The sequence below is a fragment of the Cnephaeus nilssonii genome (genome assembly GCF_951640355.1).
Source record: "Cnephaeus nilssonii genome assembly, chromosome: 14".
NCBI lineage: Eukaryota > Metazoa > Chordata > Mammalia > Chiroptera > Vespertilionidae > Cnephaeus > Cnephaeus nilssonii.
Genome location: NC_137085.1, coordinates 8,199,467 through 8,341,529, shown reverse-complemented (window position 1 = coordinate 8,341,529; position 142,063 = coordinate 8,199,467). Strand labels below are relative to the sequence as shown.

Below are 142,063 nucleotides of genomic sequence, written 5' to 3'. Positions count from 1 at the left end.
AGCTGGGTGGGAGATGCCCCCCTGAGGTGGACGGTCACTGCCCAGCAGGAGACCTCGGAGGTGGGCAGAGGAGACTTGGGCAGTGCATGAGCCGGCAGCTGTGCCAGGTAAGTGTTGCAGGTACAGACTCATGAATGAACATGAAGGTGGACAGCACGTGGAGGGACACGTGGAGGTCGGTGAACTTTGGCTGGCTGGGTGTGGGGACAGAAGCTGGTCAGTGGGGTGACTCTGAGACCCACATGTTCCCTGCAGGGCTCGTTGAAGCCACTGAGTTGTCAAAACTAGAAGGGCAGGAGGGGAGGTAGCAAAGGGCCATTCCAGGGCCTTGCTAAGGGCCCCTCAGCCCACGGACTGGTGTCAAAGGCCAGAGCTTCGGGCTGAGGCTCCTGGGTCCTGCCCCTCCCTCACAGACTCGTCTCTAGCGGATTGGAGTGGCCGCTGGGGGTTGAAACCCAAGAAGAAAAACAAAATCAAGGAGCCTCACCTGTACGACTTCCTCAGCCCCCTCTGTGCTACTCCCGGCCACACAGCCCAGATCCTCCAAGTCCTGCCCCTTCTCCCGCCCCACAAACCCGCTCCTTGACTTTGCCGTGCTGTTCCCTCTGCCTGAAATGCCCTTCCGCTGCCGTCAGCCTGGAGAACTCCTTTAGGACTCCACCAGGGCTCTGCCCGAGTGCCATCTCCTGCACCACGGCTTCGGGTCAGAAAGACTCCCTGCCTCCCTCTGCTCCCTAGGGACTTCCCTGGACCCCAGATATTACATTCCCCCAGCATCCATCAGGGCTTCTAATAATGCAGGTGCCGACACCTGTCCCCACCAGCGCTGGGCTCCGCAAGAACAAAGACCATGTCTGTGTCACAGCCGCATCGCTGGTCCCTGAGCCTGGCCTGGATTTGGGGCCTCAGTTTTCTCATCTGAGACATGGGGTGATGATAGCACCTACCTCACCACGTTGTTTGAGGTTGAGCTGATTTAATGTTCAAATTGCGGTACTTTGAACGGTGCCTGGCCTGAGGTACACACCAGGCGAGTGTTAGCCATTATTGTTACCAGTGTGGTTCAGAATGGACTTCCTGCCAGGTGCCAGCTGCTGCAGCGTGCCCACAGCTGCTCCGCGCCACCCCATCTTACAGAGGAGGGCACCCAGGTTCCGGCAGGGTCACGCAGCTAGAAAGGGGCAGAGCTGGGACTTGCACCTGAGGCCATTTGGCTGCAGCGCCTGTGTTCTCCCCGCACTGTGCCACCCCGCTCCCTGTCCATCAGCCTCTCAGTCCCTCTGCTCCTCTCTGCCTCTCTCTCCTCCTCCCCAGTGCACTCCCTGCCCCAGAGGGGCTAGGAGAGGCTGTGGAGAACAGTGGGTAAGTCAGAGGCATTGATCTTGACAAATCTGGGTCCAAATCCTAGCCTGCCACTCGCTGGCTGTGACTGTGCTGGGCCAGTGGCATCTGCTCCCTGAGCCTCAGTTTCCCCACGGTTTCCTGAGGACTTTGGGGACCGTCTCCAAAGGCAGGGTTGCCATGATGACGAAAAACCTTAAGCTTCAGGCTCCTCACTTGCACGGGCCCTTCCTCAATAAAGGTTCACTTTCTTAGGTAAATTTGTGATCCTGTTTTTTCTTAAAGATGAGTCTCCAAAGTATAAGTTTCTAGTCCCCCAAACCTGATCTGCCTGAGACACTCTCTCAGATCCTTCTGCCCACAGCACAGATGGGGACCCAGGGCTCGGGAGGTGGAGGGGCTCGGAGATCCACGCAGTCAGTCAGTGTCAGAGCTGGGCTGGAACCCACGTCTCCCAGCTCTGACACCGGCTCCGAGTTCGGTGGCTGGTCTTCACCCCGAGGGCTTTGGGCCGTGACTCAGACCATGACTTGGTGCCGCCGAAGAGGCCCAGGCCCAGGGGCAGCTGTGGGTGGGGTGTCCAGGGTTCGCTGCTAAAATAAGTAGCAGCTTCCTCTGAAATGCCTCTGCGGTCTGTGCCGAGGAAGGAAGTGGAGGCCCGGAAACGGGAGGGGGCAGAGGGTGAGAGTGCTGAAACTGCTGCCAGCATCTCAGAGACCACGCCGGGCAGCCCCCACCCACCCAGGCACGGCAGCCGGCCCCGGGCAGGGGCCTGGGCACCTCGGGCCCAGCTAGAGGACTCCTCTAGGCCGCTCTCAACCTGACTCCTTTGCCCTCCCCAAACACTGCCCACTCCACGACCAAATCTGGCCATTTCCCTTGGCCTGGAAGGTTCTTCCCCCACTTTTTCTCCTTTGAGATGCAACACCAATATCACCTCTTCTGGGAAAGTCTCCCCTGATCACCCCCCAGCCACACACACACACACACACACACACACACACACACAGGCACAGACCCTTATCATAAATGGTCTGTGCATGGTGACAGCTGGCACTCATCGAGCGCTTCGTGTTTACAGAGCGCCCGGGGCTCTGCATGGGTGATTTCATTGAATTCTTCTTACAAAAACATGATGTCGTGGTTCTGCCAGCGGCTGTACTTTACAGATGAGTAAGCCCCGTCAGAGAAGATAACCAACTTCCTCCAGGTCACACCAGCAGCAAATGGCTGGGCCGGGAGTGGCCCCCAGGTCTGACCGCACAGCTGGATCATTTAACCAGGTGCTGTCCTCGTAGAGGAGGGTGCGAGCGGTGTCCCTGGAGTGGTGCAACACCTAGGATGCCGCCCTGGGAGGCTAATCCAGCTTATAAACGTTCCGCTTTGCTCCTGCCTACACCCTGGAGTAGCTGGGAGCTGTCGCGTGCTCTAAGGGGAGAGGAAGCCAGGTTGTAAGGAGGAAGCATTTCTGTGTAAATATTTCTGATAAACTGTATGAAGAGCCCTCAGAAGAATCTCCAGGTCTTCCCTGCCGTGTTGGATATTCTTTTCTCCTACTTGGGCTTCCTGTTTATAAATCTGCCCCCGTAACCCAGCCATCCCTGTCAACTGTGAGATCCTCATGGGCCGAGAGCGAACTTTGGTTTCTTGTTACACTGGGAACTGCTGGGTACATAGGAGGCCAGGACAGATTTGTTGAATGAATGGATGAATGAATGGATGAATGAATGGATGAAGATGGGTCCCTCCAATGCCATCAGTAAGTGTAAGAAGCATGATGCCAGCCTGAAAAATTCTACGTCGGTCTCCCCGCATGCCAGCCTGTAGAGTTGCCGGGGGTGACTGACCACTTGGACAGGGTTTAGCTCAGGCCAGGGTCTGGCCAGGAGGCTCAGGGCCCTTCCTGCCACCCTGCTCTCCACAGAGGTAGTACTCCAGCCCCACAGGCCTGAGTCCTGAGCCCCAGTAGGGCCCACAGTCACCCTTCAAGGCCTTTCAAGCCCCCCAAGTAAGAGGCCTCTCTCTGTAGCTGCCTCAGGTCGGAGCCTTCTCAGCGAAGGAGGAAGTGAAAGTGCCTGTGGGTGAGTCATCAAGGGGCCTGGGAGGGGCCTGGTGCCAGGAGCAGCATGGGGGACGGGGCGGGGGGGGGGGGGGGGCGGGGAGATGCTGGAATGAGGAGCTTCCCAGAGGACACCTGGGAGGACACCTGGATGGGGAGGGCCTGAAGTCGCTGCCCGGCCCCTCCCCAGACACTGGGGTCTTTAGCTTGGAGAAGGGGAGGTGGAGGAGACACCAGGTAGAGACAGACAGGGACCTCATGCCCCCCAACCTGCTCAGCGCAGGGCTCTGATGCCATGGCGGCCAGCTGGCACTGAGGAGGGCTAACCCCAGGTGAGGCCGTTCGGTGCAGTGGTCAGAGGCCGGCTCTGGATTGGAACCCCCTGACTTGGAGCCTCCGCTGTGCGCCTCTCTAGCTGCATGGCTTCCCCTCCCCACACCCTGACTTGCTCTTCTGCAACGTGGGGTGAGGTGGCCTGGCCCGTCGGAGTCCTATGACCCAGTTAAATACACTCACATGTGGAAAATGCACAGAGAGGGCCTGGTCCACGGAAACCCCAGTAAATGGAGGCCAGGCACCAGGTGGCACCTTGAGACACTCTGGGTCTCGGACGCAGGGAAGCTAACGCAGGGCAGTCACTCAGGATAGAGGAGCTGAGAAACCAAATGGGGGGGGGGGTGCCATTACCCAGAGATCGGCCACAGCAGGAAGCTGGTGGCACCCCAGGCCTGAAGGCTACCAGGCGGAGGTGGCTGATCAGAGTGGCGCTCTCCAAGAGGAGAGAGAATCCATATGACAGTGGAGGTGGGTCATGTGGGACAAAGAGGGTGAGGAAGAGTCAGGGGGCAGGCAGAGAATGAAGGGGTGCAGACCGCAGTCATATGTACTTCCCAGGAGCCCATCTTCAGGGACTTGCCTCACCTCTCAGAGCCTCAGTCTCCTCGCTTGTCACCAGAAAGAAAACGAACACCAAACAGTAACAAACACGCGGCTTTTGGTGCTCACACCCGTCCTGTGGAGCAGGTGCTATCGCTGCTACATCCACTCTGCAGATGAGGAAACCGAGGCACAGAAAGGTCCAGTCGCACACCCGGTAAGGGGCAGGGCCGGTATGAGCCAGGCTCTGGGCTCTCAGTCCCGCTCTGAACCCTCACCCCAAGCCCCCCATGTTACCATCAACAGCTCTCTCCCTGCCAGCCTCCCCGGTGAACGCCTCTCTCCTCGGACCCTTACCCAGGGCCCAACTCTAGCCCCGACACCAGACTTAGCACCTTTCTCCCAGGCTCGGGCCCCGGAGTCACCCTGACGTGGGTGTGAGCCTGGCTCTCCATGTTCCAGCTGCGGGGCCTGGGAGAAGCCACTTCCCTTCGGAAAGCCTCGGTTTCCTGGACTCCGCACAGGAAGCGGGTTCCGATGGGGCCGGGCTGTGGCGGGGACATGAGCCTCACTCGGGGAGCAGTAGTATGGGAAGTGTGTGTGTGTGTGGGGGGCATCCATTCAACTCTTCTATCAGAAGTTACTCGTGTCCCTAGTGCTGGGAGGGGGGTGGGGGGGGTGCCAAGTGTTCCTTTGCTTTCCCGAGTTCTCAGCCCCCAGAGGGCATCGCGGGAGAGTGTGCTGGGCATTGCTCGGCCCCTTCCCTAGGCGCCTGCCCATCTGCTGCAAACTGCTTTCCCGGCTCCTCTGCCGGGCGGCCGGCTAGGTTGGGCCAACGGGAAACACTGGCGGGGAGATGAGCGGGCAGGAGGAGGGGCGCGGCCAGGGTCTTCCTCCCTCTGCTTAGTCGGGGGTGGGGGGGGGTCATTCCCCAGCACTGGCTGCTGTCCTTTGTGTCTTTGCACCCACACAGCCACCTATTCCCCTGTGATCCGACACCCCAGGCAGTAGCACCACCTCCTCCATTTGTCTCTCCAGCCCCGGAGTCCGGCAGCTCCTGCCAGCGCCCACACTGGAGCGCCTCCCCTTTGCTGTCTGTCATTTCAGCTCTTCTCGCTCCCATGGACCAATTCCCGGCATTAAGCGTCCTCCGTGTGAAGTCCCTAGCACGGCTCTCACTGCTCTCTCCAGCCCTGCCTGGGTGTGCTCCGTCCTGGGCCCTGGGGCCTGGCTTTGTCACTTTGAAGTCTCCTGCCCCCTCACCCAGGGACCAAGGTACATCCTAGGCGTTCCTGGCTCTCAGCTTCCCCATATCTGCATGTTTTGGGGCGTACTTACACAGGCCCCACAATGTAGGAGCAGCCAAGGACTCGCCCAGTCCAACGTCACAGGTTGGAAATTGGGTCCCAGAACAGACTTGTTGGAACCGGGCAGAATCATTGGCGGCTGGTGGATCCATAGGGGTGATGCATGTGACGAGCCAGCCCCAGGCCCCAGGGACACATGTCCCACACCAGCATGTATATGAATAATCATACTTTTACATACATTCACATGTATGTCACACATGTTTACACACCGTCATACCCCCACAGAGACCTACAGGCTCAGCAATGGGGGCTCACACAGGCACAAATACATGAACCCCTAATGGCAGACATGCCTACCCACCAATGCACACACACATACGTGGATTTACACTCACATGCACACTGATCAGTGCACACTCACAGTTACAGACCTACATGTGCCCCCGTGTGCACAATATCACATGTACTCGGTCTGCTTCATAGTCCATAACGAGCATGCATGCAAACAGCTAACAGGCACACACATCAGCTCGGCAAGGGTAGGCACAGGTCGCACCCTCAGCCTGGTGTGTTTACCCTCCCGCATCCACAAGGGGACAGAACAGCATCCAGACATCCCTCCAGCGTGGCTCCCATGCAGGTGACCCTGGGGATGACCACAGCCCGGGGCACAGCTTCCCACACAGCTCACACGTGCCGCTGCCCACGGGCACACACACCGTCACACGCAGAGCCTTCCCGTGGCTGTCCTCCTCCACCATCCCCACAGCAGCCATGTGCTCTGACCCGCTGCCCTTGGGACAAAGAAACTACCCTGCCCACCCCTCATGCCAACCCCTAAGCTGTGTGCCCCGGGTCCCAGGGGAGGGATGAGGGCTGCCCAGAGCTCAGAGTCCTGGGGCCAAAGTCTTGTTTGCAGGCACCGAGCGGAAGTTGCACAACCTGCCCTCGCCGGCCGGGGTGACTCGGCTTATTGTCTCCGCTTCCCCTTGGCTGCAGGCCCAGGCCCAGGCCTGGCCTCTCCGGGAGAAGGGAAGGCAGGCGTCTCCTCTCTTCCCTGCCCTGGCAGCTGATGGCCAAAGGGGACTCTATGGGTCCCCGGCGACGTGGGCCACATGCCTGAGGCAGAGGTGCACAGCGCTTAGCACCCACTTGTCCTCTCCCAGATGAGGCGGGGGGCCTGCCCAGGGTCACACGGCAAGCAGGAGGCGCAGGAGGGCTGCACCCGGCCTCCATCTTCTTTCCAAACCTTCGTCAAAAGAAAGATGGCGCAGGAGCCCAGTCATCCTAATGCAGATGAGCAGAGCTACTAGAAGGGGACCCAGCGTCTGTGGGTAGGGACCACCTTTCACCCTCCACGGCTGAGTTAGTTCAGCAAAGGGACAGTTTGCCAAATCACCAACCCATGAGCTTATAAAGTTTCTAACCGTGTGTACGAGATGAATCGGCAAGGCCTTCGAGGGTCGTGGGAAGGCAGGATCTGGGCCTGCAGACCCCTCTCCACCTCTGGACATGACCTCCGGGACATGTGGCTTAGCCTGGGGCACAGTCCACTCTCCCTCAGGGTCTTTATTCCAGTTCCTTCCCGAGGCAGCATCAGGAAGGTGGGATAGAGACGAAGTGAACAGGCTTGATCCGCAGCGGAGGGTGTGCGGGAGGCAGCCGATCAATGATTCTCTCTCATCATTGATGTTTCTATCTCTTCCTTCCTCTCTGAAATCGATTTAAAAATACATTTTAAAAAATAATTCTGGGGAAGACAGAAAGGCATCCAAGGAAATAAATGTCAACCCAGTACTCCACACGGCAGAGCCACCAACAATAGTTACATGGTCACAAAGCAAAACCTGAAGTACTCATCTACCACAAAGCGCAGAAGGAGAGCGGCGCCGGGAGAGGCAGGGAGGGAGCCTGCAGGGGAGGGACATGCTTATCCTCCAGACTGGGGAGAGAGTCGACCCCATCTCCGAGTGCGAATCAAGAGGCAGCAGGACGCGCACGCTGTTTCCCAGGGAAAGGAAGAAGGAACTGCCGGGTCTTGTTCAAGACAGTGGCCTCTGGTGCCTGGGAGTGGGGGCGACCGCAGCTTCGACGGAGACCGCCGTTGTGCGCGGGAAGGCGTGCAGAACGGAGTGCCCGTGTGACTCTAATCCGAGTTGAAATAAAAATAGAAAACTACAATGGGAAGAAAGACAGTTTGAACACACAGTCAATTTGGACAATTGGTGGAGTTGACAATTGAGCAACATCTGCAACAGTACCCCCCAAATGCTGAAATGCTGATAAAACAGAAAATGACGTTTTAAGGGATCTTTAAAAATAAATCAGTCTAAAACGAAATTTTCCCATGTGATACGATGAAGAAATATCCATAGGATTCTAACGAAGAAGAAGGAGAAGTGTGCTAGAAGAGTAAATGTCTCGTGACCCTTCGCTCTGGGCCAAATTGGATAGTCCTCGGAACGCTGGCAGGAAGGGGGTCTGCCCGTTAGAAAAACGCACACCCAACAGAGTCAGAAGGACTGGCTCTGAAGCGCGTGGCCTGTGGGGGGTTAGCGGTCTCCTTCGCACCCAAAGACCTCCCAGGAGGCAGAGCGTCTGCATCGGTCTGGGCCCCACCCCACCGGCTGCCTCCGGGGGAAGAGGCCTCCCCCTCCTCACAGCAGCCCCGTGTGGGTACATGCACAACCCACCTCGGAGAGGAGAAAAGGGACGCTTGGAGGAACGCACTGGCTTGCCCAAAGCCTCACGGTCCACAAGGAGCCGGACCGGACTTGGCTCACAGGTGGCTGAACTCCAAGGCCAGGGTCCTCTCCTCGCTCCCTCACCCTTGGCTTCCCCACCTGTCGGCGCCAGACCTAATGAGAGCCTCGCGGGCCCCTCAGGTGGGCAGGGAGGCGATGTGTCATTAGAGCACGAGCTGCTGGCAGCTCCCGCCACGTGTCATTATGTGTAATTACAGGCGTCCGGGCGGGCTGCTGCGTGGGCTGGTGGAGCCAGAGCGTCTGTGTTCACGTAATAAGCGGGTACCGAGCGGCTTCTGTGTGCCAGGCATTGTTCTAGGCACTCGGGTTATCAAATGAAGTCCCTGTTCTCAAGGAGTTTGCTTTCTAAGGGGTGAGGGACAATAAACATGCGAGTCTATACGGAAGGGGCCAGGTGGTGGCGGGAGGTGTGAAGAATCAGGGTGGTGTGAGGAGCTCCTGTCCGCAGGTGAGGATCCGGCTGGAGGAACAGTCAGGTCATTTCCCTGACTGGCCCCAACCCAGAGGATAGTCGGAAAAATAACTTGGGGGGGTAGAACCAAGGAGCCCCTCACCCAGTTGCCTCCTTCTCCTCTTCTCCTATCTCCTCTCCTCCTCTAATATTGCTTTTCTTAAAAAAAAATTAAATATTTGAAGCATACAGAAGTTATAGAAAATCATATCACAAACACTCATCTACCCACAACCCACGTTAAAAATCTAAAAAAGTAGATCTTTAGATTTGTGGAAAACAAAAACTAAAAATACAACCACAGCTCCCTGTATCGGTCAGGAAAGTCTAGGTTATGCAGTAGTAACAAGCAATCCCCAAATCTCAGTAGCTTTAAATAGCAAAGGTCTGTTTCTCTCTCACTCCCTGTGCCCAGTGAGGTTGACTGGAGAGAGTTGTGTTCATTGTAGTCGCTCAGGAACCCAGGCCGATGGATGCGCCATCATTTCGCAGTGCAGTGACCTCAGCAAGAGACTTCAGGGTTCGCCATGCAGGGAAGGAGGCACGCAGACGCCTCACACACTCACTCGTCGATGTTTCCACGAGGAAGGGGCTTATGTCACTTCTGCTCTTGCTTCATTGGCCAGCAAGTTCTGTGTCCATGTCCAGCTTCAACGGGGCAGTAGAGTGTAACCCTCTCCCAGGCTCAGAAGGAGAAGAGAACGGAAACGTTGGTGGGCATTGTTAATATCTGCCATTTCCCCATCCCATTTCCATCTATCCCACCCGCTCCCTGGAATTAGCCCCATCTGCAAGCTGTGTATCATTTTCATCTATGGATTTCGTTTCAACTTCTAATATACCTGTATACATCAGTAAATACGATGTGGGGGAAATCACAAAGAAAATTAGAAGGCATTTGAACTGAATGACAATGAAAATACAACACAATGATTTGATATGCGTATATATTAAGAATGATCACCACAATTAGGTTAGTTAACACATCCGTCTCCTCACACAGTTACCGTGTGTGTGTGTGTGTGTGTGTGTGTGTGTGTGTGTGGTGAAAACTGTTAAGATCCACTCTCTTAGCAACCTCAAGTGTGCAATACAGTATTGTTAACTCTAGTCCACGTGCGGTACTTTACATCCCGGAACTATTCATTGTATAACTGGAACTGTGTACACGTTGTATATACACTTGGAGTGGGTGAATTGTGTGGTATGTACATTTATTTCAATGGAACTGTTTTATAAAGTGAGCTTAGTGATTTTTTTCTTCCCTCTTCATTTCCTTTCTCTTTAGTTTTTCTTCTCTCCAATAAGAAATGGCTGTTCCCAAGCAATCCTAGTCCTAATTCCCTACCTCTGCCGCTTTTTTAGCAAATGTCCTAATTTCCATCAGTCCGTGGACTGAATTGCCAAAGAAGGGATTCTCCGGGGGAAGCTGTGGGCAGAGGAGAAGTTCCAGAGGAAATGGGATTCTCTTACCCATGGAGGCTCGGGACCAGGGGGAGGGGAGACGGTGAGCACCCAGGGTACAAAATGTGAGAAGGCACTCACCCTCCGCGTGTGCAAGTGCAGGCCGGCACCGAGAGGGGGTGCTTCCTTGCAGTGTGTGTGTGTGTGTGTGTGTGTGTGTGGTAACAGACACACAGCATAAATTTACCATTGAAACCCCTTTGAAGCCAACAATTCAGGGCTTTAGGGCATTCACAGTGTTATGCAGCCATCGCCACTATCTAGTTCCCAAACATTTTCGTCACTCCAAAAGGAAACCCTTACCCATTAGCATTCATTCCCCAACCCGCCCCCCCCCCCCCCCCCCCAGCCCCTGGCAACCACAACTGTGCTCCTTGTCTCTATAGATTGGCCAATTCTGGACATTTTACATAAATGAAATCATACAATATATGGCCATTGGTGACTGGCTTCTTTCACTTATGATGTATTTATTTATTTATTTATTTATTTTTAAAATATATTTTATTGATTTTTTACAGAGAGGAAGGGAGACAGATAGAGAATTAGAAGCATCGATGAGAGAGAAACATTGGTCAGCTGCCTCCTGCACACTCCCTACTGGGGATGTGCCCACATCCAAGGTACATGCCCTTGACCAGAATCGAACCTGGGACCCTTCAGTCCACAGGCCGAGGCTCTATCCACTGAGCCAAACCAGTTAGAGCTATGATGTTTTTAAGGTTCGACCATGTTCAGCATGAATCAATACTCCATTCTTTTTATGGCTATATAATATTCCATTGTGTGGATATACCACATTTTGCCTATCCACTCATCTGCTGATGGACATTTTAATTGTCTCCACCTTTTGGCTGTTGTAAATAGAGCCACTATGACCATTCGTGTACACGTATTTGCTTGAACTCCTGTTTCCAGTTCTTCTGGGGATACACCTCAGCGTGGGATTGCTGGGTCACATGCTAATTCCATGTTTAACTTATGAAGAACCATCTCCTTGCATTTTGCACCTTGGCCATCTAGCTTGCTTCACCCAGGTCCAGCCCTGATACACAGTCGCCCATTTATGACTTGACACCACCATCTCCATCCACCTTAGCAGCTTTGAGGCAAAGGGTTGACATGGGCGACAATTCGAAGTGACATCCGGGGCCAGGAGGGATGTCCTGTGGAGCTGGAACACACGGGGAAGGCCGGCGGAGGGGCTGGAGCCGTCGGAAGATGCCAGAACACCAGCTTGTCCTTCTCGGGGGTTGGGTCCTCCCACGGTCGGTTGCAGGGAGCCCAGAGAAGAGGGACTACCAAGGAACTCTTTCTGAGCTGGAGGAAAGATGACAAACTCTGCCTTAAGCTTGGGGCGGGCCCAAGGACTCCGGGGGAGGTCCCTCTAATCCCGCGGAGCCCTCACTCCTCGCGGGAGTTGCGTAGCCACTGCCACCTGAGGGCCTCAGGGTCTCTGATTGGAAAGTGGAGATCAGCTGCCCTGTGAGGGTCGGCGAGAGTCTGGCTGTGAGCTGGCTCTGTGACCTGTGAAGCTCAGGGGAGACGTTTCTGCTTGAAATGCCTGCTCGGGGAGCTCCCAGAACGTGGTGGGACTTCAGGTAGGCCCCACTTGATCTGGCTGTACGGAGGCATCGAAAAGTGGCGGGCAGTTTGAAATTCTATACAGGGAGACCCATTTAACACAGGGAAGCCGACTACTTAAATGCTTCACCCGGCAGTGAATCCTCAGGTGTGACGTTTGTGTTCAATCCATGGGAATTTTCACATATTGGCTTTGCAGCTCAGCCAGGTTCTGAAAAGCGAGTCCAAACCGCGTGGAGGAGGAGGTGGCAGGACTCGGATTTCCATGGTTTTCAGAGAACGGGGACTTTCTCCCGAGCCACGAGCTCATCGGGAAGCAGCCAGGGCCTCCCACGTGGGCTTGAAAGGAGAAGGCTCGGGACACAAGAGGAAGGCCGTGCTTTCCCCACCCACAGAGCCTGAAGGTCAGAGCAGATCACCTACGGCAGGGGGGTGTGGTGATTTTACCTGGGGAATTTGTAGATTACCCAGATTTGCAGGGACTGTCTCCAGAGGGACAGGGATATTTCAGACTCCGATTCCATCCCCATTTGTAGAGGGAACTTCGACCCCATGCCAGGCGCTTGGTGCTTGCCATTCCATTTCATTTCCCCAACCATCTCAATTTGCAAAGCCAGCAGGGGTCACAAGGGGAAAGTGTCCCAGGGCAAGTTAAACGCAGGGGTCAGAATCTGAACCCAGATCTCATGACTCGAGGCGTGGGGCCAGTTCCACCAAAGCCACCTTGAAGTCCCCTGGAGAGCAACAAGGAGTCAGACACGTGGGTAGCATCGGAGATAACGAGGACCCAAGCGGTCAGGGCTAACGTGACCCTGTGGGAAGGTCACTTGTGTCTTCACTTTTTGGTTTGTCCTGGAAAGTCCCGCATCTTTTGCAGAACTGCTTCCTGGTGTCCTTGTGTGGAATTTACGCCAAGGGCAGCCAAAGGCAAGGCCTGACTTGGAGGCCAGAGAAGGCGGCTCAGAGCAAAGAAAGGTTCAGTTCATCTTATGTGGCCCTCCTGGCCCGGGGCCCTGCAGGTGGGTGGAGTAGACCTGTTCATTGCCCTCCCCCACTGTCCTGAGCAGAGGTCTGGCAGGCCCGGGGAGAGTCCCTCAGGCTGATACTGCCCTCGCCCCAACAGGACTGTGTGGGATTCAGAGACGGCATGGGACACTTTAGGTTCAGACCTGGGTTCGCATCTCAGTCCCATCACTTACTTGGCTAAGTTTCCTTGCCTCTCTGTGCCTTGGTTTCTCCAGCTGTGAAATGGGACTGATACCCTTCAGATGGAAGGGGCGAGCTGGCATGAGCACATAATCAATGCGAGAGCCCATAGAAAGCGCCCCTGTGAGGGAACGGAGCTGTGTGAGGTTTCCTGGCGCTCCTCCGGCTCCCGGCAGTCCCTCCAAGGAGCAAAACCTGTGCCCAAAGTGCTGGCCCACCTGCTTGGGCAGATACCATGATGAACCAACCAACCAGCCCTGGGCCCTGCCCTCTGGGAGCTCTCCGTCCAGGAGGAGGCAGAACCAAGCCAGCCAGTGGGACCCCACTATACCCCGGCAGCAGAGGGACAGAAGGAGGACCCTGCCTAGGGTCAGGGAAGATTTCATGGGGGGAGTGACTGGGGGAGAATCTAAACATTTAACAAGCTGCTGGTCACAGCCACGGACCAATCAGAAAGGATACCAGCTGTAAACGCCGTAGGACCCATCAGGGTGATTATGAATGTCCTGGGAAGGGACGTTTGCTTTGGGGCCTGGCAGGTGAATATGAGTTCTTCAGACAGGTGGGGAGAAGTCAACAGCATGAGCTAAGGCCCGATCAGCAGAAAAGGCCGGTGTGCTTAGAGCAGCGTGGCTTGGAACAGTGTGGCCGGGGCACAGGATGCGTGTAGGGGACAAGGTGGAGAAGACCGGATCTTGATCACCAAACTAAGTTTTGGTGACACGGTTAGGGCGCTTCTGGTATGGCAGTGACTCTGGTGAACAGGCACTGCAGAGGGATAAGGGCTCCAGCGTCTGAACACTTCTCCCATCCCAGGCCCGCAGCATCTACGGCGGCAGGTGCTCGGGGTATGGGTCCAGGCTCCTCGCTCTTGGGAGAAGGTCTGGCAAGGATGGGCCAAGAGGAGAGCCTTGGTCAGGGGCTCTAGAGTCTGTTGGACAAGGAAACTGAGGCAGACAGTCATTGTATGGGTGGGACCAACAGAGAAGGAGCTGGAGACACTGGAGACCCAGGCTCCCTGGCTTTCACTCCAGCCCCCTGGGTGGCACCCAGGCTTCCTGTCTGCTCAGAAGCTTAGTTCTAGCACAGGCTTGGCCGCGTCTGTGCTGTGTGATCTTGAGTAAAGCACAAACCCCCTCTGGGCCTCAGGGTCTCCATAGACTGCACGAAGGAGCCTGTTGATTTCTCCCTTGCAAATTCAGGGTGTGCCACCCTGATTCTCTCCTGCCAGGCACCCTACTGGCCTCGTGGGAAACATGAGGGATGTGGACTCGGGCGGAGCTGAGTTTGAGTCTCCACCTTGGGATGTATGAGATGTCTGACGCTGAGCACTGGTTCCGTTCCGGCCTTCATTTCCTCATCCACCGATGGGCTAGGTCAGCGCTGTACGGAAAGAAGGCGAAAACCCCGGGTGCTGCAGACCAGACAATGGGAGGGGAGCAGTCCTGCTCCCTCCCTCGCCCTCCCAGGGTGTCTTTTCCTGGCATAGCCTCGCTGCCCCTGGAGCTCAGTGGAGAGCGGAGAGGGAGGCCATGGCATTCACTGTTCTCCCCAGACAGGTTTGAGCACGAATCGGGGCGTGATTAGTAATACACAGCCATAAGCCAGGGCCGTCCTGAGGAAAGCGGACTCTCTGACCCCCTGGTGATGACAGGAGATGCAGAAATCAGAGAGGGGCAGGCCAGGAAAGACCCGAGCAGGCCTCCGAGCGAGGGCAACGTCGCAGCGGGGCTGGCTTTAGGAGGTTTTCCGCAGGCCGCAGGCCGGCTGATCCGTCTCCCGCAGCCCAGAAGAACTGTCAAGAGCTACTTTGCTTTGCTGCAGTTTGGGGGCTGGATTTGGATTAGATCTTTTTCTTTTTTTCCCCCCAATCTCATGCTTCTGCTTGCTGGTGGGTGGCTTCGTTTCTTTCTTGGATGTGACTCCCTGCTGAGATGTGTCTTGGGTTGGGAGCAAGAAGGCCCAATTATAGCTGGGTTATGCAGGTAAGGAGGTCTCAAAAGCAGTAGTTACTCCGTAAATATCCGGCCCCTTCCATGGTCACCCACCAGTGCCCTCGCACGGACCCCGTCCACCGTCCACCGTGGTCCCAAGGCCCCAAACGAACCAATGCCTTCATCCTCTCCACGTGGTCTGAGCCCCCTGACTCCCCTCCCCACGCGAGAATCTGAACCTAGGGCTCAGGGGCTCCTCTGAGAGCAGCTGGATTAGTTTCCCTTCCGCTTCCTTTCTCTTCCTCTCCGTGGGGGCTGGGCTGGGACGCAGCTGGCGGGGTGGAGGGGGGCTCTCCCCCAGACAGCTTCTCTGCACAGCCCCCTCAAACCCTCACACCCGGGCCCGCATTCCTCCATCCTTAATGCCTCCTCTGGGAACACAGGCTTTCAGAAACCTGAGAAGACCAACCAGCCGGTGCAGGGCTGAGGGAGGTGGGCCCAGATGGGTGGGGGAACCGGGGCGGGGCTTGGCGTCTGCCTTGGATGAAAACAGAAACCTCAGGCCTTTCCCTCTTTCAGCTGCTCTGGAATCCCAGACCGGGGAGCATAGAGCACAGGCTTTTGCTAAATCCGCTTGGGGAGATGGGGGCTGGAGACGGAGAGGAGGCATGATACTTTGGGAGGGCAGAGGGACCTGTGCCGGGTCTACCTGGTGCAAAGGTTTCCACACTGGGGACCCTTCCCTGCCCACTTAGGCGTCCAGACAACCGGGCAGACTACTAGCAAGACCAAAACCACCAGAGAGGGGAAGCCACTAGCCCAGGGTCACACAGCCAGGAAGTGGAGGGCCTGGGGTTCAAACCCAGGTTGGTCCCAGCACTGCGTGGCCCCCAAGCACATGTGTCCCAGGTACAGCTGCGTGCCCGTCCTGCACACCTCTCCCTGGTAAACATGCGAAATTCTTCCCTTCGAGGATCCGTCTTAAAACTGTGACTCCCATCCCTTCACCTTACATCTGGGGAACGTGAGGCCCGAAAGGGGACGTGAATTGTGGGGTCAGACCCAGACCTCCTGAGACGCAGCCTCCTTCAGTGGCAAGGATCTAGTCAGGCGCGACTGGGTTTGAATCCTGACCCTGCTATTTACTTTCTGGGTGACCTTGGCCAGTGGTTGCTACTCTTTTGTGCCTCTGTTTTCTCACCTGTTACATGGGGATCATAATACCTTCACTGGTGGGTTGTTGTAAAGATTAAAGGAGGTCCTAGGTTTGGATGCAGTGGCATAGTTCCTGGCACACAGTAGGTACTCAGGACTGTCTTCCTTTTTCCCCAGCAAAGGAAAACGCAATCTTAAAGCGCTGAGATCAGGGCCTGGGGAGGGGAGAGGTGGGACTAGTGAGCTAGGCGCTAGAGCTGATTTGCACTGGCAGGCGAGAAGGCGACTGCTAAACAGAGCTGGTTGTTAAATATTTGGGAGTTTCAAGGTAGTGGTTGGTAGCTTTACATCAGCCATGGTGGGAGTACTTTACACCAGGGAAATTAGCAAACACTACAAGTCAGGGACCTTTTTTTTTTATAAAGGCCAATAATGTAGGATTTGCCAGAAATAGGAAGTGACTCATGGTATCATTATGCTTATTTCACAGATGAGGCTCTGGGGCTAGCTGTGTCAGCTAAATGTACCTGAAGATCTAGTACAACTTTCAGCTTCACTCTTTCCCAGCTGCGGGACCGAAGGCAGGTCCCTCTCCCTCTCTGAGCCTTCCTGTCATGCAGGGAAACTGAGGCAAATGCCCCGCTGCCTGGGTATCTGTAAAGGGAGCTAACGCTGGCACTCAGCACATAGGCTTGTTGGGATGGTGAATGAAATGACACATGCAACCCGTAAAGTGCTGGGTTCTGAGGCTGATAAACACTTGGTATTAATACTGTGTTCAGCCAGTGCTGGCTGGGTATCTTCTAACCATAACCTGGTGAGGAAGATGTTATCGCCTCCGATTGCCCAGTGAGAAAACTGGGGCTCTGGTTGGTGAGGGGACTTGTTCAAGGCTTTGAACCTTGTCTGATTGGCTCCAAGGCTGGGTTTCTGCCACGTCCTGGGCCAGAGCCCGTTCTGGGGTTGCTGACTGCAGAGCATGGGGTAGGGTATTGGGCAAATGGCTTTAGGTGGAATGTGTGGGGTCAGAATATCGCCAGGGGGCTACCTGAGCAACTCCGCTCAGAGCCCAACACCCGTGGTGTAGAATCAAGCAGCACCCCCACATGCCTCCTCCTTCAGGGGTTCTGGAGCCCCCCCACTCACTGCCTCTCCTCTGGTGAGCTCTTCTACCCCTATGTCCCCCAAAAGCAGGTCCCTCAGAATATCATTGAATAAGGGAAAATGGATTTTCTTTTGCATGATGGGTTAGCCCCTCATTGCCCCTCCTGGGGGCAGGGAGGGGCAGAGCCCAGACCCTGGCAAACCCCTTCTCTCTCTCTCTCTTTTTTTTTTTTAAACAATTTTTTCATTACAGTTAACATTCAATATTATATTAGTTCTGGCAAGCGCCTTCTCAAAGAAAACTCATCCAACTTTCTCTGATTCCCCGTTCTCCCTCTTCCTCTCCGCCCCGAGCCCTGTTTGCCAGTCTCCATCTGGTTCCTTCTCCCCTCACCCCCAAGATGAGCCTGGCATGTCCTGATGCCTGGAAAAGCCACCCCCATTCCCAGAAAACCAGGGGCAGGACTGGGGAACCCAGCAACCAAGGGCCTTCCTTCCCGTTTGGGATGTGGGGTTGATAGGTGGAGGCCGTCATCGGCCCTAAATCCAGGGGGCCCCTTGCCCCCACCTGCTGAGAGCAGCCAGCCCCACGGGCGCGCAGGCCTCAGGCCCAGAGGGGCCTCACCTTAGCCACATGCTCCAGGAGGCTCAGGAAGGCGCTTCGGGCCCCTCACTTGCCCCCCACCAAAGCCAAGGGGGACCCCTGGGGGAGAAATATGGTCAATGGGTTACACCTGCTGTCCCAGCATCATTGATAAGAGCGGCCCCTTTCACTCGCAGAAGTGTCTTGGGTTGGGCGATAGATTAAATGGCTACCTTGTTCTTCATGTCAAACGAAAGGATCGCTGACCAGGTGAATAAATAAATGAACAAACAGATGACCTCGGTCGGACAGGAAGCCAGGCACCAGCTCTGTGATGTGGGGATCGATGTCCCCAGTGGGAATGTTTACATGGAGAGGCTAACCAATTTGTCTACAACACGAGTTAAGGAGGCATCTGACGGGCCCAGAATTTGTGTTCCGAATTGCAAAAAAAAAAATAAGAAAAGAAACAATACACACATATACGTGCATAGACACACCCCCACACCCAACAGCGTCTGGGAAGGAGAGTGCTTATCGACACCGCTTCCCTCCAGGGGAAAGACGGAGGGAGCTGGGAGCCAGGGGTGGGGTGGAAACTTCTTACTATGAAAAAGTGAACCATCTGGTGGCATGGAGGGATTGAGGCTTCCTGCATCCCCTGCTTTTCCCAGAACACTCAGCTGGTTTCCCAGCATGCACTGGACAACGGGAAATCCTAGAAGGTCAAGGTCTACGGGACTTTTGGAGACCCACTCGCATTGGCCAGTGGGGAAACTGGCCCAGGGTCACCAGGAGCGAAGGGCAGCCTGGGGTGGAGGCAGTCCTTCCCGCCGCTGAGTTTGCTGCTCCCGAGGAGCCGTAACTCTTGCAGCGGGATGTGGAGAAGGCCCTGCAGAGAAGAGCCCCCCATTCTGTATTAGATGTAAAGGCCCCGCAGAGAAGAGCTCCCCATTCTGTATTAGATGTAAAGTAAAATCTAAGTCCCCCAATGCAATGACCTCTGTAAGCAGCCAGGGTGACCCTGAAGTTGATCATCGAATCAAGATGAGTTGGGAGTGAAAAGGGGTGCTCTTAATAACCAAGGGCCAGATGGCAAGGACCAAAAAGCTTCCTGGGCAAACCAAGTCTATCCCCCAAAAAGTCCCGCGACATCAGGAAGTTGGCAGCATGACATTTGGGACAGAGGACCTTTAAAGGAAGATGGTGGGATTCTAGTACTTCATGCTCCACTCCCTCCTCCCCCCAAAATACTGACAACAAATAGGCTTTGGGTGAACCCGGGTTCCAATCCTGGCTGTGTTCAAACCACTTTACTTCTCTGACTTCAGCTCCTTCATGTGTAAAACAGAAGGCATGACCCCTCTCGAGGGACAGGGACGCCGTGAGAATGAAATGTCTCACTGAGCCGGGCAGGGAGAAGGCGCCGGGCGAGAGTGGTTTCTCTTCCCCCGATGCAGAGAAATCATGAACCGATGCAGAGAAATCATGAACTGACACAGGCTTCATCCTGAAACTCTGGGGACGGACACACAGAGAGCCTTTCTCTCAGACCAGATTCACAAATGCCACCGTGGGAGGAAGAGTGTCAGGCGCCATGCACAGGGAGACGGCGATTCGAACTCTGGGAGTCATCTTGCAAAGCACCTCTTCATGGTGACTCATCTGGGGACTTGCTGAAAATTCCTTTGTGTTAAAAACAAAAGTCGAGTGAGGCTGGGGTTGCACAGAACCTTTTCCCTCCACCCCTGCCCTCGCCAGGGTAGCGGGGGCAGCGCAAGATTTGGAGAGTCTCTGGGCAGAATTGAGTCTGATTTCCCCCCAGCATGTCACCAGGAGCTGGGACTTGGCCAGAGGAAAGGAAATGGGGTGAAGAGGAAGAAGGCCAGGGAAATAGGGTGGCGATGACTTCTCCCCTCCTCCCCCACGTTCTAGCAGTCTCCAGCAAATGCCCCACCCACACCTGTTTCTGAATTATAGGCCAAAAGGAAGTGGGAGGGGGTGTGGACAGGAGTTCATTACTCCCCTAACACTCAGCAGCAGCCGTCAGCGGGCCTGCAGCTAGACCTCTCTCTGCTGATTACGGCTGCCTGTGTGACCTGGGGCATGTTGCTTGACCTCTCTGAGCCTCATTGGTGAGGCCTTCTCCCAGCACCTGCTAACCCCTCCCCGCTTTATTTTGTCCCCATATTTATTATTCTCAAATGCCAGATATTTTTCTTCCTCTAACCCCACCTCCAGATTGCAGCCCATCAAGAGGGTGTGCTATATTTTGTTCATGACACAGTGCCTAGAATAGTACCTGATTGGTAGAAGGCACTCATACATATGTGTCAAGTGAATGAATGAAGGAACTAACGTTTGTTTCACAAACATAGCCACTATCACTGACCGCGGGTAACCCTGCAACACACTTCTAGCTATTTTTGATACTGTTCGTTTTCTGTTATTTTTTGCAATATTTATCTTTTATATTTAACTTTTCACTCTATCTGATATTTGTTGTGAAGTGAGGTTGTAAACAGATCCCCAACTAAACGGCTAACCAATTTGCAGAATGATCCATTTTGATCCTGTTGGCTAGTGAAGGCCTGGGACTGGGCTGGCTCCGCTAGACCGGCTGCTGCCGGGTCTGCCCCTTCTCATACCAGCGGCCCAGAGCTCTGCTGTCCGTGACATGGGATTGTTGAAACTCTAGATTAGGCTCAGGCACTGGAATCAGACAGTCTGTGGTCCAGCTTCTAGCTCAACAACTGACCAGCTGGGTGGCTTTGAGCAAGAGAATTTGCTTTCTCAGTTTCAGTTCTAAGCCTCATTTAACCCATCTGTAAAATGGGCACAAACGTAACATAATACCTCCTTCATAGGATGGCTGTGGGACTGAACACCGCACGGCCGGCAGAGTCTGGCACACAGTGGGTGCTCAGCTTGTGGCATTACTGTTACAGATCATAGTCAGTTTGAGCTAGTTCATTCACTGGGCAAATGAGGCCCAGTGGGCATGCCCCTGTGCTCAAGCTGGGCAGCTGGCATCCTGGCTCCCACCCTGCTGGGGGACACAGCACAGCTTTGCCTGTGGAGAAGCAGCAAGTGTGGAAACAGGAACCGTCCAGCCAGGAGCTGCCCCTTGTGTGGGGGGAGGGGTCACCTGAGGAAGTGAAGCTGGGAACTGAGCTGTGGCTTTGGCCCCCACGGAGGCTCTTGTCTCCTTAGAGGGGGTGTTAAACATTGATTAGTGGAGTCTTACGTCCTCCAGAAACCTATGCACATGGACTCTTACTGGTCCTGGGGTCCACAGGAAGTGGGGAACTCCGGATGAGGAGATGCTGGTGGGCAGGGAGCAGAGCTCTCACCAAGTCGAGATACCCTTGGGGCCCCGCATTCAGCAGGCACAAAACAAACGCTTGTTGATCGGCCAATTTCCGTATTACCAGGCTGCAATGGGAGCACTGTTAGGTGAGGGGCCCCCAAGGATGCGAGGGAGGTGTCCACGGGCTGGCCCCTGCAGAGCCTAGCCCTCGGTGTCTAGAGCCCCCGAAGAAGGGGAGATGCTGGCGGGACTCGCTGTGTGCGTTTGGGCCTCAGTGACGCTGTCTTTGAAATGGGGAGGGGCGCCTGGGCTGAGCGAGTCCCCGGCCCTCCAAAGTTCTTGGGAGTGTGGAGGGATTCAGCGTGGGGAGGCGGCAGCCCCGGCGCCCCCCAAGCCTGCGTGGCGCGCGCGCACGAGCGCAGGGGGCGGCGCGGCCCCGCGGCGGGGAGGGGCGGGAGCGCGCGCGCGCGCGGCCCGCACAGGCGGCGGCGGAACAGCGAGCGGGCGAGCGTGTGGCCGCGGCGCCGCCAACTCCTGTCGGACCCACGACTCGGGCCTGCCGCTGGCGCCCTGCGCGCCGTCCTCCGCGCCGGTGAGTGGCCTGAGGCCGGGACCCAGCTGGATGGGCCCGCGGCCGGGGAAGGGGCGGGGGCCGGGCCGCGGGGCCGTCACCCGCACTGGGGCCGAGGGCGGTCCGCGTGCCCGCGCGGCGCGCGCCCCAGGCTCCGCAGGGGGAGAGCGGGCGGGTGTGCGCGTGTGAGGTCGGGGCACGTGTGAACGCGTGAGTCTGAGTGTAGCGTGTCCGCGGCCGGGCGCCCAAGCGTGCGTGTCCGTCTGCCCCCCCAGGCTGTGTTCGCAGGAGTGTGTGTTGGTGCCTCAGGCAGAGTTGGTGCGTGTGCACATCGGAGTGCCTGGCCTGTGTGGTTTGGAGTGAATGGGGGAGGGGGGGGGCGGGCATGGACATGGCTCCCATTGCTCCGATTACTGAGTGTTCGCTATGTGCCAAGGAGTGTGCCAAGCGCTTCAGCTAAGGTCTCATTTTTGTGACCGAGTATGTGTGGATTCAGGGAGTACACGTGTATGACCGTTCGCAAGTGATTTGTTCGGGTATTCATGAGCCTCTGAGAACAAAAGTGTTCATGTGTGGGTGTGAGTGTGTAATCAGTGTACAGGAGTGTGCAAATATGTTTGTTAGGAAGGCTGAGGGTCCCCGTTCGCGCCCACCAGGACTATGGTGTGATGTGCCCGCCTGGTCCCCAATGCCAGGGAGCCCCTGGAGAGAAGCAGGCCTGGTGTGGTCACCCAGTTGGTGCCAGGCCTTGCTTGGTGAATGAGGGGGCCAGAGGTCAGACCCACAGAGCCTGGCTGGGTCTGGCAGAGGGGTGGCCTCAGAGCCAAGCCTTGGCAGGGTCACTGGCCGGAGCCTCAGGGACTCCAGGAGGAACAGACTGGGCCGGGCTGTGGTGGGCCTGACCCTGGGGGACCTGTGTCCAGTTCTTCCTAGATAGCCTTCTGGCTCCCCTAGCTTTGTTCTTGCCCCTCTCTGGCCCTGGCAAATTTTAACTTTTCCCCTAGGCCTGGCGGGGGCTGGGAGGGGGGAGCAAGGCTGGCCCTGGGGAGACCAGGGGTCCCCAAACACTCGTCTTGAGTCTGGGCAGCTCTCTGCCTACCTTGCTAAATAGAAAGCTACTCCTCTGGTTTGTATCCAGCCCCGGCCTCCCAGAGCCCCCAAGACAGTAACAGATTGGTCACAGCCGGCTTGGGACACCCTTCCAAGGTCTGTCCTCACAGTTTTGACTGAATTCTTTTGTGCTTTATACGTGTGGAAAATCTCTCCCGTCGAAAGTCTTAATTGCTTTAAGGCAAACTTTAGAAACTCTGGAGCCCCCTAGTTTCTCTGAATTGTCAGAGTTCAGCCCGCCTTTCTGAGGGAAAATGTCGTCTGTGGAGCTCGCTGTACGTGCAGGGGAACCTCGAGGCGCGTTTGAAAACCATGGCGTTCATGGAAGAAGAATTTCATTGAAAGGGATGCGGAGCGGCTGGAAGTGCCTGCTCCCAGCTCAGCAGCTCACCGAGTGAACTTTGGACGTCTTCTTTCAGCAAACAAAACCTGGAAGGAAACAAAAAAGACCCACATTCTTTTTCTTTTTGTGTCTTAAAAAATGAAAAGAAAAAAAAAAAAAAACCCCACACACACCTCTGGGTTTGCTGGAAATGCTGCCTCCCCGCCCCCTATCACGGTTGGGCCCTCCCTCGATCCCCCACCCCCAAATAAAATATGCCTGTGGGAGCTGTGGATGAGTCACTCCCTGGCAGAGAGCCCCACGGGCAAACATTTGGGAAGGTTCTTGCCTAACTTCCCAGAAGAAAGGCCCAGGATTTAAAATGGTCCCTGTGGTTTGTCAGCCCTTGCCGTCCTGTCTGCTTCGAAAATGACTGCGAAGTGGTTTCTCTCTCCACAAACGAACGTCTCAGACGTGAGCCTGGCTTGGTCTGGGTTTCAGGGCTGTTCGGGTTTCACGAAAAGGTGCTCCTGGCTTTGCCAAGTGGCCCCTTTGGTGGCTCTGAGCAAGGAAGGAGCAGGGGCGGGGGGAGGGAAGTGACATTTATGGAGCACGCACTGTGTGCCCAGAACCCTCCCAGTAGTCATGCTGCAGATTTTTGGGTTTATCTGCACAAGGAAACTGAGGCTCAGAGAGGTCAAGCCGTGTCCTGGGACCACTAAGAGGAGGTAGAAACAGAATCCTGTCCCCTGTCTGACTTCCCCCGATCCTTTTTCCAGCATCAGGAGTGTGACATTTGCCTTCCAAAGGTGCACGGACTGGGTGCTGAGTGCTCTTACACACATCCACTCATTTAGTTTTCACCGTGAGCGAGGCGGTTATTATCTCCATTTTACAGATGAGAAAACCGAGGCGCAGAGAGATGAAATGTTGTACATAATATTATGAAACGAGCACTACAACTAATGGCCGCTGTTTGTTTATTGAGGGCATACCGGTTGCCAGCCAGGGTCCTTTCAGTACTTTATTTCACCCAATCTACTCACCATCACTGTGATATGGGAACTGTTAAGATGCCCATTCTGCAGATGAGGAGCCTGAGGCACACATAGGTTAAATGACATGCTGAAGATCATGTGCTAATATGCGGTTGGTTGTGACCCTGGATTTGAACCCATCTTGGCTGAGCAGAGCCCATAGTCTCCTTCCCGCGGAACCTGGAAAGTGACAGCCGCTGTGTCCAGTGTCTGGCCCAGGGCTAAGGTCCAGGATTGTTATCCTGATCGTAGAGGGGAAGATGAAGACACGGGAGGTGAGGTCACTTGGGCAGGGTCATAAACTGGCAAATGGCAAAGTCAGGATCCACGCCTCTGGTTCCAGAGTTGAAGTTCTTAACCTTCAACCAGGTCTGTGTGCCTTGGTCCTGCTTTTCTGCTGAAAAACAAAAACACGCAAAACAAAAACACAAGTGGATTAAGTCATGCTAGGTTCCTGCCCAGCTGTCCTCAGAGAGGTCTTCCCGAAGGCCACCCTCCGTCCTCGTCCCCTGTGGCCTCTCTGGGGGAGGTGACCGATGCCCAGGGCCAGCGCCGTCAGATAGAAAGGGCTACAGTTCATTCACATTTCTCTTTCCTCGCTAAGTGCCAAAGATTGCTTTCAGAAGGGAAGTGTCAAAACAATTGTCAGAAAGAAGAAGAATATTCCTTTCCTCTTTTCCGGTCAGACCAAGAAAAGGAGCTGCAGGGCGGAGAATGAGGACCCTGGTGAGTCATGCGAGATTAAATACAGGTTGGCACGTCCAGGCTCCTGTGGGAAAGAAGCAAGCTGGGACACTGCCCTCCATCCGGAAGAGCCCAGCCTTCCGACCCCTGATGGTGGAGCCTGACTCCCGGGGGCCTGACTCTCAGCTCTGAACGGCTCCCTTGTCACTGGCCATTTCAGCCCCGCGCCTGCCTCTTCTCCTGCTTCATTTCCATTTATATCTGGGTTTATACTACACGGTACTTGAAAGGAATGTGTTGCGTGAGGACCTGTGCGGTTTGGGGTGTGTGGTGCCCCTGTAAAGTGTCCTCCGGTGATGAAAGGAAAAGGTATTTCTCTCCCTTCCCAGTACTTTCTGCAGATTGATGAACATTTGCAAATTGCTTTGAGATGCGTTAATTTAAGGTGTGAAATAATAGATCTTGAGTGAAGGCTCAGCCACATTTCTGGCATTGATGGATTTCTCTCCCGTCTGGCCTGTGATTTGGAGAGGTAAAAATAGTCCTTGTTTCCACATTTTTATCTTCTTTTTTCCCTGACGTCATTCTAAGGAAGCGGCGTGCACATGCCACGGCCCTTCCCTGGCCATCACCCCGGATGGCACCAGGCTGCGGAGCTCAGGGGACCTGGAGGGCGCCCGGGGTGCAGCAGGCGTTGGGGGTGGTCTGGGCACCCCGCGAGTGTCCGTGAAATGGCGCCGGTATGAGCCGATAGCCAGGCTTGGCCAGGGGCCCTCGGTGGCTTTTTGGTATTTGGCCATCTTCTCATTTCTGACGCTTGGGTCGTGACAAGGTAGCTTTGGGGGAAAACGTTAGTTTGCAGAGAGAATGAGCAGGCCAGTGGCTTCGCTCGTTCCTCTTGGAGCTGGTGACACACACAGGGCCTTCCTTTGGCTGAAACTGAACCAGACTGACAGCCTTCTCAGGCCCGGCTCCCAGACAGGAGCTGACATTAGGGCCGGTCGGCTGGCTGGTGGTGTAATTTCCGGCGATGTTTCAGTTGGGAACCTGAGCGAGCATTTTGACATCTGTCCCTCTAACAGGACTTGCCTGTGTGGAGACAGACCCCCCCACACACAGCCTCCGCCGCCGTCTCCAATTCTGGATTTTTCCACAGACAACTTCTCGGGTGGTCTGGTGGCAAAGGACCAGTCTTAGAGCCAGGCTGCTTGGCATCCACTGGCAGGATCACCGCACCCCTCCAAACCCTCAGTGGGGCGGCGGGGGGCGGGGGAGGGGGGGCCTCGGTCTGGGGGGAGGGGGCGAGTGAGAGGCCCCCGGAACTGAAAGGTGGTGGCACAGCCAGATCTGAAATGCATTCACTTCCAACGGCCTTGATCCGCATGGAGCCATTCTTTCTTTCTCTTAGACATCTGCGTGATGGTGACCTCATAGAGAAGAAAAAGGGGCTTTATGTAGGGAATCCACAGCGTGTGAAGGAATTCGGGCCGGGGAAGGGGGAGGGAAGCCGCCATTCAGAGCCTGCATTTTCCCCGGAGTTGTTTAACCTTCACACTTCAAAACTGGGCCGGGGGAGGGGGCTGCATTTGACCCCAGTGCACGGAGGGCCGTTTACGGAGAACTTCCTGAGCCCAGGCTCCTGGGTTGAGGTCCCTCAGGCCCGTTCTCCCTGCAGAGTTGGGATTTGCCCCCGAAGCCCAGCTGGAATTACTGGACAAACGATCGGTTCGAGCTGCAGGTGAGGAATTCAGTTGGCTCACAACCCAGAGAAGAAAACGGGAAACTGGGGCCCGGCGAGGGGGAGGCCCTCGCCCACCATCACAGTTAAGCACTGAGCCTTGGCACCACTCCGGAGCCAGTCATTCGTCCCGGAGGGGGGCACCCTGTGAAGTGATGCATACACGATGCTCGGCGTGTGGGGAGCACCTGGCCCGTGCCTGCCGCTCGCTCCCCCAGTTTTTACGAAAGACGGCATAGAAAGTGTTTCCTTACCAAGGACCCGCCCGGGGCCGCACGGTCGTCTCTTTGTCCAGAGCATCTGCGTATTGAGGCCCTGAACGAGGCAGAAGGGGGTGTCATTGAAGTACCTTCCTATGATCAATGACCCTCAAAATCGATGGGGTGGAGACAGCAGCAGTTTGGAAAGAGGCAAGATCTAAATGTCAGGTGGCCCTGGGCGTCTCTGGAAAACGTTTAGAAATCAGTATTTCTCGTTCCTCTCCACCCACCCCCTGCCAGGCGACACAAGTGAGCCTGGCACGTGCTTTGGGTGCGACCTCTTGGGGTTGGAGGGTCTCGGGAGGCTCCCTGAGCCGCGCTGGCCACGGTGCGTTATTAAGCAAGGCAGCCCCACCGGAGGTCTGTGCTGACAGCGGCGGCTGTCATGGCCCCGAGGCGGGGCAGGCAGCCTTCGGTCAGAAGAGAGCTAGCAGCCCTCTCCCCGGCCGGAGGCCCGAGGGAGTCCATGCGGGTTTGGCACGGACTAAGCCATTCGGGATTCCCGCAGGCTGACGTTTTCTCCTGAGGGAGAGGCAGATCCTTGTCCCCAGGGAATGGCTGTCCCCCCCCCCCCACCCCCCCCCCGAGGCGGCTGCTGCGGGAATTTGCCCACGTGGTGTGTGTGGGGAGGGGGGAGCACCAGCCGGCTCGGGAGATCTTTCAGTCCGGCGCCTGCTGGTCACCCCCCTCCGGCACAGCCTCCACGTCCTCATCCGGAAAATGGGTCAGTAACATCAGGCTTGAGGCCCTTGGTTCTTGGACACTGTTTGGGGTGACGTGCCTTAGAACTCCAACTTTAGGGTTAGAATTCTGAAAGGAAAGGGCCTGGGATAATCTCCCCCTGAAAAGCCACTCTGAATGAGGGGCGTGCGTTCCAGGATGCAGGGCTGCGGGGACCCACACCTGCCTTCAGCCACAGCGCGCCTCCCACCACGTTTTACATGAGGAGGTTTTGCACCAGAGTCTTTTAAAGAAAAGGTTCTTATATGAAATATCCACAATCCATGCATTTAGAGACAGCAAATTGGTGGGTCTCGGGCTGGGGGAGTGGAGCAGCTGGCTGAATGGCGGACCCAGGGACGCCTTTCGGGGCGATGAAAAGTGTCAGAGCTAGGTAGAGCAGGCGGTTGCACAACGTTGTGAATGTGCTAAATGCCACGAATTGTTCACTTTAAAATGGTTAATTTCATGTTATTGGCGGGGGTTGGGGGGTGTAGTAGAATAAAAGGTTCTGGTGCTTAAAAATCAGAAGCATGAAAGCCTCTCACTTTACAGAGGGGGAGACTGAGGCCCCGAGAGACTGTCCCCAGCCTGAGGTCTCCGTGGCGTCTGTGGCTGCTCCGTGGCTTCAGCCAGACCACGCTGCAGCCTTCAGCCAAGGCCCTGGTGGCGGCGCCTGGGCCTGGGCCTGGGCTGTGGGTGAGAACTCGTTGCAGAAGCACAGACCGCTCAGTGCCGAGCCGGCTGAGTGGACTCTTTCTTTGTTCACAGACACACCCACGCTGGCTGGTATGTGGCTGTCGGTTCACTCACTCATTCAAGAAACACGTCCCAACATTCTGGGTCAGGCATGGTGCTGGGAGCTGGCTCAGAGACCCTCTGACAACCCCACCCCTGGGCCCGCCACCAGCTGGGGGGGACACGTGTGTCACGACTCCCTTGTAGGTAATTTGCAGTGAACATCTTTGGGGACTCACTCTCGGGGGAAGTGGGAGGACGTCCAGGAGGGAGGGGCAGCCGAGGCAGAGACCTGAGGCCCGGAGACCCGAGAGGGCAGGGGTGAAGGGCAGGAAGACCGCCGAGTGAGGCGGGGTGTGGGGCTGTGGAATGGGTGCTGGAGCAGGCCCGGGGCCCGGGCTGTGGGCAGACCCCGAACAGTGTGAAGCCAGGGACCTCCGGCCACTTCCTCAGCCTTTGAGCCCGTCAATGGGTCCTTTGTATGAGCACTTACCACGTGCTACATTCTACTCTAACCCCTCATGGACGCCTTCACCCTCCCAGCCAGTCTGTGACGTAAGCACCAGTATGCCCATTTTATGGACAAGGAAACAGAATCCAGGATACCTGGTGCTTCGATATCATTAGCATGAGTGCGGGAGGAACCCGCATGTGGGGGTTGGGTCTGACGAGTCCAGGGCAGAGGCTGCCATCTGATGTGCCTGTGACGTGGACTGTGAGTCGGGGGCCGGGCCCGGGGCCTGGAGAGGGCCCCCTGGGCAGCTGGAGGAGCAGCATGTGACAAGCTGCCATTCAGGGAGCGCAGAGCATTTGTCTTATGTCAGAGAAGGCGGGGGGGGGGGGGGGTCAGCCACAGAAAACAGAGGCATAGGTGGAAGAGAAGGCTGCTGAGGTGCGACCGGACCTGGGCGAGATTTGGTCTTTATTGCAAGAGCAGTGGGGTCCCTGCACCTTCTGTGGCTTTACTCCAGCCAGGGAGCCCCTCACTTTTCCTCACACGTGCAAGCACACTCTCCCTCAGGCCCTTTGCACTGCTCTCCCTCCTTCTGGAAATCCTTCCCCCAAGTTCCCATGACTTGCTCCTAGCCTTCATTCAGAACATGACAAAAGTCACTTCTCCAAAGAGACCCCACCAGACGTGCCCCCCACCCCCCACCCCGCCGCCATCAAAACAAGTCCCTCCTCCCTTCCCCCTCCATTCCCTGGCCTGGCTTTATTCTTCTCCAGGGCCCCTCCCCTTCCCGGGCATCCTATGTGTGTTCTCTGCCTCCCAGACTAGACCCTGAACTCCATGAGGGTAAGACTTGGTCTGTGAACCACAGCTGTGTCCTTGGTGCCCAGCACCGTGCCTGGCTCATGATGGGACGTGCTCAGTGGCCGGATGCTCGGAGAATGTTTATATGAAGTTACTGAATCTGTTCGCAAACTTTGCCCCCCCCCCCCCCCAGCGGGCAGTGAAGGGCTGAGGGGTGCCTGTCTGACTCTGTGCAGAGAAGGTTTCTAGAGGAAGGCTCCATCCTCCAGGTATTCCAAAGAGGAAGCGCGGAAGTCCGGAAGGGCTTGTACCTCCCAGGGTTACAGGTCTCCATCCTCCGCCCCTCCTCTTCCCCGGCTGCTCCTGAGGGTCTGTATGGGAGGGGCTTAGGGCTGGAACGGGCAAGTGCCTCGTCTTAAAGTTACATGTTCTATCAAGCACACGTCCTTTCCTAGAGGGCATCTCCTTTGGGGGTTGCGTAGGGAGGGGAAGGGGCCAAACCCTCCCACGGCTCCTCTCGGCACAGACATTGCTGTGTGGCAAATGAGCGGGACCCCGGATTCCGCCCAGCCCAGAGCACGGGGACTCCCGGGCTGAAAGGAAACGCTTCCCTAACTGGTGGGCCGCTGGGCACCACATGGCAGCCAGGGAGCCGGGGAGAGGGAGCCCACCCCGGGAGTTTGGCAGGTCCCGCCGAGTCCCAGCGGATGTAGTTACAGCCGGACCTCACGTGCAGACGTGGCGTACCTGCCTCGGTGGCGTGCCTTTCCTTTGTTCGTCTCCCGCAGGAATTTGAGTGGCCTTTGGTGTTTGTTTCGAACACCAACCTCCGTGGCTAACCCAGGAGGAAACGGGGCTGGATTTCGGTCTGTGTGGAGGCTGGGACCAGGGTGGGAGCTGTCTGCTCTTGAGGGTGACAGCATGATGTTTAGGAACCACGCAAAGAAGATACTTTTACTGCAAGCTAACACCTTTGGTTAGCGCCTCCTTCTGTGACATCCCAGCTCTTCAGACATCGATCATCTATAGGTTAGGCACACGAAGACCACAGTTTCCAAACTCTCAAAGGACAGTGGTCTGTAAACGCATTCTAGTGACATTTGGGGGCAGAAGAGGCAAGTTTGGAAGATGCTGTTTGGTCGCTGGTGTGTGAGAAGTTCCCGGATGCTCCAATGGGCGTAAAGGGTGGCATCCTTGAAATTGCACAGTGCGGAAAATCCGGGCATATGGTCACTGCGATGTGCTAATGTTAGCAGTTGAGATATTTAATTACCCAGAAAAACCCCCTTGCCTACCCACCACGGGTTACTGGAGAGCCTTTATTTCTCAGGAGGAGGGTCTTGTATGGTGTAATGGGACCAGTGAATCATTATCCTTCATGAATTTATTAGCTGATTAAGTGATTTATCTGGTCACACGTTTATTCCTACAATTGCTATTCATCCAGCAACATTCCCTGGATCCCTCTCCATGCCTGGCCTGGTCCTGGGCCCTGGGGAGAGAATAAAACAGGAGGACAAATATTACTAAATCCGTGTTGGGTGCCAGCCCCCGGGGGGGTGCTTTGGGCTACAGATGAGCTAATGCATTTCCCCATGGACATTCACTGAGCACCTACTGTGCGCAGACCCGTGGAGATAAAAAAAAAAAGGAAATGGTACAGCTCCTAGTGGTTTGAATTCCCACCCCATTCTGATGATGTCTTTTGTCTGTGTCCCTTCGCTTTCGGTAATAAACACAGCCAGCCACCGTGCACAGGCCACATGACGAGGTCCCGGGCATGAGCCTGAAACAATCCAGATGCCCAGGAACCGACGTGAGAACAAAGCATCCCCTTCACACGTTGCGTCTCAGTTCAGCGTCTTGCCACCACCCAGCATTCTGAGACAGAATGTGAGATCTCGTGGTTGGCTAAATACATAAATATTTTATGTCTCAATATTCTGAAAACGAAGCCCAAATGCGCAGAACTGCAGCACATCAGTGCTATAGATCATATGTTATAATAATCTGATGACATGTTGTTTAAATATTTATGGGCGGATGCGACATGACAATGGGGGAGCGAGCAGTCAGTCTTCAAGCCGAGTCCTGGCAGATGCCGGGAAGGAGGGAGCGGAATCGCGGGTCCCAGGAAGCGGCAGGCGATGCTCGGGTTTCTGAGTTGATGTGCTGGGGTTTCGTGACAATAGCAATGGCTGACATGTATTGAGCTCCTGCTGTATGCTGCACCCTTCACTGACACCATTTCATCTGTCACTCCAGCACACCTCTCGAGAATGGGACTCTTACTAACCCCAAGTTACGGAGGAGAAGCTGAGGCTCAGGGCAGGTCCGATGGGGCCCAGGCCCCACAGCTGGGGGCGGCCCAGGATCAAGCCCAGGGTGGCTCTGCTCTGCAGTCTGAGCTCCAGTCACTGGGTGATGAGTCAAATCAGAAAAGCCGCCGCCACCCCCTGTTGACCCCGTGCTTGGTCCTACCTGGACTTCCTAAGTCACAGAAAGGATGTCTGTGGAATGTCAGGTGGGAATAGAAACCACAGGGAACACATACCTAACAGCAGAGCCATCGTGGCCCCGAAGGGAGTTCGCTGCAGACTGTCCCCCAGTTAGTGTCTGTGCCCCAGCCTTTGCCTGGGCTGTGCCCTCCCCCTGCAGCGCCTGCCGGGCGGGGGACGCTCAGACACACAGCCCCTGCAGGCTCCGGCAGCCCACCTTACAGATGCGGGGCTCCTGCGTCTCCCGGAGCTGACCCCACGCCCCAGCCTTCCAGGGCAGCCCGAACGTGGCAGCCGGAGGAGCTGTGGCTTCCACGCCCTCCCTGATGCTCTGCGGGACGGGCTCCCTCCACCTGACCCTGCCATCATCAGTCCGCCCGGTTCATCGCCGCGCTGAGTCCTGGCCGATGGTCACATCTCCAACACCGGGAACCAGGCCTGGCCCGTGAGATAGAATAAGTGACCAGCCACAGGGGTTTGAAGAACAAGACCTGTTGGGTGGGGGCTGGGAGGGGGAGCGCTGAGTTCTGAGGAGCTTCTCAGGCGGTGACTGTTTCAGACCCGGTTGTGTCTAGTTCTGCAGAGGCCTGGGGGTGTCCCCGCGACCCTCCAGGCCAGGGGAGAGGGGTCAGGGTGCCATAGAAATGGAAGGCAGGGCCAGCTACATAATGTGTGGGTCCCAGTACAGAATGAAAATGCAGGTCCCCTTGTTTAAAGAAGTTTTTCCTTTCCTCCTCGGTCTCTCCTCCTGTCATGTTTTTTATAAGCTGTTTAACGCCACGCTCCCTTGGGCACGGGGACACTCCAGGGGCAAGTGCAGACCCTCGCAGGTACCGGGAGCCCCACCCTGTGGCTGGGTGTGTGAGCTCATCTGACCCCAAGGATGGAGGGCGGCAGAGATTGCTGGGCTGGGGAGGGGAGCGGGCGGCCGAGAACCTGCCTGGGGAAGGCTGGCCACAGGTGAGCTGAGGCTCCAAGCCCCAGCACATGCACCTTTGTCCCACGAGACTTCACTTAGAAGTTCAAGGACTTGCAAGACGTGAACACAGACCTTGAAACCCCAAGCACGGGCTCCCTTCTGAGGGCAGGCCCGATGCGCTGGTCACTTCCATGTGCACCGGCTCTGACAGGAGGGCTGTGGCCTCCTCCCAGCAGCACCCACATTTCACAGAGAGCATGGCCCCTGCACCTGGTCCCTCCCTGGGCTCGGAGCCAGATCTTATTTGAAGGAAACGTCCTTCCGCGAGGCACTGTCACGGGCCCAGGATGTGAGCGCTGTCAGCCGGTCTCCCTCCTCACCCAGGGCCTCCTCGGAAATGCCCTCCTGATCTAATCCCTCACGTTGTTGCTGGATGTTGTTACATTGACAAACCCGTCCCCTCCGACTTCCCGTCCTTGAGTGACAAGGGTCAGAAATCAAATGACAAGGTTGCTGACCCGCTCGCTCGGGAAGCACGCCAAGCAGATGGTGCCCTGGATATCAGAGAGGGCGGGGAGCTCGGATTCCACCAGCCACCCACGCTGTTCCCAGCCCTGAACTTGGGGGTCTGGCAGCCACAGGATGTGGGTGTCTGGCCACTCTCGAAACATGAACGAGGGAGGCTCGGGAGAGTTAGCTGTGCTTGTTGTTCGGTGCCTGCTGTGGGCCCGGGACCTGGCCAGGGGTTTTACCTGTGTTGCCATAGTTAATCCTCACAACTCTGGGGTGACCCCATTTTCCAGATGAGGATAACTGAGGTTCAGAGAATGAAGCCACCGGTCCAAAGCCATAAGCCACACAGTTTAAAAACAGTTGAGCCCAGGCCCAGCTGACCCCCAAAGCCAGTGTCCTTTGCATAGTCCCAGGCATGGCTGGATGGCTGGGGTCACTGCCTGGCCGAGCCTCTGCCCCCACCGTCTGCTGCATGCGCGTGGGGACGGGACAGGAGCCAGACCTCAGCCGCTGCCTCTGAGCAGTCACCCTTCTTGGCAGGGAGCGGGTCCCGAGACTCCAGGTCCAGCTTTATTCCTCCGAGATCCAGCCAGCCCCGTGGCCACACGTAGGCCCAGAGATGGAGGAGGCAGGCAGTGGGGTCTGGGCACATCTGGATACAAGTCACTTCTCCACCTTTTGCTCACCGGTCTCCTTGGCTTGTCACTTCCCCCGGGGCCCTCAGCTTTCTCACCTGCAAAGTGAGGGGTCATCTCAGCTGCTGCCTGTGGGGCCGTTTTCATGACCCAGTGAGAGAAGCTTGTGCACACAGGCACACAGCAATGGGCGGCACTTTTGTGTTGATAATAAATGACACTGGGGAGTGAGGCCTGCAGCTCGGTGCACCCATGACGCTCAGGAGCACCTTCCACACTGGGGCACATGGGAAACCACAGCCCCGAGCCGCCCTCCCCAAACAGGTCGCCCCCTCCTGCTTTGCTTGGTCATTCGTTCATCCAACAGAGCCGGGCACTGTTCTCAACGCATCATGAAGACACAGAATGGAGCTGGCGTGCTGGGTGGGGAGGGCAGTCATGAGCAGGAAGTGAATAAAGTGTGTTCAGTGTTACTGGTCCGAGTGTTGCAGACAGATGGACAGGGCTGTGGCCTGCGGGGGCGAAGGGGCGGGGGCTGGTGTCTCTGGGCTGCCTGGTGGACTGATGCACCCCCCAGTGTCTCTCTCCCCCCGCAAGGCGGTTGCTGGGGATGTAACATGTGCCTGTTGCTCAAGGTCCCAGCTCTCCCACGGGCCAGGATGGCTTCCTTTGCCTCAGGTGTCTGAGAAAGTGGCTTCCCCAGTGTGAATGGGGGAGTTTTTCTCAGGCTCTCCCAGGACTCCGCTGCTCTCTCAAGGCTGCTGGTCACCAGGGCCACCGGGCAGTCCCTGGCCATGTACTATCTATCGCTCGGACTCCTCTCAGTGACCCCGTGACCAGGTCTGTTGGTCCGAGACCAGGAAAGGGAAGCTGAGCGAGGCTGAGTCATTTGTTCAAGGACGCACAGTAGGTTTGTGGCCGAGCCAGGATTTGAGCCCAGGTCTCTCCGCTCTAGTGTGAACGGGTGTTTTTGTCTGAACAGCAAAGTCCACAGGTTCTGCTCACAGTAGCATATGCTCAACACGCACCTGCTGTGTGGTACCTACAGGGTGGTACTGGGTGTTGTGGCGGGGGGGCTGTGTGTGGCCGAGAAGCACAGAAAGGTCGTGGGTGCTCAGATTGGTGCACCATTTGCCATGTGAGCATTTGCCCTGTGAGCTGGGTTGCTCCAGAGCTGGGAGGTGGGTGGGCTTAGCCTTGCTTTGGGGAGAAGGAGGCTGCCAAGGTCACACAGCCCCAGGCAGCCTGACTCCACGCCCACTTGCTCTGCCCGTGGTCAACCACGGCTGCCTCTGGAGCAGGGTCGGCCTCCACCCTCATTTTGCATTTGGACAAGCTGCAGCCCGAAGAACCATTGGGCAGCTTGATCCCGAACCGGAGAGAAGGGTGATAAGCCCGTTTTATAATTGGAAACGGACGCCCGTTCTGCAGTGAAACGGCCTTCGATGGCTCTCCTGGCCGGAGAAGACCTGCGAGGTGACAGTGTGTGATGAGGGCCTGTGGGCGTGACGGGGAGGGGCTGTGTCCGGGCTCCCCCCGCCCACCCCCCCCCCCCCCGGGACTGACGGGAGGGCATAGGCATAGGGTTTTATGGCATCTGGGACAGACGAGCCTCTTAAAGGAAAACGTTCCCACAGCTCCCCCATCCCACCGTTGGCAAACAGTCCTTAAACGGCAAAGAAACCGCCACGTTCACAAAATGGTGAGCCGGCGTCCGGGCCCATTTATTTAAGCCCGGAGTCGGCGAGGCTAAAGACTCCAGCTCGCCACCCGCTGCAGCCGGGGAGCGCAGTCTTCGGGGCCTCCCTCCCATTACGGGTTTTGTTGTGTGTCTGTAAAACGAGGCTTCTGCTGGCAAAAGCAGGTTTTAGCGAGCGCAGCCGCTCTTTCAAGACCTAATAAGGCCCCAAAGGAGGGTGTGTTCCAGCCACACTTTCCTTCCCCCCGGGGCGGCCGCTTCCGCCGGCCTCCTGCGCACACTTTGGGCACGGTGTGCCATCCGTCTTGCTTCCCATTAACAGAATTACCGTCATCACTTCTGCAGGATGAGATGGGCCCTTTGGAACCGCCTTGGGGACAGAGGCAGGAGCCGCCGCCAAGCAGTTTTGCTTAGAGGAGAAAGAAAGGGAAAAAAAGGAGAGACAGAGAAATACCAAACCCTGACCGGTGGACGGTTCCCTGGGTCTGAAGAGCCTGGGCCGAGGAGGGAAGGGGCACGTGCGGGTCCGATCGTGTCCTGCTCACCTCCCTGAGAGCCACCCCGGGACGCCTCTTGGAGGGGAGTGGTCAGGGCACGTGATGGCCCCGGTTCCCGACCCACGTGAGGAGGGCTTGTCACCCGTGCAGCCTGGCCGAGCAGGGTGAGGCCCCTTGAGCTCAGAGGCAGGGAAGGCGGGGGGCCCAGCACGCATGGGGCACTCCCCTGTGCCTGGCACGGTGCCGGCCGCTTTGGGTTTGTCTTGGGGAGTGGGTATCATTGGCTCCGTTTTTCAGATAAAACAGCAGAAGCCCAGAGAGTCCCCAAATTTGCTTCCGATCACACAGCTCCTGAGTGGTCGCTGTGAGGTCTGTCCGTTTTGCTGGGCTGCCCGCTGAGAACAGAGCGAGGACTCCCAGCCCAGACGCCTGTCACCTCCAGCCTGCCCCTGCTTCACCCCCTTCGGTGGTCGGGAGGAGTTAGCCAGGTGTGGCGGGCATGCCAGGGGCAGCACCCAGCGTGTGCCGGGGACCAGAGGCGCAGGAAACTGAGAGGCCCGTGGAGCTGATGTGGGAAATGACAGGTGTCACCTGGGACGGGGGTCAGGCAGGTCAGGAGGCCTTGGCTGCTGAGCTCAGGAGGTGGACAAGGAGAGGGGGTGTGACAGGAGGTGTTTCAGGAAGACCATTCTGGTGGCGTGTGTGGAGATGGTTTGGTGAGGGTGGGGATGCCAGGAGACAGGCTGGCAAGGAGGCCCCGGTGTGGATGCCCCTGTGGCCTCTCCCGGAGCCTCTCGGCTGCCTGTGAGGCCACACTTCCACTCAAAAACAACCTTTGGCTGTCTCCCACCCCCACCCACCCAGCCCTTTCCCGCTGGGTGTCAGAGCTGGGGAGTGGGGGTGCGGGGGGGGGGGGGGCTCACCCTCACACCCTCAGCCTCTCTCACAGCTTTCCTGTGACAAACAAGGCCGACGCCCGCAACTCGCCGGGGACAATGTGAGAATAAATGATAAAATATGTAAAGCTCGCAGCTCTGCTTTGGGGAGGGAAAAGCAGTGCCATGGATGTGTTATTTTCCCTAAATCCGGATTTCTGCGTGTCATTTTTTTCTTCCCCGTCAGGGAAGCTGTTTTGACTCCCGGGGATGAGAGGAGCCTGAGTTAATGGGAGCGCATCCGCCGAGCCGCCGTGCCAGCGTCTGCGCGGAATACATTTCTCCCCACTTCCAGGCCGGCTCATTAATCTGCAGGAGCCCGGGTCTGACGCCTTTCCGGGGAGCGCATGGTGTCGTCGCTGTGATTGGATTCTGTTCTCCCTTGATTGATTGACTGACTGATTGGTCTGGAGAAGTCAGAGGAACGCTGTAAACACGAGCAGCCCTGAGTTTGCCCGTCTGTCTGGGGCGTGTTGTGTGTGTTGGGGGGTGGGCTGGGGTCACAGGTCCGCCTGGCCCACGGGAGTCAGCCTGTCTTGGGCTGCCGTGTGGCACACAGCAAGGGGGGGCTCCTGGCGTCAGGTTTGGTGTGCGGCAGGGGGGTGGGCAGGCAGCACCCCACGGATGAGCTGGCTGTTCCCAGGCTTCGTCCAGGCAGCGTTGTCCATGGAGGCCAGGTCCGCAGGAGGGTGAGCCCAGGCTAGCCCACAGCCCCCCGCCCATCTCCTCACAGAGCCGGGTAAGGCAGGATAGTTCTAGAGGAGTCGGGGTTCTGCCTGCCAGCGGGCTCAGCCACGCCCCTCCCACCCCGGCCCACCACGGGGCCTGCCGAGCACCCCTTTGGGTGAGGTCCAAATAGTTTTATGTTGAATGGGTGAATGGGGGGGAGGAGGCCAACGTGTCAGGTACTGGCTGGGTGACTTGATATACCGGGGTCTCATTTTATCATCACCAGAATCCATGTCTCAGCTGGAGGGACTGATTCAGGGAGGTGAGGATGGCGGACGAGACACCCAGCAAATACCAACCCGGCTGACTCCACTCCTCCTACGGGGCTGTTCCCTCCCCACGCCAGGCTCCCCGAGGGCTGCGCGTGGCCTGCCCAAGCCAGTGTCCACACTCCCCCTTCCCTCTCACTTCCTCCCGGTGAGGGTCGTCCCCTCCTCTGGAGCACCCCGCCCCCATCAGTGCTGGGCAGAGATGGGACGGGTGGGCCTCCTGTGTGCCCGGCGCACCCCGGGACCCTCGCCTCTGAGTCTCAGTGCACAGGTGAGCCTTTTCGGGAGATCTTCCATCTCCAGATCACAGAAGGGAGGCTCAGAGAGGAGATGAAACTCGGGCAAGATTTCCCAGCAAATAAGCGAAGGATCCCCGCTTTGAATCCAGGGAGGACAGCGCCTCCTGGCATAGTCCTGCTGGTGGGACTCAGTTCTGTGGGCTCACCTGGGGCGTGATGCCAGAGGTAGAACTTTCCCACCAGGAAAGAGCAGGAGTCTCCTAGGACCAGGCCAGATGGGGGGCACCCCCTTGGCTCCCTGGGAAACGTGGGGCCATCAGGGTCCCCAACCAGCCCAGCCAGTCCATACAACCCGCTCCTGCCCTTCTCTTTCCGGCTTCGGTTGCTCCTTCCCTGACCCCGGCCATGGGGGGCGGGGCGGCCCCTGCTTATCGGCGGCGGAGTGCTGATTGTGTGCTAAGCCGTTTGCTGCGCAGTCTGATGTAACTTTCCCAACCGCCCTGTGAAGCGGGTCCCCCCATTGCAGGATGGCCCACTCCCTGCCTGCACTTCCCTCCCAGGATGCTTTGCTGTCACAAGAACAGCCTTTTCTTTATCCACCTCTTGGGGGGCAGGTGTGCCTGAGACAGTGCTTGGCTCCGTGAGCCTCTCAGAAAATACTTGATGACAGAATGAATGGACCCCCGTTTCGTTTGGTTGTGTGTTGTTGTTTTTTTGTTGTTGTTTTTTTTTTTAAAGAAAACGGAGGCCCACGGAGCACAGACCCTGCCTGCTGGGGCCTCTCTCTCTGACCGCTTTGGGCCTGGAATTCCAGGTGCGCCTGTCTGTGTCCCCGAAGGTCCACGCTGCCCAGAGAAACTTCCAGTCCACACTTGTGGCTTTGGATCGGTGCAGAAAGAGCGTGTCCTGTGACTGCTCAAGGAATCTGGGCATTTAGCCCAGAAAAGAGTGTGTTTCCTGGCTTCCTAAGAACTGGGGCCCACCCTGCCCCGGGCCTGGGCGTGCAGAGCGGGAGGGAGGGAGCAATGGACTCGGGCCCGGAAGGCGACAGCGTCAGACCTTATCACCAGGGGTCTGCTGCCCTGCGCCTGAGACGGTCCGGCAGGATCGCCCCCGCACGGCCATTCGCCTGAGCTCGGGGCAGAAGGTCCACAGCCTCCGGGCACCTCTGACACGGGATCAGAGCTCTTGAGTTACTAGAACAGCATTCCTCGTGCTCAGACAAATCTCTGACACCTCACCGGTCACCACGAGGCAGATGTGGGTGCGACGTCCACGCGGCACAGGGTGACCCGCTTCTGGTGGGTTATCAGGCCGCCTGGGCCAGATGTTTCGAACGCCAGGCATCTGGCCGCTCCCTCGGAGGCTGGCGCGGGTTTACGAGGTGTCTGTGAAGGGAGCTGGAGTCGTCGCCGTGACGCCTGCCGTTGCGCAATTCCACGATTTGGTCTTCTTTTCAGGAGAAGGCTCAGCGCCTCTCTCTCCCTCTCCGCTGTTCATCTTCATTTCATTTTCCTCCTGCCCGCTCCCTCAGACTGGCCTGGCATGCCTCCTCCCTCGGGCTGGGAGATGCCCCAGTGCTCAGAGGGGATTGACCGGAATTCCCCACCAGGTAACTGGGATATGCTGGTTAAATTTTTAAGATGGAGAAACCCTCTCTTGTGGACTCACAGGAGGGAGGAGGAGGCCAGAAAATGACCGCCAAGAGGACACATGACTTGAGCCAGTTTGCCGGCTCCCAGGCCCGGCCCCCGCGTGCTGTGAGAGGGTCCCCGATCCGCGTGAGCAGAGACAACGTCAGGACAGGCGTGGCACTGGCTGCTTCTCTGACGTCCTTCCAGTGCAGGACAGTGATAACAGGTGGACATTTTATCCAGAGAAAGTTGGCGACTTTAGGTTCGGCTTTTGAGTGTGAGGGAAGCTTGTCGGGCCTGTGTGGTTTAACCTCCAGGCCGGGAGCCCCTGCTGCGTTCCCCTGGTGGCCCCAGAAGCAGGAGGCGAGCCGAGGGAGCCCTGGGCAAAGCGTGCAGGCTGGAGCGTGAGGCCAGCTGCAGCCGCACGTGCAGGCTGGCTGGGCTCCGGGCTGGGCCGGGAGACAACTCGGTTCCAAGGGCCAACCTAACAAAGTGCCACAAACTGCGTGGCTTAAGACAACAGAAACGCGCTCTCTCACAGGCCTGGAGGCCAGAAGTCCACACTCAGGGTGTCAGTAGGGTGGGTTCCCAGAGGCGCTGAGGGAGACTGTCCAGGCCTCTTTCCCGGTCTGCGGTGGCCACCAGCCACCCTTGGCGTCCTTGGCTTGGAGACACAGCACTCCGCTCTGTGCCTCTGTCATCACGTGGCCTTCGCCCCGTGTGTCTGTGTCCAATTCTTCTTCTAAAGACACCAGCCATTGGCCCTAGCTGGTTTGGCTCAGTGGATAGAGCCTGCATTCTGAAGGGTCCCGGGTTCGATTCCCGTCAAGGGCACATGCCCGGGTTGTGGGCTCGATCCCCAGTCGGGGGCGTGCAGGAGGCAGCCGATCAACGATTCTCTCTCATCATGGATGTTTCTATCGCTCTCTCCCTCTCCCTTCCTCTCTGAAATCAATAAAAATATATTTTTAAAAAGACACCAGCCATTGGATTAGGGCCTCGCAAATCCTATATGACCTCATCTTAACTTCATTACATCTGCAAAGACCTTATTTTCCAATATGGCCACATTCCCAGGTTTCCGGTAGATGTGAGTTTATAGGATCACTCTCCAACCCAGGACAGAGACACAGAGATAAGGAGGAAGGCCTGTCTGGATAGGGTGTTGCAAAGCGTGAGGATGTTGGAGTGTCTGTGGCCATTTAAGTTGGGTTAAAGCAGGGTTCCCAGGAGGGCCCCCCAGGCCACCTGTTCACCAGTGGATGAGGATGGCACGGAAGCAGCACAGTTGTGTCAGGCATGCTCCGTGCCAGGCACTGGGCTGGGGCTGAACAGGACAGACCAGCAGACCCAAAGGTGCTGGCTGACATTCCTGTGGAGGAGACAGACACACACAGGACTCAGGTCAGGGTTGCGAGCCGTCACCGCACAGGGCCAGGCCTGAATAGACTCAGACTCCGGGAGCTGACCTGGCCAGGGGTTCTCTGTGTCCCAGACTTGTTTACGTGCTCTAATGCAGGTGCCAGAGGCGAGCAGATCGGTCCACGTTCGCACGCTTTTCTTACACGCAAGCCGTCAGCATTTAGTCCTTCGGCAGCATCGGCCAGGACAGCTGAGGGCCCGGAACCCTCGCACTCGGCACAAGCCCCGCTCTGGCCATGCCCCTTTGGGCCGGGGCAGCAGCCCCTCCCGTGATGGCCAGGACCCGCCATTCCCCGTGGCGCCTGACCCTGCATCCTCCGCCTGCTTCGTGGATAAAGGCCAGGAAGGAGGGATCCCGGCTGTTTCCATCCCCCAGGGACCCTTATCTGTTTTGGCAAAGGCTCTGTGGTCAGACGTTTCCGGATTCGCGTCCCAGCCCCGACACCTCCTAGGCAGTGAGCTCGAGAAAGCAGGACCCAGGACCTCTCTGCTCACGTCTCCTCGCCTGTGAAGCAGGGGTCATGATGCCAGCCCTGCCCTTCCCAGAAGAACTAGGGGAGTGAGTTAGAGGTCGTAACCATGATGGAGGAATCCTTCCAGCGCCTAGCACAGAGCCTGACACACCGTGGGAGCTCGATAAAGGCTCCCCAAGTAAGAGAGTATCTTCCAGCATGGTCTGTGAGAGGGAGATTCTGTAGGCACCTCCTTCCTCCTGTCTGTGGCACACAGTTACCTGAGGTGACCGGGGCAGGGTGCCGAGGTCATGAGGAAAGATGCTGCCAAACTGCATCTGGGGCTTTGAATCGTCACATGGCCCATCGAGTAAAACCACACGTAGGCTGGGTGCAGGGGAAGCAGAGTGGTGCGCAGAGGAGCCCTGGACGGGGGTCTGGAGAGCTGAGTTCTGGGCCTGGCTTTGCTCCCGTACTAGCCGTGGGGCACATGCTCACGGCGCCCTGTCGGTCTGTCCTGCTGAGCACCCCTCCCCTCTGCAGACCCGAGGCCACTGCGGCCCCTGGGCCCCCGTCCCACAGCTAGTGCGGGCTGCCTAGTCTCCAGGCCTTTGCACATGCTGTGCCCTCTGCCTGGGGTGCCCTCCCCCCTCTCCACTGTCCTCTGAGGGAGCAGACAGTCGAATGTCCTCGGACACATCTCTCCTCTGCCCTGAGCCTCCAATGCAGGCTGTAGACTGGTGGATTCCTCGGGGAGACATGAGACCTCACAGGCATGAATGCAGGGTTTCTCCTGCTCCCAGGAACTGACGGAAGCGTGGCAGCGACCGCCGGCATGGTTAACGATCGTCCGCCACTGACACCACAATATGAATGACGTGTAGGGGTTTTTCCGGCATATTCCCAGTGAATGGATTCCAGTGTCTTTGAAAAGGCAGGACGGAGGCCGCCTCGTGAAGCCGTTCTGGCTGCCGTTGGGCCACCTCGTCCCCACCTGTCCCTCTGCCGGCATTCTCCCCGTGCCCGCGGAGGGCCGCCTGTGTGCATCCGGGGCCCGACACGAGATGTGCACCTGCCCACGCAACTCTGGGTGCTGCCCCATCTGCCCGGAGCGCCTCCCCGGGGTGCAGACAGCAGGTTCCGCTGGGGCTCACCCCCACTCTCTGCACTCCGGGCTGGCACCAGATTCCAAACCCCACCTCTGCCAGATGTGCCCCGCTGGGCCTCCGTTTCCTCGTCTGCAAAATGGAGGTAGTCACACCCGCCTCCAGGGAGCGGCAGGTGGACCCTGGGGCGGTGCGTGGCCTGGGGTGGGGGCACGTGCTGTGGGGCTGTCCTCAGCATGAGTGTTCCTCACTCGAGAGAGCGGAGCGAAGCAGACCGGCAGGCTGCGTGTTGAAGCCAAAAGTCTGCTGTCGGAAGAATTTTGCTTTGGAAGACAAGCCCAGGTTTGGGGTCAGAACAGTACTCCGTCAGGAATGTCACGGTCGAGCATCCAGGCGTATTTTCTCGGCCTGGTGAGCACCGACGCCTTTGAACCGTGCACGTGGGCCGTCCCAGGTCCGGCTTCTGGGGATCTCTCGCACAGCTGGGCTGCCTGTCGCGTTCTGGTAGCATCGTTTCCGCAGCGCAGCCTGCCTGGCTATGAATAGACGTTTCTTTCTCTCTTTCTTGGACGCCTGAATGGCCGTCTCCCTCCTGCAGTCCCAGAGGCGGGCCTGGGTTAAAGCTCCAAAAGGGGCCATCCATTTCTGCTCCCACCCGTGGCTCCCAGCAAGGCTCAAAGAGTGGGCCGATGGCTGCCGTGAGTGGGGTGTCTCCCGAGGGTCCCCTGGGCGGTGGTTCTAACGGCTGCTGAGCAAACCGAAGACATCAGTTCACGGAAAAGGCAGCAGCGTGGAGTAGCAGCCAGAGTTGAGGAGGGTGGTCTGTGTCTCGGCACCATGCCACAGAGGCCGAGCCCCCGAGACGGGAAGGCCTCCTGGGAGGAGGGACCAGCCTGCCGCAGGCTGGAGGGCCGCGTGGCCTGGCGTTAGGAGCGTGGGTCTGAACCTCACTACCTGGCTTCACATCCCAGTTCTTCCTCCTACACTGGACAGCGTGCCTGGCCTTTTTATGCCTCAGTTTTCCCCTTCTGTAAAATGGAGTTAATGTACTATTGGGGGCGGGGACGGTAGGTTAATAGCACTTAAGTGCATTAGAACAAGAATTGATGGGCAGTAAATAAAAAAGGATAAATTGAGGCCCGGAAAGGGCGAAGGACTGGTCCGTGGTCACCCAGAAAGTCACTGGGGGCAGCCAGGCTCACACTCATGACTTCCAGTCTCGTGGACATCTCCCCGCCCTCCCCCCCCCCCCCCCCCCCCGTCCCCCTCAGTCAGACGTTTTCAGCTCTGCCTTTTGCAAAGGAAATCTCGTGACCCTTCAGCCGGCAAGAATTCAGACTGCCCAGAATTTCGGAAACCTCTTTGGGCTGGCCAGGGGCCTTGTTGCAATTCTATTCAGCTGCTAGTTCTTTTTTTTTTTTCTTTCTTTCTCCCCTTTTTTTCTTCTTTTAAAGCTCTAGAGGGTCTCTCCTTTCCTTTCTCCCAAAATAGAAAAACCAGCCTTTGACCCACTGAGATCCTGCTGTGTGTGCCTGAGCCACCCTCCTCCCGTCTGGGCCTCGTGCTCCCCACCTGTGAAATGAGAGGGTGCCCCCTTGACAGACGGAGGGCCCCCACCTGCCAGCCTGTAACTGCATTGAGGACAAGCAGGCTGAGAGGTGCCACCCGGACGCGGGTGAGTGCTGACTCAACGAAAGCGGGTGACGCATCCTTCTAGGAAGTGAGGTGAAACCCACCAGAAATGCTGCCCGCTTCCGCCCGCCTCCCAGTTTCAAAGGTTATTTGAGTCATCAGAGTTGTCTACACTCTTCTCGCTCTCCTGTTTCAGCCGAATGCCCCTCCGCGCCTCTGTGCTGAGGCTAAGGGGCCAGGTGCGTCCCATCTGCAGGTCTCCTGGGCGTTGGAACTGGGGGGCTTGGTGGTTTCCTGCTCTCTGCTGGGCACCCAGCCACCAGCTCTGGAGCTGCCAGCCTCGTTAGGAATCCCGGCTCTCAGGCTGTTGATACCACCTCTCTGAGCTTCAGCCCCCTCGTCTGTGAAATGGGTGGATGAGTCCTGCCAGCTCAAAACAGGTGGGAAGGAGTCCTGGCTCGGCTCACTCCCCTCTTCCTGCCTGCCCAAGAGGCTGGGCCTGGGAATTCAGAGATGGATGCCGTGGTGGGCCTGCTACCCCCTTGCATGGGCCTAGGGCATGTCATACCCACCCTGAACCCCATTTCCTCGTCTCAACCATGGGCATATTCCCTGCTCTGCCCACCTCTCAAAATTGTCATGAGGCTTCATAAGATGATGTGGGTAAAAATCCCTCTGCAGGTGATCAAGATCTAAGACCTGTTCGGGTGTGAAGAATCTGATATTTGTCTTCCCCTGAGGCATCTCTGTATCCCTGTCACTCAGACAGGGTCTGGTACAGAGTAGGTGCTCAGTGAGTGTTGAATGAATGAATGAAAATAGTTATCATTTATTAAGCACCTGCTACAGACCAGGCATCACCCAGGGAACTTTCCATAAGATCCTATAATCTCACAACAACCCCAGCAGTTCAGGTATGTCCCCATTTTACAGATAAGAAAGCTGAGGGCCAAAAAGTGCAGTAACATCCCTGAAGCCACACAGCAAGGGGCTGAGGAGGTCAGGTTTCACCTCTTACTCTTTTTTTTTTTTTTTTTTTTATATATTTTTATTGATTTTTTACAGAGAGGAAGGGAGAGGGATAGAGAGTTAGAAACATCGATGAGAGAGAAACATCGATCAGCTGCCTCTTGCACACCCCCTACTGGGGATGTGCCCGCAACCAAGGTACATGCCCTTGACCGGAATCGAACCTGGGACCCTTGAGTCCGCAGGCCGACGCTCTATCCACTGAGCCAAACCGGTTTTGGCTCACCTCTTACTCTTAAGTCCATGTGTCCTTCCAGGTGCTCAGGTGGTCCTCTGGGTCACCTCTCCCCAGGGTATGCTGGGAAGTGGCTAACGAACATTTCCCGGGCAGAGGGGCAGGGTGGGGGAGATATTTGTACAAAGCTCTAATTTGTAGCATCTGCCAATTCCCATGGTGCAAATATTCCCACTGGGCCAGATTTCCGGCAACCAGCCCTCTCCCACCAGCGCTCCAGGCGCTCCCTGGGGTCTCAGTACCACACAAAGCCCTGGGAGGGAGGGATGGGACCCAAAGATGGATCTACAACCCCTCGGATGGAATATTAAGGTCTGCCGGCCCCGCTGTGTGCGATATTCCTGCCAGGCCCGGAGCAGAGCCCTGTAAACGCTGGGATATAATGGACAATAAAAGTCGCCGGAAAATAGTGGGTCTCCTAGGACCACTGTCATCCCTGCCACACGCTGCCTGCCGGAAACACGGGCCCCGTGATCATGAGGCACGATCGTCATGTAAATATATAGGGTCTCTCGCCAGCCGCGGGCCAAGATTTATTTTACTGAGACAGTGGGAGGAGGGGAAGACGGCTCAGGTTCATCGTCCTGGTAACTTTGTGAAATGCTCTGCCATCACTTCCCAGCCTCTGGGAGGACGCAGCGGGCGCCGGTGTGGCCTCTCCCAGCCTCCTCCTAAAGGGGGTTCCTCCGGGCGGACAGATACCGCCGGCCCCGTGCACAGACCCAAGGGCCTGGATGGCCACGTGACTGGGGTCCCCTAGAGAATGAGGACCAGACTTACTGTGACAGTTGATTTGCTGAGCAGGTTGTCAGCTATGTTTGGTGCAAGGATGTTGATGTTGAATGAGCACTGGTTTCTTATCATGATAACTAGAGGCCTGGTGCACGAATTCGTGCACGAGTGGGGTCCCTCGGGGTGGCCTGTGGGGATCGGGCCCCAGCTCGCGTCCCCAGCCTCACAGCCCTGCAGCCCCTCCTGGCACCCCCCTCTCAACTGCTCCACCATCCTGTCTGCGGGGCTATTGATTGGGGCTAGGGGCCCTCCCCACCCCCCACCTGGCTCCCTCAGTGCCTGGGAGCCTGGCGGGGGGGGGGGGAGCGGCCCCACCCCCCTCTGCTGCTGGTCGCTGTCTGTGGGGTGATCAGCAGGACAGTTGGGCCCCCGCTCGCACTCACCTTGGCCTGGCGCTGCCCGCTCACCTGCTCCACCATCCTGCAGAGGTCCCGCTCTCATCGGGGCCCATTGGGGCGGCAGCACCTCCACTGCCACCCACTGCCAGCGCCACATCACCGACACCCGCCATGTTCTGCGCCACCCCCTGGTGGTCCGCACACATCATAGCAAGCAGTTGAACTCCCGAGGGGACAATTTGCATATTAGACTTTTATTATATAGGACTAGAGGCCCGGTGCATGAAAATTCATGCACTGGAGGGGGGGTCCCTCAGCCCGGCCTGCCCCCTCTCACAGTCCGGGAGCCCTCAGGGGCGGGAGGCAACACGGCAATCAGGGGAAGGCGATGCCCTATCATACCTCTGCTGCTGCCACTGCTGGCAGTGCAAGCCTCAGCCGGCCCTGGTCACCTGAGCCCCGGGTGGCCCTGGGCGGCTGGGCAGCCACCATCCGAGGCTTGCCTACTCCTCAGGCTGGCCTGGGCGGTTGGGCAGTCACCATCTGAGGCTTGCCTGCACCTCGAGCCAGCCCTTGGCGGCTGGGGGGCTGAGGGGACTGGGGGACTCTGGAGGCAGGCGTGTGGAGCGGCCGGGCCCGCCTGCCGCCCAGGCGGAGCTGAGGGGACTTGGCGCCGACATCTTGTGTCTGTGGGTGCTGCCATCTTTGAGGGTGGGGCAGTCAATTAGCATATTCCCTCCTTATTGGCTGTGGACGCCACCATCTTTTGCGATGGCGTGAGGGTCAATTAGCATATTCCCTCTTTATTAGATAGGATAGAATAGTAATCATAATAGTAGCAGCAGCCATATTTATTGAGCTCTTGTGTATACCTAGGCCCTGATGGTCCTGGGCTGGCATTTTGTCTGCATGTTCTCAGTCCTCATAACAACCCCACGAGGCGGGTCCTTCATGCCCCCGTTTACAGAGCGGGAAACTGCAAAGAGGTGACCACGGGCCTGGCCGGAGCTCTCGTGGCTGGACAGAGGCAGCATAGGATTTGAACTTGGGGCTCTTAGAATCCAGAGCCTGTGCAGGGCTGCCTCTCTGTCTCCCCACTACCTGGCCCTCTGGTCCCAGATCAAATGCCACCACCTCCCTGCAGCCCCCCTTGATTGACCCAGGTTGGACTCAATGGCCCCTCCTTTGATTCTGCAACATCGTTCAGCACTGTGATCTGGTCCTCACCACGACCACCCATTTGGTTCCTTCCTGAGGGCGGGAGCCCATGTAGAGGGCTCCCAGGCGAGCCAGGACTCAGGCCTGCATTTCATCCAGGCTCTGCCTCTCTCCAGCTGTCACATGACCCCAGAGCCTCAGTTTCCAGATTTGTCAGGATGCCAGAGCCCAGTTTCACGGCCACCAGTGAGTTGCATGTCCTCCCATCAGCAGCACAAAAAACGTCAGCACCGGAAGGGCCCTTCTGCACCATGGAGCCTGGCCCACCCATGTTGTAGGTGGGGAAACGGAGGCCCAGGGGTAGCCCGTGCCTTTCCCAAGACCATGCAGCTCTGTGAGAGTTCCAGACCCCGTGAAGCCCCAGCCATCATGCCGCACGCACTGTGGCTTAGAGCAGAAATCACTAACTCCTCATGGGACGGCAGAACTGGACAGAGGGGACACTGTGCCCTCGACTGAGCCTCGCTCAGCCGCGTGGGGGTGGGGTGGAGGCTCACAGTGACTCTGGAGGCCCTGCGCGTCCGGCCTCCTATGGAGGGGACTGGGTGCCCTCTGTGCCCCTCGGCACAGCTCCGCCCTGTCTTCTGTGTCCCAGGTCAACAGGCAGGGAGTGACTGACATCACACATGTGTGCATGTGAGGGCACGGAGGCTGGCCAGAGCCAAGTCAGACTTCTGGAAGGTTCTGGCTGCGTCCAGCCCAGGAGGAAGAGGAAGGCTCACGGAGCTGGTTCACATGGTGTGAATCTGTACTTTCCCTGTGCTGGGCGCTGGGCCCTGTCCTGGGCCGAGCACAGGTGCCCCTCAGAGGCGCATCTCTGCCCTGGAGGCATTTCCTCTCTAGCAGACAGGAGGCTGGAAGCCAAAGAAAACAGTTCAGGCAGAAAGTGCCCATCTGGAGTCTCCTCTGGGAGTCGAGGCGGGTACTGCCCACGTAGCTGGGTCGTGGAGGACAGTCCCTGAGGACTGCCACCCTCACCAGGGCCTCGGGGAGGGGGGGGGGGAGGGTCCTGCAAGCCCCTGGATGGATGGCCTGGGCCCAGCCTGGGCCACCCAGGGGGCTGGCACCTGGCGTACCCCAACAGTTGGGCCCGGCTGGGGGGGAAGGTGCGCTGGCAGGTGGCCAAGCCCTGGTGCCAACTCTGTATGTCCTCCGGGGCCTCAGCCGCCATATGCCTGTGCCAGTCCAGCGGTTGAGCTCCAGAGGGGGTGGCTTGTGCAGGGTGTTGGTGGCTCCTGTTCGGGAGGAGGAGGTCGGGCTGGGCTGGCCTGGAGCTTGCCCGGACCTCCTCCCACATGCCTGCAGGTGCACCAGCCTCCACACCTCTGATCCCACCGTGTCCTCCGCCAGAATCCCCTCCCCTCTGGTGCGAATCCTGCCCATCCCTCTGAGCCATCTCAAACCCCACCTGTTGCGAGACGCAGTCCATGACCTTGCCTGGCCAGACCCGCGCGCCCCTCAGTCCTCTCCCTGGGGGCATTTCGTGCTCTGTTCTGGCTCGTGGATATCTGTCCCTGTGTGTGTCCCACGGTTCTCTCCAGCGGGGCCTGTGAGAGCAAGAGCTTCATCTGTGTCGCCTGGGAGTCAGCACAGGCCCTGCACCCGTTCACCGGGTGTCCATTGTGTGCCCGCCTGAGGCTAAGCTCTTTGGGTTCACGTACAGCCAGGAACCTTCCAGCAGCCGGGGGCAATGCAAGCTATTCTTGCCCCTGTTTTACCCTTGAGGACACGGGACACACACAGCTGGGACGTGGCAGATCCAGGACTTGAACCCAGGGCCGCTGCCTATCAAGGCGTCGGTCTCTCCGGCAATAAATGTTTTTGGCTCAGTTCACCAAAGAGATGAGGGTAAGCTTTTAAAGGGACAGCAAGGACATTCATGCTTCTTAGCATCTGCTGGGCCCCGGGGGGTGGGTGGGGGGTCCTTCCCAGGGACAAGAGAAGGACCCCTCGTTGCTCCCAGAGCCCGGGTTGGGTTAATCCTGGGGCTGCTGCCTCTGTTCCAGGTTGCGGTTGGGGGTAAAGGGTTGATAGAGCCTGGAGGGCTGAGCCCTTCACCACAGTGTGGGTGTGGCGTGGGTGGAGGGGGTTGGGTCCTGGCCAGGTGCTGCCACTGCTGAGCTTGTGGCCCTGGCAAGTCGCTTGCTCTCTGCCTCAGTTTCCCGGTGGGTAAAGTGGGGGAGTAGGACTGGCCGGTCCCAGGGTGGACTCTGGTTGCATTCCAAGCCCACTGGCTGAGGCACACGCGTGCACTCTCTCCAGACCGTCCGGTGTCTGCTGCCACAGACCAGCCCCTGGTGAGCATCGGACTCCCTGGCGACTAGGACAACTTGCATTCGCCACAGAGGTGGCCGCCGGAGCTATTTTGGGAACCGCGTGTGGTGGGGGTTTCCTCTCGGCAGTGGCTGGGCATGGAGTCTCAGGCAGGGGAAGCCCCAGACGGGCAGGGCCGGCCCCTCTTCCCTCACCCGCCCTGGCACGGAGAGGCCACCCTCACCCCGAGCCGAGCAGAGCTTCCCCGCGCCGCTCAGGAGCCACTTTGCAAGGTAACTGCCTTCGCCCTGCCTCCTGCGGGGGGGACCCCCTCACCCTTCCCTGCCACCTTGGGCTACTGGAGGGTGTGCCCAGCAAGTGACAGAGGGTCCGGCCCGGGGACCCCGGGAGCCTGTGCTGACAGAGCACTCGACCTTGGCTACCACTGGGCCAGTGCCATCAGCCGAACATGACCTTTGCCACCATGCGGCGGAGGGGGGCGTGTCGCACTGAGTGCCCCTCGGCTCTGGCAGAACTGAGGTTGCAGGGGAAGCAGAAAGAGCAGGCTGTCTCGGGGTGTGGGTGTTGGCTGCCGGGCCCCTTCCGGATGGCGGAGCGGTGAGCTCTCCTCAGAACCTTCTCCCTCCAGGCACAGCTGTTTCCTCCAACCTGAAAGCGGGGCAGGAGAGGAGATTAGGGGAGGCCAGGGGCTCAAGAACTTGTCCTGGGGAGAGGCTGCTGGGTGGGATGATGGGTGCTATCCTGGGGCCCAGGGCCAGCTCTTCACAAACACCGAGGCCCTCCAGCCTGGGGCTCCTCCCTGGCTTCTTCCTCCTGATTCTGGTGTTGCTGTACCTGGTCCTCACTCTGTCGCCTGCTGGGGCCATCGGGTGAGTGTTTTGGTCTCTGCACTCAAGGAGAACATGTAGCAGCCAGTGACAGCACAGGCACCAGGGAAGTAGAGCCAGGCGTAACTGGGGGAGTCCAGGAAGGCTGCCTGGAAGAAGTGCCCAGGTTGGGCTGTGAAGGAGGAGCCAGGTTTGCCTGGAGACAATTCATTTCAGACAGGGAGAAGCAGAGCCTGCCAAGGCCTTGAGGAAAGACCAAGTTCATTTCCCTGGAGGGCAGGGCTCCTTGGGATGGCGAGCCTGTCTGAGGGGTCCAGTGCTCCTAGCAGAGTGAGAGACCCCAGCTCCATGGTGGTCTGGAAGGATCGCCCCGCACAAATGAGATTGAAAGTCAGACTCTGTAAACGTCGGATCTGGGTGCAAATGGTATGCCTTTTACTAGCTGCACGTGTTTGGCAAGTCACCTGACTTCTCTGCACCTCAGTTTCCTCATGTGTGAAGTGGGGCATCGCAGACGTGGTGGCAGGAATGTGCTGAGGTGCTGCATGTAACTCCCTGGCACAGAGACAGGCTCAGCAGGTCTTCCTCCTCAAAGCGGGGGGGGGGGGGGGGGGGAGGGGGGGAGGGGAGCTGGGGGAAATGCGGGAAGGCAGCCCCCACCAGCTGGCAGAGCTTGCAATGCCTTCTCAGTCGTGTGGGACTCCCCTGGAAGGCTGGGGGTGGGGATCGGCTGGTTGGGATTTGTGTGCTGGAGGGGGGCCTTCCCATGGGGCCTGGAAGTAGTTGGGTCATGGGGCAGGAGGGAGCCGCTGAGAAGGGGCCAGGCCAGCACAGGGCAGGGGCTCTGGGTGAGTGCAGACTCATTTGGGGAAAGAATCGGCAGAACTGGATGAAGCCCAGCTGTGGACGGAGGGAGGGTAAGGTGTGGGGTGGGGTGAGTCTGGGTTCCTGCCAAATCCCTGGGCAGACAGGTGACCCGTTGCTAAGGTGGGGACTTGGGAAGGTCAGGCAAAAACTCCAGTTTGGGCCAGGTGAGTCTTTGGTGCCGGTGGCTTTTGGTGGTTGGGGTCTGGAGCTCTGGAGAGAGAAGGAGGGGGGTGGGTGATGGGCGAGGAGAGGCGAGCTGCTGGTGCTGGGGAGTGAGCTGAGCGGGAACCGCCCCTCAGCCGTGGCCTCCAGGCTCTGCAGGCCCAGGTGGGAGGCCCCTGCCCCAGGAGGGTTAGGACCTCTCTGCAGGGCTGCTTGTGGCCCCCTGTCTCAGAGAAGCCAGGCCCCTGCTGGTTACGGGGCCCAGGAATCTGAGCAGCAAGTGTGGCTTTGGGGGTGGGGCTGAGGGGACCACTCAGGAAACCAGACACCAGCTGTGGCTGCTCCCCGGCAGCTCCCAGGCCCCCACGACTCTGGTCTGAGAGCTGGCTGCTTCCTGTCAAGTGATGAATGGGTAACGGCTGCTTATCCCAAGACCAGAAGAGAAGGGAGGCCGGGGCGGGGCCAGGGCGGGGTGGGGGCGGGGGCGCAGCCAGAGCCACAACTCATCCCTTCATTCATGCTCTCTTCCAAGGCCGTGTGGACTGGGGGCATCAGACAGACTTGGTTTCAAGTGTTACTCCCCCCTATTGCCTGCTGTGTGGCCCCTCAGTTACCTGGCCTGAACTTTCCCTTCTGCCTCACATAATGTAGATCATAGCCACCTGGGACTCCTTGGAGCCTCAGTTTTCGCATCCGCAAAATGGGGGTGATGGCTTCTTAAAAGATATCAAGTCACTGAGCTCGGCGGGGGCGCTGGGGAGGGGGGTGCTTGGCAAGGATGTTGGCTGATGCTGAAGCTGGCCCGGCCTTGACACCACCAGTGGCCCAGCTGGGGCTGCCTGACCCCTTGCGGGGGGCGGGGGGGGGGGGGCGCGGCCGTAGATCGCTGCTGCGGAGGGCTGCGTTGGGCAGTGCGGGCCTGTGGCACTGCCCTCTCCCAGCCGGCGCCGGCCCCGGGCAGCGGGCATCCATCCTCGGCACTGGCCGCCGGGAGCCTGCTGGCCAAGTGGAAACAGCCGAGGGGCCTGCACTGGGGTTGGGTCCCTCGTTTGGGGGAAAGAAACTGTGTGTGTGTAGGGGAGGGTGTGAAGTGAGGAGGTGGTGTCCTGCTTTGGGAAATCAGCCCGTGATGCTGCTCGTGAGCCGGAGGACGGAGAAGGGGCCCCCCTCAGAAACCAGCGCGGGGTCCGGCGGGAGCGGAGGCAGAGCCTCCAAGGACGTCTGTGTGGTTCTCCCGAGGGCTTGGCAGAACCTGTCAGCCTTCGCCCCCTTCACCCCCAAACAAGGCAGTGGCGCCCCTGCCTCAGTGGATGCACTGAGCCCTGGATGGACTCAGCCCCGTGGTCCCCGATGAACCCCGACGGCCTGCACACACACGTGCGGGAAGGCAGGGACACGCTGTTTCCACTCTGGGCTTGGGAGCAAAGGGACAAACGCGCCCACAGGGTATAAGAATGCGCTTCTAGAAGCCCCACAACCCCCCCCCCCCCGCACGCACGTATCCCCCGCCCTGCCCCAAGCCCGGTCCTTGGCCTGAGCCCTCCTGGTGCCTTGGGTCATCTGGCCCTGGGAGGGTAAGGGCCCCAGGGAGCCGCCGGCCTCCGCGAGGTGTGGCATTTGGCGGGCACAGAGGAGGGACACGGCTTTCCCTAGCTGAAGTTTCCAGAAATTGGGAGGCAAAAGCCTGACAGCAGGCTTAGTCAGAAAGGCCACTTGGGTAACCTCAGAGTCCTGCCCGGCGGGAGCTGATCCCGTCCAGGAAGTGCCCGGATTAAACCCAAGTCCCCACGTCCCCCTGGGGTCACTCCCTGCAGTGGTAAGAGCCTGTCGAAGGCCAGGGCGGGCGGAGCCTGTCGGTGGGCTTGGCAAAGGTGGCCACAGTTCCCATCGGGGATGAAGCTGTTTGCTCCAGAGTCACCTCAGAGAGGCCACGCCGTGCAGGAGGGAGAGCACGACCTGGGGTCCAGCAGCCCTGCTCCGTCTCTCCCCGCTGCACTGTGTGGCCCTGGGCAAGACCATGCCCGTCTCTGAGCCCAGCTCCTGCCTGGCACGTGGAGGCGATCACTCCCCGCTGCCCCACGGTCAGCACTAACGACAGTGGCAGCAGCTAAAGCCTCAGGGCCGGTGCGTGTGCCAGGCTCTGTTCTACGGCGTTCATGTCTGTTAACAAGTTTAAGCCTCTCAGTTGCCCTCAGAGGTAGGTTTTACTATTGGCTCCATTTTCCAGATGAGGAAACTGAGTACTTAAATATCCCATCCCAAATAACCCCTGGGCTCCTCCTGATTTGGTCCCTGGGAGTCTGGTAGACATGGCGTGCGCGCATGCACACACACACACACACACACACACACACACACACACACACACAGGTCCGGATCCCAGGCCGGGAAGCCACACTGGACCCACAGCGCCTGGGAAATGCAGGACCCTCACTCCCTGCAGAGAAAGGCCCTCTTTGAGGTGGCACTCGGTGTGGCCTGCGGCTCTGGGTCTCACATTCCACGGATTTTTGGCCCCTGACTGGGGCTTGGCAGCCCGCTCCTCATTGTTCAGCGACTTGGCAGGAGCCCGGCCGAGGCAGCTCCCTGTGTTACCCGGCGGTGCCGGCATGTGCTGTGGTGCCTTGCCCTGCTCTCCACGTCCTCCCTCCAAGTCCCTTTGTCTCCATCTTTCTGCGTCTGAGCCCCCTAAGAAGCAGTTCCTGGCAGGAAATTTCTGGGATAAAAGGGTTCGGTTTCTGTTGAAGTACAGACAAAAAAGAACAAAAATTCTCTGAAATTTTCTGGAGACTCCGGGACCTAGGAGGGGCTTGGGAGTCCGTGAGGCCTGGGTTCACATCCCCCTCTGGAGCTCACTCGAGACACGACCTGGAGCCTCCCCTCTGAGCCTGATTCCTCGTGGTGAGGTGGGTCTACCAGCAGCCGCAGGACGGATGGGAGAGACCCGGCCCACTGGAAGCTCAGCGCCGTCAGCCTGGCCCCCCATCCCTGCCTCTGCCCCTTGGTGTGGCCCTCTCTGGCACTTGGGGGGCTGTGACTTGCGGGGGCCTCCTTGGCTGCTGCTTTTCTGGAACAAAGGCCCCTCCCCCTCACTGGGGAGCATGGTGCCGCACCTTCCATTAGGTTCTGGACACAAAGCCCAGGGGTCTGGCAGAAAGGGTGCGTGGACAGCAGTGCGGTAGCAGCTGGTGCCATCCCACAGGGCAAGGACCATGGGGCCCCAGTCGGGGGGAGTGTCCCCTCGTGGCCCACTCAGCACAGACCTCATTCTTGTTCAGTGGGGAGCCCCTAGACAGGAAGAGGATGCTGGGAAGGGCTGTGAGGAGCGCAACATGGAGGTTTGGGGCAAAGGTGCTTTTGTGGGTTTGAATCCTGGCTCCTCTGCCTGTGATCCGGGCACATCTCTTAGCCTCCTTGTGCTTCAGTTTCCTCATCTGTAAAATGGAACAATAAGAGGCCCCATTCTGTGGAATGGTCCAAATGAGATGGGCTGGCAGCTGAAGTGCAGGGAGCAGGGCCAGCATACGATGGTTGGCTTATCATGACTATTTCTGATGAGCCTGGGTGGGGGGCCCTCACGTTGCTCCTGTGTGAGGAGCCGGGGGACGCCTGAGACGCTCCTGAGGGCGTGCAGACCGCTGCCTCTGAGCTCAGCTGTGGGAGTGCCGTGCGGGGGGTGGGGGGGGGGGGGTGACCTTCGCAAATACCTCCTAGGTTTCTGACCCATGTGACTTGCCCAAGGTCCCAGCTGGGGAGTGACAGGGTCACGACCCAACCCAGCCTGGCCGGCCCCAGAGGTGTGTGAGGTGGGACGAGGGAAAGGGAAGCCAGGACTGGTGCCCGTGAGGTCTGTGAGCAGGTGGGCAGGTGCGCGATGCTCCGTGGGCCGTGCCAGTGCTTCTGCGATAAAGACAGAAGCTGCCTGCTGAAGACAGCTCTCCCACCTTTCCCAGAGGTCCCCCTAAGGGCAGAGGACGGTGAACATGTCACCCCGAGGGGTCTGGGGGTGCAGCCCCAAGCAGCTGCAGAGCCTGCAGGAGCCTCGGGTTTTATCTTAAAATTCATGCGCATTTTACATTCTGTTCCCTCTGTATCCGGTCTCTCCTCGCACACATTTCCCCCCAGAGTAACAGCGCTGCCTCGGGAAGCTGCTCGTGTTTATCTGTTTATCCTGGGGCCGTGCGTACTCAGGTTCTCGCTGTGTCACCTGGGGGAGCGCTCCAGCGTGGAGGCAGGCACAGATGGCGGGCAGATGCTGAGGGGACGGCGGTCCCATCTGCACTTCAGGAAGTGGCCTCCGTGGCCCAGGCAGAGGAGGAGGGCTGGGCGGGGAGGGCCCCAGGCCCCGGAGGCCCCGCCGATCGGCCGTGCAGGGGTGTGCGGGGACAGAGGCCTCAGAAGAGCAGGCGTCGCGTCACCGTGCCCTCGCCGTGACACTGATTTGAGATAAGAAAAGGGAGGCAGCAAGAGCTCTGCCTTTATCTGTGGGCATGAGGACGAACCACATAAAATGCCGTGTGTGGACGTCAAAACTGGCTGAGTTTGGGCAGCGTCACAGACAGGAGACCGCAGGGGCCGGGCCGGGCCGGGCCGTGCTGGGCAGGAGACCCCTCGAGGGGCGCCCTGCCGGCCTGAGTGGTGTGGGCCTGCAGCCCGTGCCACGCCGCCTGCTCCACGTGGCCTCGCTTTCCGCCATCTGCTGTGTGTGCTGGAGAACAGCGTTACCCGAAAACGCAGAGGAAAGGGGTGTGAGGGAGTCGTGGCCCTGGGCACGCAGGTCCTGCCGACACGCTCGTGGGTGAATGAGGGCCTGTCCTCCGAGGAGGCTGCTCCCCTGGCGTCCGGAGGGCCACGGGGCTGGGTGGTGTCCTCCTGCGGGCCCCACAGCTGCTTCTCTGCGCGTCTGAGCCTCCATCCCTGCCCCGGGTGCTTGTCTGCTGGGAGCCGGAGAGCCTGCCTGTGACACCGGGAGTGAGAGCGATACTGGGAGTGATGCTCAGAAGGCCTTCAGCTCAGGCCCGGGCTCATGGTGGCACTCAGGGACCGCTGCTGCGGTTACTATGGCAACTAGCGACTAGCAGCCGAGCTCTCTGGGAGCCTCTGATGTGACAAGCCCTGGAGGTTGAGAGGGTTGCTCCCTTGAGCGCAGAGGCTCGAGCAGGACTGTGAGAGGACCCATGGCCTTGGCCTTCCAGCGATTGCTGCCCCGGGCCCAGCAAGGAGGGGGACGCAGGGCCCTTCCTGCAGCTGCTGCTTGTGGTCTGGCTCAAGGTCTGCCTCTCCTGACCACCCGGGCTGCCAGCCTGGGGTTCTGTGGGACTGATGTTGGGGGACAAGGGTGTAGAATGACCCCCGAGAGGCTTGGAGAGGCTTTGGAGTCTGGCACAAGTGGGGTTGGATCTGGTGCCCCCTTGCTGGCCGGGGCCACCTTTAGACTTTTCCCTGCTGAGCCTCAGTTTCCCCTCCATCCATCAGGGACAGTCCTAGCCACCTAGTCAGGACAGCATAAGGGAGGGAAAGTGTGTCACCCAGGGTGTCGAGTCCTAGCCCTGCCACTTCTGAGCTGGGTGGCCACGGGCAAGGTGCTTACCTGCTGTGCGCCTCAACTCACACCCCTGTAAGATGGGGCCAGCGAAAGCCCTTCCCTCGCCCACGGGCTGTCGCGGGGAGAGAATGAACAGGCAAGAAACAAGAAAGCCCTCGTTTTCTTTTGCAGCCCGTGCCCTTGTGAGGCTGGCATGCAGGATGGCAGGACAGCCCAGCCACATGCCCCACGGAGGGAACCCCAACAGCCTGTGCCACACCCCGGGGCCCGCGCACCCTCCTGACCCACAGGTAAGCCCTCTTCCTCTCTCTGCAGGGCCTGGGAGTCTCCCAGGAACACAGACATCCCTGAGGCTGCTTTGTCCTGGCCACCGGCGGCAGCCCCGAGACAGAGCCTCCTCTTGCACGTTTCCAGGGACGGGAGCAGAGCTCACTGCCTGGCCTGGCCAGCCCTTCGTCTCACTCAGCGGCACTCGGAGAAGCCTCTCCGTGCTGGGCTCTGGCTGGGGTGCCTGGCGCTGGGCCTGCCCCTGGGGTTCCCCTGTGAATGGAACCGCTTTGTCTCAGAGGGTTCGGTGCTGCTGAGAAGGGTGGACGTAGAGGGAACTGTGGAAGCGCCGAGGAGAAAGGGGGGTGCGGGGAAATGGGCAGGGAGAACTTGGGGTCAGAATGAACTTCCTTACTCGGGGCTGAAGTCTGCCTCCCCACTGGCCGGTACTATGACCCTTTCCGCCGCTTTATCCAGAACCACAAAGCGAAGAATCACAGGCTTCCTTCCACCTGCCTCACCCTCGTGTGGACCTCGGAGAGCCAGGCAGACTTGCGCAGCTTTTCTGAAGACAGCTTTTGGGGTTCTGAGCTGCTCGCACACCCCAGGCTGTTCCCTGGGCCTGGGGTGCCCTCCCCAACTCCTCCTCCAAGCCTCAGAAACGCCACTGCTTCTAGGGAGCCTTCCTTCTCCACCCCACCCCCTCCTCCGTGCTGCTTCCACACCTGTGCCCAGGCACTGGGTCACGGCCATGAGCACATCCCACTGGGGGACTGGATCCCCGGTCTCCTTCCCTCCTTAGACAGAGTCCTCTGGAGCCCCTCATGCCTGCTGAGTTAATACACTGCACATACGTGGGATGCACACAGACCCACGTCTGTTCTAACCAAGCACGCAGTCTCACGGGAGGGTCAGACAGGAAAGAATGCAGAAGAAACTCGGAGCCAGTGAAGCTCCAACAAGGCACCTGACCCAAAGCCAGAGGGGCTTCCTGGAGGAAGTGGCCTGCACAGGCCTGGAGGGGACAGAGGGCTTGGGCAGAGCAGGTGGGCCAGATGCCGTGGTGCCCTGTGGGCAGCCTGGAATGATGAAAAGTAATTGTCCAGGGTGGCTTTTGTCCCAGGACTGTGAGATCCCAGTTAGGGGGAGACTCAGAGGCAGCCACCTTCCTCAGGAAGGATCGGCACAGCTTCTGACTGCGTAGTGCCTGTCGGAGGACTCCAGGTGGCCTGGGGGGTGGCCTGTGTGGGCAGAGTTGCCATGAACGGCTGCACAGGTTACACACTGCACAGAGGTGCCTGAATCCTTCCCTGGCCCCTACGCTCTCCTCAGGCCATGCTCCCAGGGAGGAGCGCCTCTATGACAGATTCACGCCGAGGTGAAATATGAACTAGGAGAGACTGCATGCATGTGTGTGCGTATGTGTGTGTGCGTGTGTGCGTGTGTGCGTGTGTGTGTGTGCGTGTGTGTGTGTGTGTGCGTGTGTGTGTGTGTGTGTGCGCGCGCGCGCGTGTGTGTGCACATACGCACAAGTGCACAGGGTCCGAGGGCCTCTGTACTCCCATTTCTGTCACTGGCTGAGGTGCCGGGCCCATTTCCTAGATGGAATGTGGGGAGGTGGATCCCAGAAATCTGGGCAGCCCGTGGACACTGCTGGTCCAGAGTCCACCAGGACATCTCGGCGATGGCTGGGGGCAGCGGGGCCTCCTCGGGTAATGTAGCAATTTGTCATGTTAAGTCATTCACTAACAATCGAGTCCCCCTTGATTAATCTCCCAGAATTAGCCAGTTGCATTTCAAGCAATTAGGGTTAATTATAGCCTCGTTTGGCAGAGGAGAGAGCCCCGTAATTATTTCACGAGCAAGGACGCGCTGGGCGGCGGCGGCGGCAACCGCCATGGCGTCTCGTCGCACATGTTGGCGCGGTAATGACATAGTTACGTGTAATTAGATCCGATGACTCGGCGTTGGCCAGCGCCTGTCGGGGAAGGTGCCCCAGTCCGGGTTTGCAGGACCAGGAAGAACAGAGGTGTGGACGCTGGGCCTGCGGCCGGTTGGGTTGGACAAAGGACAGTCAGGCACTTTCTGTCTCCTCGTCTGGTATGTGAATGCCGTCTGAGGAGATATCAGGGCCTGGACCTTGTCTGTTTCAGGACAGAAACACCTGAAGTGGATGGTGGGGGCGTTTTCCTTGATGGTAGGAGGCATTGCTCTTTCCCCGAAGTCATTCTTAGAGGAAGGAGCGAGGCTGGACCGCACTGGGCTCAGTCCCCAACTCCATCCCTCCCCAGTCAGGTGACATTGGTGAATGACCTCTTGGAGCCTCAGTCTCCTCATCCGTAAAATGGGGCCATGAAGACTAAGTGAGATGGTATACTTTAAACATCCAGCCTGGCACCCAACATCGTGGGTGTTACGGAAATGGGATGTCATTGATCTTATGGTGATATTCTAAAATTTAATTTCGTTTTCACAGCTCAAGAGCCCAGAGCTGGAAATACCCCCCAATGTAGAAAGAACAATTTAGCCCTCCGATTTTTAATAACCTTCTGTGCCCAAGACCCATGGTTCGTTCATTTCAGGAGCCTTCCAGTTCTGAGAGCTATCCGCATATGAAAATACGTTTGCTGAGCACGGCAGAATTATATGTGAAATTCATATATACCAGTAATTGGGAAAGCTAGTATATGCCGGCTTTTATTAAGGTCTTGAATGAATGAATGAATGAATGAATGAGTGAATGAATGAATGCAGTTGAGAAAAAGCATCTATGCTTTATGATTTTTGCCAAGTTGCTGCAGAGCATTTTCCTCAGGAATGAAAGGCAAGGCTCAGCTGACCCAGGAAGAACCACGTGAATTTCCACGCAGGAGGACGGCGTTCTGTCTGAGAAAGCCCTGGCTAATGTGTCTTCCATCTGGAAGTCTTTGCAGACCTGCCTGGGCTGTGCCAAGTTCCGCTGTGTTCGGCCCTCTGCCGAGAGAGGGAGAGGAGCGCGCCTGACTTTGCAGGCGATGAGGACAGCCCAGATCGTTAGGAAAATATTCCCAAGCCAACGATGGTCGTTAGAGAAGATTTAATGACCAAACGTTGATGGCCATTAGAGTTCAAGGAGTGTTTGCTTTGTTGTAAATTCAGCAAGTGCTTGTCTCATCTTTGCCTTAGGTCTGCATGTTCCAGGAAGAGGGAAGAGCCAGACCTGAAGGTGCAGGACCCGTCGGGTTAGATAAGGGTGTAAGTCCCGGTGCTTGGATAAGGTAGAACGACCAGTCGTTACGAAAGGCTTGGACTCTGCGCTGCGTCATTTGGAATGGACTCTGCAGCAGATGGGGGGCCCATTGTGGGTTCGAAGTTGACGGGGTTGAGGTTTTAGATCACGGGTAGCTGAGGCTCGAGGCCCAGGGAAGGTGGAAAAAGGAGGTGAGGAGGTGAGCTGATGCCTAAGCCTTAACCAGGCTGGACACAGGAGCGAAGAGTTCAGAGACGTCCAGGGGGAAACACCACCTGCTTTTGGTGACTGAAGGGAAGAGGGAGAGGGAAGTCCAGGATGTGTCCAGCCTTCTGGCTGGTGGCTGCTGCTCTGGGTGGCTTCACCCTTCAAGTCTTTGCTTGTCAGTCATTTGGAGCTGATTCCAGAGTCTCTCATCCGTATGTTTAATTAAGCTCAGCTCTCTCCGAGCTCCGAGCTCCGCTAATGAGGGTCGGCCCGGGAGCCACGACAATGGAGATGACTTTAGGTTTTGTTATCAGACGTCTCTCGTGCTCCGGGCATCTCGCTCGCTGTTCCCATGGCACTGCGTGTAGATGTCCGGGCTGAGAGAGTCTCGGTGGTGGCTGCACCCACCTCCTTCCATCCTCTCACCAGCTCAGAGCAGTGGGCCTTATTCGGGGCTCCCGTTCGCAGGGGTGGGGGCGACGCTGTGATAAATAACTTGCCCGTTGGCTTGGAAGGCGCAGAGGCGGGAGTCGCTCCCGTCGTGTGCACCTTCTTGAGTTTGAAATTAGCCGGATTGTGAAGAGCCGCGCGGGGTTGGCCTCCTAAAGAGCCTGACGCTATGGACTCTGTGAATCGTGCCCTTTCGCGCAGCGTGGATTTAAAACGTGCTGCCACATACACATGCCCCACGTTCCTTACGCACGGTGTCAGATGTCCTTAAAGGTGAACTTGGTTTACAGGAAATGTCATTCTGATGAAGTGTGCCTTCTAAAATCACAGAAACGGTCGCCTTAGAATTAATGATGCATTGCAAATATCGGGGAAAAAGACCCAGCCAGTGTAAAGATGATTAAAATTCAGGTCAGAAGTCTGACTTCGTCAGGCTAAATTTTTTAATGAGATTTCAGGAAATTAATTGGGCGAATGCATTTTTATACTTTTAACATGTAATTTTATGCTCCTGTTTGAAAAAAAGAAGAAAAAAAAAAAGAATTTGTCGATGGCCAAGGCTTATTGTGGTTCAAACATTTTTAACTCAAATTAGCACAGGGTGGCGGGCATGTATGGCCTAATTTGATCTGACTTGGAGAAGTAAGCTGGGTTTCTCCAAGCTCTCTGGGTGGGGGTGTCCAAGATACCCCCTTCCCTGTACATCCGTCTTTGGCCCGAGAAGCCTGGCAGCATTTCCTGGGAGGGTGGGCTGGGGACAGAGGTGACTCAGGGGCCTGGGCCATCTTCTTGGCTCCTTAGCCTGACCTCCAGCGTTGCCTCCAGAGGCCCCCTTCTCGCTGAGATGGTGTGGCCTCCTGGGCATCACAGGCCTCCTCCCTCGGGCCCAGCCCTCCACCGCATCTCCTCTACCTTTGGGGGAGAACTAAAGGGCTCCCCCCGGCAGGGAAAGAGGCTGAGGAGTCAGAAATGGCCTTTGGTGCCCGTGGCGAAGCGAGGCAAGGGGCGTGCAGTCCCTTGGCTAACAGTCTCAGATGTCACTGCTTTACCTCAGCCAGGGGACCTTGGGTAAATGACCTCTCCGAGCCTCAGTTTCCTCATCTGTGAAATGGGGCCATGAAGGCTACGTGAGATGGTAAACTTTAAACGTCCAGCATGACATCCCACATCGCAGAAATGATAGGCCATTGATCTTATTTTTATCATGTAAAACTCAGTTTTCACAGTGAAAGAGCCCAGAGCTGGGCATCCCCTCGGTGCAGACCCTCCGTGGGGAGGAGGACGGTGGTGGTGTTGATAACAACAGCGAGGACGCCCTGCACTGCGTCCTGGGCCAGGCGTTGCCAGGCCAGGTGCTGTGCACACCCTGCCTCCGTCCGCCCCCGCCCCCGCCCCCGGGGAAGTAGGTGCTGCTGTTCTGCAGACATCTGCGATGCCAACGCCAGTAACACACAGCCTTTCCCGTGTGCCACGTGCTTTCATTCATTAACCTGTTTAACCCCCTGGGGGTCACAGATTAGGAAACTGAGGCCCAGAAGGGCTCGCCTACGGTTCACAGCCAGGAAGTGGCAGAACTTGGACCTGAATCCAAGCTCTGGGGCCCAGTGTCCCTGCAGGTTGTTCATTCTCCCCAGGAGCCAGCCCGGGCCCAGACCTAACGGGCCGTCCGCAGCATCCGATGAGCAGTTCTCAGGAGGGCCGACAGGGTCTTGACTGTGAGCCACCCTGGTGTGAGCTGTCTGGGCCCAGCCCCGTGTTCGTGTTCGCCCGGCAGTTTAGAGCTCCAGGGACCCTTTCAATCCGGATCATCTCCCTGGACCCTCGTGGAACCCTGAGGCTGGTGTTACGCGGCCAGGCCGTGGACGACCTCACGGCTGCCGGGGCCAGAGCGGAGCTTGCCGAGGGCTGACCCAGGACAAGGAAGGCCTTGGGGGTGGCAGCGGAGAGCGGCCTGGCCTTCCGGGGCCAGAGCCCAGGTCACCTTTCCTTTCCACTCACAGCCCCGGAGTGAAATCAGGGTCAGGACTCTGCTGGCTCAGGCGGCTGCGCCCGGGAGCCCTGTGTCCCGCAGTGCCCCCCACCAGAGCAGAGGCCACCCCGGTGATGGGCTCCATCCAGCCCTGGGAGGCACCCTTGCCCAGTGCTGCTGCCCGAGTGACCTGCCCCACCACAGGAGCTCATTCCTCTAATTAGGTCGAATGGGTTGTGACAGGAAATGCAAATCTGGGTCATCGCATATGCAGATGTGCAGCTGGAGCGGCAGCCAGCCGGCTGGGGTTGTCACCCACGTCCTCTGGGAGCTTCCTGGAGGCTGTGGAGCCGGGCGGCTGGCTCTGGGGCCACCCCTGGGGTGGGTGCGGGGACCCAGCACGCATCCTGAAGAGAAGAGCTCAGGTTCCCAGAGCAAGGACCCTTGGAGATCACATCCTCCAAGCACTTCAAGCCCCAGGGGGGAAACTGAGGCCCAGAGAGGGAGAGCCCCCTGTCACCCAGCAGTGCAGCCGGCTCTAATCCCCGGGCACTCAAGTCCCAGCTCCCACTGCCTGGCTGGGGGACCGGGCCTCCCTGTCCTTATTTATAAAGTGGGATTGATAATTGACAAGGCTGTTCAAAGGTTTAAGCCATAAAATCTGTCTAAGCGGCCAGTACAGTAACTGGCACACAGTAGGTCCTAATACACGGCAGCGTGTCATTATCTCCCCGAGTGCGTGTGACTCCTCCAGGTGCTGGCGTTACCCTTTTCCGAGGGCGTGTGATTTCGGCTGCACTCAGACGTGACCGTGGACGGTCACCACGTCCCACTGAGCTCCGGTTTGAGCACATTCCATGTGTCATTCAACACACATGCCCGGCACTTGCCTTGGCTCAGGGGACAGGAGGGGACTGAGACAGGAGCCCACTTTTGGAGAGGCCCGCGGTGGGGGTGCGGGGGGGGCAGACAGAACGGAGCAGACAAGCCCGTGATGGGATCGTGAGGGGGCGTGAGAAGGGCCGTGGAGGAAGCCAGCAGCCTCGTTCCTCATCTGCAGAGCGGGGTCCTTGCGGGGAGCACCTGGGGTAGGTGTGGCGAGCACGGGGGTCGGGGCGATGAGGATGACAGTGGGGTGGCGATCGGAGCCCTCCTTCCCCTCCGAGGGGCGCTGGGGGCGGGCAGCGCTCCGCCTTGGCTGGCTGGACGCCGATGCCCTCTGTCTCCCCTCCAGAGGCACCCGAACGCCCTGTCTTTCCGCTGCTCGCTGGCAGACTTCCAGATCGAGAAGAAGATCGGCCGAGGGCAGTTCAGCGAGGTGTACAAGGCCACCTGCCTGCTGGACAGGAAGACGGTGGCTCTGAAGAAGGTGCAGGTGAGCCAGCGGCCCCGCGGGTCAGAGCTGCCCTGCAGGAGCCCACGTCTGGGTCTAAACGTGGTGGCCCGGGGCCATCTCCCTTTCTCCTCCCCCCCTTCCCTGCCTTTCCGCTGTAAAGAAGGGAAATTAGTACCCAGCTCACTGGGTATGGAGAGAACCAGGCAGACTCCTGAAAGTTCGGTCTGAGCCGTAAAGGAAAAACCTGAGCACCTACTGTGTGCACTGGGGCCTGCTGGGAGCTCACGGAGCCCTGACCACAGCCCTGGCCGGGGACTAGCATCCCACTGCTCAGAAGAGGAAACCGGTGCCGAGCCGGGAAGGACTCGCCAGGCCCTCAGGACTAAGGCCCACGACCCTGCTGCCTGCACTGGCGGGTCCGTCCGGGCTGGAGTCTCCTTCCCAACCCCGTGTCCCTCCCAAATGGCAGAGGGGGGTTGAGCAGACGGTTTTAAGCAGCAAACTCTGGCCAGGACGCATTTCAGTGAGAGCCGCGGGGCCCCTTGGACCGCTGCTTCGCGGCAGGAGATGCGGTTGCATCCTCCGCAGAGCTTCCCGAGCCGCTGTGCGAGATGGGCAGCCTGGGCAGAGGAGGCGACAGGCGCGGTCACAGGGTGGCAGCCGGGGGCGGCCGCCCGCCGGACGATCCGGCATCAGTCTTGGTGTTGATCCGGGACTCGCACGCGGCTTCAGGCCCTGGAGGAGAAATGGGAAATGGGCGACTCTGTGCAGAAAAGGACCGCGTTGAGGGGCTCGCCTGGGCGCCTTCGGTCTGGGTTTACCCGTGTCCTGACGGATTTGGTGACGAGGCTGCCGGCCTGCCCACCATCTCTTTGTTCCTGTCGGTCAGAAGGTGGAGGGAGGACCCACCCTGAGTGAGCAGCGGAGGGCGGGGGCAGGGGGGGTCGAGGTGCCAAGGGCTGTACTTCACCTTCTCACGCTGTCCAGCTCGGGCTGTGGGCCCCATTCACAGAAGTGAAGACTGAGGCTCCGGGTGTGTTTCCTGGCCTCAGCAAGTCACGGGGCTTCTCCGGGCCTCAGTCTCCTCCCCTGTGAGTCAGTGACAGCACCTCCTGCCTCGTGGGAGTCGCCCTGAGGATTCAGCCCAAAGCGGTCGGCATGGCGCCCGGCACATGGCGGGGGGCCCACTAGGCAGAACTGCTGTCCTCACGGGGTAGGGCCACTCCGCAAGGAGGTGGCTGAACCAGGACATGGGGCTGGGTTTTAACCGTCCTGTTTCTCTTCCTCCTCTTGCCCAAGATATTTGAGATGATGGACGCCAAGGCCAGGCAGGACTGCGTCAAGGAGATCGGCCTCCTGAAGGTGAGAGCCCCGAGCGGGATGGCCTCTGTGGACAGCCCTTCGCTGAGCTGGAACAGGACTGACTGGACCGGACGTGTAAAGGGCAGATGCCCCGGGGCCTGACCAGGGGGAGGTGTGCAGGGTGCAGGTGGTGGTGGCATCTGTGGTCGCTTTCCTCTTCCCACTGGCATCTGCATCGGCTTCCCTGGAGTCAGAGATTGTAGGACATGCTGCCTAGACCTGGCCCTGGTCCGGGCTGCTCTCTCTTGGGGATCCCTCCCTACCCCCCAGGTGTAGGATGCTGCTGAGATCTCGAAAGTGACGGAGAAGGAGGCGGGGAGGGGGAGGGGGAGGGGGAGGGGAAGGGGAGGTGGAGGAGGAGGAGGAGGAGGAGGAGGAGGAGGAGGAGGAGTCAGCAGGTGGTGTCCTGTTTTGGGAAAACAGCCCGTGATGCTGCTCATGAGCCGGAAGGAGGGAGAAGGGCGGGGTCCGGCGGCAGCTGAGGCCAAGCCCTGCCCTGGGCGCTCGGGCCTGGCCCTGTCCTTGGGGATCAAGGCAGGCCGCAGAGGGTGACCGTTCAGGGTACTGCCGGCCAGCTCGGGGCCATGGAGCCCAGGGGAAGCCCTCAGAGGCCGGGGCCCCGATCCAGAACCTGGAAGGCGGAGATGAGCCTGCTGCAGGACCCCCGACAGTGTGGATGGGGGCCAGGTGGTGATGTGGGGCCTCTTCCCGATGAGCCAGCCTGGGGGAATAGCTGTCCCAGCCACCCACCCCCTCTCTCCACCCTTGGCCAAGAACACACGTGTGCCATCCACATCGAGTAAGGAATTGCACACGCGTGTGGACGGAGCTGAGCCCGCCGGTCTCGGGTCCCTGGGTACGGAAACGTGTGAGCACAGCCCTTCGGTGGAGCAGGCCCGGCGTGGTGTGACCGGGGCCTGCGGGGCGGGGCTCTGGCCCTTCCCCGGGCGGTGCACTGAGTGCCGGTGACCGTGGGCTCCGGGGCGGGCACACCCCTGGCTCCCTCACGGTCTGGCGGCAGGCAAGCTGCTGACTGCTCGGGCCCTCAGTCTCCTCATCTGTACAAGGGGTGATGACAATGTGCCATAGTCGGGGTGTCGGGGAATTGGTGAGCAGGTCCTGGAGGCACTCAGGGTAGCCCTGGTGTGTGCCAGGTGCCCTGCCAGCGGCAGCCCTTGTGGTCGCGGGAGGGCAACGCCAGGACCTTCCCAGGACGCCGACCCGGCTCCCGCCTGCCCGCGGGAAGTCAACAGGACGTGCCAGGGCAGGAGGTGTTTCCTGCAAAACAAAGGGAAACGCCGTCCTCGGAGGGGCCACTGGGCGGCCTGTTCATATTGTTCCTGCCCGGACCCGAAACCCAAGGCCTCCCGGTGCAGGGGCCATGGGCGCGGGGCGGGGAGGCGGCCTGTTGGAACTCAGCACAGATTCACACTCATGGGCTCGGGACCGTGTGAGCACGGGATGCAGCCAGCGCGGAAGGCAGAGCCGAGGGGACCTTCTATTGATGGGCCCTTTGCTCCCAGCCCTGCCCTCTGTCCTTCCCTCTGGTCACCTTGTTGGACATTTCAAGGGTATTCATCTAATCTGCACAGCATTGTGCCCATTTTACAGATGAGGAAACTGAGAATGAGATGCAAAGTGTCACCCAGCTTTCCCAGCGTCACCCAGCTCTGCCAGACTCCCAAGCACAGGCCTGTTCCATGAGACACTCACCTCTCCCGCAAATGCCAGGGCCGCGTCAGTGGGCGCCCGTGGGGTGCCAGCCCGGGGCAGGCGCTGAGGCTGGACCATCTCTCACTGACTCTGCCTCTCTCTCTCCCCTTGGGCAGCAACTGAACCATCCGAACATCATCAAGTACTTGGACTCGTTTATTGAGGACAACGAGCTGAACATTGTGCTGGAGCTGGCCGACGCGGGCGACCTCTCGCAAATGATCAAGGTGAGGGTGCCGGGGGCAGGCAGGGGCTGGGAGCTGCCCAGGGTCAGGCCGCCCGTCCTCGGTCCTCTGGGACGCTCAGCCCCCCTTGCTGAGCCCACGGGCCGCAGGCCCCGTCCCCATGTGCTGTGAGAGGGCCGGTCGTGGACAGAAAGGATCCCTCTCCCCGAACCATGGTCCCAGCTGCCATGGCTCATCGGCCACTTCTGCCTCACAGAAGCAGGCACCGAACCCTGCATTAGGTCACACCCCGCCAGCTCACGGAATCTGGGAAAGTGTCCTGTGGGTCCAGTTGCCTCATTTTACAGACGGGAAAGCTGAGCCCAGAGAGGTTAGGAGACTTTCCTGAGGATACCCAGCAGTGTGGGGACAGAGCTGGATCTGTAGCCCAGGTCTCTGTTTCGAGGCCTGGGACCCTCGAGTAGATTTCATCCCCAAGTTGATTCCCCTCCAGTCCCTGAGGGGCATCTTCATCCCCACGAAGTGGCCAAGGCCGGGAGTCTCCCAGAGGCTGATGGACTTGCCAAGTTCCACAGGCGGGCTCAGGCCCAGGCCTGGCTCTTGCTGTGCACTCCACGCAGCCCTCCCGGCACGCCACCCCTCACCCCCCTCCGGGGGCCAGGACCAGGTCCACGTGAGTCTAGGATCAGGGATCCTGGCAGCCCCTGATGGAGCACCTACTGTGGCCACAAGGTGCTGACCACTAGCATCACTCACTGAGTCCACACCATTCTCAGCAAAGCTCAGAGAGGTTTAGTCACCTGCCTGTGGCAGCACAGCCTCTAAGTGGGACCGTCAGGCCCGAGCCCTTAGCCCTACTCCCTGTTTCTCTCTCAGGGCCTTCCCTGCTGGCTTGCCGTGAGTCTGCAGGCCACTATTGTGAGCGCCCACCGCCTCCCTCCCCCAGGCCCAGACTGTCTGCTCTTGAGCAAGCGTGGGCCGGCTCAAGCACTGCCCCCTCCCTACCCCACCCCCCCTCCAGCCCCCCCGGCCCCGCTCAGCTCCCAGCCACACTTTCGAATGGAACCAGACGTGGATTCTCCGTCATTCCCACCAGGCACTGGGGATTGAGCAATTGCTCGGCGCTTGCTCTTCTGAAATCTGGCTCCTAGGAATACGGCGTCTCTGGGAGGCAGCGTTACTTGGGCTGTTATCACCTGCTTTCATATTTTCGTTGACATATTAATGCATTTGCAGGGATGTTAATCTCCACACATCCCTGGTGGGAACAGATGTGCTATATCATGTCTTAGTTCTTCCTTCTCCCCCCACCAACACGGTTTGTCCTTCACATGTCATGCTCCCCCTGAACACGCATGCACCCTGCACCCACTGTGTGCCAGGCCTGTCCTGAGACCGAGGGGTGCTGCCCCACGGGTGCTGCCCTGGGGGAGACGGGGGATGGGCGCAGAGCAGAGCCGCGAACCATCGGTGTGAGCCAGCGAGAAGAAGCCCAGTCAGGCCTGCCAGCCAGGGCAGGCTTCCTGCCACGGGGACACCCGAGTCGACCTGAGGGGGGGCCCCAAGTTTGTGCAAGAGCCCAGAGGGATGGGAACTGAGGGTGCACCGAGCACTTTGGTCCAGGAGAGCAGTGTGGACGGGGAGGCTTCGGACCGCCCAGGCCTCGAGGTCCAGGCTCAGAACTTGGGATCTTGCCCTGAGGCATTGAGGAGCTTCCTGAGACTCAGGGGGAAGTAACATGGTCGGCTTTGTGTTCTGGAAGAAAGACTGGATGCCCAGCGGGGGCTGGGGGTGGGGGGCGGAGCAGAGATGACCGAGAAGAGACCCAGAATGTGGCCCCCAGGAGGCCCCAGACCACTTGCCACTCTCAGTCCACGGAGTCTGACAGTCAGGGGGCAGGGGTGACGGGGCAAATCAAATCTCTGCCTTCCCCGAACCTCGTTTCCACCCCCTCCCGAGAGACGCATGGGAACCAGGGCCTGCTGACCAGCAGACCCTGCGTCCCAAGGGCCCCCAAACTCAGGGGCCAGGCATCATGGCCACAGCCACGGCACCGGCATTATTTACAGCTGACGCGGACGCCGGGAACTGCCACCACCCCAAAGCCCACCGGAGACTCGGCGCCTTCCCGCGAAATGTCGCACGGCGCTTATTGGCGTGACATTTACAAAATCACCGCTGCAGCCTTGCGCATCCCACTTAACTGCTGTGATGAGGGTTAGCTAACGGCACGGCGTAAATCACACCCCAGCCCGGCCCCCACCTCGCACCTGGCGTGGCCCCTGGGGGCGTGGGGTCCCGTGCTGGAGGGTCTGTGCCAGGAGCCTGGGGTGGCTCACCCAGAGGCCCCTCCCCCAGAATGGGGCCTTGGGAAGGCCTGGAGTGGGGGGGGGGGGGGGGTTAGTGCCAGGTCGGGGTTCCGGCTGTGACCATCCCACAGTGGGAGGAGCCCAGGTCCAGTCCCAGCTCAGTCCCTCGTCAGGTGCTCGCCGGTGTTGTTGGAAGAGGGTTAGGGCTGGGCTTTCTAGCAGAGGCCCGGGCTCCGCTGTGACTGCCCCGTGCCAGCGGCGATGCAGCCCTCAGAGTCCTCGGCAGCAAGGTGGGCACAGTCCCCTGCCAGGGCCACCACGTGGCGGGGCTTCGCACATGCTCATCAGACGCCCCCCCCCCCCCCCCCCCCCCCGCCCGGTGGGCAGGACGTGCTCCCGGTCTGCCTGGCGCAGCCTGGGCGGGCGGGTGCTGCGTTCTGTTTTCTGGAGCATGAACTGTTTTTCCAGGCAGTGAAGCAGGTGAATGCTTGTCGAAACCGGGGATCCAGTTGGGAATTCCAGGCCCACTCCCCTGGGGTTCTGCCGTGTTGGTGAACGAGCACGTGGGCTGAGACGTGCCAGCTCTGAGGAGGGGCAGCTGTGGTTTAACCCGCAAGCCCGGCCTGGACGTCCCCGTGCTGGGCTGGGCTGCGCCTGGGGGCAGAGAGGGGCCACCCCGGTCCACTCTGCAAGGCGCTCCCTGTCGGGGGCAGGGGGGAGGGGGAGACGGACATGTGTCCAGGGGGTTCCAGAAAAAGTGTGACAGAGAGCAGCCTTCGGGGTGTGGCCCAGGCCTCCATTCAGCAATGCGGCAGGACACCCACCTGCAGGGAGCTCACCACTGGGGGGTGCACGGAGGACCACAGAGGGCAGTCAGGGCCGACGTACCGATGTGAACACGGGGACCGTGCACCCCGGGCCAGGCGCCCCCCGCCTGCCTCTCAGCCCCTCACCGGCCTGTCCCTCTGTCTGTCCCCCCCCCCCCCCCCCCCCCCGCAGTACTTCAAGAAGCAGAAGCGGCTCATCCCCGAGAGGACGGTGTGGAAGTACTTCGTGCAGCTGTGCAGCGCCGTGGAGCACATGCACTCCCGCCGCGTGATGCACCGAGGTGCGTGCGCGCCGCCCGCGTGGCGCCCGGGACACCCCGAGGGGCCTTGGCCACGTTGTGTCCCCAGACCAGTGGGTGTTGAGCACCTTGTCTGTCCTTGGCGAGGTCACCGAGTGGGCGTGTGAGGCCCGGGGCTCCACGGCACACACGTGCCTCAACCCCTGGGGGGTGCAAACGCCAGATGGTTACCTGGACCCCAGGAACAGGGGCCAGCACAGCGGAGGGTGCAGCGAGGATGGGGGAGGGGCTGGCCAGGGAGACAGGAAGCAACTCAGGAAAGGGAACTTGTGATACGGGCTTCGCAGTCGTGGGAGTCGGCTGGGCAAAGGAAATGAGGTCCCCACGAAGGAAAGTTCCCGAAAGTTGGCGTCATCCTGCACCGCGAGGGAGACGGTGCTGGCGCGTCACACAGGTTCCTTCCCTGATTCCTCCACTCACTCGTCCCACCTGTGTCCCCAGCGCCCGCGGGCGCCGCCCGGTCCCGGGAACGGCGCGGGTAGCCCCACTGAGCGCTTGCTCCGCTCGTGACGTACATTCTCCTACATGGCACCTGCTGTGTGCCCGCCACCTTGCTAGGCACAGGGGGAGCTTCAGAAAGGACGCAGCAGCACAAAGACCCGCCCCCCTGGCCTCCCAGCAGCCTCGAGCCCATAGTCAGGCCCACCCCCAGGTGAGGACAATGGGCTGCAGCTCAGGGCCCACAGCTGGGCAGAGCCGGGCTTGCTCGGAGGGAGCAGGACGGAGGGCTGGGCCCCGGCCACCTACAGACCCTGCCCCCCCCCCCCCCCGCCCCAGGCCTCCCGCTCTGTCCCCTGGCCCCACAGCAGCGCCCTCTCCTTCCCCTGCAGACATCAAGCCTGCCAACGTGTTCATCACGGCCACGGGCGTCGTGAAGCTCGGGGACCTCGGCCTGGGCCGCTTCTTCAGCTCCGAGACCACCGCGGCCCACTCCCTAGGTAAGGGGGCGTCCGCGCCCCGGCAGCCCCAGCCCCCGTGACTGTGACCGTGACCGTGACCGTGGGGGAGATGTGGACAATCTGTGGGGAGAGTTAGCGCGGAAAGTGCCTTACTGAACCCCAAACTTGACTCGCTCTTCAGAACGGTGACCCAGAGGGAGTAAACCGAGACTCGGGGTCCTGGTTGGGCCTCCCTGTGTCCAGGAAAGGATGACTGCGCCCGTGGGATTGGGGAGCTGTGGCTCTGCGGTGGCACAGGGTAGTCACCCCGTCTTTCTCGTTGCTCGTTGCCACGTAGTGTCCCACCTACGGGTGCGCCGCCCGCGGTCCGTTCCTCCTGCTGGGGGCATTCGAGCTGTGTCGCCTTTGTCTCTTGAACGGGCAGCTTTGGAGCCTGGGGGCTGAGTGCCCGGGGGGGGGGGGGGCCTGGGCTGGCCTCTGAGGATGAATAGGTGGGGCAGCAAGCGGGGAACTGGGGGAGCTGGGGAGCGGGGTCCCCAGGACCTCGGTGGCAAGGAAGGCAGTGGGGCCTTGGATGCCAAGCTCCGTGGGCACGCACCCTCCCAGGAGTGGGGAGTGCCCAGCCCCGGAGGGCCAGGGAGAGAGTCGGGTCGGGTGTGTGTTTCGGGTCAGGTGAGTCGTGTTGAGCTTCAGAGCCCGCATGCTGGCTGCGTAGCTGCGTGGGGAACCTGGAATGGCGGAGGGGGGTTTCACCTTTAACCAGAACAGAGGAGCCAGCAGAGCCCCCCAGGGGAACACGGACACGGGGGCCCCCATGTATTACAGCAAGGCGTGTCGGCGTTCACCCGGGCAGTGTGGGAGCGTTCGTCAGGCAGGGCGTCCCCCTTTCCCGAACCTTTGGGGTGGTTTGCGGAGGGGGGTCTCCCAGGCTCCCCTCTGTGTGCGTGGGCGCGCCCCCCCCCCCGAGAAAACCACTCTCCTCGGCTCCTCTCCGCAAACTGCACGGCCCAGCCCGTATCCACCGTCCTCCGACCTGGGGGCCTGCCGGGCCAGGCGTGCACGCAGCCTCCGGGGACGACGGCGGTGCTTCTGGAAGACACTCTGAGTGGAAACTCACTGTGCTACAGCCCGATGGCTTCGGGGCGCTCAGTACAGCGCGCCATCGGGAGAAATGTGCTCTGAGCTGCTTATAGGGGTGTGAGCGTGTGTGTGTGTGTGTGTGTGTGTGTGTGTGTGCATACCAGTGTGTGCATGCCAGCGCGTGTCTGTGCACATGTGAGTGTGTATGTGCATGTGTGTGTGGGGGGGTGAAACTCTGCTCCATCTGACCCTGGAGGATGCCCGGCACGTTATTGGTCTTCCGTTAGCTCAAAAAGGAAAGAACCCGCCATCCCCTGAGTCTGTGACACTTCTTCAGGCCTCAGATAGCCAGCGAGGAGTCTGAAATCCGGGAGCTCGAGTAACAGAGTCCCAGCCCAGCCCCGGATGCAGGCCTGGCCTGGCCCGGCCCATGCATCCTCCACCAGGGGCGGGGGGTCGGGGGTGACAATACTGGGGCTTCCCCAGAGCTCGGCCACCCACAGCTCCCGGGGACACCTTGTCTTTCCCGGGCCCCTCAGCCCCTCTGTGAAAATCAGTGTGTCTGTCAGTTTGGGACTGTGTACGTCTCTGGTTTTAGAGCTTCAAAAGGCCAGAAACCCAGGGGACACCGTCAGAGGGAAGAGTTAAAGCCACTGGCTCCCTTCCCCGTCAGTCAGGCCCAGCCCTGCTCCGTCCCGCTGGGGGAGGCTGAGGTGCTCGTCAGAGCCGGTTAAGATCACATCATTAGGATCGGGCAGGAACACGGACGGCTCAGCGACAGCGCGGGTTTATCGACTTGACTGCTGCGCTGATTATATTAATGAGAAGGAATTGGGACTTGGGAAAAGGCTGCCCCCGTCAGCCCAGCTCTTCCCGAGGCCTCCGAGCGGCTGCTGGGCGTGGTGGGTGGAAGCAGACCTCTCGGGGTCGTGGCCCCAGAACAGGGGGGGGCAGCGCAGAGCCAAAGGCCGGGACCTGAAGTCTCCAAGATGCAGGAGAAAGACCCCCTTCCCCAGCGAGATTCTGCAAGCCGCTGGCTAAGGCTTGCCCACCCGTTAGTCGGGAGAGGTTGAAGTCATTGCCATCGGCTCATGACTCAGGAAGGATGCAGGGGTTTGAATTATGCATCTGTGCACACCTACTACGTGGGGCTGCTGTGGTGGCAGCCACGTTGCCCTGGCAACCACCTCCTCTCCTGAGCTGCAGACCCATTGGCAGGGTTTATGCAAATCCCATTTCCCCTGCTGCCCCCTTCCCCAGCCCCCTCCTCGCCTCTGTATTTGCTAACACGAGGCTGGCATGAAAGGGCATTAGTCATGCCATGGCCGGGCTGACAGGTGCGGTACCCAGCGGTGGCAGAGCGGCTGCCTCGGTGTCAGGCATAGGAGCCGTAATTAGAGCGAGGAGCAGAATGAGCGTCAGACGAATTACCAGGCAGCAGATCATATTTGTCAGGAAGGATTGCATACATAAAAATTAAGTGACAGTACACGCTGGCGTAATGAAAGAAAAATGAAAGATTTGCCTATACACAGCTCACAAGCTACAAGCAAGTGTCTCGCTCCGAGCAACGGCAGCAGCTGCAAGACAAATTGTGGGGCTGGGAGAGCAGGCCCTGCTTCTCAGCAGCCGTGACAGGGCGGCCTGGGGCTGAGTCAGGGTGGGAGTGAGGCCGGCTCACACCCAGGGCCTGGCAGGACCTCACACCACCTCTCAGTCCAGTCAGGAGTGACCTACCCATCAGGTAGAGTGGTCAGGACCTGCTGGCTTTCCCAGGCCGCCAGCCCTGACCTGGCTGCAGGGCATACATTTCTTCCTTCTCCCTTCCCCGGACTGGGTAGAGACATGAGATTAAGCATCTTTCCCTGCTTCCAGGGGCCCCCAGACTGGTGAGGGACAGACACAGTCCCGGGATGACCCGGTATGGGGACAGGTGGAACCGTGTCCTGAAGGCCCACTGTGTGCAGGCACAGTGCTGAGCGCCCCGTGGAAACCAGGGGCATGGGGCTGCCCTTTAGTTCAGTTTTGTGTGGTCACTGAACTCACCGAAGAGGTGAGTCACAAAGAAAGGAAGGCTTACAAGCTGCTTGAAAAAGATGTGCTTTTCAAAAGTCATCCCACTGAGGCTTATTCTCTCCATTGGACAGATGAGGAAACCAAGGCTCAGAGAAGGGGATGGGGACTGGAGCCCTCAGGGTGCCTGCCGTTCCTCCCCAGGCACAAGCCCGGGTGCTGGGACGTGGGCTTGGGTCCGAGGAGCTCTGGGTGCAGGGACGCCCAGGGCACCGAGTGCCCAGCCACTCGGGGGAGAAGCCCATCCAACCTCACAGCTGGGCCGGCAGGACCTGGGCTGCCCTGGCCACAGGGAAGCGGGTGGCGCCTCCTTCCCTGTGGAGCGCCAGCACTCCCACGCGTGTGCCCTGCGGCGTCCGGTGGGCCCTGTGGAACCTTTGCCAAGTGCGTCGACGGTCCTCCCAGCCGGGCACCCCTAGGGATGTGTCAGTGTGCTTACAGAGCCCTGCGTAGCTGTGTCCCTGGGCCTCCTCCCACCCATCGCAGCAGCCCGGGACACCTGGGAACAGTTGGCCTAGAAAACCGGTTTCAGCAGGTAAATCCCAGTTCTGAGTGCTGACACCTGGGTAGAAGGTCGTGGGAGGTCACACCAATCTAGCCAGTGGTGCCTGCTTTGTCTGCTGTGTCCCTGGCGTTTTTAGGGACACAAACTGTTAGAGCAAGACAAACTGATGCCAGAGAGAGGGGGGGGGGGGGGGTATGTGTCTCAGGGGACTGCAAGTGCAGAATTGATCAGGCCTAGGATGCAAACTGCACTTGTCTGTCCACTCATTCACTCAAGAAGGATTTGTGCCAGGCCCTGCCCTCACGGGAAGGCCCATCATCTGGAACTTACAGGCCGGGATGGAAATGCATTTAGAGGCTTCACCAAGAACCAAGCATTGTTCTAGTCAGTACATCCCGGTCTGGCCTCACTGAGCACTCCAGGCACCTGGGGGTGGGAGTCACCACAGAGCAGGTGAGCAGATGGAGAAGCCCAGGTGCAATAAGGTGGGCGAGGGTGAGATGAGGTCATATCTCCGAGTCAGTGGGTGAGACCCCAATACCTAGGAACAGACTCTGCTGTATGGAGTCAAAGAATTGCACCCACAATTCCTTAGTGTAGGAACTAGAAATAGGCAGGTACTTGTACGAATGCAAACAATGTGAAATTAAGTCAATGCTGCTGAAAGTACAGTGATTTTCCAACGTCACCACCTCTCCTGAGAGCGATGTGCAGCTTGGCATGGGGTCAGCTAATTCATTGAAGGACGTGATAAGCGGTGACACAGATGAGCCTGGTGGAGGTGTGCCTGTGTGTGTGCGTGCATGCATGTGCATACACATGTGTTGCTGTGGAGAGTCTGGCCTTCCTCCTGTGGGGGATAAGGAGCCAGCTGGGCATGGGGGGCATGGCCCCTGCTTTGGTGGGTAGGGTGGGTGGGAATGGGCAGGACACGAGGGACGAAGCCAGTTAGTTGTCCAGGCGAATGCTGGCAGGGGACAGAGAGACAAGGGGGAGGGGACACCTCAGGATATGGGGCCTGGTGGGGTGCTGGGGGTGGAGCACAGAGAGCAGTGCAGCTCACTGCCCAATGCCAAGGACCTGCTCTTTGGGTTCCAGAAGCTCCTTGGTTCTTGCCCTGCTCTCGCCATCCTCTCCCTTCAACCTGCAGGAGGTTGCTCTATCCCACCTTCCACAGGGGAAACCAGGGCTCCAAAGGGTGGGGGAGGGACACCCAGGCTAGGAGCAGTTCCGCTCTCTGCTGGGGAGCGGCTGGAGTGAGTCAGGCCCGCAGGGTGCAGCTCCCAGTCCCCCCTCGCCCCAGCCGTGCTGTCCAGCCCAGGCGAGGCCCCGTCCCGCCTGGACGATGGACGCGGTGACACCACGTTCCTCCAGTCACTTCCACTCCGCCGTGTGGGGAGGCCATGTAGCCGCAGACCCCAGCCTTCCTCCAGTGGAATCTGCCTTTTTCATAGCTAATGAACGTTTCCAACACCGAGAGCATTTCAAACCGCGGCCAGGTTTGTTTTGACAGGTGCATCTCGGGGAAGCGGGGCCCCTTTAATCAGCCTCCGCTTTGAGGCCCCGGTTCTCCTCTGATACCTGGCCGGGTTTGAAATCTGGGCGTTCGAGGTACAGAGGCAGGAAGGTCAGGGTTTCTCAGGCGCCTCTTTCATATGCAGAGCCAGGGCCCCCCACCGTGAGGAGAGAGGGCGGCTCAGGCTGGCTGGTCTGAGGGGGGTGTTGCTGGAAGGGGATTCGAGATCTGCTGTTGGCTGAGCGTCTGAGCATCCCTGTCAGACTGGGCTGCTGCTCGGCCTGCCCGAGTGCCCGCAGAGGACGCCCTGGGCAGGACGAGGGCTGTCCACGTGGCCTTTGGGGTACCTCCTCTCGCCAGCTTCTCCCACTCTTCCCCAGTCACTGCTCCCCTGGGGTTTGGAGATACATTTTCCAGGGCCCGCTGCAAGTGCGAAGTGTCTTTGAAGTCTCTCATCTTTATCTTGAAAACTAATGCAAGTTTTGCATTATGCTTCAGAATGCGAGGTCTTGTCAGTATAAAAATCGGGTTTCACAGACTTATTCCCAGGGGACACTGGCAAAACAGGAGGGGCTTTCACCCCCCCAAACAAGTTGAGGATCCCTCTGATGAGGGAGAGCACTCCAGCCTTAAGACTCACAGACCAAAGCGGAGCATCTGGCCCAGCCCTCTCATTTGCAAGCGGAGGGGACAGGAGGAGGGAAAGGCACGGCCCAGGAGCCCAGGTCTCTCCCCAGCCCTGGCCCTCCCCTCCCTCCCCCATGCTCTGCACAGAGAATAAGCACCCGCCCCTTGCTGTGTTTCAGTGGGGACGCCATACTACATGTCACCGGAGAGGATCCATGAGAACGGATACAACTTCAAGTCTGACATCTGGTCCCTGGGCTGTCTGCTATACGAGGTGAGCTCAGCATTTGGTAGGGCATTCGTGGCAGGCATCCAGCTGGGGCAGGGTGTACCCCACCAGCTCGGTGGGAACCCAGGGATGGGTGGTAGCCGTCTGTGGCATCTGGGTCCATTCCCACATCTGGTGGCCGTCCTGGATGGAGGGCCAGGAGGTGCCATTTTGACTTAGTGTGTACGTGCGTGTGCAAGGTGTAACCTCATTTTATCCTGGGCAACTGGAGCGGGGGGGGGGGGGGGGGGGAGGGTGCAGGTTGCCCTGGGGCCATTGGGGGATTGATGAGAACTGAGCTTTGAACTCAGGTCCTCCTGGCCAAAGTCTGGGTCCGCACCAGGACCCTGCATCTCTCTCACCTCAGTCACCATGGCCCTCCTTTGAGGCGTGAGTGGCACAGGCTCGGAGGCGGCCCTGGGCACTGGCGGGCGGGCCTGCCCTGAGGCGGGGCCTGCGGTTGGCGGGCTGCCGCCGATCACGGTTCCCGTTTTGCTGTGGCCAGTGGAAGCCTACGTGCAGCTCAGCTTCTGTCCCCGGGGAGGACTCGGCTCTGTCCTCCCGCCCTCCTAGGCATGATCCCGGGTCCAGATGGTTGGGTCCCGATCTTCCATTCTGCATCTGGGATTCCCAGAAGCTGCCTTGCCTCTGTGAACTGTGAGGGTCCCCAAACACAAACCGACAGGCAGGCAGGCTGAGCAGGATGGGACGGGCGCCCATGGCCAGGGCCCCCTCCCACCAAGCCCCCCACTGGAGAGCAGCCGGCTCCCTGCCTGGGCCTTTTCTCGGCTCCCAGAGGCGGCTGCAGGGGAGCCCATCCAGTCTCCCCGGCCAGGCAGCCCTTCGAGTCCTTGTCCTGGGGCAGCTGAACACGTCCAACGAGGCAGTGGCGTGTTTGTGGTTCCCAGCACCGAGGCTCTGGTTCGCCGGGTTGATTTGTTGGCTGTGTGTGGGGCCACTCGACTTGTAGCCGGGGAGGGACACAGCAGCAGTGGGAAGTCGATGAAATCAATCAGGCAAGTCCTGGGGCACTGACGTATTCAGGGACAGCAGGACTGATCTCAGGCTAATGGCCCTGGGCCTCCCACAGAAGGGGACTTGCGTGGCTGACGTGGCCAGCCCTTCTGGGAGAGACAGTGGGCAAAGGGCACTGCCCTGGGCTGCCTCCCCACTCCCCCAGACCCACTCTCCGAAGCCGATGTTTTCCCAGCAGACAGGGAGGGAGACGCTCGGAGCCCGGGGCTTGGTAATTGGAAGGAAACATCCCGCTACCGCCTGGTGGGTTCCGGGGCGCCAGCCTGCAGAGCTGCACAGGCTCCCCCACCCACTCACCCACTCCCCCACGTCTGAGGATTCGGGGTGGCCCCTGTGGAGCACACCTGGGCACTGGGCCAGAGAAAAGCTGCCCCTCACAGGGACAGGCCTGCCCTTCCCGAGCCCGGTGAGGGCGGGGAGAACCAAAGCCCCTGGTGGGTTTCCGTGGCTTCCGAGACGGCTCACCAGCGTTGACGGCCTCGGGAATATAAAACCCCTGACCACTCTGGAGGGCGAAGTCCAAAGTCAGCTGCACTGGGCTAAAGGCAAGTGTCATCAGGCTGGTGCCTTCTGCCACCTCCATTCCTGGGCTCATGACCCCATCGCTCCCTCGACACACCTCCTCCTGCAGCCAAACCACCTTCCACCTCCCTCTCCTAAGGACACTTGTGGTTACAGTGAGGGCCCACCTGGATCACCTGGGATAAAATTCCACCCAGAGATTCTCAATCACACCCACCAAATCCCTTTTGCATACAAGGTAACATACTCACAGGCTCCAAGGATTGGGGTGAGGACCTCTTTCGGGGCCATCATTCAGCCCACCACACCCCACTTCCCCTGGGCAGCCAGTGTCCACTGAGGACCTCCTGGGGTCACCTGAGATGCTGATGGTGGCCATGTCTAGTGAGGAGCCACCACAAAGCACTACACCTGGCCCTCAGTGCAGGGTGCCAAGCGGGATCTGTGTGGAAGAGGTCAGCATGGGAGATGCCACAGCGCTGCCCTGGACACTGGAATGAATGGCAAGGATCGCACCAGCACGGTCCCAGCCTTGCTCTGAGGGAGGAAGCTGAGGCTCAGAGAGGTGGAGAGACTTCCTGGTGTCACACAGCAAGGAAGTGGCCAAGCAGGGCCCTGGTCCCCAGGCTGCCTGTTAAAGCCCACCCTCCTGTGGACCGGAGCTGGGCCTCTCCCTTCTCCCCAGCCCGCGGGTAGGCGTGGCCTCAGTGGAGAGAGATGCGGGGGAGGGGCGGGCGGGGCGGGGGGGGTCTCTGCCCAGAGCCCTGTGAGGGGGAAGCGGGTTGTGAGGAGCCAGAGCCGTCAGCAGTGGGGAGTTCGGCCCAGTTGGGAAGCCTGGTGCTTTATTTTGATTACCCAGCACGCCCCGGGAGGCGCCCAGCGGGCTGCCGTGCTCTGCAGAATGTATCTATCTACCTGGGAGCTGAAGAATTGGCTCCTTCAGTGCCGGCCCCAGGATCCTCAGCTGGGGGCCTCACAGCTGCCTCCAGGGGCCCGTGAGGTACCGAGAGCCAGCAAGAAAGCAGGCGGGGAAAAGACACGATCAGCCGCACCTTGTTGGGAATCCTGCTCTGGGATTCTGGCCTGAGCCAGAAAATGGTCTGGGTGCCCCTACCTCGTGGAGGGGCAGGGCTGCAGACTGCTTGGCCTCTGGGTTCAGACTCTGGGACGTGCTGGGGAGATGCTGGGTGACGAGAGGGGTGTCTGAGTCCCTGACAGGCTGGGAGTCTCAGGCACTGTCCTCAGCAGTCGGGTCCCGTTCTCCCCGACATCTCAGACCACACACACCAGTTCCTCGGAGCCCTCCCAGCGGGGCAAGTGCCCACACGCTCCCATTTCCCAGGCCAGTGGTCGGCAAACTGCGGCTCGCGAGCCACATGTGGCTCTTTGGCCCCTTGAGTGTGGCTCATCCACAAAATACCACGGCCTGGGCGAGTCTATTTTGAAGAAGTGGCATTAGAAGTTTAAGTTTAAAAAATTGGGCTCTCAAAAGAAATTTCAATCGCTGTACTGTTGATATTTGGCTCTGGTGACTAACGAGTTTGCCGACCACTGTCCCAGGCCATGTGTCACCCAATAACGCCAGACAGAAAAAGGTCTGCATTTGAGGAGCAGTGAGAGCCATTACTTTGGCAGTTCTAACGAGGCCGCCAGTATCCGCCCCAGAGCAGTTCCTCTTCTCTTCGACCAGTCAGAGGAGTGGCCACTGGTACAGGGAGATCTCGCCATCAGGGTAATCGGTCTAATCCCAGCGCCTCCAGCAGCCCCAAGGTTCCTGCACAGCCCGACGCCCTGATCCGGGTGGAAGGCCAGTGGCCGGCAGCTGTAGGGGGGGTGGGGGGGTGTTTGCTGGTTCCACTAGCCTCCTCTGGCATGGCCCACTGCTAACCCTGTTCAAGACACTTTTCCAAACAGTAAAGGGAAGGTGCCAGAAAGGAGGGAGAAATGATCTGAGGGGATGGTGGATATGGGGCTTGCCCCTCGCCAATTTCTGGGGCCCTTTTGGAATCGCAAACAGCAAGGTTTTTCCAAATCAGATCAGGCTGACTGGTTGAAAGCATCACCAAGTCCCTCCTCCCAGGTGGGACACCTGAAAAACCAGAGCCTGTGTTAATGGGACCAACACTTAAATGTCCTTTCTACTCTGAACAGAACCACTGCGGGAAAATCCATCCTAATCTCCCGCCACAACTCGGAGGGCACCAGGTCACCCGAGTGACCCCTAAGCCTCAGCTGCTCTCTGCTATGGCAACAGATGTCCTTTAGAAAGTGCCCAATTAACGCTTTGCACCCAAGGTCCTCATTTTAATTACTGGAAATGCACCCCCCACGCGATGCCATTTTGCACTTGCGGTAAAGCCAGCTCCCAGTCAGGCTGGCAGAGCCAGCAGGAGGCAGGGCCTCCGCACCCTCCGCCTTCCCTACCGAGGGCCAGGGCTGCTCGCTCTGCGTAGCCTTGTCTCAGTCCAGACGGGTTCCCAGCCCCTTAGAGGGGCCCAAGCCCCTGGTCCCAGGAGTAGAGGCGAGGCTGGCCCTGAACCCCACTGGAGCACTTGGCCGGCCAGGCCTCTGGGCCCACAGGTGCTGCCCAGACACACGCCTGGGCTGGGCCAGAGGAAGCCCCACACCTCCAGGCCGCACTGCCGCCTCCCCAGTGGCCATCTGTAAATCCAGGGGTGCTCTGGGCCCTCCTGGAGGCAGGCCCAGCTCTTGCAGTCAGTCACCAGACCTGTTCACAGGCGTGCACAGAGGACGGGGGAGATGGAAGCTGAAGCCAATGGGACCCACAGGCCCAGCTCCCTGCCCGGATAGGGCGCACTGGCCACCTCCAGGCCTGAGGCCAGTGAGGATTCCGCCCGTACCCCAATGCCCTGCCACAGCCGGAGCCCAGGAGCCCTCGCCTGATCTGTGAGCGTGGCCTTGGCAGCCTGGCTCCTCCAAGGGAACGAGGGCCAGACAGGCAGGCAGGCACGACACCCGACTGCACTTCGTTAGCAGGAGGCGCTGGGCTGCCTTTTGGCGGTAGGCAACAGTGAGCAGAGTGACAAGAAGCACTTGAATCCCATTACGGATTAATCGGCAGATGGGGCCGCAGGCACCGTGCTGGGCTGCCATGCTGCTGCCTCATGGAGCCTGCCCACGGCTCCCGTGTGCCCCCTCTGAAGACACCCCCAAAAGTGCTCTGGTGGGGTGGGGAGTCTGGGTGCCCTCCAGCAGGGTGAGGCCTGGGAGTTCCCTGACTGACCCGCTGGGGCCCACAGCCCTTTCGCTTCCCAGTGCCCCAGGTGCCTGCGTGCTGCCTGCAGGGTGGAGCTGATGCCCACAGAGATGAAGCTCAGCCTGTGGCGCCTCCTCCTGGGCCAGCCACGCCTCACCACAGCCCTGCAGGTGGAGCCTCTTCCCACTTTAGGGACAAGAAACCACAGGCCAGACACACAGCAAGCAGAGCAGGGAATCGGGCAAGCGGAGGCTGCCTGCAGAGCCTGGAGCCTCCGGGACAGTCCCAGGCCCCTGTCAGGGTGGCAGCCGGCCCGCCCGCCCGCCTGCCCTCCCTGGTGTCTGGGCATCCAGCTTCCAAGACAGAAGCAGCCAGGCCTTCAGACAGCAGCTCTGTCGTGGGCTGGAGAAAACCACCAGAATTAAAGCTAAAAATGAAATGCCTCATCACCCCCCTCAATGTTTGTCCTTAGGTAATTCCCTAACTTTGTTACTTAAATAGACATCCTCCCACGGGTGTTTTGGAATTGCTTCTTAGAAAAACATAGGCCGGTGTGCCGAGAGGACCTGCCAGGCCGACACCGATCCCAGAGAGCGGAGCCCACTCGCCACCTGCTGCGTGCAGACCACCATCGGTCAAGAGCCGAGGCGTGAGGCAGGGTGTGGCCTGCAGGCGGCTGGCCCCGTCTTTGGCTGATCGCCTTTAAAGTTTTGTCACCGAAACCTCTGTCCCATTTAATTTGCAGATGTAACAAGGATTGTGTTAAAAGGCCACTTCGGAGGAATCCCAGCTTCCTTGGGTTTTGGGGGACATCCTGCTGGACAGTCGCTATAATGGGGACTGGAAGGCCGCACCCCACTCTGGACCCCAAGGCTAAAAACTCCTCTCCCACCCCTTCCCCTGCAGATGGCGGCTCTCCAAAGCCCCTTCTATGGAGACAAGATGAACCTCTTCTCCCTCTGCCAGAAGATCGAGCAGTGTGACTACCCCCCCCTCCCCGGAGAACATTACTCCGAGAAGGTGAGTCTGCTGCCCCAGGGCCAGACCTAGCAGCCCGGGGGGAGGGGGGGGACAGGGAGGAGGAGGGAAGATTTCTGGGGAAGCGCCTCAGAGGGAGAAAATAGATGGTTGTCACTGAAGAGCTCTCAACGAGACCAGCGTGGGCCCGACAGCAGGTTGGTGGCCCACCCACTGGCACAGAAGCCAGGAGCCCCGAGGAGGAGTGGGCTCTGCCTGGTGTTAGACAACAGGAAGCGGTGGCAGGACCTTAGCTGCCCCGCTGCCCAAGACAGGAAACCCAGCAAACACACCGTCTCCTTGCTGTCACAGACCTAGTCACACCTGGGTTATTTTCAACATTTTCACCGGGGACACAGACTCTGACAGGTCTGCATCGGGCTGTCAGGTACCATGTGTGAGCATCATCTTCACCTGTTCCGGACCTCGAAAATAAGGCTAATATTTACCTTCGTGAATAAAATGCGAGGATGAAATGGCAGGTTTATAGCACAGCTTGGCTGAGGGTATAGGCAGACACATAGGTTTACATACTCCCTCTACTGTTCTTGGATGAGACACTACACTTTCCTGAGTCTCAGTTTTCTCATCTGTAAAATGGGGGTAATCCCAGAATCCACCTCACAGGGTCAGTGCACATAATGTGCTCCGTCTAGCAACAGGCTGACAATGACCCCATCATCATCAAAAGTAGCCTTTGGATGTAGCAAAGGGCCTATTCATAGTAAATGCTTAGTAAGCATCAACTATTGTCATTTCTGTTGAAGGTTAATACTAGTAGGTCCATTATTATTTCTGTCCAAGGTCAACACTAGTGGGTGAAGGGGAGTCTGCAGGACTACAGGCCATTCACTGCCTCAGGATAATGACATTTCACATTTATGATCTACTGTACTGGATCCTCCCCCCTCCTATTTTACCAGTAAGGAAACTGAGACACAGACAGGTTAAGTCACTTGCCCAAGGTCACGTAACTTGCAAGTGGTGGAGGCAGGATTTGAATGCAGCCTCTGAACTTGATGCCAGGCTCACTGGTTTCAGACTCCCCGGGGACAGGCCCCTGGACTGTCCAGTGCTCTCTGGTGGCTTTGGCTTCGGTGGCCTACCAAGTTCTCCGTGTACCCTTGGAGGAGGGCCTGTGCTCTGGAGTTGAAGCTGGCAAAAAAGGAAAACTAGTTCGATTCCTTTCCAGTTAACAGCTGTGTTTTTTTCTTTTAAATTGGGGATTCTATGCTAGAATTCCATCCAGAAGCCTGGAGCCACAGAACTCAGAGCAAATCATAACTTCTCTGTGCCTCAGTTTCCCACTTATAAATGGCAGCCATAATCGGCCTCCCGGATGTGAAGCTGAAATGCACGATCTGTATAAAGCCCTCAGCCCCCTTCTCCCGCCGTCACCTCCGTGAGCTCCTGCTCCGCGGCCCTGGCTCTCCCAGTTACGGGCACCTTCCTAGGCTGTGTGTCTGGGAGCGAGAGGTGCTGCTCGGCCCTGGAATCCCCCGCACACCTCACTTTTGAAGTTCTGTCACCTCTTAGAAATGGAAATACACTTAATTTTGTTTCTCCTGACTTCTAACGTTTTCAAACATGCACTTACTGCCAACTGCATGGTCTACTCACAAATGATGACCGGGGTCACATGTACTTCACCTTAATCCAGTTTTCTTGGGTACTTCACCTGTCAGAGTCCAACTTTCACCTGAATCCTGAAGGTCCGAAAAGTATCATCTCATCCTGGGCAACCTCGGTCTCCAGGAGTGTCCAGCAGCTGCAGGCTCAGCTGCCAGGGCCTTCCAGGGTTTATAAAGAGGTGGAATCCCAGAAAGGTGACATGCAGCTCAGAGGGCTGTTTAAAATGCCTGACCCAGAACACCTCAGGAGTGACATGGGTTGTACAGCAGCCCCGGGGCCTCCTCAGACACCCTGAGCATGGCCACAGAACCCACATGAGCCCTCTTCTTTAGGACCAGCTCTCCCACGCAGCCACCATGACCCCACAGGGCCGGCCAGCCCCTCCAGCAGCAAGTGTTTAAATTGGGGGGGGGGGGGGGGAGGGAGGGAGGGGGGGATGCAGTCAGCCCAGTGATGCAAGTTAAGATGTGGGCTTTCTAAGGTCATTATTTTAATTACCATTAAAATAATTGGCACTCTGGCTATCAGAAGGGAGGCGATCAGAGGCTCAAGGCGCCCCTCCCCCACCCCGAGGCGGGCGCAGCCTTCAGTGTCTGTGTAATTAAAAGCTCTGTCTTTCATGAGCACAATAGAGGCCAGGGGGTGGGCAGACTGCAGCCCTGCTGCATGTTAATGCATTTATTATGATCAATAAGCCCTCGCCTTCAGTTTTGTCCTCTGGCTCGGGCATCTGCGTGACTGACAGCAAACACACACAGATTTGCCTAACAGTATGCACAGTTGAAACTTCAAAAATTATTTGGGGCAACCACTCTCAGGGTATTAAAGCATGGCCTTCGAGGCCACACAGGCCTCGGATTGGTCCTGGCTCTGCGCAGTGGCTGTGACAGTGTGTCCATCACTTAGCCTCTTAGCATCACTGCTCACCCCTAGTTGCCTTGAGGGCTACATGATGCAGATGGTGCTGCCGGAGCCTCAGCGAGGCTGCTTTCTTAAGACTAACACAAGCCGTCCTCTCCCTTGCAGTTACGAGAGCTGGTCAGTATGTGCATCTACCCCGACCCCAACCAGAGACCGGACATTGGATATGTGCACCAGGTTGCCAAACAGATGCACGTGTGGACTTCAAGCACCTGAACATGGATGCGGCGTGCCTTATCAGAGCCAGCACCACTCTGCCTTACCTGGGCCTTCTCTCCAAAGCGGCCACCTGGTAGCCTAGATCCACTCAGTCGAGAGGCTTCCGCAGGTTCCCGAGGGGGCCAGCTTTTCAGCAGATGCTGAATGCAGAGCAGCTGGGGGGAGGGGGACTGGTCACATTACTGGTGGTCAAATTCAAAAGTCCTTTCTTTAAACTGTTGTGAGCAATCTCAGCTGGGTTGTTAACAGGGTGTGTGGTTCAGCAAGCCATGACACACCCCTGTAATGTGAATCTTTAAGGTAATTCCTTCAGTGACTTGGTCAAGGTTGATGCTAACAGAACTGCGGGACTGTATGATTTGTAGTGAGCCTTTGAAAATGGCTGTAGCAAGTTCCGTTTAGCTCTTAGAATCATTTCAGTCAAGCTGTGTGCTTAATTTACTCTGTTGTTAAGGGATAAAGTGGACATAATATTTTAAATAAGTAGAGTGAAGATTTTCCTAATATTTTTATCTACGTTTATAACTTGATGAATGAGGATGAGAACCTGGCACAGAGCTTCAGAAGACAAACAGCATTTGAAAGGCATTGTCTTCCCTGCAGTCCAGCCCAGCCATCCTCTCCTGACACTTGCTCTCTGCCAGGCACTTCATCACCTGCCGGAGTGCTGTCAGTTCATTTAATGATCAGTGTTAAGCATTTTCCGTGGGACGGAAGCATGGGATACAAAGCTATAAATATAAAACATGCCTTCAGGCTGTTCTCTGTACAAGTTCTGGTTCTGTAACTTCCTATCATGACCCTGGGCAAGTTTCTCAGCCTCTCTGAGCCTTAGTTTCCTCATCTGTAAAATGGGACTAATGATACCTACCTTCAGGGTGCTTAAAGAATCTGAAATAAAATATGCAAGTTGTCCAGTACATTGTAGATGATCCAAAAATGGCAGCCCTCACCCCTTCACAAAATTCAAGTCCATGGACCACATAACTCAAGAATTAATGTACAACTGTATTATGTCTAGGAAACTAGAGATGTGTTCCTTTATTTCTTGTTCCCAAATAGGATTAACTGTGAAGACTAATTTATAAATGTGAACTTACGGAAAACTCAAGCTCTGAAAGAAATAGATTGAATTTTGTCTTTATGCTCAAGTTAATCCTCAGATGGTCCAAGCTGCGTCACTGACTTGGTGACAGTTCCGCCCTCCAGACAGAGCGCACGCGCCCCTCCACATGCATCCTGGCCTGACTGAGCTCCCGATAAAGGACTGGGCTGGGCTGCTGCTGTTTCCATGTGTGAACTCTGTCCACTGTTAACACTGTCGGGTTTGAGATATTTTCTTCAGATACCACACCTTTGCCTTGTACGTGTCCTCTATGTTTGAAATAAAACTGGGGAAGGGGGTTACTTGTGTGAATGAGTATGATTCGGGGAGAGTTTTAAAACAGCTTTACACTGAAGCACAATTCCTCGAGGCACCTTTAAAACACAACTTCTCAGGACCCAGACCTCCTGAGTAATCCCAGCATTTTTTTAAGCTCCCAGATAATTCTGACAGTCATCAGCCAAGGTGCTGCCCTGAACTAATCCTACTGTTCTCCCTGCCCACTCCTGCAGTCTAACCTGGGAGGCTGGTTCACACAGCCACGCGCTCTCTCAGGAGGGTCAGGCCCTGTCTCCTCCCCAGCACTGACCACTGCAAGTTTTTCGGATCCCAGACAGGTGTTTTGCAAAGACTCTGCTTACAGTTCCGAGACCCTCCTGTGCCCCCCTCGGCAGAATCAGCATCAGACACAGAAGCTGCTTCTGTGTCAGGAGAGCCACTCTGCCTCTAGGACCCTGTGGAGGTGTACAATTCCAACCAGTCACCAGGCCTCAGTGTCTGTGCAATGAGCGTATCCTATTTATCACCAACTAATCCCGGAGCATTCCTCTGACTTCCGTGAAACTTGCCTCAGGGTTCGACCAGTTTCCCGCAGCTCTGGCCAAGCAGACCGTCCACCTACCTGCTCTGTCTTCCTACCTGGCTGCTGGGGGGAAGGCTGTGCTGCCCTCATCCTAAAAAAAAGAAAGAATTAAGAAGAGAGCACCAGGGACCACCCCACCCCGAGGGAAGGGAAGTTACTACAAGGAGTAAGTTAATAAAGGCTCACCTGAAGAATCAAAGTAACCTAATCTGACTTCTCCGACATGAACCTCGTCTGCTTTTAGGGATACGTTGCTCTCACACCCACCTGAACACAGACCCACTTGAGAAAGGATTAACGTCCTGAGGGGAGGCCAGGTTGATAGGCCTTAAGGGCTAAAAAAAACCACCACACAGCCCCTAGACCTCAGCCCCAATTTGGCTTCCATTTTTTATTGGGTCTCAATCAGCAAACTGAAATGAATGTCTTACAGGGGGGTCTCTGTTGCCCCCCATCTTCTAGAGCAGTAACCAGACATCCACTGACAGCGTTCAGGAAGTGTCCATCGTCTGGACTGTTTCTTCCAGCACCTCGATTTCCAGGGGAGTGACCCTCTCAGTGAGGACTGCAGTGGTCCCTTTCTCACAACTGTACCGTCCAAACCTAGTGAGAAACACAGACAGCCGAGAGTTAAGATCCCCTCGGGGGGCCCGGCTGAGGGCTGGAGAGAGGGGCGAGCACTCCGGCAGGCAGAGGCCAGGGCTGGGATCCTGATTTCCTGGGGGGACTCAACTGCTCACTTTCCGCAGCTCTCAAGAGCTACAGAACAGGAACACCTAGTAGATAGGATGCACTTGACTCAAAGATCAGACAGAGCACCAGGCACTTAGTGGGCACTCACATTTCCTCCCCCACCTCACCAGCCCCAGACAATGCTGGAGAGCATTTGGTCATTTGCCTTCCAGCTGCCACCACCCTTCTCCGGTGTGGCAACAAGGCTGACCTGTATCCTTAAACACTCAGAAATATTTGGAAGCATCAACAATATAAAAATGACCCACAGCCAGAGACTCTGGGCTTTCACTTTAGACCACACTCTCAAGACGCAAGAAAAAGTGAAGTGTCCCCTGCAGAGACACGGTGGGTCACCATGGGACACACCCAGCACTTTCTTGGAGTGAATCTGACAGGCTTCTTTGACACAAGGCAGTCTGTAAGACACGTATCTGAACTGCGGGTCCTCATGCTGGGGCCAGGAATTACACTACAGTCACACAGCAGCACAAATCCAACTGCTGCTCTGGTCTGCCCCGGCTGGGACATTATTTCTGTCAACCTGGCAGGAACTCCAGAACGCTGCTGGCTGTGCCATGACCACGTACTCCTCGAAAATCCATCCTCTCAAATGGACACTTGTGCTCACAAAGCAGGAAGCAAAAAAGAGGGCGATGTGACGGAGCTCTGTATAAATTCAAGAACTTGCACAGCGAAGAATGGCTGGCCTTTATTTCTGCTGCACCTCACCGGCCCTCCACGCTCCTTTGCGCCTGCACCTTTTAACACGCTCCCCACCCGCCCCTGTGGTGCGGAGAAGTGGCTCCTTCCCCCAGAATGGACCCTTGGCAGCTTGTCATCTGGAGTCAGAGCCCCACCCGGCTCCCGTGTACCCAACGCATCTGAGCTGCAGCGTATGGAGGCTTGGACACACAAGAGCCTCCTCACCATCCTGGGCTACGAGAAGCGCGCAGGGAGGGCTTCTACCATAAGCCACAGTGGACTGCAGAATGGGCTGCCCAGGGCTGAGAGCAGAGGAGCTGACGGGCATGTGCAGGGCCAGGCCCACAGGGACTGGGCACAGGATGCCTGCCCCGGCCTAAGGCTCTGCTCTGCCCTGGCTGTCCACTCTGGGAGAGGTTCCCTAAGCCAGGCAGTACCCCCATCACTCGGCCACTGGCAGAAAAGGTAACAGTAAGGTGCCACAGTAGGCACTGCTGCCACCTAGCACCTGCTGCAGTGCCTGGGCACCGAGGGGGGAGCAGTGCCACCCAGAGGCAGGTTTCTGACACCTGCCACCGCCCCTGTCACACCACTCACTGGATGTTCACAACTAGCCACGGGGCCCTTTTGTTTGTACTCGCGAGTTTACAGAACCCTTTATACGTGACCTGCGTCCCGAGAGTAAGATGTGCTGCTGCCGCACTTCCCTCTGGACAAGGACTCTTGCACTGAGCACAGGTTCCTGCCCGCCACAAGCACTACTTTTCAATGGCTCAAACGAGCCTTCCAGAATCCTCACCAGCACACTATTCAGTCTGGATGGATAACCATGGACTTGCTCAGGTCGTGCAGCAACTTGCAAACAGCAGGGAAGTGGGTCATGCAGGGGCACTTGCTCCCACTTCAGAGAGCTCAGCCAAGCCTGCTTCCAACACAGCTCAGGCCTGAAAGGTTGCTTCTCTTCCGCTCAAGTTCCCACGAACTGTGTGGGGTCAGGAGAGAGCACCTACACTAGCTCCATCACTCAGTCACCACGCCAGGTAATGGCATTTCCCCAACCCCTAACCACAGCTCTCTGCTGCTGAACCCCATCAAGAGCAAACTGAGTTTCTGCAAAGCTGAGCACACACTGCAGTGAGTGCCTGCTGGTTCTCAATGTCCTCTTCTTTCCTTGTGAATTAGCCCTGATCTGGGTTTTGAACGTATGTTGTCAAAGTTAAAGCAAGGGTTCCAGAAGGCGATGTGCTGGCTATCCTCAGAAGAATGCAGCTGGAAGCAGCGCTCAGGGAGCCACACACACCTTGAGTTGCTCAGGCTCCAAGAAGAGGTCAGGAGACACAGGATGGTCAAGCAGCTGGACAACAATGCGGGAGTGCAAATGAGTGGTTCCTCTGCACACCAGCCACCAGGGCTGGAAACGGTGCATTTCTGTTCAGCAAATCAGCTTGTCCCCGCTCTGAGCCTGGGCCGCACCAATGAGACCCAGTGCGGCTGAGCACAAGCCACAGGCTAACTGGCACAGCTCCCTCAAGGGTCGGAAACACCTGTTAGCTCCCAAGGCTGGGCTTCAGACTCTTAACCAGTGGTTATACCCTCGCAGGACGCGCACCACTCTGAGAAAAGCTATGGACCGGTTCCCCTGGAAAAATGCCTCTTCTCACAGAATTTCACACAGAAAGAACAGCAGGTAATTCAACGCTGTTCCCCTAACCCTCCACCCAGGACTCTGTTGTGGGTCTCACTCCACCTCTCCCATCAACATTTTACAAATTAAATCACTTTTCTATGCCTGACAGCAGCCCAGAATCATAAATCAAATGACTCAAAGGTCTGTTGTGTGAGGCTGGTTTGGGGACACTGGATTTACTTAACGTGGGTAAGAAGCAAGAAAGCTCTGTACCCGGCCGGCGTTGCTCAATGGTTGAGCGTCAACCTATGAACCAGGAGGTCCTGGTTCAATTGCCAGTCAGGGCACATGCCCAGGTTGCGGGCTCGATCCCCAGTGAGGGCTCTGCAGGAGGCAGCCAACTGATGTTTCTCTCATTACTGATGTTTCTATCTCTCCCTCTCCCTTCCTCTCTAAAAATATTAAAAGAAGGCTCTGTCCAGATGCCACGGAGAGGCCAAGGGTGGCACGGAAGCCATGGGACACGGGAAGAACTGCCCTTCCTTCACTCACCTGGTCCCCTTCTTGTTGGGTACTGAGTACGGGCGGAGAAAGTCCAGCTTGCTCTTGCTGATGACACAGAGGTCAATGTTACTTCCAGAGCCCAAGTCATTGAAGATGCCAGCTGCAATGGCCTCGCTCACCAGCTTCTTGGCTTCCTCCTCCTGAGAAAGAGAATGGCAACAACGATGTCCAGCCGTGCGCACACTCCCCTGGAGGGAGGCACTGTTTTCAATGCCCATTTGGAGATGAAGGGAAGGCCTCAAAGCACCTCAACGATTTGCCACAGGTTCCTCATCTGGTAAGTGCGGGACCCAGGCCTTTCAAACCTTTTATGCGTGCACCCCTCTTCCACACACTGCTTCAGGCCAATCACCACATAACTGAGGTGATGGGCAGACGGAGAGCAACTTATCAGAGCTCAGTAAATTCTTCTTGTAAAGGGGCCAGGCTTTGTGAATATTCAGTATACAGTAGGTCCTCGGGTTACGTCGGAGATCCGTTCCTACGGCGTGACATAACGCGATTTTCGCCGTAAGTCGGAACCCACCTACATAAGCACCTACGTCACTCACATGGAGCACATACACAGCAGTAATGAAGTGAAACAGTAAAAAAAATTTAAAAGAAAGATAACAATTCCTGACCTTTACTTGTGGTAAATAAGTAATAAAAAACATAAAGCACATATGTACATATGTCGAAATGACGGAACTTTTTTTTTATAAATAAATGGGAGATGGCGACATAACCATGAAACGACGTACGTTGAGTCCAACGTAACCCGAGGACTGCCTGTATGTCATAACTCAGCCATGACAGCACAAAGCAGCCATAGACAATATGTAAACAAGTATGTGTAGCTATGTGCCAAGAAAACTATATTAACAAAAACAGGCGGTGGAATGGATTTGGCCCATGGGCTGTAGTTTGCTAACCCCTGATTGAAAATATCCAACAATGGTTGGAACGTGCTTCCTGATAATACAATGAAGAATGTCAACATCATAGGGAGAAGTAACACCAAACATGAGAGTTCTGGGAAAAGGCTGGCAGAGTCAAGTGTGGGACCTCCTGCCCAAGAGAACCTATCACCTCCCCGACTAACGAGCCTACATGTTCATTGAAGTGATTCATTTCTTTGAATTACTCTTTCTTCTACTTCTCCTTTAAGAAGCAAGTCTAAGTCCCCACCAGTTATTGGTAAAAAATAGCTTAATTCACTTCCTATCCAAGAAGGCCTACAACATGCCGGGTCCTGTGCTGGGAGCTAGGACTGCGGAGATGGATGAAGACCCAAAGGTCCCTGCCCTGTAGGGACTTGGAGTCCAGCGGGGACATCAGACCCAAGGAACTACAATGTATGGCTAGCAGATAGCAGAAGGAGCGGTGGGAACACTGGCTGGGTCAGCAAAGCTTCAGAGAGGCCTGAAGGCAAGGCCGCACACCACGCCCTCAAAAACCAGGGCAGTGAAACAGAAGGCGGGCAGGAGAAAGCAAGGAGGGACCTGGGGAGCACCAAGTTCGAGCTCTCTATGCAACAATGACAAAAGTGAATCCATCTCCCAAAGAAGGGACTCCACCTTGTGCTGCAGCCCCTTCCCTACCCACCAGGACATGAGAGTCCATAAACATGCAAACTAAACTAAAGAGCACATCCAGTAACATCCTTTGAGAAATAAGGCTCCCCCTCCCAAATTCTAGCCTGAGACCATCACATCAATGGGCAAATTCTCTGACTTCAAGCTGTGAGCTCTGAAAGACCACTCAGACTCCTGCTCCTCTGCCTGCCCTAAGCCAGGCAGTGGGATTCCAGTGTCAACAGCACCCTCCACAGACTCAGAGAAGGATGGAGATGGCTCTGGAGGAAGTGGGATCCTCAGCAACTCAGCAGCAAAGGCTAGAGTATCATTCTGATCTTCATTCCCCAGTTTTACTCACTTTCTGATTGGCACCTATGTGGGGCACCAAAGTCGGTTATTGTCTTGCACATATACAGCCCCATAACAAGATCCGGTAATCAGGAATTCTCTCCCAGGACTCCCAACAGTCTATGAGGCCTAAGCCTTACCAGAAACTAGTGAAGGTGGTAATAAAGAAGCATCTTAGAGAAGGAGATGGCTGCTGCTGATGCTTCCATACACACAGCAAAAGCCAACCACTAACTTAACAAATGCAACCTCATTCCAACTTGTTTTTCTTATTAAACAACCCTGAACATGCATGCCTGCGTGTGTTGGGGGCATCCTGTTTATTCCCCTGTTCCTGACCTACCATCTCTACTTTCCTTCTCTTCTCTGCTGCATTATTTCCTTTGCTTTGTCATCGCTGCTTTTGCTGCTGGCGCCTTGAGCCAGCCAACAGTACCTAGTGGATGTCACAAATCCTGCTGGCATCAATTAGGACTGCAGTTTAAAATTATTTTATATTTGGGGATGGGGATGGGGGAGACTTAAAGGAAACTGAAATATACACATGATATTAGGCATGCATATCTAATGTCAATCAATTAGACCGGCACACAGATGCCAGAATGCTGACAGTGCTGAGTTGTAGGTGAGCCTTCCTCTATTTTACAAATATTCTGTCAGTAGATACACGTACAAAACTTAAAAATGTGCACATTTAAGATATATTATGTATAGCTTTATTCATAAAATTATCATGTGTGCTGTTATTTAAGTGTAAAATAAAGGCTTTTAAAAATTGGGATAACACCTTTTAAATTCCTTTCCTCCCCACCAATTCTACGGAAGATAATTCCTTAAGGAAAAAAGAATCTCACAAGTCCCTTACCCTCCTCATATACACCGGACTCAAAAATGGTATGAACCTTACATTTTATTGAGCACTACTATAATGTGCCAAGTACCGAGTTAGGCACTTTGACAATCATGGTTTTTATCCCTGCTCCCACCCATCTTCTGAGGTTGGTGCTGTCACAAACTATGGCGGGGGGGAGAGATACATCCTCACCCAAGGTCACACTGCTAGTAAATAATAAAAGAGGTCTTCAGGCTCCAGGGCTGGCATGCCGCGGCACCACACCACTCACAAGTAACCTGTCTCAGTTCTGGGCTGGGGGCTCCTTGGCAAGTCGGGGACAGTGGACAGCAGTTCCCTGATTAGGGTTATGTCGTTCCCCGATCACCAGGCATCTTCAGAACCCGGGCAAGTTTAAAAGAAGGATGGTGGTTGCCAATTTCTCTTTGAGCCAACTAACAGCTCCTCTGAGGGTCATTTCCAAGGGGGTGGTGAGCAGTTTCACAAACTGCCCACAGACTACCACCTAAACAAACATGTCTACAATGTAATATGACAAAGTTCAATATTAAGATCCAAAGTGTTATTTCACATAGCCCCACCCCCATCAAAGCCCTCTCAAAACACCAACAAGGCTCTGCTGTCCACCCATTACTTACATAGTTAATGTCCTCAACAAATATTTACAGGCACCCACTATGTCCCAGGAACTGCTTCACACGTCCAATACTGTCTTTCACCACAGGATTTCCATTCCCAGAATTCTAGACACATATGCAAATGTGCTACTGGGCATATTCATACTGTGTTTTCTTTATAGTAGAATTTCACAATTAAACAACTCTTGTCTTTAACACGTGTTACCAACTATTTAGGAAAACTATCAAAAAAAATCACAAACTAAAAGCAAGAGGTAGGGAAAACACCACATTTGTATCTGTCTCTGGCCCACAATACAGGCAAGCAGCATTGTTTCCCCCTCTGGGATTCGTTCTTCATAGGGAAACGCGCCTCCCTTTTTTGGAAGATGCAGAGTGACCTGAGTCCTGCGCATCGTCTGACTGGGGACAGCTGTGACAGAGCGCTCTGACAAGGGCCCTGCAGAGCCCGTGACCCCAGCTGTCAGGCCCAGGTGGGATGCTCTCCCACTGCCAGGTCGGCATCCGCCCCGGCCAGCTGCTCACAGATTTATGTTGCTAGTCACAGAGGAACTTGGATTAGTATGTAGATGGACCAGGAGGACTCACCCTGGCTACCAGAAAAATCTCCCAGGCTAATGATATAGCTTCTTTTTATTTTGAGATATTCAAGCAAAAGATCACCATGATCCTAGTGGTTGAAAGTTAGTTGGGGACCCAGGGTCAAGGTAATCGGGCAGATGTGGAGGTGGACCGGCTAGATTTGAATCCCCAGTTTCCTACTTAACTGCTGTGCAACCTTGAGCAAGTCACTTCACCTCTCTGGCTTCACCCTCCTCCTCTGTGATACAGTGATGATAAATTAGGAGTCCTCACAAACTGCTGCAAGAATCAGAAATAAAGTATGACAAGCACCTACTCTGGTGTCTGGCGTGTAGCTGTTGCTTAATAAATGGTAACTTATTTAATCAAGCAAGCCAGAGGGCTCCTAGAGATACAGTTTATCTCTAAGCAATGACAGCCGCACTAAAGCCCAGGCCAGGAGAAGGAGGCCCAAACAAACGTGCTGACAAATCTTCACCCAGTGCCATGGAGAAGTTCCTGTAATAATTAATCCAAGCAAAAAGCACACTCCCTCAAGTTCAGAGAATATAAAAGGAGCACTTCCTGCTTTATGGCTACAAAGACCAAACTAACTGGGAATATCAGTCCCGCGGGCCACCCCTGCTTCTTAAATGAGATTACAATAAGAGTGATGTACTGTACTACAAGTCAGCTGTGACAAGCAGCACTTTATAGAGCTATCTGTTTGTCTCCATCACTGCATCGCACAATGTGTCCCTGGACTCCAATGTGCAGCTCCATTTACCGCTACATGACAAATGGGCAGCACTTGTAAAAGGCACAAAGAGGTCCACGTCGGCCATGTAATGGTCACCACAGCTGTACCCGAGTGCTTGAGGGGACAAAACAGACCCCCAAGTTCATTAAACTGACCAGTAATGGATCTTTCAAAAAGTGCCTTAGGAATCGTACAGAAAAGGCTAAAATAAATAACTCAGCATGGAAGGCTAATCTGAAATGGTGTTTGATAAATTATTTATAACACAGGCGATTGTCTGCATTTAATATTGGAGCTACTAGCAGCATCTTTAAAAGATGATTTATGTGTTGTAATGCTATTAAACTTTATATTGGCCCACTGCTAGCTATAAAGTCTGCTGAGATTTAGAGAATGAGTTTTAAACTGTCACTGCAACATCATAGGAGATGGAGACTGTATTAAATCTTTACTTTAAACCTGTTATCTGGAGAGTTGCATTTTGTAGACACTCACAAACTGATAGATTACCTTGGCCTCCGCTATGGTGCAGGTCCAAAATAGCACCGCAAAGAAACTTTTCCACGCTATTCTCGTCTACAGCTACAATCGAATTTCTCTTCTCACCTAAGTGATTTTTAGATTGGGAGTGTCACCAGAGTACAGTGTAGGTGCCCTAGCCAATGGGCACCCTGGACAGCTCAACATCAAATTAATACTCTTTAAATAAACCTTCTACATCCAACTGTTCAGTTATGCATTCTGAACAGTGCCTTACTTACAAAATATGAAATATGCATTTGACTGAAAAACTAATGTACTATTTTAGATACAGCTTTGGAATGTGAAAATACAAATATATGGTAAGTCACTTGAAATAATCAATTTGTAACTGAAATATTTTTAATTCTTAAAAAAATAAAATTGGTTACATGCTGGGAAAATATCTTTCATTTCCGTAGCTGACGTGCTGACGTTAAGGGGGTTGAGAAGAAGGAAACATTCCGCCTTTTTCACGAGGAAGAGAGCTCTCCTGGCTGTTTCTCAGGGCACTGCAGAGGGTCCCTTTGCCCTCCACCCCACCACCCTGCCAGTCGGGACAGTGGCCCTCCTGCCTTTGCTTGAGGCGACTAAGGATGTGGGTGGCATCATAACTGACCTCTCACACAACTTTCATCAATTTTCCTACTTGCTATTTACATCTGAGGATATTTATTTCATAACAGTTTGCTCCTTTACTAAAAACTAAGGACTTTACTCACATAGAATTAAAGCAGTCCAAATTCATCTGGGAAAATCTGTATTATCTTTTATCACTCTGATCTGCTACTGCTCTGATGATCGGCAGCAGAGCAGATAAAAGTCTGGCTGTGACCAGAGTTGGGTCTCTCAAAAGGGGATTAAAACCACGCCATCTCCATCTCTGTCCCAGGCAGCTAGCACAGTGCTGGGTGTGGACGTCAACATATAAACAAATAAAACATCAATTTCAAATGTATTCATAGCTTTACCAAACTAAAAGATGAAATTAATCATGAGACAAATTAATTACCAAGAATGGGGTAATTTCAAAACTGCATCAGTCCCCACTAGGGACCAGGGAACCAGAGCGTTCAGCCAGACACTCCAGGGGAGAGGTTAAACCCAGTGATTGGTGGTGGCCTGAACACATGCCGGGGCTCTGACTATGCCAGTGATGTGGCCTAAAGGAGTCATTCGTGGCTGATGTTGGATAAAATTTGAAGAGCTCAAAAAGTGTTTAAAACAGTGCCCCTCTCCAAGCAGTGTGCTCCCTGTATCGTGCAGCAGACCTGATGGGTCCCATGTGTAGCCACGTATCTTACAGTGGGAAAAGTTCATTTAATATTTTTAGACAGGGCTGGGCAACAAAAACAAAGGTGTCTGAGTTTTGTTTTTGGCTTGAGCTGTTTGGGTAAACAGCTACATGTGTGAATACCTAGGAACTGTCCGGTGTAATGGAGTTGCACTGGCTGCTGGGTATGCCCGAAGGGAGGAGTGAATTAGTGACTGTGTCTTTAAGGTCTAGATGGTGCTGTCATTTCTTTCCTCAGGAGCTTTATATGGCGCCCATGATCTGGGTGGTGCAAATAAGGAGGGAAAATCTGCGGTGAGTGCAGGGTGATCTAAGGAGTTTTCAGTGGGGATGGGGAGGGGTGCTCATGCACAAGGAACTGCCAACCAAGTCACGGCCAACTTGGCCTGTCCCAGATTGCAACTCTAGGGCTAGGAGAGGAGATGCCCGGGGCCGCATGGCACAGTGGGCCACAAAAGGCTGTCACAGAGCACACAGAATGAGAAATGCCAGGAGAGCTGGGTCACTAATGAACACAGCACTCAGCTCTCTGAGCCACAGACATGGGGATAATGCTTCTGTCCAAGGGCTATTGGAAGGAAAAAAGGAACAGGAATGCCCCCTAACACAGGTTTTACAAACAGAATTGTTAGCAAGTTCTAGGGTGGAAGGAAGGAAAGAAGCAAGGATGTGAGAAACTAACATGGGCACCCACCACATCCCTGGGTTGAGCCAAACACTTATGCTCCTTATTTCATCCTCATAATCACCACCTGTACAGCAGAGGAAACTGAGGCTCTAGATAGTTGGCTGATGCACCAAAAGGCACACGGCTATGGTAAGTGGGGGTGGGGGATCCATGCCAACTTAGTGCCTGGCATCACCAAAGCCTATGTCTTCCTATCCCACCAGGAAAATCAGCGGTGGACAAGAGGTGTTGCTGGATTCTGAGACAGTGACTAGAAGGAAAAACACCTAAGCTTCCAGAGGGAAAAGGACCAAGAGAGATAGGAACATACTGCTTTCCACAAGGAGAAGAAATCAGCGCTCACGGCATATGTGTACATAAATATATATTTGCAAGGCTGCACTGAATCAAATATAATCAGAGAGAAAAAACAAGACTGGGTTTAAAGAAAGTGAGAAACATGCTCAACAATCCTCCAAATGAAAACCAAGCTGCCCCAGGTAGTAATAAGAACTTAATAATATTTCTCTCTCCCTCCATAAAACAATGCGGTCAGTGGGATAACTCTGCCAATATATTCCTGGAGATGCTGAAAAGGTTATCACCTAGAAACAGAGGGGGGAAATGAAGTGAATTTGTTCCTTGGTTACACAATAAAGATAAAAAAGAAGAGCCACATTCACACTGAGCCCATCCACTCCAAGGGCTGGAGGCTGGAAGCCACTGTGGAGCGCAGGGATGTGGGAAGGCTATGATTGGAACACACTGGATTGCATGATCCGCTTCTGCAGCCTCATGAGGATTAAGAGGGGCAGGAAGGAGACCCAAGGAAGTACAGAGCACTCCGTCTAGGAAGTTTAAAGATGGCCACATATGAAGCCAATTTCAAACGATATGAAACCCCTGAAAGAAGTGTACAGGTCAGTTTAGTTCCGCGAGCATTCACTGATGACACTGATGCTCTCCACAGACACTGTGCTAAACGCTGGGGAGCAAGTCTGAACAGACACAGACCTGGCCCATGAAGAGTGTAGAGTCCAAAGAGGCCAGAGGATAAGAGAGCAAACTTGTTAAGCCAGACTGCAATTTATAACCACGGTTCGCCAAACAACCCTTCAAGTACTAACCTGAGCCCGTTTACCAATGAATTTTATATTTTATAAACTAGGGCTACACGGGTTACACAAGAGCAAAAATCAATCTTCAGACCCAGACCTCTTCAAAGCCCAGGCCCACACTTTCCACCACACCCTTTTTATTCCTCTACCACCCCGATTCAACTGATCTGAGTTAGAAGAAACCAATGTATCTGAATCAAAGATAATGAGTCCTTAAATCTTTTTAATATTCTGACATCACCAAAGTCCCAATTTCAGAAAAACAATATTCCAACATTATGACAGAATGCCAATGACTACAAGTGTGATTGCATCCTACGGATACAATGTTCCCTGCATATACTTAAAAAACCTGTACTACTAGGTGGAATTTTAAAATATCTATTTAGCACAACCTCACACCATGTTTTTATTTTTGTTCCTACAGAATTTCAGGGTTAGGGGAGCGTGGTATAAATTACCTCCCAGAAACCCACAAGTAACATTATCTGTTAAGGTTAAAACTTTGCTTCCCTGGGTATGCTGCTGGGGTCTCATTACAGCAGGTAATCTCACATTCTGCCATGCACAACACACTAACTACCAGCATCTCCCAATTACACTGCAACGTAAATCTCAAAGGACATCTGAAAAGTCTGTACAGCTCCTGCACCCACTGCCGAAACACAACCATCTCTAATGGAACGTGGCAGCTTTCTAAACTAAATATTCACATGCAGGGACAGGGATGCTAAGCTCGGCCTTATTCCACACTGAAGAGCAGATGCTAATTAAAAGGCCACACTGACTCAGGAAATGACCACCTAGACAACTTCAGACACTGTCTGGAGTTTCGTTTTCCTATTTCCCAATATGTTCAGCTGTCCAAACTTCCAGGATTACACAACTGACAGAAAGTTGGAGCAGGAGGAGGCCCCATGCCTCTGCACTTGATGCCCTTGTCTAGAATGGTCTCTCCTTCTCTTCAGCCTCCCTGCTCCACTTCTTCCTCAAACCCAAGACAGAAAAATTTCAAGCGAGGAGTCACATGCTCTTTGAGGCCATCTTACAGCTTCCCCCCCACCCCCCTCCAGGGAGATTCCACCAACTCTTCTTATTACCTCTATACCTTCTTATACCTACTGTTCTCTTGTACTTTTCATGCCATAATTTCCATAGTTTGTGGACCTGTCCACTCTCTAGGTTGTAAATGCCTCTAAGAAAGGGGCCATGTCTCATAACCAGTCTCAGAGCCTGGCACCCAGCTGGAGATCACTAAACTCGGGGAATGGAACACAATGGCACCCTTCCTATCTCAGAATGCCCACCACCTCACAATAGTTTATGAAGGGCTTAAAGGCCACTCCAACTGGGATATAAAAGTGTTCTTCCAGCCGAAACCAGTTTGGCTCAGTGGATAGAGCGTCGGCCTGCGGACTCAGGGGTCCCAGGTTTGATTCCGGTCAAGGGCATGTACCTTGGTTGCGGGCACATCCCCAGTAGGGGGTGTGCAGGAGGCAGCTGATCGATGTTTCTCTCTCATCGATGTTTCTAACTCTCTATCCCTCTCTCTTCCTCTCTGTAAAAAATCAATAAAATATATTTTTTAAAAAAAGATGTTCTTCTGGTGGCGTGGGTACCAAGAAACTTCTGGTTTCTTTTGCTCACTGACCTTCTGCCTTTGCCAAATTTTTATGACTCAGAAACCTTTGAGAAAGCACTTTAAAAAAAAACACAAAAAACCTTCATAATAGGAGAGGGTATCTAGGGTGTATTAGTTCTTATCGTAATCATTTGACTATTTTTGGAACTGTTTTTACTTCAGCTAGCAAAACCTAGACTTGATATAGGTTGTGAAGCAAAAAAAAAATAACTGTCATAATAGTAGTAATGGCTTTGAAATATCTCATCTAAGCCAACTTTATTCCCATGCCTCTTAAGAATTGCCAAGCCCTTCAAATATTGGCAGTTCCATTTATTCAGATCTTCTGATATATAAAATTTGCTGACTTTTCCCCCCTTGAGTTGATACAGATACATGAAAACTGTGAAGCCTTTTTTCTTTGGCTAGAAACGAAACTTCTCTGCCAGTGAAAATTATAGGGGCATTTTGAAATTACCATATGTTTTAGATCAGAAGGTAAAAACAGTACAGCAGCCCATGAAAACTTTCCAGCCCAGAAAGCTGACAATTAACTCACTGAAATACAGTTCAAGCCCCCAAGTTCCCCTACTCTTATAGGCAGTGGTCCCATTTACCATTTAAAAATTCTGTTAGTAAGTTTACTATTTTTATTTTATGTTCATTTACATGTACACTGTGAATGTAGATAGCTACCACATTTAAATATTTAGCCTAAATGTTATTTTAAACTTAATATTTCCACAGAGCTATTTGATTTTTTTAAAAAATAAGAAGAAACTTTCCTAAAATTCTTAATCGCACTTCAGTGTATATTAGCAAATGTGTGATGCTTGGCTGCTTTGCACAACCACATGCCCTCCCCCCCGCCCGCCTCCCCCTTTCTGATACCGCACACCACACAAGTATAATAAACCATGTTAATATTTCATACCACTGTGAAATATGCTGGAGTATCAATTCAACATCTGCTGTCTTTAGGGTCCGGGAGTCCCGCAGAGACACTTTCAATTTGTAATTGAGTTCTATGCTGAATTAATCAGCAGTTTATCTTTTTTACTAAAATAACGTCTTCACCACTAACCCAGATTTACATTAACAATTTATGCCAAATTACCTGCCAAGGCAAAACTTATAAGATCCTAAGCTGCCACCCAGTTACACTCAATCCTGTATTTCACTTCTTCCGTTTCTCTGGTCTGTATACAAGAAACACAGAAAAGCCATTGTTCAAGACCTTGCAAGCCTCTAACCACAGATGACCTCTTGGATTTGTGACGCACAGCCTCACTTTTGACACAAAATGCAGGGATGGGGGAGGGAGGGTTCATCCCCTCTCTTCCCATGAAAGCCACTGTTCAGTAAGTGGTTTTGATTCAAAATTTTTACAAAGTGAGATTCTAGAATGGAATGAAATCGATGAATAAAAGAACTTCTTATTTCTTTTCCCAAGAAGCTACAACATTCCAGATCTTGGCTTGGCTTGAATACAGAAAAAGGTAACTTAGAAAGAGGGAGTATTTTTAGTGCCTTAAATTATGACCCGAGACCCAAGTTAGCAAAGGCATTTCAATTTGGTAAGAGAAGGGGGGAAAGTCCATTTTCTCTTTGATATCATGATGTAGAATATAGAAATAATATTTTCCTTTTAATTCTACCTGTACAGTTCAAAGTCACTAAACATTTATTTCTATTCAACACCATCCCTTAATCTAGCTCTTGCCTCTCTGAGTAAAGAGTCTCTGGTCACCAAGAAGTTATTTTTGCCTGCTGGATCTTTGCCACAGGTGCAGCAAGCAATATACTTTGTGAAATATTTCTCTTATATGGTGTATTTTCCCCTACATTCCACAGTTACAGGGAATATGTAAAGTGAAAACATTTCAAATAGAACATCTGCTCCAAAGAAATGCATCACAAATAATTACCCATCTACTACAGAATCAAATAACCCCTTCTTTTCAATCTACTTTGCATATGGCTGTGTAAGGAACTTCTACCGCCAGACAGAACGAACAGCCTCTTTCAATACTACCTCTGGGTTACAGCACCCAGTGCAATGCCTTGCATTCAGTTGGTCTCCAATAAGTAACTGACTGATTACATATTGACTTCATTAAAAAAAAAAGAATTCAGTACTTACATAGTAGGGTAGAAGACGGAAAAATTTGCACAGAAATATTTTTGGCAGAAAAAAATCAATGAAGAATTCTCAAAGTCAATAACTATGTCAGTTATACCATTTGTAGTACTTTCATTACTCCTCAAAGAATTGGAAATAGAGACCTTCAAATTTTATACAAGGTCACTTTCCTAAGATTTGTTGATTCTTGAATTCCAGAGCCTAGGCCCCAGGAGGAATCCATTCCCAGCTCATTGGAGATTTTAGTAAACTATACCTTTCCTTCTTTGCCTCCTCTCTTCTAATCCCCTTTTGCTTCCTGATACTAAACAGGAAAAATAGAACAAACTTTCTAAAATTTCCTTCAACCTCCTTACCCGAAAATCACACTTTGAACTTCAACTTTCATCAAAGGCAGAATACAATGGCAAGGGCAGAAATGAAAATAAGCCACCACCATGGCAAGGAAGACACGGACTTGGCCAGAGGAACAGACATATAAGTGGCTATTTCTAAGTCAAGGAAGACTAAGGAATCCTAGAGAACCAAAGGGAGAGAAGCAATTTCATGTGAAATTCCAAACTCTTACGGTAGAGAGCAAAGTCTTGATTTTGAAGCATCAGGTGAAAAGACAAAGAAAACTTCCATCTGCCTCCTAAAACACCACAAGGTGAAAATGTGAGCAAGATCCACAAGAAGTTCCTTCTGCCTCTCCAAAGTTGGCCTACCAGTGGGTTCAAATTTAGGAGAATAAACTCACTTTTTAAAAGAAGGACAACTCAAAATATCTTATGCTGGTGAAAAGCTTTAACCATCAACAGGATGTTCTCATTAATATCTATTCTAAAGGTCAATGGTAATTCTCCAAATCACCCACTGACCAAAATGAGTGCCATCTTCAATATCTGTTCATTTCTAAAATTAACTATTTACTCCACTGGATATGACTACTAAGAATAATTCTAATCAGGGCCCCGGAAATGTTATCTTTGGGTTCTGACATCTCTAAAAATTAATGCATTATATTAAATACAACTAGGGAGAAAATTAACACATTTTTGACCCAAAAATAAAGACACAATTTACAATGTTAATGCTGCAGGTCTTAAGGAAAGCCAATAAACAGGTATCAGCACCAAAATCAAATGACAATAACAGCCTCAGGGAGAGCCTCTAAGAGGGACCTTTCAGTATCTAAACAAATGAGCAACCAATTCAATTACTGCCCAAATCCAGTGTGTGAAGAAGTGTGTCCAGTGTTTCAACAGTTCCATCTAAACAGCTTCACAACTGCATTAGTCTTACCAATAAGGAATCCATCAAAACTACAATGAGATACCAACTCACACCCACAGGGAAGGCTACAATCAAAAAGACAGATAGTAAGTGTTGGCAAGGATTAGAAATTAGAATTCTTAAACCTTTTGCACTCGGATGTCGAGTGTGACTCGACACGGTTAGCATTAGAATAAAGGAATCGAGAAAAAAGCAAGCGAGTGCAAAGGGTTAAACTGCTAGTGACCTATCTGCTTTGGAAACTAGTCTGGCGGTTCCTCAAAAGGTTAAACATATGACTCAGCAATCCCACTCCTAGGTATATACAAAGAAAAATGACAATATATATTTACACAGAGACTTGTACACAAATGTTCATAGCAGCATTACTCCTAATAGCCGAAATGTGGAAACAATCCCAATGTCCACCAACTAATGAATGGATAAATAAGCTGTGGTATGTCCATACAATGGAATACTGTTCAACCATAAAAAAAGAAATAAAGTACTGATACATAGTACAACATGGATGAAATATTATGAAAATATTGTAAGTTAAAGAAGCCAGTCACAAAAGACCAAATATTATATGATTCCTACCATGCAAAATGTCCAGAATAGGCAAGTGTATCAACACAAAAAGTAGGTTAGTTGTTGCCTAGGGCTGGGAGGATCAGGGGATATGGGGAGTGACTGCTAATGGGTATGGGTTTCTTTTGAGGGTGATGAAAATATTCTAAAATTTACTCTAGTGATATTTGCACAACTAAAAAATCATTGAATTGTACACTTTAAGCAAATTGTATGGGTGCAAATTATATCTCAATGAAGCTGTTATTAAATAATAAGGCATCCAACATTTTTAGACTAGAGGACTAAAAAAGGTCAAACATATAGTGACATGTCACAAGTCAATCCAAGAACTCACATTCTAATAGTAATTTTGTAAAAGCTAGAGATCACATAAATAAAAAATGTCAGCATAAATCCCTAAAAGCATTTAGTAAGAATGCATTTTGGTTCTAACTATATGATTTTTCCCAGACATACAACATACCTAAACAGATATAGCAACCAGACCAACATAACCTTAAAATGTAAAAATCTGCAAAAGTGAGTCAAGTTCAGCTCATTAAACTGACACCTATTAAAGTGCTACAAGAAAAACTGTCTTAAACACCACCAATATCAATAGACAGAAAACTCATTGTTAGGATAGCTATCGAAGGTCAGATTATTTTTTTTTAATTTTGCATTTATTAAAACTCTGCTTGATGCCAACAGAGTTCAAGTTGCACAGGAAGGTGCTGCGGCTAAACACTGATAGTCTTCCTTGATCTCCATTGTCTGCTGCGTGGGTTCCGTCAGCAAACCTCCCAGCAAGTGGTCACCTTCCTATGGAGTCATTAAACCTCTGAATGTCAGCTGGTGGGATTAGCCAGCAGCTTCCACACCTGAGCCCCCATGGCAGGGACAGAGGCATTTGGATCAAGATCACTAATGAATACAGAATTCATATGCCGCTTGTCAGGGCTCCTGAGCTCAGAGTCGCACAGATGCAACCTAAATAAGACGGAGGACAGAACAATTGTTGACAAAGATTAAAAAGTTTTGGCAGTTGGGAAAAAAAGAGCACCTCATTATTCAAATATGATAGCCTTGCTTATTTTTTTATTTTCGTTCAAGTTATTCATGAGTTGCCTCAAATGGACAAATGCCATTCACCAACATTTAAATACTTCCTGGTCTCATTACTAAATTTGAAGAGGGCTATGCCAACTGAACATTACCTATATAGAGAAAAACAGCTCTCTTGTAAAGAATATTTGAAAACTTGGGGGGGGGGGGGGGGGGCGACGGGAAGCGACCACAGGATATTTGGGTTAGAAGACAGTTAAGAAATGAAAACAACTCTAGAATTCAAAGAAGAAAAAAAGTATCTTCCATGGCCAAACGACTTAGTTCTATTTCCCCATATCTCTGTAAATCTAACTTCCTGCACCTTTCTATTCCTGGGCTCCTTCAATGCCGCTTGTCAGAGGTGTGTGGACCTCCTCTACACTTGTGTAGCTACTGGCCATCTCCATCAGCCCTCATCAGAGAAAAGGAACAGACCAAGGAGCCCACATCCCTGCTCCCCTGGAATAAGAAGTCTTCCACGCTCTGCTGTCAAAGATTTACAAGCCTAGCAAAAAAGCAGAACAGCGGTGATCAATTACATCAGAGGGCTCTAAAGTCAGATGACCAGGTTCAAACCAGGAGTCCATCACTGACTAGCTGTGTGACCTCACCGTACCCTCATTTTTCTCTCTACAAAATGGGGATAACTAAGTACAGACCTCATGTGACTATTGAAATGTAAATAAGATAATGCAGAAAAGGCTTTTAAAACAAAGCCTGACGCGGTAGAAGCACTCAACAAGCATCGGCTATTATGATTACTGTTTTCAATATCTTCTCCCCATAGCAAGTCCTTCCCCAGCCTGTATTAGGTGTGAAAAAGGCTTCTTCCACTGTCATTATGACCACTACATAGGTCTGTCTCCGATTTTAAGCTTTCAGATGGGAAAGAAGAATCATATCTATTTACGCTATAAATCACCAAGCCTGATACAACTACAAATAATCATGCTAGATGTTGCTATGTGATGTTTGTATCCTACTACAGAATAAAAACAGAGGCAGCTGCCGTATTTTTAGAGCCAGTTTTGTGTGAGCCACCACATGAGGTGTTTTACAGACTACATCTAATCCTGATAGCAACCTGCAGGCCCGTCTCTGGGTCCCCATCTTCTAGATGGACAGTCTTGGACCGTGGCTTGCCCAAAGTCGTTCAGAAGTACAGTGGAAACAGACTTACAGCCCAGTACTCTAGCTCCTGACCTCTCGTACCCATTCAACTACAATGAACTCACATACTCAGTTTTCCTTTGGGAGCAATCTATGTGCCAAACTGTACAGATTCTTTGTGGGTTTTTTAAATCAAATACCGAACCCTCACACTATTGTCCATCTGCAAAGCACAAAGAAATCTGTAACTTCAGTCTCTTTCTATAACTGGACTTAGAAAACAAAAAACCTACAGTTACTTCTAAGATTTGCTATCAGGATACCATATTAGTATCAACTCTTTCATTATTTAAAGTGGATCTATAGCTGCCTGCAATGACAGATTAATTCTATTTCCTCTGTAGCTAGGTGTTTGGCATCACGTTTGTGAGATAACCACAAGTCTTTAGGGCGAAGGCTGCTCACATCTTTAGCAATCTATAAGGGCTTCTCTAGAGGCCAGCACTTGCTGAGTGATGAAATATGACTCCATAAATCAGACAGCTGAAGTGGCACTTATATACGTCACCATCTATCTTCGTAGCTTCTCTCTGAAGGGTATAGGGTAAGAGCTCATCCCTCGGTACTGCACCAGAGAAGGGACCATAACAGTTGGCACTGACTAAGCATGTGCTACTTAAAACTGAAGACACACTAAGACTAGGGGAAAAAAGATCCTGCTGGTGTTAGCACGCCTCAGGCAGTGGTAGAAGCTTCAGCAACTCATCTTCAAAAGGCAGAGAGCCAGGGCTCTAGAAACTTGCAAAAATTGGCGAAGCCTGCAGTCTTCGTTTCTTTAAGTTGAGCATCTTCAAAGTCTAGAATTCTAACTGTAGGGCACAGCAGCTGCCACTGCAGATCTGATCCTCTCAGCTTTTGGCAGCTCTCAACTTGAGATTCTAGCAAAAGAATTTTTCAAGTTGCTATTATTGCCTGTCATGGATTTATAAATATTGTGCACTATCTGCTGTGGCATGGCTCTCATGGGACTCCAGAGCATGCCAAATGCATAACAGAATGAAAAACAGTTTCTATTCTTCAAATAAATGCTAATTTTTTTAACTGTGCCCACGTGATTTGTTTGGTGACCAACTTCAATAGTACAGAATATGTACCAGAGAGGGGGGAAAGCGGATTGTCTTTTCCAGCAGCATTCAGCTGCTACTTTCATTAAGCTTGTTTAATTAGATTCCAGATGCTAATTTGCAAGTCGATACCAGAGGGTGCAGGACAGTTTGCCTTTGAATCATCTCCCTATGATGTGAGGGTCCTGCCGCACACCACTACCCTTCAGCAACCCTCGCACGAGATTCTGACAATTAGTGCAAAGAGGGAACAGTATTAATCTTGACAAACTAAATATTAATCTTCTACCCATTTTAATGAATTATAATCTTTAAGAGTGTAAATTTCTCACTGGGCCAAATGAAAACATTCCTTCTTACAAAGAAAAGGATGAAAGGAAAACCTAAGTCATCTGATTCATTTCCTTAATTCCTTTCCCACCCTAAAATACAGCCTGTTTTGTTTTTTAAATATATTTTTATTGATTTCAGAGAGGAAAGGTGAGGAAGAGATAGAAACATCAATGATGAGAGGGAATCATTGATTGGCTGCCTCCTGCACATTGGACCAAGCCTGCAACCCAGGCATGTGCCCTTGACCAGAATCGAACCTGGGACCCTTGAGTCCGCAGGCCAACACTCTATCCACTGAGCCAAACCGGCTAGGGCTACAACCTGTTTTTATTTCAGCACTTTTAGCAATTTTCAAGAAACATGCTCCCATGAAGCTAACACCATAATCCAAGTACTATGGTCAAATGCCTTATACTTAACTGGAAAATGGACTCAAAAGGCCACAGTGTGGTTATCACTTGTTTCCTGTCCAGCTAGCCTGTGGGTAATTAGCAGAATCCAGGGCTTCCTTCTTATACCAGCCTAAACAACAGGGGAAAAAATCTGGAGGAATAGTTTCATGCAATTCATCACCACCCAAAAAACCTCTAACTGGCGTCTTGTCATCAGGTGAATGTCCACATTTTCAAAATGCACTATTCTGCTAATACATAGGTACAATCCCCAAATACGCATCTTTGCAAATAAAAATAAAGCATGGGATTACCACCAGTAAGTAATAAAATCTTTTATGCCTTCATTTCTATCACTGCTATAAGTATTATGAACACTAAAGGTGAAGTTATCAGATTGGGAACTACATATTAAGCAAAGTTGCTTTTAACACCTTTTTATCCACTCATTCAACAAATACTGGCTGAATACCTACTGTGTGCCAGTTACCATGCTAGGAGAATTTCCAGGCTAACAGCAAGGAGAAAAGCAAGAAAATGAAAATTATACAAGACCACTAAAGGCAATGTGAAGGTCACATCTGGGTGAGGATTTTTAGATTTTTAATGTGTCATGAACTCACATGATTAGGTGGCAGTTTCTCTGAAACCTTAAACCAAGGCTTCTACATGGGGCAAGACACTGGCTCAGATAACTGGAAACAGCAGAGGCCAGTCTCAGGTATTTCTGAATCCCAGCTGGGCTTCACTGTTGTGTTTTTTGGCCTATAATTTCCCAAAGAGCATTTGCCCTTTGTCCCATCTTCACTTTTGCCTGTGTACTTAATGGGGTGTTTGCTAGGCTGACTCTACCCCGATAATGTATATTATTTGAGAAGCGTACTAGTTATCTTCCTCTGATATCTAAAAAAAAAAAAAAAATTTCAGCACTTCCCAGATGGGGGGGAAAAAAGTCCCTTCCATTTCCCAGGTGGTTTTTGATGACTCAGATTTCACTTTAGCTCAGAGTTATCCTATCTCAACTCAACAAACACCTACTGAACATCAGGGGCTGAAAAACAGAGATGATTTCACAGCTCCTGCCCTCAAAAATCTCCCTCTCAATGGCAAGTGGGGGGAAATGTCTCTGAAAACAGCCATAAAACAATGGGACAAGTGTGTACAATGGAGTACAGGGACACAAATAAAAGAGCAAGGAACTGAGGGCACTGCTGGCAGGAACTAGCAGTGAGGAGGCTTCCTGGGCAAGTACACAGTATATTCAAGGAACAGGGAGGAGAGAAGAAGGGCTGAAGCAGGGCAGGAATGGAGACCTGTTTTCCCATAGTTTAACATGCACACCCCTGGGCTTACACATGATGGTGCTAATGAATACATTTTTACTTATATTAATAGTATGTGCTCATTTTCATATGTCTTGGGGGGGAAATATTATCAGAACATCAAACCCAAGATTTTATACATGTAAACCTATTTTTAAAAATAAATTTAAATTAAAAAGGCAAAAACTGAAGTGGCTGTGAGGAGGAGGGGGGAGGAAACGGATTAAAAGGGACAATTTTCGCCCTAGTCGGTTTGGCTCAGTGGATAGAGCGTTGGCCTGTGGACTGAAGGGTCCCAGGTTCAATTCTGATCAAGGGCACATGCCCGGGTTGTGGGCTCGATCCCCAGCAGGGGGTGTGCAGGAGGCAGCCGATCAGTGATTCTCTCATCATTGATGTTTCTGTCTGTCTCTCCCTGTCTCTTCCGCTCTGAAATCAATAAACATATATTTAAAACAAACATCTTTAGAAGGAAGGAAGGAAGGAAGGAAGGAAGGAAGGAAGGAAGGAAGGAAGGAAGGAAGGAAGGAAATGCGGTGAGGTGAAGGAAATGTTAGGTGGTTTTGAGTCTCCATTACTTGGTTAATTACAAATGCCAAAACCTATCAAACTGTGCATTTCATTATCGTAAGTAAATGGTACCTTAATTTATAAAACAGTGAGTTAATTTGAAAAAAATTTCAAAAAAGTGCAGTTGGCATCTGGATGTGGCAGAAATCTTAATTGTGGTTTACAAATGACAAGTTCAAGAAATGCTAGACTAGCCCTGTCCAATAGAAATATGTGAACATACAGTTTTAAATTTTCTAGTATCTACATTTTAAAAAGTAAAAGTTGGAAAAATTAACTGTAATATTTTTATTTAACCTAATGTAAAATAGTATGTATTTAATATAATCAATATAAATACTGAGATTTTAAATAAAAAATTCATACTGCCCTAGCCGGTTTGGCTCAGTGGATAAGCGTCGGCCTGCAGACCAAAGGGTCCCAACGCAATTCTCTGCGCAGTGTGACCAGTTACTGTCCCGGCAATCCCTGTGAGACCGGAGAGGCGGCAATGCTCTCCTGGGTTTCTGTTGGAGGCATGTCCAGAATCCTTTCCCCTACGGAAAGGAATGAGCAGACTTAGTCATCCAACCCTGCAGTCTCAAAATAGACAAGAAAAATTATGGGTTTCTTGCCCCAGAAAAAAAAACTTCCCAGAAAATAAAAAGTTGGAAATTTGAAACCAAAATATTTCCCTGATTTCTATGAAAATGCAGAACCAAACGACACCTTGGCCAAATTCTCTTCACAACAAAGTCACTAAAACAGTGTCCTCCCAACTTGGTGAGCAGGCTCAGCCTGCCCTGACACCGCACCATTTCATCTTCACAAGAGCAAGCAAGGCGCCTGGTCTTCACAATCAAGTTTTTCAGTATCAACATCTTTACATTTTTAAAGTATTATCTACTGACAGGTGTTACACTATTATTTGCCCGCTATTTACTGTTTAACTCACTTCACTGGAGAAGCAGGTACTACCTTCACCTTAAAATGATTTTGTTGACTGTCAGTCTGATTCAAGTTTCAATAACTTCCGTGAATAAAAAAAGTCACCTAAAATTATAAATTTAGGTAATCAATCTGAAATAGAAATTTGAACAACCTGTTTAAAGTCTCATAACTAACGCAGAATATGAAGTTCTCCAAGTTACAGATAAAATTGATCTAAGGAATACAGTCTTCAGATTGAGAGTATTAGAAGTATTATTGATCACATTTCCCTTTACTTCTCCAAATCACGTCAATATTAAATTCATGGCCTTTGAATAATTTCAAATCCAAACTCTAAATAAACAATGTAAAATTACTTTAGCAGAGTGTTGTCACTTTTAATATACCTCATACCTCCGTTTTCTGCAATTCTCATTTTTCTTTAACATATAGAGGTCCCAATCAATTGGAAACAGACAAAGCTTTCAAGAAAATGTGAAAAGATTAATGTGGTTTAAAGGAGGGCTTGACATTACTGAAGCAATTCTCTAACGAAAACCACCAGTCCTTCTCCCTCTGCCTTCATTATTCCTAATGGATCTGCGGAGCCTAAGGAACGCCTGCCTCTCCTTTGGTTACAAGACTGGAAGACCTTGTTTTTTCTTTTTCTTTTTAGTGACCTAGTATATCTTCTTTTTTCTCTGTATTTAAGAACCCCAAACAGAAAATAATGCTGATATGGGAATAAATTTTCACATTGAGAAATGAGAACACAATCCTAATCTCATTTATAGTTGATACTTGGACCTGTTTACTCCTCTTAATTGGAGCAAAATACTATTGTTTTTAGCGTAAAACAACTAGCTAAATCCTATCTTTAGTCAGGATTTTTATTCCTACAGATGTCCAAGAAAGGGAAGCAATCTAGCCATCAGCAACCAAGTCACTTATGTGTGTCATCCTCATGTACCCAAGGCGAAGTGGCTTCTGGCAGGAGACAGCTGTGCTGGCTGAGCAGCATCCACAACTCTACGTTCTCTGGCTCTCAGGGCACTTGGCCTAACCCTACAGAGCAGAGGGAGCTTCAGAGCGCCAATGACACTTGATGCTCCAATGACAAGCTGGTGAAAAAACAAAAAACAAATTTTTTATCCTCATCCGAGGATATTTTTTCCATTGATTTTTAGAGAGAACGTAAGGGAGGGAGGAAAGAAAGAAGGAAGGAAGGAGGGAGGAGGATGGGAGGGAGAAAAAAATTAACTCGAGCCCTAGCTGGTTAGCCTCAGTGGATAGAGCGTCAGCCTGCGGACTGAAGGGTCCCAGGTTCGATTCCAGTCAAGGGCATGTACCTTGGTTGCGGGCACATCCCCAGTAGGGGGTGTGCAGGAGGCAGCTGATCAATGTTTCTCTCTCATCGATGTTTCTAACTCTCTATCTCTCTCCCTTCCTCTCTGTAAAAAATCATTAAAATATATTTTTTTAAAAAATTAACTCGAGAGAGACACATCATTTGGTTGCCTCCCACACGTGCCCTGACCGGAGCTGGGGATCAAACCTGCAACCCAGGTACGTGCCCTTGACCAAGAGTCGAACCCAAGACCCTTTAGTCCTCAGGCCAACGTTCTAACCACTGAGCAAATCGGCCAGGGCAAAAACAATTTTTTTTTTAAATATGCAATCCTCTCCAAGGATGATTAGGCATAAAGCTTTTGTCAAGTAGTAATTCCCAGAGACATCCTATTTATTAAAAATAAGGTAAACCACTCATAAACAGCCTACTACTGTTGAAAACAAGTGAATACTCCCCATCAAAAATTAACATCTATCAAAAAACCAAGAGCACATGATGAAAGCTGGCTTCAGGACTTGGGTGTCTACAAGCTGGTTTAGTGGCAAGGATAAAGCACAGGGGGGAATAACATGGTGCCAGGAAGTATCCAAGCACATGAACACTCCTATGAGAGTGACAACGCAAGACCTGTGGGCTTGTTCTTGGAGATCTGGGAGAGAGAGGGGGTTGCTTAATGGGGGTACATCTATCATTAAAGCAGACTTGGGCTGAAGTCATTCAGAAGATACCACCCTCCCCCACCACCAAAGAAAATATAATTTAAAAATGTCTTTATAAATGTGTTTGAGACACTCGATCCATCACACTGACAACAGTCCACTACACTCAAGGTCTTGTCCCATCTTCTGCTGCCAGATGCAGAACAATCTATAGGGATTTTTAAAATTGCCCCCACTTTCAGGCCAGTCCGTGTGACAAAGACATCCATAGTTTCTCTATTCTAGTAAGAAAACAAAAAACCTGTCATTCTGAGATACCATGACACAGAAAGCTTAGTACATAAGAAAACATTCGACACTGCAGCAGCCTTTACAGCCGAGAAGACTCCTAAACAGCCCAAAGCCAAAGCAAAAAGCTGAACAGTGCTGACCTCCAGCCCAAGAGGCACGCAGGGCCACTCCAAGTGAAGCTTTCCCCGAGCGACCGGTCTTCTCAGCAAACACAGTGTCTGTGCCAATGAGCATTCCAACTAACAACAGTGCCGTACAAGTTGTGGAGGAATCAGCAATTTGCAAATGTTCGACATACAACTGGAAAAATATTTGCAAGAATAAAACTGCAGGGACTTACATACCTCCATATCTGGCCTAAACTTAGCTTCAAACACAGCCATTGCTGCCAAGGAGCCAGAACCTGTAAGAAAAAGATGCATTTTTAGTGTATTTACCAACTCCCAGCTTCTCAAGTTACCTTGAGGCAGCAACAATGGCAAAACATGCCCAGTGTCACACTCAAGTACAGTGTAAATATTAATCCTATAGGAACACATAAACCAGGTAAAGACTGCTCTTCAAAAGCCTGGAGTCACACTTACCACTATCTCGGGTAAACCCGCAACTGGCCCCACTTCTACTACTGACAGTAGTAATTGTAAATTATTTACAATAAAGTGCTGAAGCAGGAAAATGAGGTTATGGTGAATTTGTATTTTTTTCAAAAAGTGAATGCCACGTAATTTCATATATCCTATGCCGTGAGTCTTGTGCTCCACAACTGTGCCTTGGCAGGCTGCTGGGTACAGCGCTAAATACCAAGCCAGTTAGAAAGAATAGACTGTTTTAATGAGCTGGTCCTGGTAGAGTCACCTTGACACGCGGGGAAGAACTACAGCACCAGCAATGGTAATAGGACTGCGAGCCGCAGCCACCAGGATATTCCAGCTACAACTGTAAAACACTTTATTATGTGGCATTTATTTAGAGCTATTATTTTTAGTTTGTACTTTGAAGAGTAACAGCTGAGTAGACAAAATGACAGACAAAGAAACAAAAATTTATTATCACAATAGCAAATGGCTGAAAGGTTATGCTGCATAGATATTAACAGATAGCAAAATTTCCCCCCACAAAAGTAGGATGTAAAGGCATTACAAATAAGTACAGGCTCCATGAGAATCGATGTAAAAGGCAGCGCAGTGCTATTTGAAATTTTAAATTAAACTGGCTTTGTTCAGAAACCAGAGAATCTTTAGAAAACCATCATCTTGTCTTTACAGTCCTGGCAATATCTCAGGATACTCTACTTTTAGAAAGAAGATAGAGTTGCCCACAATTTTTTACTCCAATTAGAAGATTTTTTTGGCATTTATTACTTTTTAACTTGTTTTGCATAACACTATCTATTTAGCTGGGTCACAGAGAAAACCATATTTTCTATTTAAAATGATTTGTGTACATCGCTTGACCACCTCAATGGTTTAGCAAAGGAAAAAGGCAGCGATTAAACAGTTTCAAATGAGGTGTCCTGCTGATTTTATCAAGTCTGCTGAATGTATAATGAAAAAGGAGAAGCTGACAGCAACGCTGCATTGAGAAAATACAGACTACCTTATCTGAACCATTTAAGGAGGTCCAATTATAGATCAAATTTAAAGGGTAGAAACAGCAGATTTACAGACACAAATCAATGAACATGGTAATCCCAATGAGTATGACAGATACTCCTGTTACGGAATATTGCTGCGGTTGAGGATCATTACCTTCACAGCACCGGATACATCACATCTAAAGCAGCAGGAAGCGTCAAGTGTAGACCGGCATTACAAGCAATGACTATTCATTTAGGCTTTGGGAGCAAAAGGCAACCCCATTTTCCCCTCTCAGAATTTTTTCTCCTTTCAAAAAAAAAAGGGGGGGTGATCTAAAGGACTATTAAAAGCAGTTCAGAAAGAGTAAAAATTTAAGAGATATTAAGGTAATCCACCCAAATAAAACTAGCAGATATGCCAGGGCGAGTTCACCAAAACCAAACCTCTTAATTTCATAGTAAACGTGTTCTTAAATATCTGGAAATAGTCTATTAATATTTTGTGAGTCGCACGTTTACTCTGAGATTCAGGGATTAGGAGGAAAAGTAACTTAAGTGTCTGTTTTAAGGCACAGGTTAAGAACCAATCTCAGACTTGGTAGTAAAAAGCAAGCTGGTTTTGTATGCAAATAAAGAAATCTCAGAAAAAATATTTTTAATTACAAAATGCTCCTGCAGAGCACACAACAGCATGTGACATGGTCCAAGAATATCTCTGTGAAGAGTCAGGGTAACCACACCAGAGGCAGAAATAAGCATTAAAAAAGGATAGGGGAAGGTTAGAGAGCAACCAAAGGACTTGTATGCATGCTTATTAGCATAACCAATGGACACAGACACTGGGGCGGGGGGGGGGGGGGGGGGGGGGGGAGGCGCTTGCCCGGGAGGGAAATGGTTGGGGGAGGAGGGTCAACTGGGGAAAAAAGGAGACATGTAAAACTTAAAATAAAAAAAATAAAAAGATATAAAATGTTGTTTACAGAGAGATGTAGAAAACTCAAGTAATACATCTTAATTTTAAATAAAACATTTGATTAATGGATGTGAAAAAAAAGGATAGGGGAAGGGCGGGTATCTTAGAGCTAACAACTTTGTGGAAAACAAGAATCAATTATTGTAAAAGGGTAAAAGGTAAAACCACGCTTATCTTAAAGGCATTCTTCCTTAAAATTTACTAACCCTGTTTTTTCTTCTTTGCCATCCTTTCTTTGGACTGTTTCACAGTAAATAAATTAGTTTTACTCTGACTTTTCTTGGGCACATCTATTTTCTTCTGCTTAGCTCCATCCACCATTTCAAGAAATGAAAAATATTTCCCTCCCAATATAATTCTTCATTTATCCAAAAATACTTTTTCCTGCTTAGGAACAACATTCCAGACAAAATTTCTATAAGTGGAAATTACATACGAAATCTAAACTCTTAGAACAAAATGTATCTATCCAGTGTGGGGAAACGTCACATTATCAGGCACTGATTTTTAAGAGCTGGAAGGTGTAGGAGAAATAAACATAGAAAGGACACAGAGGTCCTCTTATTACATTTTATTTCTGCTTCCCCCTTTACGAGGCATGCACCCCCAACACACACACACACACACACACACACACACACACACACACACACAGTCTTCTGGAAAGCAGGAGCTTGCTGAACTGCCTGATGCTATTTCCCCTGGAATCAAAAATAAGTGACCTACAAGTAAACTTGAAAATAAAGGTAGATTCAATATTAAAAACAATTTCTAAATCACTTGCAAATTAGCTCCTGCTCCCAGCTTTTTAAAAAATGAGGACTTTGGCGCCCCCTTTTCAGAAATATACAGAAGCGCTAGGACAACTTGACTTTGTCAACAGGTTTCTAGGAAACTGAATGTGTGTGTGCTGTTTAGAAAACTGAAGTTAGAATTTCAAACAGGACTGCAACTGCCCAAAGTGATCAGAGAACAAGATGCAAATTTTCACAACATTTCAAGGCAAGTAAACTTGGGGATGGAAGAAGGAGTTGGCCATTAAGAAGAAAAAAGATGGTAAACTCAATGAGACCAGTATCCTTTAATAATTTCATTCAAGTTTCCTAGGTTTGTTTCAATACCTCTTAAAACTACATATGTATAGTAAATCATCAGACAGATGCCAAACTATTATAGCAGCCATGTGATCTACAAAACGTATAAATATTTATATCCCATTTTCCCCATAAACCATAATAATGCCCTAAGACATTCTATTATTTCAGCATCAACCTACCTAACCTGGCACTTTCATACCAAAACCAAGGCAAAAATCCTTTGAAGGAACGTTTACCCTGATTTTCTATTCCAAAACCAATTAGGACTATTTGCTTTCCCATTAAGGAATAAGTAAACAGAAAAGCCAGGGGGCAGTGTACATGGTCCAGGGGCCTCTGCTTTACACAAGAGGCCGGTCAGGTGAAGGAAACTACTATCGGAGGAACAGTATGCTTCTCACCAGCGTAGGATGAGCTCTGGGAGCAACGGGTGTGGGGCCTGTCCTCAGAGAACTTACAGTAAGGAGAAGGCAGCCAAGGGGGAAGAAACCAGAGCCGCCTGCTGAGCACCCACTGTGTGCGGCACATCATGTCATTTAGTCATCTGCACAGCAACCCACTGAAGTGATAAAGCTTCTTATTTATTACAGAACTAATAAGCACAAGGCAGAATTCCTATCTCTGTTGTGAGTCCATGTCACTCTCTCATACAAAAAGTTCTATATGCCACAATAGTTCAGAGCAGACACACATGACTAACCTTCCAGGACTAGGTCTCTGTCTCCCTCGATCCCCTCCTCCCCACTACACACACACCTGACACTCCATCAGCACAAAACTGACAGTAATTTCCTAAATTCTCATACCACCTCAAGCCTATCCCACCTTGGCACATAGTATAGTCCCTTGCCCCTTAACAGTCCACACAATTCCTACTTACCCTTCACACCCCAGCTGAGAGATTACCTCTTCCCAGAAGCCTTCCCTGACCACCACACACCCAAGAAAGTTTCACTCTCATCTCTGTAACTTGCCCATCCTCCTTTCCTATCCGCATCCCCCATGCCTAGCAGTTTCTGGTACACAGCAAGCACTAAAGAGAATTTGTTGAGTTAAGCTGGCTGATTTGAGTACAACTTCCAAATGGAAGAGCTGGGGAAACTCTGAGCTGGCCCTCAAGGAGTGACGACAGCAGTAAATGCCTTGATAAAGTGTAAAATAACATTTATTGCCTAATTTACCATACTGGGATGAATCTAAGACAAACTCAAATGTAAAGCAAGCTCTATTTTCAAAAAGAAAAAAAGCCTTTAAACCCACAAAACCATGTCCTATTATACATCCTAGTCTGGTCCAAATCTCTGTGATATTATAAGAGTGAAATGCTCTCCTTGGATTTCTGCATTTTATTACCAAAGCTCCCTGTCTCATCAGTAGTTTCCATGTAGCTGCTCCTTAGCAACCTCCACCAAGGCTGCCTTTTTCAGCCCACCCACAGTTACTGAGTAGCCAGTGAGGCTTCCAGAACAAAGCTCTTTAAAACAGAAAAACGAGATGCAATTCAACGACCAGAATTGAGAGAGATGACTATGCAAGACACTGTTTATGGCTACCTAGTTATCCACTGACTTACCTTCTGCATCCACCGTCTTCCCCCAAGCTCCCCCCTGCTCCCCCACACCACCCACACACACCCACTGGGCTCAATCACTCTCAACTCCCAAAAACCCAAACCTCCCAGCAGCAAAGCTGTGTGTGGAGAGAGACAAGAATAGGGAAGGAGACACAGCTCAGCCCTCATCCACAGGGGCCAGGAACTGCTCTGCACTGCCTCGCCCTGGCTGCCCTGTTGGGTGCTCATTAAAAGAATTTCCCCTGCCCTGGCTGGGTGGCTCAGTTGTTTGGAGCATCGTCCCGTACACCAAACTGCTACAGGTTCGACTCCCAGTCAAGGCACATACCTAGGTTATGAGTTCAATCCCCAGTTAGGGCGCATATGGGAGGCAACCGTTTATCGATGTTTCTCTCTCACATCGATGTTTCTCTCTCTCTAAAATCAATAAAAACATATCCTCAGGTGAGGATTAAAAATCAAAAGAATAAAAGAATTCCTCCTTTAACAAATGCCTCTGAGTCCCAGAAAGCACACTCTTCTCCCATCTCACTGTCAGGGACTGCCTCACCCACGAGCTTCAAGATGCCACTGTGGGTGCCTAAACTGCTGACCTCCAGAAGAAGGGGGTTGTACCAGTGGCCACATCTCCAGCCAATCTTTTTTAAATGAAATACCTGTTAGTAATAACAGGGCCTTGGCCTAAATTTTAAAAAAGAACAACTTGTATGAACAATGTCAAATATAAGCCCTGAAACTCAAAACCCAGAGCAGCATACAGGGCATTAATAACTGAAAAGAGCTCAGGGAAAATAACAAAAAAACGAGAGAGCAGTTCACACACAACAAAAAAATGAGACAGCAGTTCACACACGCACACAAAGGCAGAGACCTATACACATTCAGAAACACCGTTCAAGATCACTATTAATCAAAGAAATATAAATTGAAATTAAATAACATTTTTTTGCCTTTTAGATGAGCAAAGATTAAAAAGAATAATACCCAATGCTAACGAAGATGTGGTAAAATGGGCACTCTAACATACTTGTAGAAGCCAAATTGGGCGATTTAGAAGTAGCAATCAGAAAACATAAAGCTATACATACCCTCAAAACTAGCAATTCTACTGCTAGAGAGTTATTCTAAAGAAATTAATGGACAAGTACCTAAATTATGTATATAATTATGTATATTTTAAAAAATCACTATTTAGATCAGCAACAAAAAAATAGAAAAACTGGAGGTAAAGATTCGACAATCAAAAGATATGGAAAATAAATAATAAAATACTATATATACATTTATTAAACGTGACAATATTTTTTGGCAATGGAAAGATGTCCATCCTATATAATAAAAGGCTAATATGCATATCAACCCAACAGCGAAACAACCGGTCGCTATGACGTGCACTGACCATCAGGGGGCAGTCGCTCAATGCAGGAGCTGCCCCCTGGTGGTCAGTGTGCTCCCACAGGGGGAGCACAGCTCAGCCAGAAGTCAGGCTCACGGCTGGTGAGCACAGCGGCAGTGACAGGAGACACTCCCGCCTCCGAACAGCACTAAGGATGTCCAACTGACAGCTTCCGGACTGGGAGAGGGCACAGGCCAGGTTGAGGGACCCCCTCCCCCAGTGCACAAATGTCATGCACCAGGCCTCTAGTTATCTAATATTTAGTTGGGGGGTGACGGTGACATGTTCCAAAGCAATATTAACAGACACGCTTATACAATACATATTATACAAATCTGGAAGAACATAAAATATTATCCTTATTTCTGGGTGGTGCTATTTACTTTCTGCTTACTTTTCTTTTTCTTTCTATTTTTTCTTCAGAGACCATGAATTAACTGCAATTTTTTATGGTATAGGCTTAGATAAAAATGAGAATTCGACATTGCGGAAGCATGGGAGGGAAAAAAAGCAAAAAGACCAAGACCTTACCAGCTGTCACAGTCTTGCTGTGTAACAGCAGCAGCATGCGCTTATTCCTGAAATTTGTATACAGGGGTCTGACGGTCAATCCATGCATGAGTCAATAGTCCCAAGTAACAACAGTAATCAATCATCACACACAAGTAAATACACCATGTCTCTCTACTAGCGTCCTTCCTTAGGATGCTCTTAGAGGTAAAAATCATCCTCATAATGAAGTCCTTTGAGCATATCAGTGCCAAGCCAGATCCCACTTATCCAGAAGTCTACTCCATGGCCAAAAAAATTACTAAAAGGATCACAACAAACATAGTACACATAGTGTTGAAGAAATTTCGAAGCAGTCACATCAGTTCTGTCTGTTCTTCAGACATGGCAGGTAGCAGCAGTCCTGTTTTACGAAGCAGGGAGACTAAACCTCCATGAGGAATTTGCCCATATCACACAGCCAGAGATTAGCAAATCTGGGAATGTGCGCCCAGATCATCTGAATTTAAAGTGTCCAACACGTGGCCAATGTGGCTCAGTTGGTCGAGTGTTGTCCTGTGCACCAAAAGATCACTGGTTTGATTCCAGTCAGGGCACATGCCCTGGTTGCAGGCTTGATCGTGAGATCAATGTTTTTCTCTCCCCCCCCCCCCCCCCTTTCTCTTCCTCTCTCTCTAAAATCAATAAAAACATTTTTGAAAAAATAAAAATAAATTTTAAAAAAAGTGTCCGACATTCCTTCCATTCCACCATGTTGCCTCTTAAAAAACAAAGCCAAAAGCTTAAAATCAAGATTAGCAAGTAAGCATGAAAGCAGCTTTATTTTCTTAGCTCCCCACCCCAAAAAAGCATGCTATCTAACTTTTCTTCAGATTTCAGCAGAACAATTACCACACATCTGGATATAGTTCATTTGTGTTGTTTTGCTTGGAAATTCAAATGAGACTGGGATTTTAGTTAAATATTTTAAATGATTAAACAGATGCCATTCACTGTTTAGCAATACCACTCAGGGTCTGTTATGAGTCTTTATTTTAAAATAGCCCCATTCAAAACAAATTAAATTAGTCTCCATTTTCTAAAACCACTGAAGGTGTTTATCAGCATTAGTAGCTCAATTTGAACCTAACTTTTCCTGAGAGAAACCAACTCAGGAAAAAATATGAAATGTATAAAAAAAAATTACCATCTAAGATACGCTTTTACTTGCTCTATTTATTTAAAAAGACCTTCATTTGTATGGCTTTTTTTAAAACATGAAACATTTTTATAGAGTTCATTGAAATACTAAATCAAACAGCAATTGTAGAAACTATGTCATCAGACATACTGAAGAAACAATGTCAGACTGAAATAATCTTCTAAAACCTGCTGCTCTAAGTCAAACTCTAGGAAGGTTCTGAAAGCCAGCAGGTAGAAATCTGCTTTAAGGTCTATGCTCACAGACTCTCAGACGGGGCTGGGGAAAATTTATTGAAGGCCTTTTAGGACCTCAAGTGGTGTAAGTATTTCCCCATTTTACAAGCAAGGAAACTGAGGCTCAGCTGGTTTAAAGGTAATACAATCATTAAGAAGTGGAGCCAAGAGTCCAACCTAAGTCTTGTGGTTCTTAAGCTCATGCACTGAGGACAACTTCCAACTCCTTCCTTCAAACAAGCCATGCCAGGTGCCCACTTGGCAGCAACTCTGGAAACACACCGATGGGACAGGAGTGGCACTTCCTCACTGTTTCCCCCCAGCACATCACTGAGTTCCCGCTCCCAACCCCACAGGCTGACAAGCTACTCCAGGAAGCACCATCACGTCAAGCACAATGTGAATGCTGGCCCTGAAACTGCAGCGAAGCAGCCCTACGCCCTAGCTCCCTCCCCCACCCAAAGGGGATGAAGACAGAATGCATCTTCCTCACAGGGTGGCTGGAGACTTGAAGGAGAGGACATGTGTAAAGCAGGATACCTGGCACATAGTAAAAGCTCAATAAAAGCTAGCTACTGTAATTATTCTAAGACAAGGTCCCCGTCCTCCAAGACCACCTTATACCATCATTCTTAGCAAGTCGCACGGTTGGCAGCTTTAATGGAAACAGAGGTCTTCAAAATCTCTTCTCTCAAAGTCATGAAGTTCTGAGAACCAGCAGGATTTCTGCTGCTTTTCCCATCAATTTAACCAGATCTTTTCAGAGAGGAAAAAAGCTGTTCCTCCTGCTAAGGAGGGTCCACTGTAAGCACCCAGGACCTGCCTGGCACTGTGACCTGCCAGGTATCAGATATATGCAGCGATAAAAGGAGACACACACAACTTTCTAATTCATCAGTGTCAGCTCTCCCTGACAGAGCGCTTACTCACACTTGCTCATTGTTAGTCCACTGGCCACTCGTCCTGGGTGAAATTTGGTGCTTTCCACAGCCCGTGGACTGGGATCATTTTTCACTCTGTTCCTGTCTACAGGGCCGAGTCTCTGGCGGTTGGCGCTTGCTCTGAGGCCAATGCTGCCAATGTGTGAAGAGCTGATTTATGAATATAAAACAATGTTGGTGCCAGGGGACCACGTCCAGCCACTAGAGAGCACTGGAACACCTCTCATGGCTCGGGAAAATTCAGACAGCGACTTGAAGTGGTTTAATTGTATGCATGCATTTCATTATAAGTCTTGGCCAAAAGCTTCCAGGCGAGGCAGGCCAAGCAATCAGACAATCTTGCATGGGTTGCTGAAATCCAGATTTGTCCTTTGTCAGCATAAACAGTTTAATTTGATGTTTTCACTCCTGAGTAAGCACTGAGTATTACATTTAAACCCCTCGTGAGGGGAAGAATGCTTCCTTTTCATCAGCAAATGTACCTCAATGTCAGAGAGTCTATCTTTTATTCCCAATGAATAAAATAATATTCCATTTAATATGCTTAGAAATAGATTTTTTAAAGCATCCAACATTTCACTCAAAATTAATTTCTCAAAAAAGGCAGTTCTTTTTTTAAACATAATGTAGTCAAAAAGGAGTTAAATTTTACTCTAAGTAAATAATTTAAAATACCACCTTAAGGGAACAGGGATTTTTCTTATAATTGCAAGTGCTACTTCTCATTGACCTGACAGGTTATAGACACTTATTTTTAAGAAAAGACTAACAATCGGGGCATCCAGGCCTAAAGTATGAAAGGCTCTATTTTTATTAATGTATTTTAATGAAATGTCACAAGATACGAGGACAGAAAATTATTCTGCTTTAAACAGAGGAGCCACCTAACCCTATGTTTAGGGGGTAAGACCGAGGATGAAAATTATGCCTCTCTTAAGCAGACTCCAACATCATCAGGCCCTGCCAAGAAACAGAGGCTCTCAGTCAGCAAGTGCTCTGCTGGGCGCAGGGCACACACTTCCCCTCCTACTGCGGGCGCTCAATGTAGTCTCAGCAGACACGTCTTTCAAAGGCATCCTTCCCTCTGGTCCACATTCCAAAACAACTTCCCAAAGTGCAAGTTATTCAACTTTGCAGGTCTTTACCAAGTTTTCATTTCCCTCAGAGCACTCAAGGGCAAATGACCACAGAGATTAATAATTTATAAAACACATCTAGTCTTAATCATAAGTAAAGGTTTATCTTTTCCATAGAGCCTGTGTGCAAACAATAAGAAATTCCACTTACTGTAAAAAATGTGCAAAGCCCTTTTACATATATTTTCTCAATTCATCTGTGGACTAGAGTCTATTATCTCCATTTTATAGATGGGAAAAAAAATAAAGTTCAGAGAGGTGAAGGAACCTACACAAAATCACCTAGCTAGTAATGACAGATCCGGCTGACACAAATCCCTAGTTCTAAGAACTCTGCAGTGAGAAGTCTTCTGATGCATAAAATGACTTTCCACTTATCTATCCAATAAAAAAGTAAAAGAGTGTCGAGCCCTAGGTTATGAGAGTATAAAGGCACTTTTCTGTAGCAGAGCCAATTCTGAAACAAGGGCAGGTAAGGCTTAACTAGTTACCTGAAGGGGGGTTTGAAAACAAAGGACTGCATTTAACTGTTCTGAGACTCCTGGCCAGGACTTCTACTTGGTCGTAGACTAAGGACTGAACTCAAGTCAGAGCAGCAAAGACAGGAAGAGTAGCACCCTACATATTAATGCAATACCTCACCATTTTGCCTACAATTCAACGTTTTTATGCAGTATCAATAACAAAGTCCACTCTCTAATTAGAATAGATTAAGAACTGGCGAGCGCTGGCTATATTACATTCCCAGTATGTAACATGATGAATTTTAGAAGTAAATATTTTCTCATTTCCTAACAAAATGGCACCATCTATTGGCTTAGTACCACCTTTGCAGCAACCAGGAATCAAGATGCATTAAGTCAACTTTCATGGGCTTTTGGTTCCCTGTTTAATTCCTGGCATTTCATACCAGATAATTTTTAAAATATAAAATCTATGCATTGCACATTTTAAATCTTCTGAAATGCATCTTATACTAATCAAAGCAGGAAAAACTGCCAGAGAAATCCTAGTACACAGACCTGCACAGAGAATGTGTTAGCACTAAAATTATCAAAACACCATGCACATAACACCACACTGTGCTACATAAAGATTCTGACATATGGTATTCCACTTAATCCGCACATTTTCCAGGGGACAGTTCCTCTAACCACCATTGTACAGAAAAAGACATCAATGCTCATCATACTCAAAAGCTAACATTGGACTTAGATTGGAACCCAGCTGGACTCCAAAGCCCAGCTCTTTTCACTGTCCCCCACTACCTCAAAACGCAACAGGAAGAGCAACACGTGCACGGAAGAAACGTGTTCACACACAAAATGACACTGCAGCATCCCAACGCCCTGTGATCTTCCCAAGTCAAAAACAATCAGCTTGTTTTTAGAAATGAGGGGTTTGAGGTTCCGAGAGATTAGGGGACTAGCCCTAGTCAAGCAGGGATGGGACTGAAGCCAGGGCTTCCGTCTCTTTTTCTAGGATTACAGGTGATACCTCAGCTGGTTACAGAAAGTCTGCTCTGGACGGTCACCTACTGTATGGACAAAGCTCCCACCAGAATAGGGTTCCCTCCACTGCACAGCCCCTGACCCACAGAGAGCAGGGGCCGGGGCTCACTCCAGTGCTGATTGGGACACACGCCTGCGGAAGCCCCTGCAGAGTCACATGGCCCATGAAAAGGATTTCCAGCAACACCAGAGCCATGAAGTCCACATGCCCTCTGAGAAGCTGACATGTAGGCCTCTGAACTACATACAGTGCTGCAGAGTTCACACCTGATCTAAGAGTTGAAAATGAATGTGGAAAAAATACTTGCCTTCTTCTAGTGCATTAATTTTATACAGCGCAGTAACTTTTTCAAAATCGAGCCATGCGGAGATATCAAAATGTTTGCACAAAGGTTGTCCTTCAGTGTAAAAACACAGAGAAAATGGCAGACCTGAATTCCCTGCCGTTGTTCTTATGTTCCAGCTTAATTTCTGAGACTCATTTTTGCCCACAAGGTGAGACAGCAGTATGTTTACTACTCTGTCCTGCATCTTTTTAATCGCTAGGGGGCTCTGTAAATTGGGACTTGAGAGGTACATTCCAGTAATTAGGAAACTGCATAGCCAGTTTATCTGGAGATGGAATTTTACCTGAATGGTCTGACAGTGACCCAAGTCATCCCTGATGGTGCATACCAATGTTTGTTCCTTAAGTTAGAATTCCTGAATTGTCCAAGGGCCTCATTTCCAGGAATGTCGTGCTTGAAATTTTATTCATATTAATTCTCTATGTGAATAAGTGGGCAAAAAGAAAAATTTTATATACCTTGCCAATGCTGCTCAAGGAACACCGCCAAACTAATAGCAAAAGATCGTCCCCAGGCTTCTCCTGACAACACTCAGTCTGCCTAATAAAGGAAAGCTGGCAAGTTAAAAGAATAAGCTAATTAATCTGAGAATTACAAGAACCCACATTTTGTCTATAAAAAAATAGAACCATAATCCTTTTCCCTTAGTGGAAAGAAGAGTCAAAGAATCTTGCCCGACTTTCAACAATCACACTAATCGATCATCTGAGTCTCTTGAAAGTTATTCTCTTAAAAAAGAAATAATTAAATAAAACTTAAGGGACCCCTGTTTTTTGAGAATGAACCAAATCACATTTGCTCTGGACCACATGCCACACACCACTCACAGCAATAACACAGCCAAGGGGAACAGTCACAGTGAATGGGGGCCCCTCCCACATCATACACCTCCCAGCTATGTGACCTTAGCATACTTTTGTGAGCCTCAACTTCCTCATTTGTAAGACAGGGATAAGAGCACCCACCTCACAGTCTTGCAAAGATTAAGTCAGTAAAGCATCTCTCAACACTGCCGGTGCAGCAGCTGGAAAGCTGCAGGATGCGTGACGCTCTCATGGCCAACATCACGTCCATAAAAGGTTTTAGGACAGAAGCTGTCCAAGGGCCACACCATACGGAGTCTGATAGATGCTTCTCCTCAGTGAACCCTCGGGAAGGCGAGTCCTCAGAGAGGAGGCTCCTGGACTCTGCTCAATGAGCTGTGCCAACATGTTCAAGATGCACACGGCAAGACAGGTGTCTTCTAGTCAATGTAAATTAAGAGTAGCCTTCAGGCGCCTGGCTAGTCGCCAACACAGGCCCATGAGTAGACCAAATTTGGACACCCTTGTCTTATGGGTAATTTGTAACTTCCAGCTCTTACTGTCAAATCACTCAGATAGAAAAAAAGATTAATTACAAAGATATTTTCATTTCTTATAATTAAAAAAACTTGTAATTTAACTAAAGCTTGAGTTTGCATGAAATATTCATTTTCTCACTTAAGCTACATTTAGGAAAAGCCTCAGTCCACAGTGAATGTCAATGCTCCATGGGAACCATTCATTTAGGAGGCCCTCTATTTTACCTACAGTTTGAGGTTTAGTTTGTAGCTCACCCAAAATTAGTAACATGAATTAAAACAAAGTCCACCGAATTTTGGCAATTCTGGGAATCTCTCCCAAAATCCAGCTCCCCAGCCCCTCAGAGGGAAAAAAGGAACTAAAAATAACAACAGAAGACGGCCTTCGTTTGGAAGAAAGGCAGCCTGCACAGCTACTACCACAGGCAAAGATGTGCACAAACCGCTCAGAAGTGAACAATGGCTAAAAGAAACTCAAAGACAAAGACAAAGCCAGGGCAGGACAAAAACTGTATTTTCTTTTACAATCTCTGGGAAAGGGCTTCTCTCCCAATGAACTCAGATTAGGAAAAAATAAAAATAAAAGTTATATTGTCTTGGGGTGGTAGAATTGCGTATAATTTTTTTAATTTTCTTTTGATTCTATAAAACTGTTTCAGTAAATACTGTGTTTAATGTGCAGGATGGAAAATCTGCACAAAGAGTAGTCGAAAGCATGCAAAACAAACGCCCTTTGGGAATTTGTATAAATATTTTCAGTATTTAGAAGCAAGGCTTAATAGCTTAATGAAGTAACACCTGTAAAACGACCAAATCAAAGCAGCGGTGTTGTACGGGGCTTGCCTGAGCTAGAAACAAGGGCTCAAATCTCCGCTTTGCCACTTACAGGCAGAGCAATAAGAGGCAAGTTACGAAATTGCTCCTTTAAGTTTCAGGTTTCTCATCAATAAAATGGCAATGACAGCATCCCTTCCCTAGAATTTTAACTGAAAATAATGTAACAGCATGCTCTGGCACAGAGACACTCCGTAAGTGCTTTAAATGTGAACACTAAGCTTTAAAAAGAAAAGAAAAAAAAGGAACCTATCACACATGCAATGCTCTGTGCTATCCTGGAGCCACACAAATGGAACACCGTCTAAACCCACTCTCTTCCAGCGGTGCTGTAAGCTGCCAGCTCACACACAGTAACCAGCAGCTAAGGTTTCTAGCGCTGTTTCAGACATTCTTTGCCACGAGTGAGTTAGAGGACCAGAAAATTAAGCATCAACTATTCATAGAGTCACACAGGAGTCTGAGACTCTGGGAGTAAAATACAAATTCTACTCTCAAATTTTCACAGGGGCAGGAGGGACAATGGCTAGGGAAAGTAGATTGGACGAGGTTGGAATCCTGGAGTCCTGTTTCACACAAATGCCCTGAGGGGAACACAGTAACTCAGCCTGGGGCAGTCCCACAGAATGGCTTTTTTTTTTTTTTTTTTTTTTGCTAGGATGAGGAGTAGGAAGGCCTGGGCGGGTCTCTGAAGGAGCAGCACTGCAGCAGTGGGTGTGAGCGCCTGCTCAGGGAGGCAAGGGGAACTACTGAACAATTGGGGGGCGGGAGCGGGGAGAATGGAAGGTCTAAAGCCCAACTGGAAGGGAGGTGGCCCCAGGTGAAGGAGTTACTCCAACACTGAAGTCAAATGCCAGGAAGGGACCTGCACTGAGGAACACAGGAGAGGACAGATGACAGAGACCAGGAATCAAGCCTAATGGTTGGCTCGTTTCTGGGTGATCTCTGTAATGTCAGTGGCCATCTCTACTGCCACTGGTCTGTCCACACCCTCGACATTTCTGGCCAGATGTAATCTCCCTCCCTGCCTCCAGACGCCGCATAACAATCTTCTCCCTATAGCTGTCACACTGTTCTTTCTAGCTAGCCACTCTTCCCCTATCACTCCTGCTTGGAAACGTTATATAGGAATCTCCAGGACAAAATCAAGACAATTCAGTGTGCATCATCGGGGCCCTCTCCAGCCTAGCTTTCCAGCCTTACCTCTGCTCCCCCTGAACACCATGTCTTTGCTTCTGCTGCACCCCTGCATGGAGCACTCCTCCCACCCTATGCACCTGCCTCACCCATTCAGCAAACTCTGGCCTTTCCGTTCCTTGACCACACCAGTCCCTTGTGCACCATAGGGCCTGAAAAGTCCTTCCCTTGGCGCAGAGAGTGGGGAAGCAAATTCCTGGCTAATTCCTACTTGTCATCTAGGTCTCGGCTGATGTTACGTCTTCCACCTTTCACCTATCAGACTGGCTGGCTGTCAGAGAAAGGCATTATCTTATTCTCTTGGGAGGAGGAGAAATTACTGCAATCTGTTTGCAGGGCAATTTGGTACTAGCTCTCAAAAGGTAAAACATACTATATGGCCATCTGTCAGTTTTTTGGGCTGTCCAGAAGCTGTACGTCCTTCCTACATTTGGGGAACCCCATCACTGTATGAGGAGGTAACTGAGCTTCACCAATCAGAAGCACCCACTCTCCTTTACAAAGAACTCTCTGGTGGTGAGCAAGATGGCAGAAGACTGGGTTCCTGAGACAGCCGGGCAGCAAAGTGAGCAGCGAGCCAGGGAGATAACAAATACATTTGAATAAAGCAATTCAAAACAATTCTAAAATTACTGTATCTTCATTTTAAAATAATTACAAAGATTCATCCATATGGTATCCGGGGGTAAATCATTCTCCTCACAAACACCACAAACAGGGAACAGCCACTGTATAAAACCTTTTAAGAGGCTAGATAACACAATGGAATAGCAAAGTCTCAAACTGGCAATTTCCAAACTATTCAAGGCAGCAGTGCTTCTAGTTCTGCAGAGACAAATGTAAAAGACTGAAAATGTAACAGGTAAAAAACAGCAGAAAAAACACCAGGTACACAGAACCTGTTCAAATTTCTAGACCTATACAATTTTTTAATATGTTTTCACTGATTTTTTTAGAGAGAGAGGCAAAGAAACATCAATGAGAGACATACTGATTGGCTGCCTCCTGCACGCTCCCTAGTGGGGATCGAGACTGCAACCCAGGCACGTACCCTGACAGGGAATAGAACCAGTGACCTCTCAGTGCATGGGTCAATGCTTAACCAACTGAGCCACACCGGCCAGGGCTAGACTTATACTGTATGACTCAGAAATCTATATATATGTAAAAGGCCAATATGCTAAGTGTATGACCGGTTGCTATGACACGCACTGACCACCTGGGGGCAGACGCTCAATGCAGGAGTTGCCGAGCTGCAGTGACTTGGCAGAGGTGGTTCTCAAGTGATGCACCCCGAAACCAGAGAGGAGGGAGCCCGATTCCTCACGTGGCCATGCAATTCCACCTTCGGCCATGGGTTATGTTGCTGTCGCTGGGGCAGTGTCCGCTCCGAATCTGGTTTACTGCACACTGTGCTTGCGTCCACACCCTATACAACAGCAACTTTGCAGAGTGCCCTCTTGCACTCCGGGACCCCTCGGGGGATGTAGGAGAGCCAGTTTTGGCCCTATCCCCACAGGCCAGGCCGAGGGACCCCACCTGCCAGAGGGACCCCACTCACTCTGCAGATGCCTTTCAAGCCACGGCACCACCCCAGGTGCGGCCGGCCAGGGAGGTACCACGGGAGGTTGGCTCCAGGGCGTGTCCATCTCGCCCACCGCCAGCCACCTTCTAATTCATTTCCTTTCAATGTGCACGAATCCGTGAACGGGGTCACTAGTTTAACATAAAATTTAGAACTTACCCCAATTCTTAACATAACTTTATCACTCTTTTCTTTTTGGTCATTAAAAAATTACTCTTGCCCTGGCTAGGTGGCTCAGTTGGTTGGAGCATTGTCCTGTACACATACCTAGGTTGCAGGTTCAATTCCTGGTTGGGGCACAGAGGGGAGGTGACTCACATCAGTATTTCTCTCTCTCCCTCTCCCTCTCTTTCTCTCTCATCAATAAAAAACATATCCTCTGGTGAGGATTAAAACAAGAGTATATAACCCTACCTGGTTTGGCTAAGTAGAGTGTCAGCCCTCGGACTAAAGGGTCCGGGTTCGATTCCAGTCAATGGCACATACCTTGGCTGCAGACTCAATCCCCAGCCCCCTGTGTGGGAGGCAACCAATCGATGTGAGTCTCACATTGATGTTTCTCTCTCTGTCTCTCCCTAGTCCTTCCACTCTCTCTAAAAATCAATGGAAAGAATATCCTCGGGTGAGGATTAACAAGACAACAAAAAAAGTTTTAATGAATAAAGAACATATACATACTCTTACCTAGCACTTAAGAGCTAAAATGCAAATGTAAAAACCTGATCTAAAAAAAATAACTACTATTTACAGGCCAAGTACTGGAATTATATGTTACTTATAATGTTATTTATATATTATTTATAACCTGGTTGTGTGTGGAGGTATTATTTCACAGTGAGGAAATCGAGGTTCAAAGGAATCAAATGCCTATGATCCCTCAGAGATTAAGTGGCAAAGAGGAACTCCAGTTACTCTACTTGAAAAAAAAAAACCTGCGTGTACCAGGTATATTCCCACAGCGAGGCCTCCACTCCAGCCTTCCCTCTGCCCAGCAGGCTCTTCCACTCAAACCCACCTTTTCATAAGATTTACCTTGACCTTCCTATTGAACACTACAGTCTGCCTTCCATCCCAACACTCCCAAGTCCACCTCCCTGCATTTATTTTCTTTTTAATTTTTTGTTTTGAGATAATTATAAATTCACATGCAAATGTAAAAACTAATACATGGAGTTGTCATATACCCTTGACCCAGTTTCCCCCAAATGTAAAATCTTGCATAACAGTAATATATCATCTACATTTCTTTTTTCGCCTAATATTTAGCACTAGAAAGTGATATTAATAGTTGTTATTGTCTTTCCACTAAAATATAAACTCCTTGTAAGCAAGAATCTTTATCAAAATTTTGTTCACTGTTATATCCCAAGCACAGAGCCAACCTGTAGAAAGAGCTCAATAAATATTTGTAGAATGAATCACTTTATTGCACTGTCTTCTCTAACAGGAAATAGACCAGCTCTTTAAGAGACCATCTTGGTAAATAAGAGGATTCTGAAACATCAGAGAAACATTACACTCACCCATGGTGACATAAGGCAACTTATCAGTTGATCCATGAGGATAGATGCTGTAGAGGTGAGGTCCAGTAACATCTACGCCCCCCAAAACTAGGGCTGCACCAATGTAACCTTGATACCTGGTGATCAGAGTATGCATTAAGTTAAGTAGTCACTGTAACTTAACCAAAAGTATATAAGAAGTCAGAAAACAAAAAGCGTTTCTTACACTGCCACTATTTCATTAAGTGGTTACAGCTTTGATGGAAACAAAATAGGGAATGGGATGAATTTTATGGGGATCTAACTGTGTACCAGGCCCTGTACTAGGCATTGTCATAAGCCTTGCTTCTAAAGTTAAATCCTGCCCTAGCTGGTTTAGCTCAGCGGATAGAGCATCAGCATGCAGACTGAAGGGTCCCAGGTTCAATTCTGGTCAAGGGCACATGCCCGGATTGTGGGCTCAATCCCCAGTGTGGGGCATGCAGGAAGCAGCTGATTAATGATTCTCTCTTATCACTGATGTTTCTATCTCTTTCTCCCTCTTCCTTCCTCTCTGAAGTCAATTAAAAAAAAAAGAAAGAAAATAATAATAATAAAGTCAAATCCTGTACTTTTTTCCTTATACAACTGACTCATTTTATGTAACTCAACAAAAATGTCAGAAGATATAAAGGACCATAATTATTCAGGTTTAAATTTTTAAATGTTCCTCTCAAAACTTTTATAAAATTTAGCTTTTACAAAGTATGTTAAACTAAAAACAGCAGAACACTGAAAAGAGAAAATTTAGAATTCCTAAAACATTCTAAAGAGATTAACAGAAACATCTGCTAGATTTAGCTAAATGTTATGACATTGCAAGGAATCTTGAAATAGTCTATTTACTGCAATTTTCTAAGTTTCAAAATTGTTTTAAATGTAATGCACCATACAAACCACCAGAGGGAGCTTTGTATTTAAAATCTAATCAAAATCACAAATGTCTTCAGAAATCTTTTTTTTTCCCCTTAAAATCCAGAAGACGGGTTTTCGGGTTTTTGTTTTGTTGTGTTTTTTTTTTTTTTTTTTCTGATTTGACGGAGGGAGGGAGGGAGGGAGGGAGGGAGGGAGGGAGGGAGGGAAGAAACATCAACCGGGGATCAAACCTGAAACCTAGGTATGTGCCCTGACCCAGAATTGAGCCAGTATCCTTTCGGTGCACGATACTGAGCCCACCTGGCCAGGGCTCATCAGAAATTTTGACCACGGATGTGCTTTAACAAGTTCTTACACTATACTGGGAGAATTTATTTAATAGGCGATAAATCTCCAGGGTTAGGATGATGATTACGTATGTACATAAACAGAAATCACTGACATAGGTCTCGTACAGCCAGAGCAGAAATTGGGTGGATGTGACTAGACTTCCTGCCCATATGACTTATAAGTCCTGGTCACCTCACCAGTAAAATGGAAACAACTAGTATACTACTATTGCTGCAGAGCTACATTAACCTCATCTCCACTTACTGAGAGTCTCGGGGCCATGCCAGATGAAGGCCTGCAACTGTACAGGAAGGCAAGGGCCAGGCAGGAAACAGATGTAAGTGAACCAGGCAGGGACTGACAGACCAGACACAGGATCCCACTTCTCAAGGCAACATCTGACACTCAGTTCCAGAAGATTACTGCCATGTGTTACCCCACACTTTTTGAATTTCTTTCCAAAGAAGCCAGAAATACTGATTTTTCATTCAAATCTCTTGTGTTGCAGACTCAATCCCCAAAGGAGGCCTGCAGGAGGCAGCCAATCAATGATGTTTCTCTCCTCATCAATGTTTCCATCTCTCTCTCCCCCCTCCCTCTCTCTAAAATCAATAAAAACATATTTTAAAAAGGTATCATGATGCACACATTCCACAAAGGAAAGAGGAGAGAATTTGTGAAAGATAAGGCAGGTCCCAAAAGAAGCCAGTATTCCAACCCAAGACTAAATATCCAGGCTATTTCCACCATAGTACACTGCCTCTCTTCACAAGAAGTAAATCAGAAAATGGACTTAAGAGTTTAAAACTGTCGAGACCTATACAGACATGAAGTGATGATGCGATTAAGGAAGAAAGAAAAACAAAACTACTAAGAGGAACTGTATGTGGGAGTCAGCAGGCAGTAAAGTCACGTCAGGCAAGTGACTGTACCCCTTTAAACCTCAATTTGTTCACATATAAACTGGAGAAGCCCAGACCTCAGGATTAAAAGGATAAAATGAGATCAGGCATAAAGCACTTAGCGAACAAAGAGGTAAATATCGGTTAATATCAATGTCACATTTTTCATTTTATTGTTTGTGCCCCTTGAAAGAGGGAGGAAAAAACAATCACTTGTGTTTTGTGTAACTGTGTTACACAAAGACAAACTCCTCAGAGGTTCCTTCCAGCTCTTTCTTCCTATGAACAAAAAGGTTTTTTATCCAGTAATATCCCTATGCCTGAGGAAATGACTCAACTGGTCACACGTCATTTACTTATGAAAAAAACAGACAGACCCCATCAATTCAAACCCATTACCAAAGCCTTATAAAGTTAAAAAGACGTTTTAGCCCAACTAGCATGGCTCAGTAGTTGAGCATTGACCTATGAGCCAGGAGGTCACGGTTCGATTCCCAGCCAGGGCACATGCCTGGGTTTCAAGCTTGATCCCCAGTGTAAGGCATGCAGGAAGCAGCCAATCAATGATTGTCTCTCATCATTGATGTTTCTATCTCTCTCTCCCTCTCCCTTCCTCTCTGAAATAAAATTTAAAAAAATAAAATAAAATGGCTTTTTAGTAACAGTTGAGTTCTAAAATAAAATATGTATTTCTGAATGGTTTTCCTCTAGTTTCCAGGTTTCCCTTCCTGCAAATCTAAGACATGAGAAAAAGATGCTGTAGAAATCCTCCTCCTGGAACCTTACCTGAAAAGCATCTGCTTCAGCATCCGATTGGCCGTCACAACTCTGGGGAGGCGGCCAGTGGAAAGGGAGTGGAGCTCCAAGTTGGAAGAAATGAGCTGGGTTGTCATATCTGTGTCTGCAGCTGTCCCAGCACCACAACAACTAAAAAACACAATGAAAAACAGCTGAAATCAATTACCAGAGGGTTCAATTAGGAGTTTCTTCCAAAACATTCACGAAGTTCAGGTACAGAGAGATGTTTCTGAGTATATCTGTACTGTAACTGCTCTGTCTAACCAAACAAATAAACATTAAACTGGCAATATGCATCTACCTATATGCAAATATATTTCCACAACTGAAAACCAAAATGAGAAATAGCTGAAATCAATTACCACAGGGCTCAATTCGAAGTTCAGATACATAGAGAGATGTTTTTGAGTATATCTGCACTGTAACTGCTCTGTTTAACCCAACTTAAAAAAACATAAAATTGGCAATATGCATCTAACTATATACAAGTGTATTTCCTGTGCACAAATGAAACATTTGAAATCATTAGTTCCTTGGCTCCTAAAAGAGTATATATAATCCTACAAATATATCCAGGTTGTACAAAAGAGCAAGCATGTTAAAAGTCTTACAATTTAACATTTACCAAGTATTTACTACCAAGTATCAGTCATCGCATTAAGTGCTGGGAATAAAGAAAATATGACAAAGTCCTAGCACTTGACTTCAAAATTGAGTGGAGATGACACAGGTAAACAAAAATTTACCTCGTATAATACAATACAGTAGCACAGGTACAAAACGTTAAGGGAAACTGAAGGAAAGAGCAATTAATTCTGATCTTTGAGAAGAGGTTTCATATGAGCTGGATTTGCAAGAATAAAATAAAAACACTGTATAAGCAGAGAAGAGGAGAGGGCATTTCTAAGCAAAGGGGCTCGTATAAGCAAAGGTGAAACAGCGTGGAGACGAGAGGAATAAAGACACGAGGGAACTAGGGACCATCCAGGTGTAAGCAGAGCAGTGGGTGATGGCAACTAAAATGGCTGAAAAGGTAATATTTTTATGAGATTGTGCAAGGCCTTAAACAGTTTCGATTTTATCCTGAAAAAGCAGTGTCAACCTGTAAAAAGTCTCTTGAAAAGTTTTTAAAAAGGAACATAATTTTAAATTTGTGTTTTACAAAACCCAATATGACAAGAGGAATAGACAACAGAGATGGAGAAGCCAGAGGCAAAAAAACCATTTTAAGTGACAACTGCAATAGTCCAGCTGAGAAAAAAAATCTGCACTAAGACCTTAGCAGAGGGAAGAACAGGAGGGAATAGATTCAAGGGACACAGAAGGCACACCAGATACCAACTGAATTGAAGCCTAAAGCAAAGACGCACTTAAGGATAACTTAAGTGCCAGGTGGATAAAAATGCCATTTAAGGGAGACAGAAAGAAAATACAGATTGAACCAAAGGTTTTAGGGAGAAACATAGTAAATTCAATTTTAGCCCTGAAATGTTTAAAAATATAAAAGCTATTAAAACTAATCAATACTTACTAAATGTTAGGAGATATGAAGTGTATCTTTGAACAGTTCTTGTCAGCAACAACCATCCCTTCAGTTGCCCTTGTATCTGCTCCAAGTACTATGCCATCCTGTTTTTTAAAAACATATACTTATAAACAATCTTACATATATAAGCCACAGCTCTCTACTCTAGTTTGGGAAAAACAATGTTGGCCATCACCTGCTCCCCCAACCATCTACCCCCCAAAAAAACCCTCCTGCCAAAAATACTGTGCTATACTTACAGAATTCAAGATATGGCTTTTTAACAAATGTTATTGGTTGAATCCTTAGTAGGTGGTAGGAATTATCATTCCTGTTTTCAAATGAGGCTCAGAGATTTAATGAATTCCCTTACAAACCAAAGCTAATATGGGGAAAGTCTAGATTAAGATACAGAAATCCATTAAAATAGCCACCTATTTGTTTTTAAAAGGTCTCACCCTTTACCCTTAATAACAATAACCATTAACCCTTCTGACCCTTTCAACAATTTACGGCAGGAGTTATTATGTTCAACTGGTTGATGGGGAAAGTGCGGCTGTCAGAAGAAAAGTGAGCTGTCCCAAATTGGAAGCAGCATTGAAGTTGAATGGTTACACAGACGCCTGTCTGACCCCAAATCTGGTGTTCTCCCACTACATCATCCTGCCTTCTAAAGTAGTAACTTAAGACCGGAAAGTAAATTGGCCTCCTGGCAAAAACTCTGCAAAGTGAGAAAAGAATATAAACTGTTGATAGCACACAAATCCTAACATAGTCCCTCCGGAAGGGCCGGCTCCTGATGTGCTCTGTGGCATGTGCCCTTCCCGGCAGAGCCCAGAGGCGTCCAGGGGGCTGGCTCGTGTACACCTGCTGCTCGTCGCCTGTCCCGGCTTACCCTATAGACCACCCCCGCGATGGTCGTGCCTGTTTTCCGGGCCGCTGGAAGCTTGTACCCTTTCTTGGCAAAATCGGCTTCCAAGACGGCATTTCTAGGAGCAAAGGAGAGAAAAACACATTGACCACATTGCGCCGCACTGGCAGAAAGAGTGCCTAACAGGGAACTCGGGGGGAAAAAGAACCTACTGTTCACTATCACGCCCATCTGTTCACTCAATCCTTCCCAAAATCAGGACTATTGTCCCGTTTTTTCAGCAAACAGAGCCTCAGTGAGGGGCGGCACCTCGCCTAAGGAGACGGAGAAGGAGGGTATCCAAGCGCTAGGGAAAGGGGGAGAGCAGACCCGGCCTCAGGAGAAACCCACGCTCAGGCCCCGATTCCCCTGAGTCACACGGCCGCGGGCGGCGGGCCGCGCCGCTCGCCCTTCCTCTGCACTTCCCGGACCAGGCCGCGGCCCAGCGCCGACCCCCGGCACCGCACTCCCAATCCCGCCCTGAACCCGGCGCCAGACAGGGTCGCACCTGCGGCAGTTATCAAACGAGAAACCTCCAACCGGTGGCTGGCACACTGACACAGCCGCCATCTTTCCAAGAGAGTACTTCCGGGCCGGGGGCGGGAGCAAACAAAAAGAGCCGAGTACTTCCGGCGCCGCGGGCGGCCCGGGCTGCAGGGGCGGGGCAAACTCCGCGCTGGAGCGATTGACCTTAGAGTTGCGAGATCCTAGAGGAGCCCGGAGGTGCTTGGAGTGTACCGCCCCAAGTGGCATGGAGGAGACACTGACGCCCGGAGCGGGGAAAGGACTTGTCCCAAGGCGGGAGCACCAGAGACCAGGCCTATGGCAGCCAGACCCGAGATGTTAATTCGGCTCCTTGGGGCATCGGAGACAGACACACCCAGGTTCCAGACACAGCCGCACCATCTTCTTGCATTGTGCAAGTTCTCTTAATTCTGAATGTCAAATGGAGAAAATAGCTACCTCACAAGGTTGCTGTAAATTGAACAAGAACACTAATCATTAGAAAATGCAAATCAAAACCACAGTTCGATACCACTGCACACCCACTAAGATGTTGTAATCAAAATGACAGGTAATAACAAGTGTTGGTGAGGATATGGAGAAATTAGATCCCTCCTACATGGCTGGTAAGATATAAAATAGTGCAAGTGCTCCAGAAAACAACTTGGCAGTGCCTCAAAAAGTTAAATATGGGCCCAGATTCCTCTCTTATGTATATAACCAAGAGAATCCAAAAGATGTTCACAAAAACTTGCACACAGATATTCATAGCAACATTATCCATAAAGTGCCAAATAATGTAGACAACCCAAATGTTCATCAACTGATGAATGGATAAACAAAAT

At 52.7% G+C, this 142,063-nt stretch overlaps 2 protein-coding genes across 2 annotated transcripts; one reads left to right on the top strand and one right to left on the bottom strand.

The window, feature by feature from the left end:
* Positions 1-21,608: 21,608 nt before the first annotated feature.
* On the top strand, positions 21,609-89,944 carry NEK6 (NIMA related kinase 6). Its single transcript, XM_079791001.1, has 10 exons — positions 21,609-21,734; positions 58,215-58,333; positions 65,400-65,540; positions 66,801-66,863; positions 68,693-68,803; positions 72,070-72,178; positions 73,027-73,134; positions 79,076-79,170; positions 84,845-84,958; positions 87,614-89,944. Exons 2-10 carry the CDS (start codon positions 58,244-58,246, stop codon positions 87,722-87,724), a joined length of 942 nt encoding a protein of 313 aa, XP_079647127.1. The 5' UTR covers positions 21,609-21,734; positions 58,215-58,243; the 3' UTR covers positions 87,725-89,944.
* A 126-nt stretch (positions 89,945-90,070) lies between these two features.
* Positions 90,071-141,299, bottom strand: PSMB7 (proteasome 20S subunit beta 7). The gene is made up of 8 exons (XM_079791002.1): positions 141,223-141,299; positions 140,700-140,793; positions 139,811-139,908; positions 138,268-138,408; positions 135,356-135,471; positions 116,743-116,801; positions 93,311-93,462; positions 90,071-90,297 (listed from the first exon to the last, which is right to left on the bottom strand). The coding sequence occupies exons 1-8, from the start codon at positions 141,282-141,284 to the stop codon at positions 90,186-90,188; spliced, it is 834 nt and encodes a 277-aa protein (XP_079647128.1). The 5' UTR covers positions 141,285-141,299; the 3' UTR covers positions 90,071-90,185.
* Positions 141,300-142,063: the final 764 nt, after the last annotated feature.

Excerpts from the sequence above, each read along its gene's own strand:
- NEK6 (XM_079791001.1), top strand. The coding sequence starts at position 58,244 with ATGGCAGGACAGCCCAGCCACATGCCCCACGGAGGGAACCCCAACAGC. Across the intron at positions 66,864-68,692 it reads AGGAGATCGGCCTCCTGAAG|CAACTGAACCATCCGAACAT; the intron begins GTGAGAGCCCCG and ends CCCCTTGGGCAG. Across the intron at positions 72,179-73,026 it reads CCGCCGCGTGATGCACCGAG|ACATCAAGCCTGCCAACGTG; the intron begins GTGCGTGCGCGC and ends CTTCCCCTGCAG.
- PSMB7 (XM_079791002.1), bottom strand. The coding sequence starts at position 141,284 with ATGGCGGCTGTGTCAGTGTGCCAGCCACCGGTTGGAGGTTTCTCGTTT. Across the intron at positions 139,909-140,699 it reads TCGCGGGGGTGGTCTATAGG|GATGGCATAGTACTTGGAGC; the intron begins GTAAGCCGGGAC and ends TTTAAAAAACAG. Across the intron at positions 135,472-138,267 it reads CTGAAGCAGATGCTTTTCAG|GTATCAAGGTTACATTGGTG; the intron begins GTAAGGTTCCAG and ends TCTGATCACCAG.